The sequence below is a fragment of the Triticum aestivum genome, chromosome 3B, assembly GCF_018294505.1.
Source record: "Triticum aestivum cultivar Chinese Spring chromosome 3B, IWGSC CS RefSeq v2.1, whole genome shotgun sequence".
NCBI classification, from domain to species: domain Eukaryota; kingdom Viridiplantae; phylum Streptophyta; class Magnoliopsida; order Poales; family Poaceae; genus Triticum; species Triticum aestivum.
Window position 1 is genome coordinate 57,887,006 of NC_057801.1, and position 144,179 is coordinate 58,031,184.

Genomic DNA, 144,179 nt, shown 5'->3' on the forward strand with positions numbered 1-144,179 from the left:
AAGTGGCCGGAAGTGGAAGCAGTGAGGAAGGTGACAGCACAGTCAGCAGTCAAGTTCTTCAGGTCGATTGTTTGCCGCTTCGGGATCCCTAACAGGATCATCACCGACAACGGCACGCAATTCACGAGCCGCACCTTCATGCAGTACGTCCAAGATCTTGGCGCCAAGGTCTGCTTCGCTTCTGTTGCTCATCCGAGAAGTAACGGTCAAGCGGAGAGGGCGAATGCTGAAGTGCTGCGCGGGCTCAAGACCAGGACTTTCGACAGGCTGCGCAAGTGCGGAAAGAATTGGATTGAGGAGCTGCCGGTGGTTCTTTGGTCGATCAGGACGACGCCAAATCGAGCCACTGGCCAGACACCTTTCGCTCTAGTCTATGGAGCAGAGGCAGTTCTCCCCACGGAACTCGTATATGGGTCACCTCGAGTGCTCGCTTATGATGAGCTTGAGCAAGAGCAGTTGCGACAAGATGACGCGCTGCTCCTTGAGGAGGACCGTCTTCAGGCTGCTGTACGAGCTGCTCGATACCAGCAAGCTTTGCGCCGCTACCATAGCCGCAAAGTTAATGCCAGAAGTCTCGAGGAAGGCGACCTTGTTCTTCGGTGCGTTCAGTTCGCCAAGAATTCCAACAAGTTGACGCCGAAGTGGGAAGGCCCTTACCGGGTGAAACGAGTCACTAGGCCTGGCGTTGTCCGCCTTGAGACCGAAGATGGCATTTCGGTGAGCAACTCCTGGAACATTGAGCATCTTCGTAAGTTTTACCCGTAGGGCGCGGTTGCCGAAACCTGTTCCGGCAACCACCTTTTGTACAAGTCTTGCCGATGTTGCATCTAATCCTTTGTACAAAGTCGGGCGCAGACCCCATGCATAAGTAAAGCTCATGTGCTCCGCACATCTTTTCAATTTCATGCTTTCTACTTTTTTCTTGCATGCATTATCTGACACTTTGTGCAGTGCCTACCCCCGGTAAGCAATAACGAGCCATAAGGCTCCATATCTTTATTTTCTCTTTTTTCTCTTTCTCAAAGAAAGGAAGGTTCCCTCACCCACAAGTTTGCCGGGGGGAAAGGAGAAGATAATGGTGTGGACCAAGCGTCGTTTGAGGAAGTTTCGCCTTACCGGGAAGCAAACGACAGAAAAGCTAAGTTGCTAAAGTTTGAGCAATCAGTTTTAAAATTTTTAAGTTATCTTCCTCGAACGACCGTGCTTTGTATGGAAAACCTGTGCGCGGAAGAACCAACTCGTAGCTAGTTGCGCCCTTACTTTGTTTCGAGTCCGCTCAACAACTTAAGTGAGCTGCGACTAGTTGCGACAAGGTTTCTTGTCGGTAGCGGCACCACCAGCAGGCTGCTGACGTCCCGCACTCAGCGCTCGCGGCTAAGGTGCCTGCGCCGACAAGTTCCCTAAAAGCGTAGGGCAAAAACATACAAAGGAAGGAATCAAGTAAAGGAAATAACATAGCAATCGCTACCCAAAATAGAGTCATATTACAAGATAGCTTGTCACAGCTCTAACAGATTGTTCTCATAACATGACCAGCAGCGACAAGAAAAAGAGAAAACGGGCGGACTAATCTACGCGATCGCCCTCAACCCTCTTGATCCCGCTCACCTTGTCCACAATGGGTGCGACAAGGGTCTTGAGCGCTTCCAGATCAGCATCCGGTGGCAAGGTCCTGAGGACGTTGGTGAGGTTGAGGCCTGGGTTGCGGAAGGCCACCTTCACCAGCACTTTTTGAAGAGCTCCTGCGCAGATCTTGCGCGACTCGTCGGCCAGCTGCTTTGGGATCTTCTTTCGGAGTCGCTGGAGGGCCGTCGCCACGCCTTTGAAGAACAAGCTGAGCTTGGCGCTGGGTTGGAGGTGCTCATCGAAGGAATGCCCGAGATCCTCCATCCCCAGCTGCGCCAGCTCCCTATTGATGGCTGCAGCAACCTCCACGAGACCCTCGGTCCAGTGCTCCACATTCTCCCTAAAAGCGTTTTGGGCGGCAGCAGCACTCGCCAGCAGCGCCTCGTCGGCCTTGATCTTCTCCTTCAAGGCCACCTCCTGCTCCCTGGCGCCGTCCAGCGTCTTGGTCAAAGTAGTCAGCTTCAACTCAAGATCTGCGTTGGAGTCCTTGGCGGCACTAAGCTCCTTGCTCCTCTCGGCGAGACGACCTTGCAGCTCGCCATGGGTGTAGGCGTCCTTCTCGCGCTCACGCTTGAGCACAGCAAGCTCCTCGCCGCTCACCTTGAGATCGACCTCCAGCTGCGCCACCTTCGTCTCTAGCTCCTTCTTGGCGGCCTCGGCAGCTGCGGCAGCATCCTCTGCTTCCTTGAGAGCCCCGCCGAATGTTTGCTCGCGTGCGGCAAGCTCCTCCTCATGGCTGTCAAGGTTCACCTTCCGCTGCGCCAACTCGCCTTCCTGCGCAGACAGCTTCTTGGCAGCAAGCCGCTGTTGCTCTTCAGCTTCAGCCTTCTCGAGGAGGAAGGCTTTCCGCTCCTCGGCGAGTTGCTCCCACTCCTTTGCTACAGACCGGAGAGCTTCCTGGTTGAGGGCCCGGAGCTCCTCCGCACGCTTCTCGATGTCCACTCCCGCCTTCGCGACAAGCGCTTCTCGGGATACCAGCTTGGCCTGTCGGGCGCGGTAGAGCGACAACAGCTTCCGCAGCAGCTGCTCCTTCTCAGGCTCGCCGCTGCTGCTGCTCGGCGCGTCGACCAGGTTCAGCCCAGCGGAGGCGAGCACCTGAAGGAAATATGCCCTAGAGGCAATAATAAAGTTATTATTTATTTCCTCATAATCATGATAAATGTTTATTATTCATGCTAGAATTGTATTTACCGAAAACATAATACATGTGTGAATACATAGACAAACAAAGTGTCACTAGTATGCCTCTACTTGACTAGCTCGTTAATCAAAGATGGTTATGTTTCCTAACCATGAACAATGAGTTGTTATTTGATTAACGAGGTCACATCATTAGTAGAATGATCTGATTGACATGACCCATTCCATTAGCTTAGCACCCGATCGTTTAGTATGTTGCTATTGCTTTCTTCATGACTTATACATGTTCCTGTGACTATGAGATTATGCAACTCCCGTTTACCGGAGGAACACTTTGGGTACTACCAAACGTCACAACGTAACTGGGTGATTATAAAGGAGTACTACAGGTGTCTCCAATGGTCGATGTTGGGTTGGCGTATTTCGAGATTAGGATTTGTCACTCCGATTGTCGGAGAGGTATCTCTGGGCCCTCTCGGTAATACACATCACATAAGCCTTGCAAGCATTACAACTAATATGTTAGTTGTGAGATGATGTATTACGGAACGAGTAAAGAGACTTGCCGGTAACGAGATTGAACTAGGTATTGGATACCGACGATCGAATCTCGGGCAAGTAACATACCGATGACAAAGGGAACAACATATGTTGTTATGCGGTCTGACCGATAAAGATCTTCGTAGAATATGTAGGAGCCAATATGGGCATCCAGGTCCCGCTATTGGTTATTGACCGGAGACGTGTCTCGGTCATGTCTACATTGTTCTCGAACCCGTAGGGTCCGCACGCTTAAGGTTACGATGACAGTTATATTATGAGTTTACATGTTTTGATGTACCGAAGGAGTTCGGAGTCCCGGATGAGATCGGGGACATGACGAGGAGTCTCGAAATGGTCGAGACGTAAAGATTCATATATTGGATGATATGGTTAGGCCAAGGGGTCAAGCCCATGAGGCTTTAGGTCGGTGCAAAAGGAGTTTTGCGGAGGCCAGGGGGCCAAACGCCGGAGACCCTGGCGTCTGGCCCTGGGCCAGACGCCGAGGCCCATGGCATCTGGGCCAGACGCCAAGGATTGTGGCGTTTGGTCCTGGCTGTCAAGGTTCACCTTCCGCTGCGCCAACTCGCCTTCCTGCGCAGACAGCTTCTTGGCAGCAAGCCGCTGTTGCTCTTCAGCTTCAGCCTTCTCGAGGAGGAAGGCTTTCCGCTCCTCGGCGAGTTGCTCCCACTCCTTTGCCACAGACCGGAGAGCTTCCTGGTTGAGGGCCCGGAGCTCCTCCGCACGCTTCTCGATGTCCACTCCCGCCTTCGTGACAAGCGCTTCTCGGGATACCAGCTTGGCCTGTCGGGCGCGGTAGAGCGACAACAGCTTCCGCAGCAGCTGCTCCTCCTCAGGCTCGCCGCTGCTGCTGCTCGGCGCGTCGACCAGGTTCAGCCCAACGGAGGCGAGCACCTCCCCATCCAAGATCTCTCCTTCGACCGGCGCCCTGGAGCTTGACGCCCAGGGGAGCTTGATGAAGACGCCATCGCTGGCCTTCAAATAGGCGCCGGGCTGGGGCTCTTCGAAGCTTGACGCTGCAGCAGCAGCGGAGGGATCGGTGGTTGGCGTAGCGCCTGACGCTCCTGCGGCCTCAGGGCCATCAGTGCAATCGCCGGACCCCTCACCAGCTTCTGCGGCGGCAGCTTTGGCGGCCTCTTCGCCGGCGGGATCATCGGCGCCGGCCTCTTCTTCGGTGGCAGCGGTGTCATCGGCGTTGTCGCGCGCGTTCTCCTCGCCGGCGACCTCGGTTTCCATCGGCTCCGTGGCAGATGGATCTGACGACCGGAAAAGGGAGAAAAGTCAAGCAAATATTCAAAAAGAAAATCAGAAGAAGAAGAACCCAAGGGAAGTTTTCAAGCAAGAGGATTACCTGTACTAGGATCTACAGCCGTGGTCTCCGCCACCGAGGGGTAGCTGGTGCTGTCCCTTGCCGAAGAGTTGTCCCTTGCCGGAGAACGCTCCCTTGCCGGGGAATCCTCCCTTGGCGGTGTAGTTGAAGCAGATGGCATGTCGGGAGCGGCTTCTGGGCACTCCTGGTGAGGCTGCTCTGCTCCTACGCAAACCAGTAGTCAAATGTCAGCAAAGAAAGAGCACCCATGCGCGCCTAACAGCAGGAAGTAAATCATATACTTACGCTGGGGGCTGCGCTGGGGGCTGCTTTGGGGAATAGTTGCCGGGTCCGGCAAGGTGGTCTCGGGCACGTCCCCTGCTGTCGCAGTGGGTTCGTCTTCAATGACAATCACCGGGACCTTGGCTCTCTTCGCCGCTCTCTGGGCCAGAGTCCTGAAAAGGAATGAGTTCGGAGTAAAGCAAATCAGATACAAGACAAAACAGCAAGAATTGAAGAACTACAAGTACAGCAAAGAATCTTACTCTTCCTCTTCCTCGTCGGAGCTGAGCGCGGAGAGGTCAAAGTTCGGCCCACCTTCGGCGCGACAACGCGAAGGAGTAGGTTCCCTTAGCCGCTTGGCGGGAGCAGAAGCGGTGGACCGGGAGGACCCCGCTCCAGTTGCCGCAGCGGCGTGAGGTGCTCCCGCGGCAACAGTGCTTGCCGCGGTAGAGCGTGTCGCGCGGTGCGGCGGCTGTTGACCCGTCTGCCGCCCCGTTACGTCCACGGCCTTGTGGAGACGCCTTCTTGGTGGTGATGGGGGCTCCGCTTGCGGCGAGCTGCCTGAAGGTGAGAAGGAGGAGGAGTCGATCTGCAACGAGTCGCTCGCGCCCTCGGCGGGCTCGCTCGACTCAGATCTAGGCCCGACAAGCTCTCCCTCGCCGGCAAGCTCCTCTCGCTCGGCAAGGCTTTCCACCTCTGCTGCCTCTGCCTCCTCCACGGTGAATCCAAACTCGCCCGCGGCAGCGGCTGCCGCCGCCTCTTCCAGCCTAGTGGCGATGCGCTGCATCTCCGCATCGGTGGTGTCGCGAGTAAGGCTCTTCTGTTCATCGGAGCGGAGCGGCACTTCTACCAAGCCGTCAAAGAACTCCTGCACGACGTCGTCTGCAGGCTCTTGCCAAGTTGGGACAATTCCATGCGAATCGCACAGCGGCATCATTGCACGGATGCGGTCGAGCGAGGAGTTGTTGCACAATGGAACGACACCCCTCGGCAACATGAACGCTTCGGGATGTTGAGGATCGCGCTTGAACAGTTCCAGGAGCATCGCGTCCAGTTCCAGGATAGTGAAGTTGAAGTTGAGGCCCGGGCGCAGCCTCATGATATCCGCCGCATTCTGGAACTCCCAAGCGGGTCTCCTCCTCTCCTGCAGGGGGGCGATGCGGCGGCGAAGAAAATCTGCGCCAACGGCGCCTACGGTGAGCCTGGCAAGCCTGAGGCGTAGGATCCGGGTGACGGCAATCTTTAGCCTATCGTCTTCCAAGGCCACGTTGCTCCAATCGTTGCCGCGCACTATTGGGGCAAGGAGGCGGAACCCGTAGGTATTCATAATGTCACAGAAAAACTCAGAGAAAGGCGGGCAGAGCCCGCAGTAGAAGAACAACGCGAAGAAGGGATATCCATTCGGAGCCAGTTCCGAAGCGGCAGCTGAGAGTACCTTCGTGCGCGGATGCGCTCGTGTCTCCGTCGACCAGAAGAGGTAGTAATACTCCCTCAGGTCCTTCGCGGCGAGCTGGGGGGGGGGGGGGAAGATTGCCCGCTCCTTTCGCAGCGCCATGAGCCGCTGCGCCTCGGCCGACTTCACGACCTTCCCGGCATTCGAAGCCATGGCGGAGGTGGTGAGAGAGATCGACGGCGTTGATGGTGCCGGTGGCGATGGGGGGCGGAGCGCTGCTCTCTTTCAGCTTTGGGAAGAAGGGGGGAGCGGCGGAGATTCTTGAGATTGGAGTAGCAACCGGCGAGATGGGCGAACTTCCCCTCTTTCCCCTGCTTATAAAGAGGGAGGGGGTGGATGTTCCGTTTTTCCGAATAAAGAAACCACCCACGATCTCTCCCACGATGCTGCATTCGACGCGTGCCGTTCAGGGAGGGCGCGGTGGATACAGAGTAAGATACGGCGTAACCCAGGCCGCGCGTGCCCGTGCCCTGTTTTGGGCCTGACCCAACAGCGCTCGGCACCGTGTGTGGCCCAGGCCCGGGGGCTCCTGTCGGTGTACTAGAGTAGGGGTACCCTAGTATCCCGAACTTGTGCACGGGCAGTCGCAGCACCCCGCGGCAAGGCTTGCCGGGTGACCGCCAAGGTCCTCTATGGTTCCTTTGGAGCCATTCAAGAACAAAGTATTTAAGCCAAGGAGACAAGGCCCCGGCAAGAGGAGCTTGCCGGGAAGGCCAACCAAGGCACCTCAAGAAACTTGCCGCGACGCGCCACGCGTCCTGGCGAGGCCCGGTGAGCGACAAGCTTCCGGACACGACAATACAACGACCGCGGCAAGGCGCTTGCCGCGGCAAGCTACCACTCTGCACCCGCGCTCCGGCACATCCACCAACGTGTCGCCCTGGGACCTTTCCAGGCGCGCGTGGCAAGAGGTTGTGCAGCCAGCGGTGCGCGGTGGCAAGCGACGCTGACAAGATTGCCACCGTGGCAAGCGGTGGCGTCCCTGACGGTCCCTTTTTGCACTATTTGGGCGACATAGACGGGCATTTAATGCCTTGGTCCCCTGCCGTCAGGGTTAGGTATGATACACTGTACAGGTAGTTGTACCTACCGCAATTCCTTTTCCATTTTTACCCTTGTCTATGTTGCCACCTGTCGGTGACCCCTTTAGCATATAAAAGGAGGCCCATGCGCAACGTAGGGGGGGTTCGAAGGCAGAAAAACACTTACGCTCGGTCTCGTTAGCGGCTAGGGTGTACTGTAGCACTCAGCGCTCCCGAGCAAGAATCAATACACTCAGACATGCATCAGTAGGAGTGTTATCTCTCCGGAGAGCTCCGAAGCTGGGTAAACTGCTCGTGTGCTTTGCCTCGATCCGCTCTTCGTGCGATCTCCGCCCCCCGCCGAACCGAAAGGGGCTCGGTCCGCCGGTCCCATAGGTGTTCGTGGATCAGTTTCCCCGACACCTTCCCTCCCCTCCACTATATATAGGGGCAAGGGAGAGGGGGGCGCAGCCTTGGCCCTTCCTCCAAGGAAGGGTGCGGCTAGGGAGGAGTCCATCCTCCCCAAGGCACCTAGGAGGTGCCTTCCCCTTTTAGGACTCTCCCTTTCCCTTATCTCTTGGCGCATGGGCCTCTTGGGGCTGGTGCCCTTGGCCCATATAGGCCAAGGCGCACACCCCTACAGCCCATGTGCCCCCCCCCCGGGGCAGGTGGACCCCTGGTGGACCCCCGGACCCCTTTCGGCACTCCCGATACAATACCGATAATGTGCGAAACTTTTCCGGCGACCAAAACAAGACTTCCCATATATAAATCTTTACCTCCGGACCATTCCGGAACTCCTCGTGACGTCCGGGATATCATCCCGGACTCCGAAAAACATTCGGTAACCACATACAAACTTCCTTTATAACCCTAGCGTCATCGAACCTTAAGTGTGTAGACCCTACGGGTTCGGGAACCATGCAGACATGACCGAGACATTCTCCGGTCAATAACCAACAGCGGGATCTGGATACCCATGTTGGCTCCAACATGTTCCACGATGATCTCATCGTATGAACCACGATGTCAAGGACTCAATCGATCCCGTATACAATTCCCTTTGTCTAGCGGTATTATACTTGCCCGAGATTCGATCGTCGGTATGCTGATACCTTGTTCAATCTCGTTACCGGCAAGTCTCTTTACTCGTTCCGTAACACATCATCCCGTGATCAACCCCTTGGTCACATTGTGCACATTATGATGATGGCCTACCCAGTGGGCCCAGAGATACCTCTCCGTCAACCGGAGTGACAAATCCCAGTCTCGATTCGTGCCAACCCAACAGACACTTTCGGAGATACCTGTAGTGCACCTTTATAGCCACCCAGTTACGTTGTGACATTTGGTACACCCAAAGCATTCCTACGGTATCCGGGAGTTGCACAATCTCATGGTCTAAGGAAATGATACTTGACATTATAAAAGCTTTAGCATACGAACTACACGATCTGTGTGCTAGGCTTAGGATTGGGTCTTGTCCATCACATCATTCTCCTAATGATGTGATCCTATTATCAACGACATCCAATGTCCATGGTCAGGAAACCGTAACCATCTATTGATCAACGAGCTAGTCAACTAGAGGCTTACTAGGGACATGGTGTTGTCTATGTACCCACACATGTATCTGAGTTTCCTATCAATACAATTATAGCATGGATAATAAATGATTATCATGAACAAGGAAATATAATAATAACTAATTTATTATTGCCTCTAGGGCATATTTCCAACAGTCTCCCACTTGCACTAGAGTCAATAATCTAGATCACATCGCCATGTGATTAACACTCACAGGTCACATCGCCATGTGACCAACATCCAAAGAGTTTACTAGTGTCACTAAACTAGTTCACATCATCATGTGATTAAGACTCAATGAGTTCTGGGGTTTGATCATGTTTTGCTTGTGAGAGAGGTTTTAGTCAACGGGTCTGCAACATTCAGATCCGTATGTACTTCGCAATTCTCTATGTCATATTGTAAATCCTGCTTCCACGCTCCACTTGAAGCTATTCCAAATGGTTGCTTCACTATACGTATCCAGTTTACTACTCAGAGTCATTCGGATAGGTGTTAAAGCTTGCATTGACGTAACCCTTTACGCCGAACTCTTTATCACCTCCATAATCGAGAAACGTGTCCTTATTTACTCCAAGCACAATTTTGACCGCTGTCCAATGATCCATTCCTGGATCATTCTTGTACCCCTTGACTGACTCATGGCAAGGCACACTTCCGGTGCGGTACACAGCATAGCATACTATAGAGCCTACGTCTGAAGCATAGGGGACGACATTCGTCCTTTCTCTCTCTTCTGCCGTGGTCGAGCTTTAACTCTTAACTTCATACCTTACAACTCAGGCAAGAACTCCTTCTTTGACTGATCCATCTTGAACACCTTCAAGATCATGTCAAGGTATGTGCTCATTTGAAAGTACTATTTAGCGTTTTTTTTGTTCTATCCTCATAGATCTTGATGCTCAATGTTCAAGTAGCTTAATCCAGGTTTTCCATTGAAAAACACTTTTCAAATAACCCTATATGCTTTCCAGAAATTCTACATCATTTCTGATCAACAATATGTCAACAACATATACTCATCAGAAATTCTATAGTGCTCCCACTCACTTTTTTGGAAATACAAGTTTCTCATAAACTTTTTATAGACCCAAAGTCTTTGATCATCTCATCAAAGCGTACATTCCAACTCCGAGATGCTTACTCCAGTCCATGGAAGGATCGCTGGAGCTAGCATACCTTTTAGCATCCTTAGGATCGACAAAACCATTCTGATTGTATCGCATACAACCTTTCCTTATGAAAACTGGTAAGGAAACTCATTTTGACATCCATCTGCCAGATTTCATAAATGCAGCTAATGCTAACATGATTCTGACGGACTTAAGCATCGCTACGGATGAGAAAATCTCATCATAGTCAACTCCTTGAACTTGTGAAAAACACTTCGCCACAAGTCGAGCTTCATAGACGGTGACATTACTGTCCACGTGAGCAATGGCTCGTCGATCATCGGGCAAGTCCACCAAAGTCCATGCTTTGTTCTGATACATGGATCCTATCTGGGCCCACCATCGCTTCTCCATAGCTCGTAGGTTCATTGTTGTCTAGCAACATGACCTCTAAGACAGGATTACATACCACTCCGAAGCAGTACGCGTCCTTGTCGTCCTACGAGGTTCGGTAGTGACTTGATCCAAAGTTTCATGATCACTATCATAAGTTTCTACTTCAATTGGTGTAGGTGCCACAGGAACAACTTCCTATGCCCTGTTACACACTAGTTGAAGTGATGGTTCAATAACCTCATCAAGTCTCCACCATCCTCCCACTCAATTCTCGAGACAAAACTTTCCTCGAGAAAGGACCCGATTCAAGAAACAATCCCTATTGCTTTATGATCTGAATTAGGAGGTATACCCAACTGTTTTGGGTGTCCTATGAAGATGCATTTCATCCGCTTTGGGTTCGAGCTTATCAACCTGAAACTTTTCACATAAGCGTCGCAGCCCCAAACTTTTAAGAAACGACAACTTAGGTTTCTCCAAACCATAGTTCAAATGGTGTCGTCTCAATGGAATTACGTGGTGCCCTATTAAAGTGAGTGCGGTTGTCTCTAATGCCTAACCCATGAACGATAGTGGTAATTCAATAAGAGACATCATGGTACGCACCATATCCAATAGGGTGCAACTATGATGTTCGGACACACCATCACACTATGGTGTTCCAGGCGGTATTAATTGTGAAACAATTTCCACAATGTCTTAATTGCGTGCCAAAGCTCGTAACTCGGATACTCATCTCTATGATCATATCATAGACATTTTATCCTCTTGTCACGATGATCTCCAACTTCACTCTGAAATTACTTGAACCATTCAATAATTCAGACTTGTGTTTCATCAAGTAAATATACTCAACATCTACTCGAATCATCTGTGAAGTAAGAACATAATGATATTCACTGCATGCCTCAGCACTCATTGGATTGCACACATCAAAATGTGTTACTTCCAACAAGTTGCTATCTTGTTCCATCTTACTGAAAACGAGGCTTTTCAGTCATCTTGCCCGTGTGGTATGATTTGCATATCTCAAGTGATTCAAAATCAAGTGAGTCCAAACGATCCATCTGCATGGAGTTTATTCATGCGTATACACCAATAGACATGGTTCACATGTCTCAAACTTTTCAAAAATGAGTGAGTCCAAAGATCCATCAACATGGAGCTTCTTCATGCGTTTTATACCAATATGACTTACATGGCAGTGCCACAAGTAAGTGGTACTATCATTACTATCTTATATCTTTTGGCATGGAAATGTGTATCACTACGATCAAGATTCAATAAACCATTCTTTTAGGTGCAAGACCATTGAAGTTATTGTTCAAATAAACAGAGTAATCATTATTCTCCTTAAATGAATAACCGTATTGTGATAGACATAATCCAATCATGTCTATGCTCAACGCAAACACCAAATAACAATTGTTTAGTTTTAACACCAATCTCAATGGTAGAGGGAGCGTGCGATGCTTGATCACATCAACCTTGGAAACACTTCCAACACATATTGTCAGCTCACCTTTAGCTAGTCTCCATTTATTCCGTAGCTTTTATTTCGAGTTACTAACACTTAGCAACCGAACCGGTATCTAATACCCTGGTGCTACTAGGAGTACTAGTAAAGTACACACTAACATAATGTATATCCAATATACTTCTATCGACCTTGCCTGCCTTCTTATCTACCAAGTATCTAGGGTGGTTTTGCTTCAATGTCCGTTCCTCTCATCGCAGAAGCACTTAGTCTCGGGTTTGGGTTCGACCTTGGGTTTCTTCACTGGAGCAGCAACTGATTTGCCGTTTCAGGAAGTACCCCTTCTTGCCCTTGCCCTTCTTGAAACTAGTGGTTTCACTAACCATCAACAATTGATGCTCCTTCTTGATTTCTACTTTCGCGGTGTCAAACATCACGAATACCTCAAGGATCATCATATCTATCCCTGATATGTTATAGTTCATCACGAAGCTCTAGTAGCTTGGTGGCAATGACTTTGGAGAAACATCACTATCTCATCTGGAAGATCAACTCCCACTCGATTCAAGTGATTGTTGCACTCACACAATCTGAGCACAAGCTCAACGATTGAGCTTTTCTCCCTTAGTTTGTAGGCTAAGAAAATCGTTGAAGGTCTTATACCTCTTGACGTGGGCACGAGCCTGAAATCCCAATTTCAGCCCTCGAAACATCTCATATGTTCCGCAACGTTTCGAAAACGTCTTTGGTGCCTCAACTCTAAACCGTTTAACTGAACTATCACGTAGTTATCAAAACGTGTATGTCCGATGTTCGCAACATCCACAGACGACGTTTGGGGTTCAGCACACTGAGCGGTGCATTAAGGACATAAGCTTTCTATTGTCCGCATAATCGCTACTGTCAACTTTCAACTATATTTTCTCTAGGAACATATCTAAAATAGTGGAACTAAAGCGCGAACTATGACATAATTTGCAAAGGGCTTTTGACTATGTTCAGGATAATTAAGTTCATCTTATGAACTCCCACTCAGATAGACATCCCTCTAGTCATCTAAGTGATTACATGATCTGAGTCAACTAGGTCGTGTCCGATCATCACGTGAGACGGACTAGTCATCATCGGTGAACATCTTCATGTTGATCGTATCCACCATACGACTCATGCTCGACCTTTTGGTCTCTTTTGTTCCGAGGCCATGTATGTACATGCTAGGCTCGTCAAGTTAACCTAAGTGTTTCGCGTGTGTAAATCTGGCTTACACCCGTTGTATGTGAACATAAGAATCTATCACACCCGATCATCATGTGGTGCTTCGAAACGACGAACTTTCGCAACGGTGCACAGTTAGGGGGAACAATTTCTTGAAATTTTAATGAGGGATCATCTTATTTACTACCGTCGTTCTAAGCAAATAAGATGCATAAACATGATAAACATCACATGCAATCAAAAAGTGACATGATATGGCCAATATCATTTTGCTCCTTTTGATCTCCATCTTCGGGGCTCCATGATCATCATCGTCACCGGCATGACACCATGATCTCCATCATCATGTCTTCATGAAGTTGTCTCGACAACTATTACTTCTACTACTATGGCTACCGGTTAGCAATAAAGCAAAGTAATTACATGGCGTTGTTCAATGACACGCATGTCATACAATAAATTAAGACAACTCCTATGGCTCCTGCCGGTTGTCATACTCATCGACATGCAAGTCGTGATTCCTATTACAAGAACATGATCAATCTCATACATCACATATCATTCATCACATTCTTCTTGGCCATATCACATCACATAGCATACCCTGCAAAAACAAGTTAGGCGTCCTCTAATTGTTGTTTGCATGTTTTACGTGGCTGCAATGGGTTTCTAGCAAGAACGTTTCTTACCTACGCAAAAACCACAACGTGGTCTGCCAATTGCTATTTACCCTTCATAAGGACCCTTTTCATCGAATCCGTTCCGACTAAAGTGGGAGAGACTGGCACCCGCTAGCCACCTTATGCACCAAGTGCATGTCAGTCGGTGGAACCTGTCTCATGTAAGAGTACGTGTAAGGTCGGTCCGGGCCGCTTCATCCCACAATGCCGTCGAAACAAGATTGGGCTAGTAACGGTAAGCATATTGAACAAAATCAACGCCCACAACTACTTTGTGTTCTACTCGTGCAAAGAATCTACGCAATAGACCTAGCTCATGATGCCACTGTTGGGGAACGTAGCAGAAATTCAAAATTTTCCTACGTGTCACCAAGATCTATCTATGGAGAAACCAGCAACGAGGGGAAGGAGAGTGCATCTACATACCCTTGTAGATCGCTAAGCGGAAGCGTTCAAGAGAACGGGGTTGAAGGAGTCGTACTCGTCGTGATCCAAATCACCGGAGATCCTAGTGCCGAACGGACGGCACCTCCGCGTTCAACACACGTACAGCCCGGTGACGTCTCCCATGCCTTGATCCAGCAAGGAGAGAGGGAGAGGTTGAGGAAGACTCCATCCAGCAGCAGCACAACGGCGTGGTGGTGGTGGAGGAGCGTGGCAATCCTGCAGGGCTTCGCCAATCACCTGCGGGAGAGGAGGAGGTGTCACAGGAGGGAGGGAGGCGCTAGGGCTTCAGGTGCGGCTGCCTTCCCTCCCCTCCACTATATATAGGGACAAGGGAGAGGGGGGTGCAGCCTTGGCCCTTCCTCCAAGGAAGGGTGTGGCTAGGGAGGAGTCCATCCTCCCCAAGGCACCTAGGAGGTGCCTTCCCCTTTTAGGACTCTCCCTTTCCCTTATCTCTTGGAGCATGGGCCTCTTGGGGCTGGTGCCCTTGGCCCATATAGGCCAAGGCGCACACCCCTACAGCCCATGTGCCCCCCCCCCCGGGGCAGGTGGACCCCTGGTGGACCCCCAGACCCCTTTCGGCACTCCCGGTACAATACCGATAATGCGCGAAACTTTTCCGGCGACCAAAACAAGACTTCCCATATATAAATCTTTACCTCCGGACCATTCCGGAACTCCTCGTGACGTCCAGGATCTCATCCGGGACTCCGAACAACATTCGGTAACCACATACAAACTTCCTTTATAACCCTAGCATCATCGAACCTTAAGTGTGTAGACCCTACGGGTTCGGGAACCATGCAGACATGACCGAGACGTTCTCCGGTCAATAACCAACAGCAGGATCTGGATACCCATGTTGGCTCCCACATGTTCGACAATGATCTCATCGGATGAACCACGATGTCAAGGACTCAATCGATCCCGTATACAATTCCCTTTGTCTAGCGGTATTATACTTGCCCGAGATTCGATCATCGGTATGCCGATACCTTGTTCAATCTCGTTACCAGCAAGTCTCTTTACTCATTCCGTAACACATCATCCCATGATCAACCCCTTGGTCACATTGTGCACATTATGATGATGTCCTACCGAGTGGGCCCAGAGATACCTCTCCGTCAACCGGAGTGACATATCCCAGTCTCGATTCGTGCCAACCCAACAGACACTTTCGGAGATACCTGTAGTGCACCTTTATAGCCACCCAGTTATGTTGTGACGTTTGGTACACCCAAAGCATTCCTATGATATCCGGGAGTTGCACAATCTCATGGTCTAAGGAAATGATACTTGACATTATAAAAGCTTTAGCATACGAACTACACGATCTGTGTGCTAGGCTTAGGATTGGGTCTTGTCCATCACATCATTCTCCCAATGATGTGATCCCGTTATCAACGACATCCAATGTCCATGGTCAGGAAATCGTAACCATCTAATGATCAACGAGCTAGTCAACTAGAGGCTTACTAGGGACATGGTGTTGTCTATGTACCCACACATGTATCTGAGTTTCCTATCAATACAATTATAGCATCGATAATAAACGATTATCATGAACAAGGAAATATAATAATAACTAATTTATTATTTCCTCTAGGGCATATTTCCAACATGATACATTATATTTTTACACGCACATTTTTCCTCTGTGCCAAGACGTGGCACACCCTACCACGCTTTTTCGGGGTCCTCTCAGGTGGTGCACGCATATATTCTTCCTGATGTGGGACACCCTACCACACATTTTCTGGGTCCTCCTCGGTCGTAGCGCCGAAGCAAGTAAATGAGTCGTCAAATCACGAAAGACCACCTTTCCCGCCGAGTACATCAGTGATGCACGGTGGCTAGCTAGTTGGGCTAATTCGACCGATTAGCTAGGCCTCCACCACATTTGTTTTTTCACCCCTTTTTTATCTACTTGTCGGTAGGTAAATTTAAATATCCACCGCGGCATTGCTCTGGTGTTTGGGTGCGGTAGCATTTTTAATTTTTTGATTGACGGGAGCAGGCGCGGCAGGATTTTTAATTTTTTGATTAACGGGAACAGGCGCGGCAGCAATTAGTCATGATGACTCCGCCTGTAAAACCCACTGCTCCCTGATGTGAGAAGTCGTCGACTGGTGTTTTACCATGGTGAAAACCAAAAGATTCCCCGCTCCTCGGCTGGCTCCCTCCGCCTTCCCGTAGATTGCATTGCCTTTAAGCCGTTTCTCCCCCTTTGCTTCCTCTCCCCATTGCTTCTACCTGGTGCCATGGCGGCGCAGCATATCACGGAGTCCGAGGTGAGGCGCCTGATACAGGAGCTCTAGGCCAAGGATGCGGAGCTCAGGGCCAAGGACATGGAGCTCCGTGAGCTCAAGGAGGACAGGAGTGCCATGCTCCTCCGTTATGTGTGGGAGTTCATGAAGCTTCAAAAGCGACAGGCGTCCACCACAAAGATGCTCGAGGCGTCGGCGGTGTTGCTGCAGAAAGAGGGAGATACGATAGGCCGTCACGGGAGCCGGCTGGAGCGCGAGTGGGCCGATCGTGACGAGGTCCAGGATCAGCTCAGCCACTTGGTGAACCAAGTTGCCACGCACGTGTTGCGGCTACGCGATGCCTACCGTCATGCCAGTGCGACGATGCCGGTCGTCGGGCTAAACCTGTTCGACCACCCGGTCGACTTCAACGAGTTGCGGCTTCCTGACTTGGTCTCGTTCTTCACCTATATCTCTGAGGAGCTGAGCCGTCTCCGCGCGATGGTGGAGGCTGAGCTGGACAAGGAGGGGTTGCGGGCTGCCATCGCCATTGCCGGACGAATCCTTTCAGGGCTCCGTCGCCAGAATCCATTCGTGCCATTGGACGCCGTCTTTGACGAGCTGGCTCCTGTCGACCGGGAGTGGGCTCTGCGGGCGATTGCACCCTGCATCACCAACGTCGTGCACCTCGAGAAGCAGAGGCACTTCGTTGGTGTTTAGGCGCCCTCTGCATGGGCATGTTCATGTCTCGGCGCAAGATGACCGTTGGATCAAACTCAGACGGTGCAGATCAGTCACTGTAGCACAAAGTGTCTGGGTGTGTTTGGTTGCATTCTCATCTCAATATAGTTGTTTCCTCTTCGTGTATTTTTGTTAACCTACTAGTGTGGACTCATGCACCATTCATGCACACTGCCAAACACCCAAAAGTGGGTCGAGAAGGGAACTTTTGCTCCCATCCCATGCACCCTTCATACACCCTTCCTAACACTATTCGTGCTTCATATGGTTGATGTTTCATGGAGTACTGTAGCACTGTACTCTCCGTGCACTGTAGACCTAGTTCTGTTAACATTGATCTCACCGTTCATTCTCGACGGACAGTCAAAAAAGCGGTACTATGTTACATATAGTTGACATGTGCACAACATCATTTGTTATCATCATATCTTACTACACTAGCAACAAGATTATGTAGTACTAACGTATGAACCACTACACATGCCTAGTAGTAGGAGCACTGTGTATGTTCAAGTGACTGCCATGTTTCGCACTCCTCCATCGTAAGAGTGGAAACGCTTGCTGTAATCATTTTTTTCAGAAAAATAGTGGACATGCTCTACCGTGCGGATCCTCCTCTAGCCATGCACTAAATTACTCACTTTCGCTGACGTGTGGGACAGCCAGCACCTGGGTCCACCAGCCATGCACTAAATTACTCCATAGTAGAGTGACGGTAGACTACTCCAATCGAAGCGCCGTAGTAATGCCCAATGTGCCTTCAATTCACAAAACCCCCTCCTTTCCAGCAGCAAGTTGGATGGACGAAGCAACCATCATTTCACTCTTCTCTCTCAGCTTCCTCTCTTGAGGAAAACCCCCACTCGCTTCGCTTCTCCCTCATCTCGTTCCTCCTTTCACTCTTCTCTCTCAGCTTCCTCTCTTGGATGTACGCTGGAGCACTGGCCGACGTGATGTCTATGGCTCTGGCCAAAACCATCGAGGCTCATGGTACGAAGAAGCGCAAGCACCGCGCCGAGACTACCGCAGACAAGCTCAAAGCCATCACCATGTCCAAGCCCCCCTCTCCGGGATCCCTCATTAAGCAAGTCCAGGTAATGTCTCTTGTTGATGATCTTTTTCTCGATCTTGATCGTGTTTTTTCATCTAACACGCGGTACTAGTACTGGTAGTACAACTTCCTGGGTGATCTTGCATGTGATTTTAGTGTGCCAAATGACGGTTCTAAATTCCTCTTTTGACCAAAACATGCGAGAGGTTGACACTGATTCTTATTGATTACTTTCAACAGCTCCCTCTGTCCCAAATTTCTTGTCTTAGATTTGTCTAGATACGGATGTATCTGTGACTTGATACATCTGTATCTAGACAAATCTAAGACAAGAATTTTGGGACGGACGGAGTACTTTATGAACATCAATGCTACCTTTGAAGAGGGTATATTTGCCTCAGTAACTTGTGTTATGGATATTGCAAGTAATCCCTATGCTCTCATTCCTTTGAAGACATGTTCTAGTGTCTTTGTTCACTCATTTTTGTGCGTATATGTAGTCATATATGGAGTATAATATCGAAAATCATCTTATATTTCTGAATGTAGGTAGTAATAAAATATGGTTTCTGTTTGAATTAGAACCAGGTCCGCGGTGGAGATGCAGTTCTTAAAGTCATGCTGTGTGAACTAGAAGACCTGGGCATGAGTTCTACTGCTAAACTATCCAGTTGTTGTGTCCTTGTCGCCATGTATCCTAAACTAGTGTTTTCCTATAGCATTGTTGTCAGGCGTGTTCTCAAGGCTGTACTTGACCACAACAATTTCTTGGTTGTGCCTTCGATTACGAAGGGTGTGGTTCTTGTAAAGCTTCCCAACAAATCTGATGCGGCCTATCTTCATCATCATGTTTATGAGTGGAAAGACCACTCTGTTAGGTTTCCCAAGGTTTACGAGATGGTGATGGTGCATGTAGACATATCTCACGAAGTCCATGGCCTAGTCAGTTATGCGGGGTTCATCCCGTAGGTCAGTGGCAAGAAATAGTCTGCAGAGTTTATTAGTGAAACTTTGCTTGTCTGTAGTAAGTACTATTATTCAGTACTTGATTTGTGTTTGTGAACCATGTTATGTTTATTAGTACTGCCGCTTTTGGTGTTCCTAGAGCAACGAGGGAGTCGTTCAACAATCCGGGCGACCACAGCAAAGTTTCTCTTACCATGCACAGCCTTGGTGTGAATGAACCTGCTCAATATACCGTAAGTACAAAGGATGGTCGCATGATGATTGATGCTAAAGGATGGTCAAGGTTCAAATCTAAATCATATCTTGCGGTAGCGGATGATGTCAAAATCGAACTTTCTCGGCAAGGAGAGTTGGTCCAAATCAACTTTGAAATTCTTCAGTAGCAGCACGCAACTGCCGAACTGATCTATCCTCCAAGAGATTTTGATGTAATAATCTGGCATGGTGAGACAAGTGTCCTGTGTGTATAAGTAGTACGACAGTATTATTTATCACATGGTATATGTTGATAGAATTGCAACTCTCATTGCTGGTTAGGAACTGTCGTTCGATTTCATTCCAACAGTTGTCGTGCTTTATTCAATTTTGTGTATTCGCCTTGCGACAGCATCTAAAACCAGCACTGTACCGATCACTTGCAATATAAAAAGCGGTGAGGTAGAACACATGGGCCCCCAAACATGCAGGGTGGGCCTGCGGCCCAAAGTCCAAAACCGTGAGCCTGTCTGAGTATTATATTCTCAGCTGAACCCCCATAATGCTCGTGCGTTGCACATAACATCAAGATGCATTTGTATGAGTATTTTATCTTGTGGGAGAAAAGGATGAACGAGGGAAGGCCTTATTTGCAAATGCGGAGAGGTGTGTGAGTACCTTTTTGCAAAATTGCCATAGTTTCCTTCCTATCCGTCAGATATAAATCGGACGGCCTATATTGCAGGATGGCAGGCACACCATCATCACCAACTCGTCTATACAGTGTTAAAAACAACTATGTTTTTTATAATTACTAGCAAGATGCCCGTGCATTGCACGGAACATCAAGATGCATTTGTATGAGTAGTTTATCTTGTGGGAGAAAAAAATGAACTACGGAAGGCCTTATCTGCAAATGTGGAGAGGAGTGCGGGTAAATTGTCATAGTTTTCTTCCTATCCATTAGATATAGATCGGACGGCCTATATTGCAGGATGGCAGGCACACCATTGTCACCAACTCTGCTTTTTATAAGAAAAATAGAGAATATATATATTCCCCTTGATTTTTCTTATGTATAAAGTTGTGATATAAAAGATTTGTATATTTCTTTACAGAGGGAGTATCTCTCTGTCAAAAATATATTTATGTGTAACTAGTTACTCCTGTCTTTCTACTTCCTTTCACTGATATGTGGGGCAACCGGCAACGGGGTCCACGTGCCATATGCACAAATTAGAGTGCACAACTGCACAGTAGACACACCGCGGTCGTAGCGCCGCAGTAATGCCCAATGAGCCATCAAATCACCCCGGTTCCAGCTTTAGCAGTAAGCTGGACGGACGAAGCGGCAATATTTCACTGGGCCTGAATCCCCTTCTCCCTCGTCTTCTTGTTCAGAGAAAAACCCCTCCCCCTCTCGGCGATTGCATAAGGTTTTCTCATGGAGAACCAGGTACGGATTCTTCATCCATCCCCGATAAATCCAAGTACCTTGGTCGCAGGTAATCCTAGGATGGCAGCCGCTGCCGTTGATGCATTTTTCTTCCTACTGAATCTAGTGTGTTTCATTTGCAGTGCCCAAAGTGCAAGGACCCTACAGGTTTCTGTGCCCTCGGCGAGACGCCACACTTGTTCCTTCTCATCCTAACACAGGATTTTAAAACGCGCACAGTATGTTCCTAGAATCCTCTTTTCTATCCGGGAGGGTGGGGTTTTTTTGAACATGTTGTCGACTAATTTGGAAATTTGGATTGCTATATTTGGATAAAAGGTACTACTAGTACGATGGTCAACACTGAAGTGAAGGAGGAAGTAATTTCTAGATTTGGATAGGGAATACATTGTGTTCTCATATTATTTTTCCTGCAGTGCATTATTTGCTCTGCCAGAATATATGTACTCAAGATGCTTGGCCTTGCCATAACTGAATACACCAGTTTAATGGTCAAAGTGAAGACAAGCCATGGATATAAGTTCCGAGTTGGGTTCATGAACCAAGAAGATCGTTGCTTTTTTTATGGCTGAACTTGGATAAACTTTCTCAAGTGTTACGGACTGAAAGTTGGCGCACGAATGTTGATGGAAATAGCAGAACCTGGTCTCATCTTCACTGCGATCTTCCACACCGACATTGTTCCAATTGTTCATCCATGTTAGTTTTGTATCTGGTTCTTGCTTGTTGCCTCGATTACTTCTTAATCCACCTATCCTGTCTAACTAATCACAATTTAACTTTAGAAGTAGCAACGAATCTCTCACGAAGATGCTACTTCTAACTATATAATTGGTGGCACGTGTAGGTTTTTTCAGAGTTAAGCAGGCTGCTCATTTGTTATTCTGTAATAACTCGGCTATTACTAATGGCACTGAAGTTGACTAGGACGACATCCACAAGTTCGTACACTTTATTGATCGTCTTGAGGTCCTTGTGGGGCGTTTCAATGGTGGAAGGCCACGTGGGATGTGTGCCACTGCTGCACTCATTGAACAGGTCCAAGTGTGTCGAGAAACTTATGGTACGAGTTGTTTCCTGTTATATATGTTGTTCATAAACTATTGCTTATGCACAGTTTTACAGCTGTGATATTCTTGAAACAGAAACTGCCCAGTTCTATTGTTCCTATACATATGCCTGACCATGGTCGGGTCAGACTAGCACTTGGTCACAACATGATGTTTATGTCGACCTACTCCATTCCCCTTGGAGGTGAAAAGATACTTATTAACGGGTGATCTCAAATAATGAAGGCCCGTCCATCTTGGAGAATAGGACAGAAGATTATGTTCATGCTTTTCCATGGCTCTAAAGCGAATATCCTGTTTATTGACCACATTGCAAGATGAAGCCGCTTTTAGAAGGTTGTGGATGCGTGGGGTGGCGCCTAGGCCTTGTCCTGGGGCTTGGCGGCCTCACCCTTGGTTAACTGTAGGCAAAGTAGCACTGTTCGAGGCGTGCTTTGTACAGTTGAACCTGTATAAGTACTCATATTGCTTTCAGCTTTGGTTGTTAAGTGCCCCTACTGGTTTCAGTTAAGGTTGTTTAGTATTCCTGCTGCTTTTACAGTCTGTCATGTTTCTTCAGTCCTGTCTTCCTCCAGCCACCAAAACCAAACCAGTGTCGGTGGGGCCGCCTGCTTCCGCCTCCCACGGCTGGTTGCACCTCAGTGCACGCATCGCCGCCCCACCATCTCCTAAATCATTAACGTCGACGTCCTCCGCGTGCTTTGGTGTGCTTGCCGCGGCGCCGCCCTCTCGTGTTGTCAACATGGTCAACAAACAACAGGAATCAGCGGAAGTACATGGAGAGGATGACAGTAGGGACCCACCATGTGAGTGTATGCAAAAATAAAATGCTTCCTCCTAGTGTTTTCCTGACATCTGGGACCCACGACATTGTGAGCGTATATAGTCAATAGACAAGAGAACAACACAAGATCGGCTGACACCTAGGACGTAGCTGCTCGAGCAGTATTTTTTTTGTTATTATTGAGACGGAGCAGGGTTTGAACTGGGCTTTGGCCCGTCTAGCCCAGGCTTATATTTTATGTTCACCATGTGACCAGCCCAGCTATTTTTTCTTTGTGAAAATGAGCCCAGTTTATTTTTTCTGAAGAATACCCAATCCAGGCCTACTTATTTTTCTATGCCCCGATGGGCTGCAACTCTTTCAAGACGCCTGCAAATCTTGAAAGTAATATGAAATGGGTTGTAAATATAAAAACAGATGACAAATTGGCAATTACTTTATAACTTCTAAAAAATTTCATATTTTTAGATTCCTATTTCATTGGGCATTAACCTAATTTAAATATATCTTCAAAGTACTTTCAATCTGGCTCGACATTTTGGTATTAAAAATAGTTTGGAACCCACAGAAATATGCGAAATTGGCCCTGGCCAACCAAAAAAAGACTGCAAAAAATTGCATAAGAAGTTGCAATGAGCAATATATAAATTATTAAAGAAGAGAGAGAGTGGTCTGACTTGTGGGCCTATTAAGTTGACGCGTATGCAAGATTTTTTTAGTTATTATATACGTCAACAAACAATTCTAGCAGACGTAACCGTTGGATGTCAATCCAACGGCCGTTGTGTTTCTTAAATCTCTGATCTTCTTGCTCCAGCCGCCAAAGTAGCGCCGGCGGGACCGCCTGCTCCCGCCTCCCGTGGACGGCTGTGCTACCGTGCAGGCCTCACCGCCCCCTACTACTCCCACCGCTGGCCAGGCCATCCCTCTACTCACCCACACCCCTTGTTATTCTGTGGCGACAGCAGCCTCACACTGCAGCCGAACCAGTGAACTCTCGTACTCCTCTCCGCACGGGCTTCCACTGTCGTGTCTTCCCCGGCTCCGTGTTGTCCCCTTCCTAGGCCTCGCCGTTGTCCACCTCCGTGGTGCTCTTGGTGCAGCGTGGTCAATGTGGTCAACGACCGACTTCCATCAGAAGAGTACTATACGTGGAGAGGCTGACAGCTAGGTCCACGGCAGCCGCTAGGAAGTGCCTCCTTATTACGCGGAAAATAATTATTCCTCCACCTGACAGCAGGGACCCACTGGACGGGCCGCAAGTATTTCGCGAAAAACACATTTCCCCCTGACTGCTGGGACCCACCGGACGGGCCATCGTATTTCGCGAAACAAACATCCCCCCGCTGTCAGCTCGGACCCACCGGAAGTGCCTCCTTATTATGCATAAAAAAATGAATACCCCCTACTAGCTGGGACCCACCTTGGTGGGAGGCTGACTTATGGGGCCTACTAAGTTGACTGGGACGGAGGCCTTTGTCAACTTTAGTCAATAGGAATGATTCTAGCTCCAGTGACCGTATGATGTCCATCCAACAGCTATAGTGCTTCTTCAACCTCTGGTCTTCTTACTCCAGCCGCCCAAAGCAGCGCCGGTCGTGCCGCATGCTCCTACCTCCCATGGCCGGATGTGATGTCGTGGAGGCCTCACTGCCCCTACTACTCCCACCGCTGGCCAGGCCATCCCTCTACTCACCCACACCCCCTGTTATTCTGCGGCGACGGCAGCCTCACACCGCAGCCGAACCAGTGAATCCTCATACTCCTCTACGCGTGGGCATCCACTACCACGTCTTCCCCGACTCCGTGCCATCCCCTTCATAGGCCTCACCATCGTACACCGCACTGGTGCTCTCGGCGCGGCGTGGTCAACATGGTCAAGGAACAACTTCCATCGGACGTGGACTGTACATGGAGAGGCTGACAGCTGGGTCCACGACCGCAGCAAGGAAGTGCATCCTTATTACGTGGAAAATAATGATTCCTCCACCTGACAGTAGGGACCCACCGGACGGCCACCGTATTTCGTGAAAAAAACGTTTCCCCCTGACTGCTAGGACCCACCAGCTACATCTTCGCACGCAAGGAAGTGCGTCTAGGCAAAAAAACGATTCGCCCCCCTAACTGTTGGGACCCACCAGCTGATTGAGAACGTAGCAGAAATTCAAAATTTTCCTATGAGTCACCAAGATCTATCTATGGAGAGACTAGCAACGAGAGAGAGAGAGAGGGAGTGCATCTTCATACCCTTGAAGATCGCTAAGCGGAAGCGTTCAAGAGAACGGGGTTGAGGGAGTCGTACTCGTCGTGATCCAAATCACCGAAGATCCTAGTGCTGAACGGATGGCACCTCCGCGTTAAACACACGTGCAGCCCAGTGACGTCTCCCATGCCTTGATCCAGCAAGGAGAGAGGGAGAGGTTGGGGAAGACTCCATCCAACAGCAGCACAACGGCGTGGTGGTGGTGGAGGAGCGTGGCAATCCTGCAGGGCTTCGCCAAGCACCACGGGAGAGGAGGAGGACTTGGGAGAGGGGGAGGGCTGCACCAGAACTTGGGAGCGGCTGCCCTCCCACCCCCCACATATATATAGGGGCAAGGGAGAGGGGAGCCGGCCCCCTCAGATCCAATCTGAGGAGGGGGCGGCGGCCAGGGGGGTTGCCTTGCCCCCCAAGGCAAGGGGGCGCCCCCCTTTAGGGTTTCCCCCAAACCCTAGGCGCCTTGGGCCCTGGTGGGGGGGCGCACCAGCCCACATGGGGCTGGTACCCTCCCACACTTGGCCCATGCAACCCTCTGGGGCCGGTGGCCCCACTTGTGGACCCCCAGGACCCTCCCGGTGGTCCCGGTACATTACCGATAGCACCCGAAACTTTTCCCGTGACCAAAACAGGACTTACCATATATAAATCTTTACCTCCGGACAATTCCGAAGCTCCTCGTGACGTCCGGGATCTCATACGAGACTCCAAACAACATTCGTTAACCACATACAAACTTCGTTTATAACCCTAGCGTCATCAAACCTTAAGTGTGTAGACCCTACGGGTTCGGGAACCATGCAGACATGACCGAGACAACTCTCCAGCCAATAACCAACAGCGGGATCTGGATACCCATGTTGGCTCCCACAAGTTCCACGATGATCTCATCGGATGAACCACGATGTCGAGGATTCAATCAATCCCGTATTCAATTCCCTTTGTCTAGCGGTATAGTACTTGCCCGAGATTCAATCGTCGGTATCCTGAAACCTTGTTCAATCTCGTTACCTCATTCCGTAACACATCATCCCATGATCAACCCCTTTGGTCACATTGTGCACGTTATGATGATGTCCTACCGAGTGGGCCCAGAGATACCTCTCCGTCACACGGAGTGACAAATCCCAGTCTCGATTCGTGCCAACCCAACAGACACTTTCGAAGATACCCGTAGTGCACCTTTATAGCCACCCAGTTACATTGTGACGTTTGGTACACCCAAAGCATTCCTATGGTATCCGGGAGTTGCACAATCTCATGGTCTAAGGAAATGATACTTGACATTAGAAAAGCTTTAGCATACGAACTACACGATCTTTGTGCTAGGCTTAGGATTGGGTCTTGTCCATCACATCATTCTCCTAATGATGTGATCCCGTTATCAACGACATCCAATGTTCATGGTCAGGAAACCTAACCATCTTTTGATCAACGAGCTAGTCAACTAGAGGCTTACTAGGGACATGGTGTTGTCTATGTACCCACACATGTATCTGAGTTTCCTATCAATACAATTATAGCATGGATAATAAACAATTATCATGAACAAGGAAATATAATAATAATAACTAATTTATTATTGCCTCTAGGGCATATTTCCAACAGTCTCCCACTTGCACTAGAGTCAATAATCTAGTTCACATCGCCATGTGATTAACACTCACAGGTCACATCGCCATGTGACCAACATCCAAATAGTTTACTAGTGTCACTAAACTAGTTCACATCATCATGTGATTAAGACTCAATGAGTTCTGGGGTTTGATCATGTTTTGCTTGTGAGAGAGGTTTTAGTCAACGGGTCTGCAACATTCAGATCCGTATGTACTTCGCAAATCTCTAGGTCATATTGTAAATGCTGCTTCCACGCTCCACTTGGAGCTATTCCAAATGGTTGCTCCACTATACGTATACGGTTAGCTACTCAGAATCATTCAGATAGGTGTTAAAGCTTGCATCGACGTAACCCTTTACGCCAAACTCTTGATCACCTCCATAATCGAGAAACATGTCCTTATTTACTCCAGGAACAATTTTGACCGCTGTCCAATGATCCATTCTTGGATCACTCTTGTACCCCCTTGCCAGACACGTGGCAAGGCACATATCAGGTGTGGTACAAAGCATGACATACTGTACAGAGCCTATGGCTAAGGCATAGGGGGCGACATTCGTCCTTTCTCTTTCTTCTGCCATGTTCGAGCTTTAAGTCTTAATTTCATACCTTACAACTCAGGCAAGAACTCCTTCCTTGACTGATCCATCTTGAACACCTTCAAGATCATGTCAAGGTATGTGCTCATTTGAAAGTACCATTAAGCGTTTTTGATCTATCCTTATAGATCTTGATGCTCAATGTTCAAGAAGCTTAATCCAGGTTTTCTATTGAAAACACTTTTCAAATAACCCTATATGCTTCCCAGAAACTCTACGTCATTTCCGATCAACAATATGTCAACAACATATACTCATCAGAAATGCTATAGTGCTCCCACTCACTTCTTTGGAAATACAAGTTTCTCATAAACTTTGTATAAACCCAAAATCTTTGATCATTTCATCAAAGCGTACATTCCAACTCCGAGATGCTTACTCCAGTCCTTAGAAGGATTGCTGGAGCTTTGCATACTTGTTAGCGTCTTTCAGGATTGTCAAAACCTTCTGGTTGTATCACATACAACCTTTCCTCAAGAAAATTGTCGAGGAAACAATGTTTTGACATCCTATCTGCAAGATTTCATAAATAATGCAGTAACTGCTAATCCAATTCCAATAGACTCTTAGCATCGCTACGAGTGAGAAAGCCTCACCGTAGTCAACTCCTTGAACTTGTCAGAAAACATCTTAACGACAAGTCGAGCTTTCTTAATGGTGATACTTACCATCATTGTCCGTCTTCCTTATAAAATCCATCTATACCCAATAGCCTTACGACCATCAAGTAGTTCTGCCAAAGTCTACACTTTGTTTTCATACATGGATCCTCTCTCGGATTTTATGGCCTCGAGCCATTTGTCGGAATACGGGCCCACCATCGCTTCTCCATAGCTCGTAGGTTCATTGTTGTATAGCAACATGACCTCCAAGACAGGATTACCGTACCACTCTGAAGCAGTACGCGTCCTTGTCATCCTACGAGGTTCGGCAGTGACTTGATCCAAGGCTTCATGATCACTATCATCAGCTTCCACTTCAATTGGTGTAGGTGCCACGGGAACAACTTCCCGTGCCCTGCTACACACTAGTTGCAGTGAAGGTTCAATAACCATATCAAGTCTCCACCATCCTCCCACTCAATTTTTCGAGACAAACTTTTCCTCGAGAAAGGACCCGATTCAAGAAACAATCCCTATTGCTGTCGGATCTGAATTAGGAGGTATATCCAACTGTTTTGGGTGTCCTATGAAGATGCATTTTATCTGCTTTGGGTTCGAGCTTATCAACCTGAAACTTTTTCACACAAGCGTCGCAGCCCCAAACTTTTAAGAAACGACAACTTAGGTTTCTCCAAACCATAGTTCAAACGGTGTCGTCTAAACAGAATTACGTGGTGCCCTATTAAAGTGAGTGCTGTTGTCTCTAATGCCTAACCCATGAACGATAGTGGTAATTCGATAAGAGACATCATGGTACGCACCATATCCAATAGGGTGCAACTATAATGTTCGGACACACCATCACACTATGGTGTTCCAGGCGGTATTAATTGTGAAACAATTTCCACATTGTCTTAATTGCATGCCAAAGCTCGTAACTCAGATACTCATCTCTATGATCATATCATAGAAATTTTATCCTCTTGTCATGATGATCTTCAACTTCACTCTGAAATCACTTGAACCATTCAATAATTCAGACTTGTGTTTCATCAAGTAAATATACTTAGTATCTACTCAAATCATCCATGAAGTAAGAACATAACGATATCCACTGCGTGCCTCGGCACTCATTGGACTACACACATCAAATGTATTACTTCCAACAAGTTGCTTTCTTGTTCCATTTTACTGAAAACAAAGCTTTCAGTCATCTTGCCCATGTGGTATGATTTGCATGTCTCAAGTGATTCAAAATCAAGTGAGTCCAAACGGTCCATTTGCATGGAGTTTCTTCATGCATATACACCAATAGACATGGTTCGCATGTCTCAAACTTTTCAAAAATGAGTGAGTCCAAAGATCCATCAACATGGAGCTTCTTCATGCGTTTTATACCAATATGACTTACTTGGCAGTGCCACAAGTAGGTGGTACTATCATTACTATCTTATATCTTTTGGCATGAACATGTGTATCACTACGATCGAGATTCAATAAACCATTCATTTTAGGTGCAAGACCATTGAAGGTATTATTCAAATAAACATAGTAACCATTATTCTCCTTAAATGAATAACCGTATTGCGAAAGACATAATTCAATCATGTCTATGCTCAACGCAAACACCAAATAACAATTATTTAGGTTTAACACCAATCTCGATGATAGAGGGAGCGTGCGATGCTTGATCACATCAACCTTGGAAACACTTCCAACACATATCGTCAGCTCACCTTTAGCTAGTCTCCGTTTATTCCGTAGCTTTTATTTCGAGTTACTAACACTTAGCAACTGAACCGGTATCTAATACCCTGGTTCTACTAGGAGTACTAGTAAAGTACACATTAACATAATATATATCCAACATACTTCTATCGACCTTGCCAGCCTTCTCATCTACCAAGTATCTAGGGTAATTCTGCTCCATTGGCTGTTCCCCTTATTACAGAAGCACTTAGTCTCGGGTTTGGGTTCAACCTTGGGTTTCTTCATTAGAGCAGCAGCTGATTTTCCATTTCATGAAGTATCCCTTCTTGCCCTTGCCCTTCTTGAAACTAGTGGTTTCACCAACCATCAACAATTGATGCTCCTTCTTGATTTCTACTTTCGCTGTGTCAAACATCGCGAATATCTCAAGGATCATCATATCTATCCCTAATATGTTATAGTTCATCACGAAGCTCTAGCAGCTTGCTGGCAATGACTTTGGAGAAACATCACTATCTCATCTAGAAGATCAACTCCCACTCGATTCAAGTGATTGTTGTACTCAGACAATCTAAGCACAAGCTCAACGATTGAGCTTTTCTCCCTTAGTTTGTAGGCTAAGAAAATCGTCGGAGGTCTTATACCTCCTGACGTGGGCACAAGCCTGAAATCCCAATTTCAGCCCTCGAAACATCTCATATGTTCCGCGATGTTTCGAAATCGTCTTTGGTGCCTCAACTCTAAACTGTTTAACTGAACTATCACGTAGTTATCAAAATGTGTATGTCAGATGTTCGCAACATCCACAGACGACGTTCGAGGTTCAGCACACTGAGCGGTGCATTAAGGACATAAGCCTTCTACGCAGCAATGAGGACAATCCTCAGTTTACGGACCTAGTCCGCATAATTGCTACTATCAACTTTCAACTAAATTTTCTCTAGGAACATATCTGAAACAGTAGAACTAAAGCGCGAGCTACGACATAATTTGCAAAAACCTTTTGACTATGTTCAGGATAATTAAGTTCATCTTATGAACTCCCACTCAGATAGACATCCCGCTAGTCATCTAAGTGATTACATGATCTGAGTCAACTAGGTCGTGTCCGATCATCACGTGAGACGGACTAGTCATCATCGGTGAACATCTTCATGTTGATCGTATCTACCATACAACTCATGCTCGACCTTTCGGTCTCTTGTGTTCCGAGGCCATGTCTGTACATGCTAGGCTCGTCAAGTCAACCTAAGTGTTCCGCGTGTGTAAATCTGGCTTACACCCGTTGTATGTGAACGTTAGAATCTATCACACCCGATCATCACGTGGTGCTTCGAAACAACGAACTTTCGCAACGGTGCACAGTTAGGGGGAACACTTTCTTGAAATTTTAATGAGGGATCATCTTATTTACTACCGTTGTTCTAAGCAAATAAGATGCATAAACATGATAAACATCACATGCAATCAAAAAGTGACATGATATGGCCAATATCATTTTGCTCCTTTTGATCTCCATCTTCGGGGCTCCATGATCATCATCGTCACCGGCATGACACCATGATCTCCATCATCGTGTCTCCATGAAGTTGTCTCGCCAACTATTACTTCTACTACTATGGCTAACGGTTTAGCAATGAAGTAAAGTAATTACATGGCGTTATTCAGTGACACACATGTCATACAATAAATAAAGACAACTCCTATGGCTCCTGCCGGTTGTCATACTCGTCGACATGCAAGTCGTGATTCCTATTACAAGAACATGATCAATCTCATACATCACATATCATTCATCACATTCTTTTGGCCATATCACATCACATATCATACCCTGCAAAAACAAGTTAGACGTCCTCTAATTGTTGTTTGCATGTTTTACGTGGCTGCTATGGGTTTCTAGCAAGAACGTTTCTTACCTACGCAAAAGCCACAACGTGATATGCCAATTGCTATTTACCCTTCATAAGGACCCTTTTCATCGAATCTGATCCGACTAAAGTGGGAGAGACTGGCACCCGCTAGCCACCTTATGCAACAAGTGCATGTCAGTCGGTGGAACCTGTCTCACGTAAGTGTACGTGTAAGGTCGGTCCGGGCCGCTTCATCCCACAATACCGTCGAAACAAGATAGGACTAGTAATGGTAAGCATATTGAACAAAATCAACGCCCACAACAACTTGTGCTCTACTCATGCATAGAATCTACGCAATAGACCTAGCTCATGATGCCACTGATGGAGAACATAGCAGAAATTCAAAATTTTCCTACGAGTCACCAAGATCTATCTATGGAGAGACTAGCAACGAGAGAGAGAGAGGGGGAGTGCATCTTCATACCCTTGAAGATCGCTAAGCGGAAGCGTTCAAGAGAACGGGGTTGAGGGAGTCGTACTCGTCATGATCCAAATCACCGAAGATCCTAGTGCCGAACGGACGGCACCTCCGCGTTCAACACACGTGCAGCCCGATGACGTCTCCCATGCCTTGATCCAGCAAGGAGAGAGGGAGAGGTTGGGGAAGACTCCGTCCAGCAGCAGAACAACGGCGTGGTGGTGGTGGAGGAGCGTGGCAATCCTGCAGGGCTTCGCCAAGCACCGCGGGAGAGGAGGACGACTTGGGAGAGGGGGAGGGTTGCGCTAGACCTTGGGTGCGGCTGCCCTCCCACCCCCCACATATATATAGGGTCAAGGGAGAGGGGAGTCGGCCCCCTCAGATCCAATCTGAGGAGGGGGCGGCAGCCAGGGGGGTTGCCTTGCCCCCCAAGGCAAGGGGGCGCCCCCCTTTAGGGTTTCCCCCAAACCCTAGGCGCCTTGGGCCCTGGTGGGGGGGCGCACCAGCCCACCTGGGTATGGTCCCCTCCCACACTTGGCCCATGCAGCGCTCTGGGGCCGGTGGCCCCACCTGGTGGACCCCGGGACCCTCCCGGTGGTCCCGGTACGTTACTGATAGCACCCGAAACTTTTCCGGTGACCAAAACAGGACTTCCCATATATAAATCTTTACCTCCGGACCATTCCGGAGCTCCTCATGACGTCCGGGATCTCATCCGGGACTCCGAACAACATTCGGTAACCACATACAAACTTCCTTTATAACCCTAGCGTCATCGAACCTTAAGTGTGTAGACCCTACGGGTTCGGGAACCATGCAGTACATGACCGAGACAACTCTCCGGCCAATAACCAACATCAGGATCTGGATACCCATGTTGGCTCCCACATGTTCCACGATGATCTCATCGGATGAACCACGATGTCGAGGATTCAATCAATCCTGTATTCAATTCCCTTTGTCTAGTGGTATAGTACTTGCCCGAGATTCGATCGTCGGTATCCCGATACCTTGTTCAATCTCATTACCAGCAAGTCTCTTTACTTGTTCCGTAACACATCATCCCGTGATCAACCCCTTTGGTCACATTGTGCACATTATGATGATGTCCTACCGAGTGGGCCCAGAGATACCTCTCCGTCACACGGAGTGACAAATCCTAGTCTCGGTTCATGCCAACCCAACAGACACTTTCGGAGATGCCCGTAGTGCACCTATATAGCCACCCAGTTACGTTGTGACGTTTGGTACACCCAAAGCATTCCTACGGTATCCGGGAGTTGCACAATCTCATGGTCTAAGGAAATGATACTTGACATTAGAAAAGCTTTAGCATACGAACTACACGACTTTGTGCTAGGCTTAGGATTGGGTCTTGTCCATCACATCATTCTCCTAATGATGTGATCCCGTTATCAACGACATCCAATGTCCATGGTCAGGAAACCGTAACCATCTATTGATCAACGAGCTAGTCAACTAGAGGCTTACTAGGGACATGGTGTTGTCTATGTAACCACACATGTATCTGAGTTTCCTATCAATACAATTATAGCATGGATAATAAACGATTATCATGAACAAGGAAATATAATAATAATAACTAATTTATTATTGCCTCTAGGGCATATTTCCAACACCAGCTACATCTTCGCACGCAAGGAAGTGCTTGACAGTCGGGACCCACCTGGTCGAAGCGTATGTAGCGTTGTCATTCTGGTCGCGAACGTGTACGTACATATATACTGGTCGATGTAGAGGCGCGCACATGTCATAGTAGATGCGCGCACGTAGCATGTACACGTATGTACAGCGGCCAGTGTGCAAGAAAGAAAATACGGCCACGTACGTACATACGGGCGGGGTCTTGAACGCATACTCGCCCATATATACGTACGGCCAGGGCTCATGCACATGGCTGGGTTGGAATGGAGAAACAGTGTCGTCATCGTGTTCATGGGGAGCCAACCGGCTGGGTCGGAACGGAATGGGTCGTCGTGTTCATTGGGAGGGTTTGGACAAAACAGGCAATGGAAACGAGGCCTGGCGTACCGCAGAACAGAGGAAACGGCCTTGTATTCGACCGGCCACGTTCAAAATGGGATCCTATTGATCGGGAGGGCTGTGGCGTACCGCAAAACGGACAAAACAAACTTGTGTTGGAGCACTACGGTCGAAACGGGAGTCTTGTTCATCGGGAGGGGTGTGGCGTACCGCAAAACGGGACTCCACAGGATACTGTTCATCTCCACCGTAGACCTCCTCCAGCCTTCACGGTCTACTGTTCATCCACCGTCGACCTCCTCCAGCCTCCACCTGCGACTGTTCATCAACGGGCTCCTGTTCATCCAACCTCCACCGCGTGCTACTCCACCGGCTACTGTTCAACCACACCTCTCCACGGGCTCCTGTTCAACCACCCCTCCACGGGCTACTGTTCATCCAGCCCTCCACCTTCTATTGTTCATCCAGCCCTCCATGGGGTCGTACTATTCATCCAGCCCTCCACGGGGTCCTGTTCACCCAGCCCTAACCGGCTCGATTGATCGGGGTCCTGTTCATCCACCCCCACCGCTCATTGTTCATCCAACCCCCCTCCCCCCCACGTGCAACGCTCACTGTTCATCCAGAGGCAGCATCGATCGGCTTCAGTTAGCAGCAGTAGCGAAGGAATCGCTCGATCGGGTTCAGTTAACAGCCATCGATTGATCGCTCGGGTTCAGTAACACATAGCCTGCAGTGCAATCGCTTGGGTTCAGTTAGGCGACGCCTTGCTCGGGTTCAGTTAGAGCCCAACGCCTTGCACACACGCACGTACGTGTACGAGAGAAACATGCATCGCTCAGCCCCCGACCACCCACCGTAATCGGGAACTCGCCGAAATTTTCCTCGCCCTCGCTTCTACCATGGTTTGTTTCATCATGGACGGCCCAAAGAATGTCATGCAGCTGCATCTCTGGCCCCCCTAGGACGAAAATCCCATTTTCTGTCATGATTTTTTTTCATAGAAGTAGGAGCCCACCTCATCTATGATGATAACGGGTTTTGTCACAATTATCGTCATAGAAGTGTCATAAGTATGACATAAAAAAATTCGTTCGGCCAAAATGTCATGGATGTGTCTTTTTTTTGTAGTGAATTATGTCCTTGAAGCACCGCTAGGTGACAGACCTGTTGCAGGAGCTAATGCAGATGTTATGAACGTTTGCCAAGCTCGATATGATGACTACTTGATAGTTTAGTGCACCATGCTTTACGGCTTAGAATTGGGGCTTCAAAGATGTTATGAACGCCATGGAACATATGAGATGTTCCAAGAGCTGAAATTGGTATTTCAAACTTATGCCCGTGTTGAGAGGTATGAGACCTCTGACAAGTACTTTGCCTACAAGATGGAGGAGAATAGCTCAGCCAGTGAGCATGTACTCAGAATGTCTGGGTACTACAATCGCTTGAATCAAGTGGGAGTTAATCTTCTAGATAAGATAGTGATTGACAGAGTTCTCTAGTCACTATCACCAAGCTACTAGAACTTCGTGATGAACTACAATATGCAAGGAATGACGAAAACGATTCCCGAGCTCTTCGCAATGCTGAAATCGGCAAAGGTAGAAATCAAGAAATAGCATCAAGTGTTGATGGTTAACAAAACCACTAGTTTCAAGAAAAAGGGCGAGGGAAAGAAAGGGAACTTCAAAAGGAATGTCAAGAAAGTTGTCGCTCCCATGAAGAAGCCCAAAGTTGGACCCAAGCCTGAAACTGAGTGCTTCTATTTCAAAGGAAATATTCACTGGAAGCAGAACTGCCCCAAACACTTGGCGGATAAGAAGAATGGCAAAGTGAACAAAAGTATATTTTGATATACATGTTATTGATGTGTACCTTAATAGTGTTCGTAGTAACCCCTGGGTATTTGATATCGGTTTAGTTGCTAAGATTAGTAACTCAAAACAGGAGTTGCAGAATAAACAGAGACTAGTTAAGGGCGAGGTGATGATTTGTGTTGGAAATAAATTCCAAGGTTGATACAATCACCATCGCACACTCCCTCTACCTTCGGGATTAGTGTTGAACCTAAATAAATGTTATTTGGTGTTTGCATTGACCATGAATATGATTTGGTCATGTTTATTGCAATATGGTTATTCATTTAAGTCAGAGAATAATTGTTGTTCTGTTTACATGAATAAAACCTTCTATGATCATACAGCCAATGTAAATGGTTTATTGAATCTCAATTGTAGTGATACACATATTCACAATACTGATGCCAAAAGATGCAAAGTTGATAATGATAGTGCAACATATTTGTGGCACTGCTGTTTAGGTCATATTGGTGTAAAGGGCATGAAGAAACTCCATACAGATGGACTTTTGCAATCACTTCATTATGAATCATTTGATACTTGCGAACCATGCCTCATGGGCAAGATGACTAAAACACCGTTCTCCGGAACAATGGAGCGAGCTAATGACTTATTGGAAATAATACATACCGATGTGTGCGGTCCGATGAGTATTGAGGCACGTGGCGGGTATCGTTATTTTATGACCTTCACAGATGATTTGAGCAGATATGGATAGATCTACTTAATGAAACACAAGTCCGAAACATTTGAAAAGTTCAAATAATTTCAGAGTGAAGTGGAGAATCATCGTAGCAAGAAAATAAAGTTTCTACGATCTGATCATGGAGGCGAATATTTGAGTTACGAGTTTGACCTTCATTTAAAACAATGTGGAATTGTTTCACAACTCACGCCACCTGAAACACCAACATAATGGTGTGTCCGAATGTCGTAATCGTACTTTATTAGATATGGTGCGTTTTACGATGTCTCTTACCAATTTACCACTATCGTTTTGTGTTATGCATTAGAGACAACTGCATTCACGTTAAATAGTGCACCATCTAAATCCGTTGAGACAACACCATATGAACTATGGTTTGGCAAGAAACCTAAGCAGTCGTTTCTTAAAGTATAGGGTTGCGACACTTATGACAAAAGGCTTCATCCTGATAAGCTCGAACCCAAATCGGAGAAGTGCATCTTCATAGGATACCCTAAGGAAACAATTGGGTACACCTTCTACCACAGATCCGAAGGCAAGATCTTTGTTGCTAAGAATGGATCCTTTCTAGAGAAGGAGTTTCTCTCGAAAGAAGTGAATGGGAGGAAAGTAGAACTTGATGAGGTAATTGTACCTTCTCTCGAATTGGATAGTAGCACATCAGAGAAAATTGTTCCCGTGATGCCTAGACCAACTAGAGAGGAAGCTAATGATGATGATCATAAAACTTCAGATCAGGTTACTATTGAACTTCATAGGTTGACAAGAGCACGATCCGCACTAGAGTGATATGGTAGTCCTATCCTAGAAGTCATGTTACTAGACCAAGGCAAACCTATGGACTATGAAGAAGCTATGATGAGCCCAGATTCCGATAGATGGCTTGAGGCTAGGAAATCTTAGATAGGATCCATGTATCAGAACAAAGTATGGACTTTGGTGGACTTGCCTGATGATCGCAAGCCATAAAGAATAAATGGATCTTCAAGAATAAGATAGACACTGATGGAAATGTCACCATCTACAAAGCTCGACTTGTTGCGAAAGGTTTTCGACAAGTTCAAGGAGTTGACTATGATGATACCTTCTCACCCATAGCGATGCTTAAGTCAGTCTGAATCGTGTTAGCAATTGCCGCATTCATAATTATGAAATCTGGCAAATGGATGTCAAAACTGAGTTCCTTAATGGATTTCTTAAAGAAGAGTTGTATATGATGCAACCATGAGGTTTTGTCGATCCTAAAGGTGCTAACAAAGTGTGCAAGCTCCAGCGATCCATCTATGGACTGGTGCAAGCATCTTGGAGTTGGAATATACGCTTTGATGAGGTGATCAAAGCATATGGTTTTATACAGACTTTCGGAGAAGCCTGTATTTACAAGAAAGTGAGTGGGAGCTCTATAGCATTTCTAATATTATATGGGGATGACATATTGTTGATTGGAAGTGATATAGAATTTCTGGATAGCATAAAAGGATATTTGAATAAGAATTTTTCAATGAAAGACCTCGGTGAAGCTTCTTACATATTGGGCATAAAGATCTATAGGGACAGATCGAGATGCTTAATGGGACTTTCACAAAACACCTACCTTGGCAAAGTTTTGAAGAAGTTCAAAATAGATCAGTCAAAGAAAGGGTTCTTGCCTGTGTTGCAAAGTGTGAAGTTGAGTAAGACTCAAAGCCCGGCCACGACAGAAGATAGAGAGAGAATGAAAGTCATTCCCTATGCCTCAGCCATAGGTTCATAAAGTATGCCATGTTGTGTACCAGACTTGTTATGTGCCTTGCCAATGAGTTTGACAAGGGGTACGATAGTGATCCAGGAGTGGATCACTAGACAACAGGCAAAATTATCCTTAGAGGACTAAGGAAATATTTCTCGGTGTGGAGGTGATAAAGAGTTCGTCGTAAAGAGTTACATCCATGCAAGCTTTGACACCGATTCAGATGACTATGAGTCTCAATTTGGATACATATTGAAAGTGGGAGCAATTAGCTAGATTAGCTCCATGCAGAGCATTGTAGACATAGAAATTTGCAAAATACATACGATTTGAATGTGACAGATCCGTTGACTAAACTTCTCTCACAAGAAAAACATGATCACTCCTTAGTACTCTTTGGGTGTTAATCACATGACAATGTGAACTAGATTATTAACTCTAGTAAAGTCTTTGGGTGTTGGTCACATGGCGATGTGAACTATTGGTGTTAATCACATGGCGATTATTGACTCTAGTGCAAGTGGGAGACTGAAGGAAATATGCCCTAGAGGCAATAATAAAGTTGTTATTTTATATTTCCTTATTCATGATAAAGGTTTATTATTCCTGCTATAATTGTATTGATCGGATACCTAAATACATGTGTGAATACATAAACAAACACCATGTCCCTAGTGAGCCTCTACTTGACTAGCTCGTTGATCAAAGATGGTTAAGGTTTCCTAACCATGGACTTGAGTTGTCATTTGATAACAGGATCACATCATTAGCAGAATGATGTGATGGACAAGGCCCCACTACTAGGGAAAAGCCTAGCAGCAGCGCGGGTTTTAGGCCTATCAGTAGTGCGGGCTGGAGCGCTACTGGTACGGCGCTACAGCTAAAGGTTAGCAGTAGTGTGCCTCAACCCACGCTGCTGCTAAATCGACTTAGTAGCAGCGCTTTCCCAGGGAAGCGCTACTGGTAATTAGTAGTAGCGCTTCTCCCTGCCCGTGCTACTACTATTATTTTGTATTTTATTTCTTTTTTATTTCATGTTGTATTCATACACCTTTACACAAGTTTTCATACAACAGGAATTTAGAGATTGTTTTTACATCATAATGAGTTATTACATCACGGGGTGAAAGAACCGTGGACTAGTTTCAAGTGGATGTCCATCCACTTGAAACTAATCCGCGGTCCTTTCACCCAATGATATAATAAATATCATCATCATCATATCATTAACAACTTATCATCATAATACATCATTGTCATATAACACCTACTCAAGATCATCATTTTCATCAATGACATCACATAGCAAATTGGCCACTAGTCGTAATCACAAGTACTCCTCATCATCAACTCTAACACATTGTACCACATAATAAATATACTGTACCTCATAGGACCTACTACATTCTCTTAGGACCTACTACATTCTCTAAGGTAAAATAGCAAAAAAAAATAAGATAGCTCCTGACTCTCCATTATGGAGAATGGAGATTATTCTGTCTCCAATTCTTGCCTTCCGCTTAATGTTACTTCCAAGAACCTCCTTGCGAATGTCCAAACATTTTTTCCATTCTTTGATGAGCATGTGTTCACCGTTTTAGAAATTCGATATGCACATGTGAGCTCCCTAGATTTACCTGGCAGTATGTTCAGAACTGCAAGGCAACCATTCTGATACATCAGATGAGGCACACAATCCATCGGGAGATTCTGTTGAAAAACATAATAATAACTTCGTTGTTAGCAATGATGTACTAGTTTTACAAGTATGCAAAAGATGCATGGATGTCGTAATAGTAAAAAAATCTTACCAGGATATCTCCATAGAAGTTACCGTGGTTCAACACATGCACTAGTGGCACGTATTCACCATAATTTGGAGGAGTTCGATAATAGGTATTGTAATTCTCAAGATAAGTACAAAATGCGATCAGATGACTTTTCTCCTTATAAGTTAATTCGGAGCCATCAGTGTAGTGGGTTTTGTCTACCATCTTTCGCACATTCTTTAAAGAATCAAAATAAGCTATCAATGGAAATAAGCTGTCAACTATTTTGAAACAAACAATATAAATTAGTTAATAACTATGTTTGAGAAACTCACATTGCGGTACAATCGGAAGCGTATCAACAAGGACCCAAATGTCCATATTGTCTTGCTCGATGTCAGGATCACCAAGATCCATGGTGACAATCATACCCTCATAAAAACCATACATTTTGCAAAGTGCTTCCCAATTTTGGCAACCAAAATGGGTTACGCTCTGAGAATTGTACATATTTACTTCAAAATCCATATCATGATGGGTCCTTAGGTGTATTTTCTTTGTTTCAAAATTTTCATGGTCTTCAAAACCCATCCTCTCCAAGACATAGCGTCTTGCATGGCATGGGATAAGTTAGTCGAATTGTAAAAGATGAAAATTAGACGTTGAAATAGTTGAAGTCATGCTTAATTACGGAAAAACACTTGTGGTTGTTGCGTACCGTTTCAACATTGAAGGTCTCCTCGAGCTTAATGCTGAAGCGCCGATCTTCGTCCATCTCAAGGAACCTGTCGCACAGACCTCGATCATCGTGGCACCAGCTGCACTCCCCCGGGGGACTGTCGTCGTCCGAGTACGACATTTCCTACATTCATAATTCAAAGATTAAACTTGTACGATTAAATATATGTTCTAGAAAACCTAAATTAGATCATTGTTTTTCGAGAAAATCCAGGCCACTCGATATTTCCTACATATTCTAGCACAAGTCATGGCAGAATTCACGGAAAAATCCGGCATGACCTTTGCTAAAAAAAGGACATATCAAGCGCCTGAAATTTGCTGGAACGGAAAGTAATCAACACTCCAGCAAAACATAGGCCACTCGGAGGTGTAACCTGAACATGAACGGGCACTTGGGCAACCACATATCCTATTTGAGCAACACAAGATATACATGGAGATTTGGCTGGTCTCACCTCAAGGTCGGAGGGGGTCGGTGACGGGGACGATGGCGGGGATGATGGAGGGGCTCCTTGATTTCTGCAAAATCAAAAACCCTATAAGTTATCACTAATACATCCCGAATAATTGCTTAAACTAAAAAAATAACAACAAATATGACATGTTCAACTAGTTTTATTAATTCAACTAGTTCTTACTAAATATAAGCTTACTATAAATATAAAAAAACTAGTTCTTTCTAAAAATAAAGTAGTTCAACTAGTTATATTAATTATCTTACTAAAAATACATTAGTTCTATTAATTCAACTAGTTCAACTAGTTTATTAATTTACTTACTAAACTAGTTCAACTACAACTAAACTAGTTCAACTAGTTTATTAATTTACTTACTAATTATTTTAAACACTTACTAAAAACAGTAAAAATAAACTACATTATACAATAGTAAAAAACATCTACTATCAACCATACTGCCCTATTAACTAGTACCATCACTACTACTAATTAACATCTACTACTACTACTAAAAATCATTATCTATGAACCCTAAATTAACATCTACTACTACTAAACAACATCTAGTACTAACTAAGCAGAGAGAAAGGGGGTGGGGGAGGGGTGGGGGGCTTACAGAGAGGGGAGAGATGGTGGCAGGGAGGTGCTCGGCGACGGAGAGGTAGGGGCGGCGAGGGCGGGCTCGGGATCGGAGGCGGCGGTGCTGGGCGGGCTCAGGCGGCGGCGGTGAGGTCGAGGGCAGCGGCGGTGAGGTCGAGGGCGGCAATGGTGAGGTCGAGAGCGGTGGCGGGCGGCGGCGGTGAGGTTGAGGGCGGCCTCGGGCGGCGGTGGTGAGGGCAGGCTCGGGCGGCGGTGACAGAGGAGTAGGGCAACAGGGAGAATGGAGGACTTAGCAAAATTTGAGCCCGTGCGGGTGGTTAAGTCAGAAGTAGCAGTAGCGCGTTCCAGAAAGCGCGCTACTGCTACGTTAGCTACAACGCTTTCTGGTATACACGCTACTGCTACTCCTTTCTCTTTTTTCCCTTTTTCATTTGTTTTTCTTCATATTTTATTTTTTTCCTTTCACCTTATTCTATTTTTTTCATTTTCATTTACCTTTCTATTTGCTTTCCATTTAATTTTATATCCTTTAGCAGTAGCGAGTTTTGGAATAAAACGCGCTGCTACAAAGGAAGTAGCAGTAGCGCCGTTCAGTATGGATCGCTACTACTATGTGTAGCCTATCGGATCAGCCGTGGGAATTTTAGTAGTAACATGTTTACAACAAGGCGCGCTACTGCTAGAACTTTATCTGTAGCGTGGTTTGTCCAGTAGCACTACTGCTACTTAGCACCAGCGTGCTTTTTTGACCCACGCTACTGCTAAATATCTGTGTATAAGGTTTTCCCTAGTAGTGGCCATCCGTTAACTTAGCATTATGATCGTTCAGTTTTATTGCTATTGCTTTCTTCATGTCAAATACATATTCCTTCGGCTATGAGATTAAGCAACTCACGGATGCCGGAGGAATGCCTTGTGTGCTATCAAATGTCACAACGTAACTGGATGATTATAAAGATGCTCTACAGGTATCTCTGGAGGTGTTTGTTGAGTTGACATAGATCGAGATTGGGATTTGTCACTCCGACTATCGGAGAGGTATCTCTGGGCCCTCTCGGTAATACACACCATAAGCTTGCAAGCAAATGACTAAGGAGTTAGTCATGAGGTGATGTATTATGGAACAAGTAAAGAGACTTGCCGGTAACGAGATTGAACTAGGTATGAAGATACCGACGATCGAATCTCGGGCAAGTAACATACCGATGGACAAAGGAAATTACGTATGTTGTCATAACGGTTCGACCGATAAAGATCTTCATAGAATATGTAGGAGCCGATATGGGCATCCAGGTTCCGCTATTGGTTATTGACCGGAGAGGTGTCTCAGTCATGTCTACATAGTTCTCGAACTCGTAGGGTCCGCACGCTTAACGTTTGATGATGATATAGTATTATATGAGTTATGTTATTTGGTAACCGAATGTTGTTCGGAGTCTCGGATGAGACCATAGACATGAAGAGGAGTCTTGAAATGGTCGATAGGTAAATATTGATATATAGGATGATAGTATTCGGTCACCGGAAGTGTTTCGGGGGCTATCGGGTACTTATTGGGTCACTGGAAGGAGTTCCAGGCACCCCCGGCAAAAGATATGGGCCTTATGGGCCAAGAGGGGAAACACACCAGCCACAAGGGGCTGGTGCGCCCCCCATATGGGCCGGCCAGGGAGGAGAAGGAAAGAGGGGAAGGGAAAGGAAAGAGAGGAATAGGATTTCCCCCTTCCTTCCCTCTCCCCCTCTCTTTCCTTCCCCCTCCGACATATATGGCAGGGGGCGTAGCTAGGGAGGAGCCGAAGTAGGATTCGGTCCTCCTTAGGGCGCCTCCTGGCCTTTCCCCTCCCCCTCCCACCTATATATATGTGGGGGGGTGCCTAGCACATCCCAGACAATTACCTAGCCGTGTGCGGCGCCCCCCTCCACCGTTTACACCCTCGGTCATATTTTCGTAGTGCTTAGGTGAAGCCCTGCGAGGATCACTTCAGCATCACCGTCACCACACCGTCGTGCTGACGGAACTCATCTACTACCTCGACGTCTTGCTGGATCAAGAAGGCGAGGGACGTCACCGAGCTGAACGTGTGCAGAATGCAAAGGTGTGTGTGTTCGGTACTTGATCGGTTGAAGTGCGAAGAAGTTCGACTACATCAACCGCGTTGAGAAACGCTTCCGCTTACGGTCTACGAGGGTACGTAGACACACTCTCCCCCTCGTTGCTATGCATCTCTATGGATAGATCATTGCGTGTGCGTAGATTTTTTTTCATGCAACGATTCCCAACATGATGAAGGTAGTCAATCCCTCTGGCGATACCCAATCTCACTGAGCTTGTCCCAAGAGAACCCGAAAAAGATGTACTTGTTAAGGGAACCTCGAGGCATGTAGTTAGTGGAGAGTCTACTAGGGCTTTGCCCAAACTTGGACGAGTAAGAGCTGCTTAAATAGGAAAGAAAGCTAGAGGAGAGGGTTTGGAGGGGTTTCAGAGCCCTTCCATCGTGATCGTGCGGCTCTGGTCGGAAAGGGGGTCAGCTGGCCTTAGGTGGGTTGTGCAGAGAGGTTTGGACTGACATGAGAGGGAACTTGTGCGACTCGGGTACAGTTTCAAATACCGAAACGTCTCTCGTTTTACCAGCTATAGTGCCGCTATAGATTTATCCGTGGTCTACGTACACTATAACAAGACCGCTCGTCAACTTTCACCCCATTCCGAGAACATTTTTATTCTCACTTATAAAATAATATTTAGAGGTGCCGCGGGCGCGGGCGAGAGTGGTTGGTCTCGAAACGATCAACGAAGACAACGGAGATAAGCGGCAACTACGAACAGATGCAAATTTTGAAAAATAACGACAACAGAGTGCCGATGCAATGTGAATGATGCGATGATGAATGCCACAAACAAACAATTGAAGCGTCGATCACGAAAAACTTGGAATACATCTATACCATTGGTCTCGGTCTGTGACATCATATGACCAAGGAAATAAGCAAAAGGTGAAAGGTGTCACGGCTAAAAAAAGCTTGCAGCCTGACGGCGGAGAGCCGCATGGCCTCTATCTCACGTGGATCCCCCTAGGGGCTCTAAATGTAGGTTGCACCTACCTGCCTCCACAGCTCAACAGATCTCCTGATTGCTGCGAGTATGTGTTCTGAACTTGTAATTTTTCCTCTAAAAGTGCAGCGATTTCGTTCTTGCCAAATTTCCCACAGCTCTAGAATGGTCATCAATTTGATCCCTCTCCGTTGGCTAGTCGCGGAAGAGCTGACGATGAAGGCCAAAATTCCCAAATGGTTCCTGTCATCTTGCCACTTATGGTGCTCAAACGAAGAGCAGCCCTACCATGTGGCTATCTTGCTCCAAACCTCTCCCGAGCCACATTGCAATGCCAGAGTAGGTGGTCAGAGCGCTCCAGATTTTGGAGACAGAACTGGCAGAAATATCCATTTTCTCACCCACGGCGTTGAAGGTGGTTGTTGCACCAGAGGCAGTTTTGGACGAGCACCCAGGCGAAGATTTTCATTTTCCTTGGTAACTAGGTTAACTTCTTGAGAACTTCATTTGTAACCCCATGAATTGCAGGGGTGCCGGTCAGCCCGGCCATTTGAGGAGCACGTCTGGGTCAAAATTTGGAATCGAACCATGGATCTCGTGCTACAGACCAGGCGCTGCAACCAGCTGAGCTAGCACCGTTCCTGATTAGTTAGCAACGGCAATATGGAACCAACCCACAAGGCAGATCTGAACTATCTTCAGAATTTTGAATGCATCTAAACCCGAGTGTCTTGTGAAATGCAAACACTTTTCAAAGATGAGAATGGTTTTTAACAAACTGAAATGTTTTAGAAAAGCATGAACATTTTTCAAAATCACGAACACTTTTTTCTAAAACATGAACATTTTTTGAAATTCCGAAACAAAACTGGGCAAATGCGAACATTTTCAAACTCCTGAATAAAATTTGAAAACCTGAATATTTTTAGAAATTTCTGAAAAAAATTAAAATTAAGAAAAAAAAACATGAACATCTTTTGAAAACAAGAATATTTTTTGAAAACTTGTGAAATTTTGGAGCAGAAACATCCAAACTTGTTTTGAAATAACACAAACCATTTTTTGGATAAGCGAACAATTTTTTCAAGTTACGAACAAAATTTCAAAAACGATCATTTTTTGAATTTTTATCATTTTTTAGAAGCAAGACCATTTTTTAATTTTCCAAGCATTTTTTAGAAAATAAAACAAACGTGAAAATGAACATTTTTCAATGCTTGAGTTTTCTTTAAATGCGAACAGTTTTCGAATTTATGAACAAAATTTGTAAACATAACATTTTTAATTTTGATTATTTTTAAAAGCATAAACATTTTTGAAAATTCGGAACATGTTTCTAAAAATAAAATAAACTTGAAAAAGAAAAGAAACATAAAATTTAAAACGAATAAAAGAAAAAGAAACTGAAAAACAGGGAAAAGAAACAAAAACCGGTTCAGGGTACCTTTTAGAAGGTTAGTAAAATCGGATGAGGTTCCTTTTTATCTTAGATACGCTGTGTAAGCAAACAGGCCGGCCCATTGCGACGCTTGTCTGTGTGAAACCCCAGCACTTTTTTTTTGACGTGGAACACCATGCATTCCATTAGCTAGTGGGCTTGACCAAATCGGCGGCCACGGCACTTATTACATCAGAGGGCAAGCCAGTGAGCCAAACACGTTGGCATCCTGGTTCTAGCCTCACACCACGACCAGCAAGCAAGTGTGCCGGCACATTACACTCACGGGGACGAAAAACAACCTTGTATTCAATAAAACCCATACGGAGCAGAAACTTTGTCTCACGGAATAGAGTCCCCAGTCTTGCACGATCCACAGAAGTTGAGCCGAGAGCTTGACTTAGGACCAGGCAATCTGTACTGAAGATAACTCGTCCCATTCCAAAATCCTCCGCCAAATGTAATGCTTTCAAAAGGGCCATTGTTTCCGCTTGTAGAGGTTCAGAAATATTTGTTAGCTTGCCCGCCGCAGCAAACAAGACATCACCGGACGCGTCCCGAGCAATACATCCCCACCCTCCCATTCTACTGTCGCTAATAAAAGTTGCATCCATATTGATCATCACCCAATCAGCGGGAGGGACTTTCCAACTTGGTTTTGTTCTCGCAGAGGGCTTATGCTCTGAAATATTTGTACGCTGTCATTCAGTAATCATCTCTGAAACTTGACTTACGAGGGAGCTGGGCATAAGTCGACGTTCGCCGTGTCTGATCCTATTCCTTTCTGACCACCAGCGCCACAGCAGATAAATAATCATCAGTTTGTCCTTTTCCGGCATAGTCAGTACCTTTTTTAGGACTTCCAGCGGCGTGGAAGCCTGCATTAGGATGCTTCGTTGTTGCTCTAAACCTGCCTCCCTCCAAATGGCTTTGACATGCTTACAACGGAAGAAAAAATGCCCTCCATCCTCAAAAAAATGGGCACAAACAGCACATCGCGTGTCAAGCTGAACACCTCTCCTCTCAATATTCATATGCAACGGGTGGCTATTATGTGCAAAACGCCACATGAAATGATGAATTTTCCCAGGGCAATTCACACGCCAAATGCCAGACCAGACTGCTTTCTTCCAAGCTGAGTTATCAGTACTTTCACCCCTTGGTCTGATTAGTTGTCTGTTACACATCTCGGCGTGCACCCGGTAAGCAGAGCGGACAGAAAACAAACCCCTTGTATCATAGTGCCAAGCAATGAAATCGTCGTGCTGCTCGCAGACTGGAATGGACAATATTGCTTCTGCATCAGGTTGTATGAACGTTTGTCGAACCAACTGCTCATCCCATACAGACGACACCGGATCAATCAGCTCCGAGACCCTGGTCAGCAGATGAGGACCTTGTCTAGTTAGCGGTTGCCTGGAATGGTCTCTCGGGATCCATGGGTCAGACCAAATCCTAATGTTCTCTCCTGTCCCCACCCTCCAGATGTAACCTTCCTTTACAACTTCCAGTCCTCTGAGAATACTTCTCCACGTATAGCTCATGTTGGCCATCGGAGTAGCCAAGAGAATGTCACATTCAGGAAAATATTTAGCTTTCAGCACCCTAGCGCAAAGCGAATCAAGCGATTGAATCAGACGCCAAGCCTGCCGAGCGAGCAATGATATATTAAAGGAATATAGATCCCGGAAGCCCAGCCCGCCTTCCTCCTTGGATAGCTTCATTTTTTTCCCATCCGACCCAATGCATTTTCTCCTCCTCAGTCTGCTGCGACCACCAATATTTGCAGATCATTTTACTTAACTCCTCACACAACCCTTTTGTAAGATCAAAACAACTCATGGCGTAAGACGGAATGGCTTGGGCCACTGACTTTATCAAGATCTCTTTCCCTTTCATTGACAGAAACCTCTCAAGCCAGCCCTGTATCCTCAACCACAAACGATCCTTGATATATTCGAAGCACTGTGAAACAGATCGACCAACGTACATTGGAAGGCCTAGATACTTCCCGTTGGTAGTCTCCTGTTGAAGCCCCAGCGCGAGCATCACTGCATCCTTTGCAGCAACCTTGGTATTCCTACTGAACATTATAGATGACTTGTCTCGATTTATCATCTGTCCCGAGCCTGCTTCATATGCTTGCAGAATACGATTGACCTCAGACGCACCTTCAGCAGTGGCCTCAAACAACACCAAGGAATCATCGGCGAAAAGGAGATGGGTAACCGTTGGAACTGTTGAAGCCACCTGGATGCCTCTCAAACTACCCGCTTGCTCCGCTTGCTGTAGCAGCGCCGAAAAACCCTCCGTACACAGCAGAAAAAGATACGGGGATATAGGATCCCCTTGCCTCAAGCCTCTCCCTGGTACAATCATCTCAGTATAATAATTATTTATCTTGAACTTATAGGAAACCGAACGGATGCACTTAGAAATAAGCTGCACAAAAGCATCACAAAATCCCAGCTGATGTAGGATCCTCTCCAGAAAGTCCCACTCGACACGATCGTAAGCTTTACTCATATCTAGTTTCAATGCTGCATAGCCAATGGCCCCAGTCCTTTTCCTTTTCAAGAAGTGTGACATCTCGTATGCTAGTAGCGTGTTGTCAGAAATCAGCCTCCCCGGAACAAAAGCGCTCTGATTATCCGAAATGATTTCCCCCAATATTTGTTTCAACCGGTTTGCAATAACTTTTGACACAAGCTTGTACACAATGTTGCATAAGCTAATAGGGCGTAAGTCTTCCAAATTACTTGGGTTCTGTACCTTTGGGATTAGTACTACGATAGTGTCGTTCCATTCGTCCGGTATACTGCCGCCATGCAACACATTCAGTACTTCTTGTACCACGTTATCACCCACCAGCTGCCAATATTTCTTGTAAAAGAGGGCTGGCAAACCATCAGCTTCTGGCGCTTTACGATCACCGATGCTATCCAAAGCTTGTTTTACTTCCTCAGCCGTGAACTCAGCCATTAAGAACTCATTCATCTGCTCGGTGACCTTAGGATTGACCAGCACTTTGACGCAACGAGGGTGAAATAGGATTTCGCTTTGTCTTGTTCTAGAAAAAAAAAGGACTCCATAAGCAGATTTTTGATGGGCTTAGCTGCGTACTGGGCTACTGGGTTGTCCATGCCTGAGCAAGGTGGGCTCGCTCGTCCCCTTCCCGAAACCGCACTAGCCGGCGGTGCCCCATCCGCGGCTCCGGCGAACTGGACCGTGCCTTTCGTCTTGCACGCACGGCCGCCATTGCTCGCCGCCAAATCCTCCCCTCCCTGGTATAGCATCTCTCTGCCGCATCCGTCTGCAGGGGCGCCCGCCGCCCCGCCGACCGCCGTTCCTAGTCGACGGCCTCCGGAAGGGGGAGGGGGGCGACGGGGACGCCTTGGCGTCGTCTTCTTCGGTCTCATCCCCCCCTCGTCCACAAAGGTAAGTCCCGTGTCAAGTAATCACCCGCGCAACAGTTTGTTGATGAACAGCTCACCTCATATACCACTTCTTCGGCAGGGCCAGACAAGTATGCAGCCTGAAGGGCAAGGATGGGGATAAATCATACGAGTGGTTCAGTAAAAGAAAATCACTCGAATGGCAATTCAAAGTAAGAGCAGCAACTTCTCGCACACCTACATTGCAAATTACTGGATGATCTGATGAATGGCATTGCTTTTATCTGCTTCATGATTTGCAACCTACAGCAAGAAAGCTAACATACCAACACTTGTAAAAATCTGGCTTGTAGGATAGTATTGTTAAGAAAGCTAGCATACAGCAAAAAAGAAAAAAAAATGCTAGAGCTGTTAAAATCTGACTTGTAGGTTATTGTTCCGAAGTTCAGAAAACGTGGTCCTTTAAGTGCCTCCCTCGGTGTCGAATACGATTACAATTTTGTCTGGAGGTAGATGATACATACAGGATGGTTAATCTATTGCTGTTTAATTAAAGGCTAGGCTAGTGTTAGGTTTAGAAGAACCTTATGAGGGGAAACCCAGGATTTGTGCGGCATTGTGACCTTAATTGATGAAAATGATACCATGTGTGTTGTTACTGAAGAAATCTAGGGAATTTACTGTTAACTCCTTAACTTTGCAAGCTAAATTTCAATCTGAGTGTCATACCCCAGGCAGTTGCCACCATGTAACCTGAATGTGTTAGTGTGTTGGCCACTGTGTGTGGGCTATGTCTCTTTACAGATTGTGTAGGGGTGCGTGGGCTTGTACCCGCAAGAGGAGGCTAGGTACTTAAGGGCTGAGCATATGTAATGAGTCAATTAGAAAATGAACAGAAACTGAATCCCCCGTCTCTTGCTCTGTTTCCCTTTATCATTTCTTCTCATCCACAAAAAGCTCACCAGCGGCAATCTCATTGCTTGTGAGGTAGGCAGGGTGTTACACTGAGTTCCTCCTCCTACTGGCAGCTGTGCAAGCTAAAAATCTGAATTCTTTGGATTGCAATGTAGCAAAATCCTCTCACAGTCAATGGAAGCAAGAACAAAGAAACATCTCATCAATCATCAACACTTTTGGTTATCAATATCAATACATGTAGAATTTTACAGTTTTCTCGTAACAGCTTACAACAGGTTAGAGCGACCTTTTCTCCTTTTTGACGAAAACAAACTGTACCTAATGTCATAAAAACCCAGTGGAAATGCTGCAGAATATAAAGGCACTTGTGGTAACTAACATACCAACTGATCAGTGTATATTAGTTTGTCCCTCGGACTGCCAATTTACTTCTCTGCTTTATTGGAGCAATGGGAATTTTAAAACTTGTTAGTAATTTCAGCCATGATGGCTCAAATCGATTTGAGCTACAGGTGGAGCTCGAAGGAATAAAGATGAGTTCATCTGTTGTGGACCGAACAAGGTTTGCAATACTGAGATATTCTGCAGGTTAACATCAGTACAACACTCAAGAATAGTAATAATTTGAGAAAATACAACAGACCATGGCTTTTGTTTTCCATAAGAGAATCTCCTACACACAATCTAATTGGCTACCTTTGTCATGATTGTCTCTGTTTCACCTGGGGCCTGATACATCTGAGGCTAGAGGTGGAGCTGAAGAGCTCAGATTTCCTGTGCTACCAAAATTTGCTGGAGTTGTTACAACAAAGTTATGTTCTATGTTGAGGTCTGTAGTCATGGTACCTTCCAATACTTTTACCACCTCAGACATTTTAGGCCTTTTTTTGCAATCAATCTGCAAGCACCACATTGCAAGCATCATCATCTGAATTACATCTTGCTTGTGTGCTTGCATGTCATTGCTGTTATTGTCAATCAAATCTACCAACCGATCACTCTTCACCTTTTCCTCCAATAGGGTGATGAGATGAATGCTCTCTTCTGACTGGGAAGTGTCGAGATTCTTTCTTCCGCTGACAATTTCCATGACCACGACACCAAAGCTGTAGATATCCGCCTTCTCCGTGATCTGTGATGTCAACCATTCAGGAGCTAAATATCCAGGTGTGCCTCTCATTCTGGTAACCACTTGGCTCATATCTCTGTCTATGAGTTTGCATAGTCCAAAATCAGAAAGTTTAGCATTGAAGTCATCATCTAAGAGGATGTTTTGTGGTTTGACATCCAAATGAGCGATTCGTTTTGCGCACTCCTCGTGAAGATAAGAGAGGCCCTTAGCTATGTGAGTTATAATCTTGCACCGTGTGCTCCAATCCAGAGAAGCAACCTTGTCATGTCGACAATAGATCCACCTGTCCAAGGATCCTTTGGGCATGTACTCATATACCAAGAGCCTATGGGATTTCTCTGCACAGAAACCAATCAATCTCACCAGATTAATATGATGAATGCTGCCAATTGTCTGAACCTCTGCCGAAAATTCTCTTTTGCCCTGACCAGCTCGATCCAAACGTTTTACTGCAATCCTTTCATCACCAAATTGCCCCTTGAAAACAGACCCAAATCCTCCTTCCCCGAGCTTGTCTGTGAATTGCTCAGTTGCTGCCTTTAGCTGTTGAAATGTGAACCTCATTGGTGTTCCTTGTAGCTCCCCAAACTCTTCCTCTTCCTCTTCCTCCATCTCACGCCGTCGTTGGGTTCTTCGTTTACAAAAATAGAAAATGACGAGGAACAGAAAAATGAAGCCACCTATAGGAGCTAAAATTGCAACTAATGTTCTTACAGTGGAGGATTTTGGTTTCATGGTAGTTGACCCACTAGGTGTTACCTCAGCCGGGGGTGCAGGCAGAGGACTTGGCGGTGTTGCTTGATTGGTCAAGGGACAAAAGACTACCTTGTAGTTGGTGCCGGCCGGGCAACTGAAAGTGCTGGTGGCATCATCCATGGGGTAGCTGTAGGCATCTGGGCACATCTTCTTGAAGAAGTCCGAGTAGTCCGTGGTGCTGCAGTTGCTTGCCGCGCTGCCGGTACAGCAGTACCTGTCCTGCTTGAACACCGTGCACGGGCTGTTACAGCCCCCCGGCGCCTTCAGGCTGGCCGGGCACTGCGCCGTTATGTTGGCTCCGCAGCGCGGCCCCTTGCTGCACCCTGGCCCGCCCTTGGCCGGCACCGGCAGGAAGTCCATGGGCACGTTGAAGCCCTCGACAAAGGAGATGTCGAAGAAATCCTGGCTGCTGAAGCTGCCGAGCCGAAACTCGGCGATGGTGTTGGGCGGCCGGCCGTTGGCTTTGCAGGCGAGCAGGCCGCCGCAGTCGCCCGTCCGGCAGGTCCCGGTGCCATTGCCGTCGAAGGAGCAGCCCGTGCGCGCCCACAGGCACGTGGCGTTGGTGTCGCCCGTGTTGAGGGTCCAGGGCTTGCCTGGGTCGAGCTGCATGCCGCCACCGATCGGCAGAGCCGCAGGCCATATGGTGTAGGGGCAGCCGTTGGTGATGTAAAACGTGGTGGCCTCGCTGGTGGCAGCAAGGAGGAGGAGGAGGAGGAGGAGGAGCGGTGAAGAGACGCCCACGGCTGCCATTTGCGTCATGGTTCTTGCCTGCAGCCGCTGATTTGGAGCGGAGTCTGAGTTGCAAAGTTGCAATGGGGCTCCTGTGACAGCTAACAGCGTGTGGAAGAGTTGTGTGGGATTAGCAGACAGGGGCCGGCTTTCGTGTGCTGAATAATTCAACGGTCAACATACAACAGCGACATGGGAACTGCTTTGATAGGACCAGGCTTGATTGTGGATCTTGTTTGCTTGCAAATTACTGTACTTATATCTGCGCTCTTCCAAGAAAGGGGGGATTTGCATCTGTATATCCGCATAACTAATGTGTTTGACGATTTTGGCTGCAAGGAATGTGCAAACACGGTGCCAAATCTGAGCAAATACTACCTCCTGGGCTCTAAAAACGTCCTATAATTTTTTTTGCAGATGGAGTATTACATTACATGGTGTTAGCTCAGATGGTGAAAACACCATGTAGAACGTCTTATGGTGAAAACACCATGTAATACTCCCTCTGTAATTTCTTGACACCGTCGTGGACTCTAAAAACGTCTTTATAATAAACACATGCAATACGCCCTCTGTAATTTCACCATCAGATAGTAGGCTTTCGTTTTTTGTGTTTTCAGATGAATAAAACACACTGCAGCAGGCATGTCTGATCTTATTTTAGAAACTCATTGGATTGCACGTCTTTCTTCCTTCATAATCCGTTCCATGCTTTGTTGCGACAGTAACGGTCAAGAGTGAAAATCACTTTGCAAAAAGTACCTGCTGATTGAAGCTGATTGAAGCTGCGGTGGGCAGCTGCCTGGAAGCAGTTGGATGCCTCGTTGACCGGCATTCTAACCATATGGAGCCTTGTCTCACTAACCACACAACTCTGTCAGGTTTGCTCGCTGACCAGGGTGGTGGAAACCTTGTGTTCTTTGTGAACATCTGTATTAACTAGCGGAGGGTAATTCTGGCATTTTTCTGTACATTTTGCCCCGCCAAATATGAGGTTTTGACTTATGTTGAGTGTTTTTTTTTTTGCACTTGATTTTTTTTTGAGGGAATTGTACTTGACAGAATTATGGTTGGCTGCTTTTCGCTCGCTAACAGAACCACCCCAGAGCGAACAAGCTCAGACAGGCCCTTTACTAGGCCTGGCAGCCCGATTACACACAAAATAAATCACAGGAAAAAAGAAGAAAAAGGTATTAGAATATATGTTTATTTACCAAATATGTATAGCTACACGGCAAAAAAAGTTCCCATGCTTTAGAGGATAAAAGTACCACATAGTTTTGAAAATAAATAAATCAAGTGTAATGTGAAGCACACAAAAATGCCATGCTTGTACAAAAAATATTGTGACATTTACATTTATGTCCTTAATTTGCGCCCACTCTTAGATTTACCCCTAACTTTTTGATGTGCTCAAATTTGCCCTAGAAAGCATTCTAAGTTGCAGAAATGCCTGTCTTTCATCTAGTCAAAGTTGTTTGACCAAAACTTTGAAAATTCATTAAAAAATCATATGAATTCAGAAAAATGCAAATAAGATATCAAAATATTCATAAAACATCACCTATACGTGCATGTCATTTACGTTGTGCGTTTATTTGCGTTCACCCTGAATAGTTTCTTTAATGTTATAAACCCTAAAAAGCTTTAAAAAAAGTGCTTTTGTCATGAATGTAAATGACATGTGCATACAAGTGACCTTTTTATGAACAGTTGGATATCTTATTTTACATTCTTCTGACATATGAATTTGTTATGAATTTTCAAAGTTTTGGTCAAACAACTTTGACCAAATGGAAGGGCATTCCTGCGACTTAAAATGCTTCTAGGGCAAATTTGAGTACATCAAAAAGTTAGGGGTAAATTTGAGTAGTGGGTTCGAGTTAGAGGCACAAATGTGAATGTCCCAAAAATATAATACAACAAGTCAGAGCAGTTATAACTAAAAGACAGAACTTAACATACAGAAGAAAAAACTTAACAATTATGTTTGAACCTATGTTGTCATTGTTAAGTATAAGATGATGATAAAAGAAATATTGGAAAGAAAATTGCTGGAAAAGTCTAATGTAAATAAATTTGCCATAGGATGTTCAAGTAATTTTCTATGAAATACCAAAAAGAATTTACCATGCTTTGTTTAAAAAAATTCCATGTTTTGAAAATTAATTTTTAGAACAGAATTTATGATGTTGTATGCATTAAAAGTTTCCTTAGTGTGTACGAAACAAATTCGCCATGGTCCAAACAATTAGTTTGCCATTGTTTACTTTTTTGCCATGGTCCCAAAATTTATCATGGTCTAAAATATAAATTTTCCATGTTAAAAAACAACCTTTGCCATGGTTTGAACAATATATTTTCCACGGTTCAAAGTGTAAATTTGCCATGGTTAAAAATATAAAGTTGCCATGGTTAAAAATATAAATTTTGCCATGGTCCATAATAGTAAAATTTGCCAAATGGTATAAAAAAGTAAATTATGAATGTTGATTAATCATATGATACATCTAACAATATTGAATTGGTATTAAGAATGTTGATGACTTTTCTTATAAATTTAGTCAAAACTTTACAACGGCCGACTGAAGACAAATCTTAACAACATGGTACCAGGCCTTCTACAATTTATTTAACAACATGGTACCAGTTATTTTAAGTTAAAAATGCCTGAACTGGTATCATGTTGATAAACTAACATGATAACAGTTGAGACTTATAGACAAGAACAAGTCAACGGCTATCTACTACGAGGATGTGGAGCAAACAAGCATTTTTTTTAGGCAAACAATCTGGATCATGATATCAGGTCAAGCGAAAGCCCACCTGGACTTGATAGGGCCGGACAACTCGGCCCATACTGGCACGTCAGTTCCAACGTGTTCGTGGCCCAGACCGAGCAGAGAGGAAATCGGCCGGGCCCGTCCCCTTCCTCCGCCGCCCCTGCCGCACTGCCCGGCGGGATGCTGCCGCTCCGGTGGACCATATCCCCACTTCTGATGGATTCCGGTCGTCCCTGCGCTCCTGTGGCAGGGCGCCGCTCTTCGGTACCGCCGTCTCCGGTAACTCACCGCCGGCAGCGGCATCCGCTGCCACCGCATCTGACAGGTTTGATTCACAGGTACTCCAATCAACTACAGATTTGTGGATCCTCCTACCAATCAACTACTCGTGCAAGGATTCTGAGCGCTGGGCGGCGAGGCGAGGAGCTTCAGCCTACTTAGCTCAGAGCAATAATCCAGAGGGGACGCACCATTGGCACGGTAAGCAGCAACTTCTTCGTGACTACTAGTACTATCAAGTTGCAGCATTACATGGTCACAGCAGTAGCATAGATGATACGTGCTTGGCACGGTGGATCTTTCATTCCATGAGCCTCATGTACAAATACGCTTTCTGTGTATGCACATCAGTATTCGTGCAATAAAAACACACTGGAATTTTTCTCTCCAACACACGCCCAAAGGCGTGTCGCTTGTGTTAAGTGTATTAGAATGAGAATTGAGAACACCAGTATGCCCGCAACGTATACAAAACAAAACCAGCCAACAAAAGAAGTAGGGAAAAAAAACTAAGCTAACCAAGCCTAAAAGCTAGTATCAAAAACAGAGGAAAGAGAAGCAAAGCCGTAGGCTACAGACAGCTTAAGGCAGGGCTTGTGGCTACACTGGAAATTGGGAGAACTAAAAAGCACTTCTGATTTCTAATTGTTCTGTCTTAGTTATTCCCTACTCCTAAAATGTACTCCATCCGTAAACTAATATAAGAGTGTTTAGATAACTAAAATAGTGATCTAAACACTCTTATATTAGTTTACAGAGGGAGTATTTTAATTCAGTCTATCCATTTCTCTGCCTTTATTGGAGCTAGGCGCCCTAGCAGCATTTGTAACATAGCTGTTAGTTTCAACTGGAATAACTTGAAACAGACCTGCATCACAGAGAGAAACTGAACAAACTGTAGAATAAATAAGTTATTCTGCTGTAAAACAAGAAGGTTCATAATATTAAAACATTTTACAGGTAAAATTAACTCAACATAAGCGGCTTCAGATTGTAATAATTTGGAAAGATACAACAGACAAGTCTTTCACTCATTTCATTTAGCACCTGATAATCAAATTGTCTGTCTTCTCGGGATTGACTCATTTCACCTTGGACCCGATACATCTGAGGCTACAGGTGGAGCTGAAGAGTTCACATTTCCAGCAATACTGAAATTTGGTTCATTTGTTGCGACAAAGTTATGATCTATGTTGCTCTCTGCATCCATGGTACCTTCCAAGACTTTGACTACCTCGGACATTTTAGGCCTTTTTTTGCAGTCAATCTGCAAACACCACATCGCTAGCTTCATCATCTGGATTACATCTCGCTCGTGTGCTTGCATGTCATTACTGCTCTTGTCAATCAAATCTTCCAACTGATTCTTCTCCACCTTTTCTTCCAATAGGGTAATAAGATGGATGCTCTCTTCAGACAGGGAAGTGTCGAGGTTCTTTCTTCCGCTCACGATTTCCATGACCACAACGCCAAAGCTATAGACATCGGCCTTCTCCGTGATTTGTGATGTCAACCATTCAGGGGCGAGATATCCAGGTGTGCCTCTCATTCTTGTAATCACTTGGCTCATATCCCTATCAATGAGCTTGCATAGACCAAAATCAGAGAGTTTAGCATTGAAGTCGTCATCTAAGAGGATGTTTTGTGGTTTGACATCCAAATGAGCAATTCTCTTCATGCAATCCTCGTGAAGATAAGATAGACCCTTAGCTATGTCAGTGATAATCTTGCATCGCACCCTCCATTCTAACGGAGGAGCACTATTTTCATGTCGACCATAGATCCACCTGTCCAAGGATCCTTTTGGCATATACTCATAAACCAAGAGCCTATGGGATTTCTCTGCACAGAAACCAAACAGCCTCACCAGATTGATATGATGAATGCTGCCGATTGTCTGAACCTCCGCCAAGAATTCTCTCTTCCCCTGACCAGCTCGATCCAAACGTTTTACCGCAATCCTTTCCTCGCCTAGCTGCCCCTCGAAAACAGACCCAAATCCTCCTTCCCCGAGCTTGTCCTTGAATTGCTCTGTTGCTGCTTCTAACTGTTGAAACGTAAACCTCATTGGCGTTCCTTGTAGCTGACTGAAGTCTGCCTCCTCTTCCTCCATCTCCTGGTGTCGTCGTGTTCTTCTTCGACGTATGATGAAAAAGATGAATGTGATAATTAAAACTATGGCACCTGCAATTGCAACTGAAACAAAAATGCCTACTGAGGGTCCTTTGCGTAGTGGCCTAAGATCAGCTGAGTTAGGAGGACTTGGAGGTGAAGACGTTAGATTGATTGGTGGGCAAAAGATGACCTGGTAGTTGGTATCCAATGGACAACTGAATGAAGTTTCCGTGACAGCATCACTGGAGTAACTTATTGCCTCCGGGCACATCCGCACAAAGAAGGCCGAGTATTTGTTGGATTCACAGGGTGTCATAGAGCAGCAGTACAAATTGGACTGAGTTTTGAACACATCGCATGCGCTGTTGCAGCCTCCCGGCACCTTGAGCTCGCTCGGACACTGTGACGTGATGTTGGCCCCACACTGCGGCCCCTTTGTGCACCCTGATCCCCCTTGCCCCTTGACCGGCATTGGCAAGAACTCCATTGGTACGTTGAAGCCCTGGTAGAGGGAGATACCGAAGAAACTGTTGTTGTTATACTGGTTGAGCGAGAATTGAGCAGACGTGATGGGTGCCTGGCCATATGTCTTGCAGGCGAGCAAGCCTTCGCAGTCGCCTGTCTGGCATGACCCATTGCCTTTGCCGTCAAACGAGCAGCCTGTGCGCGCCCACACACTTCCTCCACGGGTGTCAGAAGGCACCTGGAGGGTCCATGTCTTCCCTGAGTCCAGCCGCATGCCGCCACCCTCCGGCAGAGCGGCCGGCCATACAGTGTATGGGCATTGGTTGGTGATGTTGACTATGGTTTGGGTGGTGACGAATGGCAGGAGCAGGAGGCGGAGCAAGAGGAGGAGGGGAGGTGGGTGGTGGAGACTCAGGGAGGAGGTACCCATAACTGCCATCTGTGTCAGTCTGGTAATATGACCCCTCTTGGATGAGATGATAAAGGAGGGATGGAATGGAGGTCTAGATCAGTGTATACTTGTATGATATCTGCATGTTGAAAATGTTCAACGGTCTACGGTCAACAGCGTATGGCCTAACTCACTGTTAGCTGTCCTCCGATACAAACAGTTTGACAGGCCAACGACTTGATTGCTGCTTGTGTTAGATGTTTACTTCTTAGCTCCTTTCAAGCTCTTGTTGAACATCCTTACCAAGTTACCATACATGCAAACTGTTGACAATACATATTTTTTGCTTACGACAGCGCGAACATATCGTCGACATATTTTTTTTGTGAAAGAAAGCTTTTACTGTATTACTCAATGATATATTTTTGCTTCAGGTGTTCATTCCTGGTCTAATCTGATGCATATGCTCATGCTGCGTCAGCCAGATCACCTGTAACACTGGACCCTGGAGGGGCACTGGGGGCAGCAACGCGAAGGCTATAATCTGTGGGGTCGAGATCACTATGGAACAGGATCATGGGGGCCGGCGAGCTGAGCTTGGTCAGCGGCAGCGGCAGCTGCGTCGAAGCAGCTTGAGGAGTGGAGGTCAACAATGGCGGCAACTCTTGGGTGGTGGGCAGAAGGCCTCGTGCATTATTTTTGTGGTTGGGATGTTGGCACTTGGCACGTCATATTCAACCAATCTATCTCGATTACAAGTTGTCATGTAATCCAAGCTTTTTGGAAGTGAAAGATGTGGAGGAATGGAGCTCATCAAGGCCACAAAAGAAAGCATGTTGTAGATCACCATTCAGCAGCCCGTTCGTTGGGGATAATAGTCTCTCTTCGCGACTATTTTTATCTGGAGCATGCTTACACTCAAACATAAATTATGTCATGGATGCTGTATAAAAAAACTCATTGGGAACGGTGGAATGAAATTCAGCAACAACTGATATTCAGAGGAAAGGAAAACTAAGAACCTGAAACAAAAACGGTTCAAATGATTTGAAGTACTGTCATTTCATGAAAATAGTAATTGTATGTCCCCGGTTGAATCAAAATTTCGACCGGGCATGGGCGTCTTCAACCTAACAGAAAAGGAGTTTTTTAAGTTTACAAGGAAAAAAATATAAACGTAATGTAAGATCTTTTTTTCCCTTCTTTGTTTGAAGAGTACAGGAAATTTTCAGCAAGTTACTCAAACATTTTTTTTTATTCCATGCATGGCAGAACATTTTTTTCAAGTTGTGGGTAGATCTCAGTCGACTAAGACTTAACCAAGTCTCAGTCAAGTGATATACTCCCTCCGTCCGAAAAAGCTTGTCCCAAGCTTGTTCCTTAAATGGATGTATCTAGCACTAACTTGATGCTAGATACATCCATTTGAGAGACAAGCTTTTTCGGCCGGAGGGAGTAGTATATAAGAAAAAGGAAAAACTGAAAAGAATTTTTTTTATATGAATCTCAGTGCAAAATCAAAGGAATATAGCGTCAACTGAGACTTAATAAAGTCTCGGTTGACTAAGACTTAGCAAAACTGTTTTTCTAAATATTTTCTGTACAGACCAGCTTTATCCGGCGAGACAAGGCGAGACAAGTTTTTATAAGTTGTTAAACAGTTTGTTTCACACGCATAAACATTTCATTTGACATGGATGAACTTTTTTTTTCATTATCAGTGAACATATTTATCTGGTTAAAATACTTGCAGTGATCTAAACGTTTTTATATTTCTTTACAGAGGGAGTACTCAAAGAGTGCCATGTGTACTCACTCGGTCCGGTGAAGAGTGTATGTTTGGGTTTAAAATTTGTCCACAAAAAAGTATACTTCTATCTTCCTAATGCACTTTAAAGTATTTTCTCTCATCACACGGTAATCAAGACCAATAGCATTCTATACATACTCTTCTTAATTTCTACATGCACTTAGCTCATTAGGGGTTGGGTAACTAAAGAGGAGAGAGATGACGGCTTGCATCTTCTCAATGCATTTTTACTCCCCTTCATAATTTGTCTGAAAATTTCTAGATGTACACTTTTCACCGGACGGAGGGAGTATCAAATACATGACCCCTAAATTTTGGTCCAACTGAAAATGAAAGCGAACAGCTTGTCTTCTGGAGCGCACGCTGCGGCATGGCCTTGCATGTAACACGATGGTGTTGGAGCTTGGCGGTAGGGGCTGAAATTTCATTCAGGTTCGAATCCTCCAGAACTCCAAATATGAAGGCTGGGGCCAAAATATGAAACATCCACCCAAAAAATTGTACTCCGCTAGTTGTTCTTTTGCAGTCGGTGCTCCATAAAAACAGTTTTTTTACGGAGATGAGGCTGTTTGGGGGAATCTGCTAGAGTTGCCCCGTAGGATTGTCACATATTTCCAGCAAACTATTAAGTGCATAGCATCAAACTTGTCTGAATAAAAATTACTACTATCTAACTGATCAGGATTACCCCCGGATTATCACATTATTGCTATGCCGATAGACATCAAACAAGTTCAGTGCATAATATCCAACCGATCAGGCCGAAGAATTTGGGGCATTCATGCATATATGCTTGGTCCATTTTACAGGGACTCCCATGACTTCATAAAACTCAAAATACACGCACTCAACACACAAACGCAGCTTTGTAACCACCACTTAAAAATTCCATGTCCGTTACTCCACAGACTACTCCAAGCATGTTTACAAGATAAGACGCGTCGATTTATTTCACGCGGTGGTGACAACGAGCTCCATCATAATTAATGTTCTGAGGGTCCGATAGTCAGAGCCTTTTTTTTATCTTGTTGGATCCCCCTTAAGGAGGTCTTCCACCGAGCTTTTGTATTTCGCGATCAAATCCCTGGTAAACATGGCAATGGTTAGGATAGAACTCTACCAAATCACAAAAATTGTTGGCAGGTCGCGTTGATGGATGGAGCACTTACTTTCTTTGATCAAGCAGCTGACGGGTTTCTTCCAAACTTTGCATTTGTCCTTCAACCGTCTGTTGGTAACAAAAGGAAATACTTTCCGTGAGAATCGGGGCTTAGGGTTGGAACTATCTGTGGCGTTAGCTGGTCAGTACTTTACGTGAGAGGTCAGGATTCACTGGTGAGACCCATAAGAATTATGTCATCTTTCAAACCGCAAAAGCACCTAGAGTTACACACACCATTAGTAAGATAACCATGGTCAGAATAATGAGAACTGAATATTTCTCCCAAGTTAATAGCCGATACAAAGATAAACCAGCCAAAAAGTCATAAATAGAGTTGTGGCTAAATCCTCTACAAGGCAAGAAGTTATGTAGAAATCACCAAATTTACAATGGCAAACTACTAATTTTTTGGGAACATTTTTGGAACTACGTGTGCATTGTCAATGAGGGTCGATTATTACAAATATGGATACTACCTCCGTAGATATTACAGATCTCAGGCAACCCACAATTAGATATGGCCCCATTATATTTCGAAGAAAACAAAAATAGAAGATCGCCTAGTGTGCAAGTTACTCTCGCAATTGTGACTAGATGTCTAGATTACATTAATGCAACTAAAATAATACCCACTCCATATCAAAATGGATGTCCTTTCAGCCTCTTAATTTTTTATATGTTCTTTTAACCCTTATAATTTAGTTTAGATGTGTTCCTACTTTGCCCTTCGTCAATGTCATCAAGAAAATAGCTAATTAACTCCTCCTGTCGTTGCATTTGCATGCTTTGCTTTGTGTAGGAAAACAGAGGTAACTTAATGCCCTTGGCATGAGAAAGAGATGGCCAATATCAACATTTCACACTCTCTTAAATCCTGTGCCCAACTCTAAAAGGGCATCTATTTTGAATGTGAGGGAGTTCCAAACTTGAAATAGCTTCATTTCTATAATAAATACAGTATTTGGCTTAAAATATCAGGTTCCTGGTCCTTACAGGAGAGAAAGAAAAGACCAGGGTACGACTAAGCTGCTCCACCGATCTGCTAGTGTTTCAACTTTCAAGCTAACAGGCTTAACACTTTTAGAACTTTTGGTGCATTTTGGTAATTCTACAAATGGCCCCACAATATTCATATATTGTATATTATATTTGCAACCAAACTAACCTGTCTAGCATGTGACCCCTGCAGTTAAGCCTGACTAAATTAGACAAAAGTAACATGCCACCTAATTGAAACTTGAGGCAGCATTCTATTTCTATTACCACACTAAATTACTGTTATCATTATCAGAAAAGCTACTACATACAAAGTCATGTGTAGAAACTTACAACAGATTTCGAGCTTAGTGTTCCTGAAATGGAGTTCAATAACTGTTGGCTCCTGGCAAATTGACTGGTCAATTCTTCAACCTGCATAAACAAATAAAAACAACTCAGGTTACTAGACTTCCATGCTCTGAGTAATCATATGTCAGGCTTCAAAATTCTACAAAAGCGCAATTCAATACGAAGATAGTGTAGTTTATTAGCTTGGCACAGATAAGTATGAGACCAAAACATCCTAGAATCTCTGGAGTTAAATAGTTTAATTTTATTGTATTATTTTTTCATATTAAATGAACTCAATATGTAACTGTCGTAGACCAGAACCAGTCATCTACCATACTACCATTATTTCTTCAACAAAAGAAAATAAGAGATTATACGAAATTCTTACCAGTGCATCAAAAGCTTGATCCCTTGTGCCTGTTGCAATCGCATCACCTAATCTTGTCACCAACTGATATAGGAAGGGAAAAAAAGAACCATCACCATACTGCTTAGTACTTTAACAAAGATAGGAAAATTATGGTTAGCTTTATTGCTAAGATGTGCTAGTTTTGAACAACGCTTTTTCTCTCGGTTGGTTTTTTCGGTGACCCCCTCCGAGAAAGACAGTTACCGTCTGGAAAATTTTGGATAATTTTTTTTAAAAATGGAACCAGTACTACTAAGGATGCCAATATTGACGTAAACAGGCGGGTGTTGGAGTGGTACGCAGTATCATGCAACTCGCGGGTGTCTGTGGTGGTCACGGGGTCGAATTCCCATGCCTCTGATTTTTCACCGAGTTTTTTTACTATCACTGCAGTGAGGGACCAACCAAGGCAAAACAAGGTAAAAGTGAAAAGCAGCTCGGATGACTCGAACTCAAGAGCTCGGCTTAAGCAGGTTCCGTGCCGACCATCTCACCACCGCTTCGTTTCAGTTGTATATAGGGTATAAATGTATTTGTTCCATTACTAAAAATAATAATTCAAATTTCCTTAGAATTTTTCAGGCTGTTAACACCAAGATTCCGGTATTTTGGGGGAATAGGTTTTACCCGTGGCCCCCGGTTAAAAAAAAACAGAAACGATTAAAAACCTCGGTTGTGAAACGATATTGCAAAGAAAACAATCCTCATTTCTTGATGCAACTACAAAATGTGATAGTCGCGAAATGTCATCACCAGCTTAACAAAGTTCTATAATGACACCATGATATTCTCATTTAATAGGCCTACCTACAAAATTGTGTTCCCCTGGTTAACCTAAACATTGTTTTTTCTATTCCATCGTTACAGCTCCACTGCTATATCCTTCAACATAGTCCCTCTACTCTCACAACGCCAGCACCTATGGTTGGCCAATCACAAATCTGCCTTGATATGACATTGACAGCATCAAGACCTTCTATTTAAACAGAAATGAACTATATTCCAATTTGTTCCAAGCTAGATGCTTCATAAGTGATTCCAGGAATGGTGACACATAAACCATGCTGCAGCAGCAGAGACGACCGTACTGCAGCAGTGACAGCAAAGCCAAGTAGTAAGCGTCCCCACCCCACTCCTCCTTGTCCGTAAGTTGGTTTCTTTTGTCAATAAATGATTTAGGTTCACCATTTCCCAGAGTGAGTGTCTGGAAAGTGAGATCTCAGGCGACCCACAATCAGATCATGCAACCAGGAACACAGTTTGGCAGGGGTTGCAGCAAGTCCATATGTGTGCAGACAAAGAAACATCTGCAGTGGGTACTTAGTACAGAGGATTGTTTCTGTTTGCAATTGCATACAGCTAAATATTATCCAAGTTAAATGTGCCAAGAAAATTTGTGCCCATAGTACTTAATATAATACTATGTCTTCAATTCCATGTCGGTTGGATTTCCATACAAGAGATATATGTAATGACAATGTAAGTTGGTGTCATGAGTCCATTAATGATTTAAAAGTCAACGGTGTACGTAACAAATTTTAGAGGAAAGAAAACAACATTCGGTATGACCGTTAAGAATGATATACCAAAACGATTATGTCAGAACGATCAACAACCTGCACCAGAGCTATCCTATTACTACTATTCAAGAATAACTGTCTGATTGTCTCTAGTATGTTTGGCACAATACACATCTGCACAGTAATGATACAATGTTCCAAACTAACATGAAACTGAAAACCAAAAGTGGATGGTTAATTACAACATTAACTGATTTACTTTCACTATTTTCCAGAATGAGTGTCTAGGAAATGAGATCTCAGGCAACCCACAATTAGATCAGGCAACCGGGATCACAGTTTGGCGGCAGTTACCGCAGGTCCATATGGTGTTCAGACAAACAAACATTTGCAGTGGGTACTTAATACAGAGGATTGTTTCTGTTTGCAGTGGCATTTTGCAATCATATCATACAGCTAAATATTTTCCAAGTTAAATGTGCCAAGAAAATCTGTACCCATAGTAGTACTTAAATATGTTTTTGACTCCATGTTGGTTGGCTTTCCGTACAACAGGTATATTTAAGGAAACCATAAACCCATGCCATGAATCGATTAATGATACAGAAGTCAACGGCATGCAGATAAAAGGAACAAAAACAGCCTTCTGTGTAAGTGTTAAGAACGATATACCAAAACGATTATGTCAGAATGGTCGACAGCCTATACCAGAGCTACCCTATATTGCTACTGTTCAAGAATAATCCTCAGATTATCTCTGGTATGTTTGACACAGTACACAAGTGCAGAGTAATGATACAATCTTCAAACTAAACTTGAAACTGAAACCCAAAAGTGGATGGTTTACTAATACATTAAGAAATGGCCAACAATAACGAATCCCAATCAGCTCGATACCAGATTTGTAACCGAAGAAGATGCTGGCTTTCTGGAGAAACAGATCCCAACTTACGTGGAGGAGGTGGAAATGGGACGCGAGCGAGGGGTGGTGATGCTGCGGCGGCGGCGTCGCTTGCTGCTGCTGCTGCTGCGGCTGCTGCTGGTACTGAAGGGCGTGGGCATGGTCGGGCTGCGGGGAGAGCACCAGCGGCCGGTAGTGGTCGCCGTGCTGCTGCGGGAGCGGCGGCGGGTGGTGATGGTCCATCTTCCCCCTTCCCAACTCCTGCTGGACGGATCTGTGGTGGTTTGGATCGAGGGTTTGGGTTCTAGGGATTTGACAGGAAGAAATGGGGAATTTCTACTACAACGGGCTTCACTTCCGACACCCTACTGCAGCCCACCTACTCTATTCTCTATATTTTTGTTTTACGTTTTACTCCCTCTATTTCTAAATACAAACCGTTAATACGAACTACATACGAATGTATATACAAACTACATATGAATGTATATAGACATATTTTAAAATATAGATTCAACCATTTTACTTTATATATAGTCTATATTAAAATCTCTGAAAGGTCTTATATTTAGAAACAGAGAAAGTATTTGTGAAAGAGACCCTAGATCTTCTATTGCTAATAGCCAATGATACAAAGCACCCAATAAAAAACAAAGATTACAATCGGGTCCTTGGAGCACCGACCCACCAACATCCCAACCCAGGCTGAAGGAGCGCCGCCGCTCCCCCGAGCCGGCGTGACATTTTAATCTGCAGACTGGGTCTTTGTGGACAAGAAGTCGTCAACCTCGGTCCTACTGGACCAGCGCATCGGAGATGAAACGGGACGAAGTACCACCAGAAAAAAGATGATGCCTCCCTCGCCAGTGATCAAGAGGGAGGAAGATCTGGCACCCTCCAAAAGAGATCAACGCAACAACACTGGCCCATCACTCCTATACGGGCTCTGTGGCTCCACATCGATACCAGAACTCGTATTGATGTAGCCGGAGCAGAAAATCCCCTTCAAGGTCGATGCCTCTACCGCGTTAACCTTGATCCATCCCCAAGGGATAGCAGGAACACCTATCCTCCACAGATCGACGGATCTGTGAGGCCACCAACCCGCCAGCTCAGCGGCGTTGTTAACAACCACACTGTGATGGGAGCAAACAACATCACTTATTTCACACGACGTTGTCCCCACCATCACGGCGACGCTGTCGACACACCAAACCCAACACCTATCTACATGCCAAAATAGGAGAACCGGGGTTCCCCCACCCTCATGCCGCTGGAACGGGAGCGGAGAAGGGGAATCGCCAGCCTCGCCGGTACATGGCGTGGAAACAAGGGCGGTTTTGCTTCTGCCTGTCAGTTGTTTCGTTGCATGGCGCTACAAATTGATAGCACTCCATCTGTCCAAGATACGCAACACTTTGTATCTTCGGATCTTTTTTATTTTTTTGCAAATGGTATCTTTAGATTTCGCTGAATCAGGGGTGGAGCCAGGATTTAAACATAGAAGGTGAAGACAACGGCGAGAGTGATTCTTTTTTCTTTTGGCCGCACCGATTTTCACTCTCTTTTTTTTGACAAAATTAACCCGTTTATTACAATACGAAGAGATAAGCAAATCTGGGCCCTATTGGAAAGACAGTGTGACACGAGATGTAGCCTATTGTGAAATTTAATTTTGACCAACAGTTTACAAGATCAATTAAATTAAGGCCCGGGTATTATGTCCAGTAGAATACCCTGCCTTCTAATTCCTTTTCTAGTGGTACACTATCATTCTTAAAAAATACAAAAATTAAGATTGATCATAACAGGTTTCCTCCGATCTACTCCAGCTTTCCCTACAGTGATTCCTCTGGTAGTTGCTAATAAGTAGCTTGTACTACCAATCCAACAAACAATGCAATACGTACCAACTAGTGATATCAATATGTGATTACCTTGTCTCAAAAAAAATTTACTTCCTACGTCCGAAAATACTTGTCATCAAAATGAATAAAAGGGAATGTATTTAGATGTATTTTAGTTTTAGATACATCTTTATGATAAGTATTTTCGGACGAAGGGAGTACAGTACTCCCTCCATATGTGAGTACCTTACCTTGTTGATGTGGCGTGCGTGAGCCATCATGCGGCGCATTGGAGATTGCCTCCGGAGATCGGAGGCGGCCTCCATCACGGGCACGGCTGCAGTCGTTCGCTTTCGTGTACGAGGTTTGGGCCGCCGACTGCTCGCTCGCCGCCGTAGCCGCGGCGCGGGTGGTAGGTCATGGCCATCGCCAGTCAGTCGAGATCGGATGTGTTTGGTAATCGTGGGAGAGCCTTGTGTGGTGCTTGTGCGCGCGTGCGATCTTGGGCTTGAGCTAATGGCCGATCCACAAAAATAGGCTTACGATCGACTCGTGGTGCCAGCGCCCACGCAGAAGAAGGTTGATTGGGTCGCTCCTCCTCGCTCGCTCGGGTCGCTCGTCCCTCGATCCCCAAGGTGGCTAATTGACCCTTGACCGCGACCATGCACTACTGAACAGTTTGTTGACGGTTGACTTTTAGTACAAAATAGTTCAAGGAAAGTTTTAAAAAACCATAAATTCGGAAAAGAGTTCGCAAATTTGAAAAAAGTTCATCGATTCTAGGAAAAGTTAATCAATTTTGAAACAAAACTTCATGAATTTTGTTAAAAAACACCGATTTTGAAAAACAATCATCAGTTCTGGAAAAAAGTTCATCGATTTGAGAAAAAAGTTCATCAATTTGACAATAAATCCGTCGCTTGATCCCAGGTCGCTAGTTAACTCTTGACCGCGACCATGCACTACTGACTAGGTTGTTGACAATTCACTTCTAAAAAAAGTTCACGAAAAGTTAAAAAAATCATAAATGCGAAAATGAGTCCGCAAATTGAAAAAAGTTCATCAATTTTTTAAAAAAGTTCATAAATTTGAAAAAAATCATTAAATTTAGAAAAAGTTCATCGATTTTGAGGTTTGTTGTACCTGGAACCCCGTGCAGTTTGCTAATTTACACGATCTTTTGGATGGGTTTTGGGGCGATTGCTTGGGACTTATGGACGACCCGCAACAAGGCTTTAATAGAGTGGCGATCTATAAAACACTCAGCTGACCTAGTGAATAAAATTATGATTCAGTTGTAACTTTGGAAACCGCTCGGACGATGGCCGGACCGACCTCAGCTTGACTAGTTGATCAGTAGCCTTCGGGACAAATGCAGGAGCCTTTGTGACACATCACGACTGAATGGCATTAGGGCCTGTTTGGTTTCAATAAGTCATCCGACTTATAAGTCAGGTGACTTAAAACCAGTGACTTATAAGTCACGCCTGTTTGGTTGTCATCTGACTTATAAGTCATCTGACACACCTTTCCACATCAATCAACATTATGTAGGTGGTGGGACCAACGCAAAAGGGGGTGACTTATAAGTTTTAAGTTGGGGTGAAGCAACTTATGACTTATAAGTTGGGGTGACTTATAAGTCGGGTCTGTTTGGCAAAATAAGTTAATTTTTTTTTCACTTCTCGACTTATAAGTTGGTGACTTATTTGGAACCAGAGAGGCCCTTAGCCAGGGGAGTTATCCTCTCCTCGGCGTGAAGTGGTGTTGTAGCCGCCTCCGATTCTTACGCCATGCTTGCCTAGCTGCCCTTTATGCCCGCTTGTTAGTACTACTTTTTTAGGAGTGCTTCTTATTAGCTTTAGCCTCCAAATGTGCGGAGCCGCTATGATTCGGTCTATGGACCATGCAATGATTTTTTGACTTATTCTTTGCTATCTCTTCATGTAATAATCGTAATGCCTCTGTTTAAGATCAGGCAATCGCCTTTTATCCGGAAACAAAATAAATACAGTTTTCTCATTTGTTGGTCTATTCTGTAAAAACAATTTTTAGCCTTACCTCATCACATAAGCTGCTCGTTTCCTCATTTTCTTAAAGAAAAAAAGCCTAACATGACAAGGTTGTGTGCTTGTTAGTTTTTCTTTTCATCTACATAGCTTCGTGGCCTTATTCTCACCGAACCGCAGCACATAGGCTCGTTATTCTCACTCCCTCACAGCAGCTGGATCCTCTCGCTCTCTCACCGCATCACAACCGCCGCTTCCCCCTCCCCTCCATAGCGCCGCTCGCCCCTTCCTATCCTACCCCACCATCTCTCCTCCACGTCACGACGAAGCCCATCCTCTCCTCTATCCGCTGTGTCCCCTTCCCTCTAAGGCATCACCCGCCCACTCTCTCCTCGCCATGGCGTCGCCTGCGTCCTTCTCTTCCTGACAACTGTTGCGTCGGGACTGGGCCCGTGCGGCCGTCGGTCTGGCATTCTGGGTAGCTGGATCCAATCGAGAGGTGCAGAAGGGTTCGACACTCTTCGCTCGGGTCGCTCGTCGCTCGATCCTATGTCGCTAGTTGACTGTTGACCGCGACCACGCACTACTGACCAGGTTGTTGACTGTTGGCTTTTACAAAAAAGTTCACGAAAAGTTAAAAAATCATAAATTTTAAAAAGAGTTCTCAAATTCGAAAAAAAATCATCAATTTTGAAAAAAATTCACAAATTTGAAAAAAAAAAGTTCATCGATTTTTGAAAAAAATAACGGATTTGGAAAAAGTCCATCAATTTGAAAAAAAATATCATCAATTCTTGAGTGAATGATATAGTGTCGAAAATAAACGACTATCATATGGGAGTTCCTTACGTAGAGAAACTGGCCTCATTTCAGATGGTCAGTAGGTTTTGTGCGTTTTTTCCTGTCAGATAGCTTCATGAGATGGCTTGCTCCTCCTACCTGGCACGAACCAGCTCGTTTGACATTTTTTTTAGCTTACAAAGAAAACCTGATTTTTTTTCTTCTTTTTTTAAGGGGCACCCAAATCCATTCATAAAATAATAGCCAGCACAGAGATACAATGAGAGACGCCATGTCGGTTCTTCATGTCCAACAAATTTAGGCCGCCAAACAAAACAATGTGGTTTATATATATCCGTCTAGTGCGACGTTTCAAATCCCCTGAAAAAGGAGTAGCGTGAATGTACGATTCACCACGACATCTGTATGTATCCCCTGACTCTCACCAGCAGCCGTGGAACAGCAGAAGCTGCCTAAAAAAAGCAAATTAAAAAGGAAAAATTCCGTCGCCGGGACTTGAACCCGGGTCTCTCGGGTGAGAGCCGAGTATCCTAACCACCTAGACTACGACGGAATGATGGTTGTAGAGCGACAATACATCTGACAACAAATAGAGAGTTCATTGTACTGTACTGTCAAGCATAACCTAAAGCTCAGTTACTAGTTGTTCTGCTGGACTGTAAAATTGTGGTTCTGTTATGGGGTCAATAATAATTTCAGGGATCTCTCTATCTGTGTTAGTCCATTCGGCATACGCACATGTCAGTGTTCTATATATTGCCATATTCAACAATGTCAGGAGCACATAACTTTTATTTCATTTTCTTTCCAAGTCTCGAGGATAAATTTACAGATAGACTAGCCTATTTGAGATCAGGATACAATCTTACATCAGCTCCTTCATTCCTTCCTTCAGAGTTCAGACCAAAGATTTTTTTTTGTAAACGGAGGCAAAAGATTTGCCTCATCCATTAATTAAGCAGAAGAGAATTGCCCAGTTAATTAACGAAAAACCGGGTGAAGACCGTCATAATCCGATGAGCGGCACACATAGAATACTCCATACATCCCTTTCTGAAGAGGGCCTCGTTGAGCTAGCACACACGTGTCATCGTCATCACTTCTCCTCAAGCGGCATCATCGCCATCCCTAATCCCCGAGCAAACGACTCCGACTTCACCATAGACGAGCATCAACCCAACCCGCACCATAGAGGTCATGTGGAGAAAAATGAAGCTCCGCACCAAAACTCAACCACCTACGTCGAGGATAGCGCAACTCCGACTCTGACAGAGAGCTACGAAGAAGAAATATGCAAGGTTGGCGTCGTGAAAGACCGCCGAACAGACCACCTGCTGCTCGTCATCATTGCCACAGGGGCCCCACAACCGCAGCTCCGACTTCACAGCAACAAACAGACCAAGGCAATCCCATGAACACGCCCAAGAAGAACCGACTAACACAACCATTGCCGTGCCTCCAACCTCGCTCACCGCCGCCATCGTTGCCACAGAAGCCTTGGCGCCAACTCACCATTCTGGCGCACCTGCCACTAATCCCTCCAATTTGTCCCCACCTCCAAAGACGAAGCCCTCAAGAGGGGCACAGCGCAGGACGCCGTCATCGTCCGATCCATGAATGCACAGATATGAGGTTTCCCTCGGAGAAAGGGTTGGTAGGGAGATGAGCACTTCACCACGGCAACGCCTTCAAGAAGGTCGCGACGCCCACGAGCGCCACCGTTGCCGGCTCCGGCCAAAACCAGAGTCAAAGCTTTCGCCCGGTTTCGTTGCACAACGCCCTGACCAAACCAGCTGAACCTCCTGCAATGCATCACCACCCACAGATCAGCCTGTCGACGAAGAACGGCTAGGAGCCGCCGCAGCTAGCCGCGCCGCGCGGATGCCGCAACTGTCCAGCCGTCAAATCCAGCCGCCAAGCCAGATCCGACCACGGCCGGCCGGATCCAAGGCCTCCCATCGCGGACTGAGCCACCCGGCCTGACAGCACCATGCCGACGCAGGCTATAGTGGAGCGCCGCCCGAAGCCATATCTAGCCGCGCCGTAGCACGCACCTGCACCAACGCGCGCCCGGCGTTGCACCTCCAAGCGCCAGATGAGAAAACGCGCCCCTCGCGTCCGCGCCCCGCCACCCCTCTGTTGCTACGCGGCTCCTCGTGGCGGACGCCTCGCCGCGCCGCCCAGTGGCCATATCTGAGCCGCCCCGGCCTTCGGGCCGTCTCGCACCTCGCCCGCGACGCACCACCCCGGGCCTCCACGCCACGCGCCGCCCAGAGCCTTCACACCGCACGCCCATGCCTTGCCCAGACCCTCCGCCGGCAGCAGCCGCCGACGCCAGCCCACTTCCGCCTTGGGGAAGAAAAGCCCAGCCATTGAAGCTCGCAGCCGAGCTCACCGAATCCGACGCGACCGCGCCACTGAAGCAGCCCCGCCGCCGCCGCACCACCCGGGCTTTGCCTGGCGACGGCGAGGGGAAGTGGGGAGGTAGGGGAGGTCCGCTGGCGATTGGATTTGGGCGCCTCGGTGCGGCCGCTGGAGCCGCACGGGAGCGATGTCTGATTCATCAAAGATCTTACAAGAAGGTGGATGATGAGCCACAGCCAGTGCTACATTGCTACTGGCCTACCGCCGTACCCGGAGCACCTGGTTCACCATGCTAAAACCAAACCGAGGGCACCATCATAAGCCAGATGTCAGTGTATTCTGTAATGCAGATCTCTAGGGAGGAGTTTTCATTCGCGGAAGAGATGTTATCATCGCCGGCACCTTTGTGCTCCCATTCGACGACGCGTTCGATTGGAGCACATTCTCACGGCACCGGAGAGAGACGTGCCGAAGCTAAAAAAAGTTCTGCACACGGAGCCCGTCAAGTTTGACATCTTAGCGTAATATACTGCACATTGATTTTTCAAAATTCAAGTGTCATCATTTTTATCTTATATTTCGAGAAAAACTTTTAATCTATTCATCAATGGTCAAGCCCAGCCGACCGTCAGTCCGATGCCCGCAGTCCCCACACCCACACCTGTTAACCTTCTAACTTAGTCTCCGTCGGCTGCGGATTATTCCTAGCCGAGGCCTTGCCGGTGTCCCCGGGCCTCGCTTTGCTCGCCTGGCACCCTAGGTGCCCTGTCGTGCCTCTGTCCATCTTTATTCCCAAACAAAATCGAATGACCTAAATTTGAAATTCAGGCAACTTACTTTTCAACAAAACAAAACTATGATTTATTCGATCGCCACATTGATTGTAACGTACGACAACTATCCATTCTTTTATTTTCTCTTATCTTTTCATCAGGACCACCAAGTAAAAGCGCCAGCCAAGATTCGAATTCCGTAGGGAGCCGGCTGCCGTACTTTAGCATCGCCGGACGTCTTCGAGGCACCAACATTGGTAGTCGGGCTTGGACATCGCCAGGAGCTCCTCCGGCGACATGCGCTCCAGCTCTCGCTGCCTCCACGCCGGGAAGGCCTTGACCGTGGACTCATCCTCGTCGTCCTTGGGACGGCCGTGCAGGTGCAGGTGGCTCATGGCGCGCATCCTCCTGTACAGCCGCATGGCGGCCACGCAGTCGTCGTAGGGGTGATGGTGGCCGCCGGTCTGTATGTCATACCCCAGGCAGCTCCGCGTGAGATACCGGACCGAGTTGCTCATGAGCCTGGCGCTCGTCTTCATCAGCGGCGGGTACGTCGCCGTGTCCCGCCTGAGGTGGGCTGGGTAGTCCATGTCCAGCGTGTCGAGGTCGTGCTCTAGTCCGTGGCCGACGAGGAGCCGGGCCGCGCCGCGGGAGGAGTAGGGGTAGGACTGCTCGCCATTGAGGAGGATGTCCTGCACCCGCCTGATCGCCTGCTTCACCATGGGCGCGTCGCGGAGGTGCTCGGGCCGGATCCCCGTGGTCTCGTACCGGTAGTGCGTCACAGGGATGAGGGGCTTCATGAAGCTCTCGTAGAGGATGGCCTCCTGCTCGTCGACGATGCAGACGCGCGTGCACACGTCGAGCGTGCCGTCGCTCCCGCCGCCGACCATCTTGCACCCCAGAGCCCCCGCGTCCCCGCCGCCTCGAACGCCCATCCTCGACATAGTCCTCGTGAGGCTCTGCACATAAGAGGGGATCGGAGCGTGGGAGAGCTTGCATGTGAAAGTGCGTTATATCGACTAGAGGGGGGGTGAATAGACGATTTTTATGAATTCTTCACTGAGGAATTTGCTGGTGAAGAAATTCCTAAATGAAAAACTACTTACATCGGAATAAGTACTCAAAAGTAAACATAGCAGAGCACTAGCATAGTCATCATGATGAAATGAAGACAAGCACAGAGTACAGAAAGCATAAGCACAGGATAACACAAGATGAAGAGGAACAGACTGAAGAAATTGAACTGAGGAAATTGAGAAAGTCTTTAGTCAAAGTCTTCAAACAGATATGAACAAGCACACAACAACAGAAATGAGGAAATGAAAGAGTTTAGGAAATAGAACCAGTAAGCTTGGTGAAGACAATGATTTGGTAGACCAGTTCCAACTGTTGTCTCAGTTGTACATCTGGTTGGAGCGGCTAGGTATTTAAACCAAAGGACACACAGTCCTCACCGTATTCTCCTTGAGCTAAAGTCACACAGACCTCGCCCAATCACTCGTGGTAAATCTTCAGGTGACTTCCGAACCTTCACAAACTCGGTCACTCGGTGATCCACAAATCCTCTTGGATGCTCTAGACTTTGACGCCTAACCGTCTGGAAGAAGCACAGTCTTCAAAGGTAACAAGCGTCGGATCTACGCAGGATCAATCTCTTCAGTGATGCTCAATCACTTTGGGTTTGAAGGTGTTTGGGTTTTGGTTTTCCTCACTTGATGATTTTCGCTCAAAGTCCTCGGAGGATGGGATGCTCTCAAATGACAAGTGTCAGTTTCTCTCGGAGCAGCCAACCAGCTAGTGGTTGTAGGGGGCGGCTATTTATAGCCTAGGGAGCAGCCCGACATGATAAGACATAAATGGCCTTCAATGATATGACCGTTAGGTGGGTAGATATTTTGGGACAGCTGGCGCGTAGCACAACAACGGTCGGAATTTTGACTCTCAAATTCCTCAGGGCTATCATGTTCCTCACTGTGTAGGCAATCCGCACTGGCGAATTCCTAACTCCTCAATCAGAACAAATTCCTTAGCAACCATAAGAACGTCATCTCTGTTACTGAAGAAATTTACTGAACTATATGAAATTTTCAATGGCTTCACTCGAAGGGATTGGTAGGTGTAGGATTTTGAGTTGAGCATCACATGGAAATTTTTCCTTAGTATTTCTTCAACCCCTTTAACAATACGGTGTTTCCTATGACTCAAGAAAGAGAAAATGAAACTATGAAAACAAAAGCCTTCACGCTTCATGTTCCTCGAATGATTACCAAGTCTTTAAGGTCACACCAATTTCTTCATTTTCAAAGTCTTCAGAAATCCAAAGTCTTCAGTTGAAGAACTTCATTTTTATGGGTCGACTTTCTCTGTAAATATCAAACTCCTCATAGACTTATAGACATGTGTACACTCACAAATGCATCAGTCCCTTAACCTATAACTATTCAATACACCAAAATCACTAAGAGGCACTAGATGCACTTATAATCTCCTCCTTTTTGGTGATTGATGACAATATAGGTTAAGTTTTCAACGGGGATAAACATATGAAGTGTAAATACTGAAATTGAGGAATTTGATTACAAGATATAGGGGGAGTTCTTCTATAATCATGGAGATCTCCCCCCTATATCTTGTAATTCATACACGCATTTGACATATAGTATGAAGAATTTGAAATGCATGATGAAATATGGTGACTGATGTAATTCAGCATGCGTGCATTAACATTAATGAGGAATAAGCATGCAGAAGAACTCAGCAAAAGTGTCAGACCACCATAGAGTTTAAGATTACAACTCGATCCAGCAAAGTCATCAAAAGAACGAGAATTGTAACTTAGCAAAAAAAACGCCGATATAAGATAGACCCGCTTGAAGACTAACTCAAATTTCTCCCCCTTTGTCATCGAATGACCAAAAGGGTTGAAAAAGAGGACTAACGCCTCTGAAGAATATCATGATGATGGAGGAGTGCTACGTCTTGACCTTGCGTTGGTTTTCCTTGAAGAGGAAAGGGTGATGCAACAATAGTTTTTGAGAACCAAGGTATCAATCCAGTAGGAGGCTCCTCAGAAGTCCCACGCACCTACACAAACAAACAAAGAACTCACAACCAACGCAATAAAGGGGTTGTCAATCCCTTCACGGCCACTTGCGAAAGTGAGATCTGATAGAGATAGTATGATAAGATAAATATATTTTTGGTATTTTATGATATAGATTGGAAAAGTAAAGATGCAAATAAAAGTAGATTGAAAGCTTATATGATAAAAGATAGACCCAGGGGCCATAGGTTTCACTAGTGGCTTCTCTCAAGATAGCATAAGTATTACGATGGGTGAAAAAATTACTGTCGAGCAATTGATAGAAAAGTGAATAATTATGAGATTATCTAGGCATAATCATGTATATAGGCATCACATCCGCGACAAGTAGACCGACTCCTGCCTGCATCTACTACTATTACTCCACACATCGACCGCTATCCAGCATGCATCTAGAGTATTAAGTTCATAAGAACAGAGTAACGCATTAAGAAAGATGACATCATGGAGAGGAATAAACTCATGCAATATGATATAAACCCCATCTTTTCATCCTCGATGGCAACAATACAATACGTGCCTTGCTGCCCCTGCTGTCACTGGGAAAGGACACCGCAAGATTGAACCCAAAGCTAAGCACTTCTCCCATGGCAAGAAAGATCAATCTAGTAGGCCAAACCAAACTGATAATTCGAAGAGACTTGCAAAGATAACTCAATCATACATAAAAGAATTCAAAGGAGATTCAAATATTTCTCATAGATAAACTTGATCATAAACCCACAATTCATCGGATCTCGACAAACACACCGCAAAAAGAGTTACATCAAATAGATCTCCACAAGAAGGGGGAGAACATGGTATTGAGATCCAAAAAGAGAGAAGAAGCCAACTAGCTAATAACTATGGACCCGAAGGTCTGTGGTAAGCTACTCACAACTCATCGGAAGGGCTATGGTGTTGATGTAGAAGCCCTCCGTGGTTGATTCCCCCTCCGACGGAGCGCCGACCTAGGCTCCAAGATGGGGTCTCACGGATACAGAAGGTTACGGTAGTGGAAATTGTGTTTCGGTGGCTCCCTGGATGTTTTCAGGGTACGTGGGTATATATAGGAGGAAGAAGTACGTCGGTGGCCGCCTGAGGGGCCCAGGAGACAGGGGGCGCGCCCTGTAGGGGTGGGCGCGCCCTCCTATCTCCTGGCCGCATCGATCACTTCTTGACTTGCACTCCAAGTCCTCTGGATCATGTTCGTTCCAAAAATCACGCTCCCGAAGGTTTCGTTCCGTTTGGACTCCGATTGATATTCCTTTTCTTCGAAATAGTGAAATAGGCAAGAAAACAACAATACGGGCTGGGCCTCCGGTTAGTAGGTTAGTCCCAAAAATGATATAAATGTGTAAAATAAAGCCCATAAACATCCAAAAGGGGTAATATAATAGCATGGAACAATAAAAAATTATAGATATGTTGGAGACGTATCAAGCATCCCCAAGCTTAATTCCTGCTCGTCCTTGAGTAGGTAAATGATAAAAACAGAATTTTTGATGTGGAATGCTACCTAGCATAATTCTCAATGTAATTTCCTTTATTGTGGCATGAATGTTCAGATCCAAATGATTCAAAATAAAAGTTCATATTGACATAAGAAATAGTAATACTTCAAGCGTACTAATAAAAGCAATCATGTCTTCTCAAAATAACATGGCTAAAAAAAGTTCATCCCTACAAAGTCATATAGTTAGGCTATGCTTCATTTTCGTCACACAAAAATGTTCCCAAATTCTACACCCCCGATGACAAGCCAAACAATTCTTTCGTACTTAAATAATCTAAAAAAAATTCAACTTTCACGCAATACATTAGCGTGAGCCATAAATATAGCACTATGGGTGGAATAGAATATGATGATGGGGATTGTGTGGAGAAGACAAAAAAAAGAGAAGGTCTCACATTGACAAGGATAATCAACGGGCTATGGAGATGCCCATCAATTGATGTCAACATGAGGAGTAGGGATTTCCATGCAACGGATGCACTAGAGCTATAAATGAAAGCTCAACAAAAGAAAACTAGTGGGTGTGCATCCAACTTGCCTACTCACGAAGACCTAGGGCATTTGAGGAAGCCCATCATAGGAATATACAAGCCAAGTTCTATAATGAAAAAATTCCCACTAGTATATGAAAGTGACAACATACGAGACTCACTATATGAAGAACATGGTGCTACTTTGAAGCACAAAATATGAGACTCACTATATGAAGAACATGGTGCTACTTTGAAGCACAAGTGTGGAAAAAGAGATAGTAACATGGCCCCTTTTTATTTTCTTTCTTTTTTTCCCTTTTTTTCTTTTTCTTCTTTTTTTTCTTTGGCCTTTTTTTGGCCTTTCTTTTTTTTCTCTTTTTTTTGGGGAATGCTCTAATAATAATGATCATCGCACTTTTATTGATTACAACACATAAATTACAACTCGAAACTAGAACAAGATATGACTCTATATTAATGCCTCCGGCGGTGTACCGGGATGGTGCAATGAATCAAGAGTGACATGTATGAAAAATTATGCATGGTGGCTTTGCCACAAATACGCTGTCAACTACATGATCATGCAATGGCAATATGACAAAAGTAATGCGTGTCATGATGATTAACGGAACGGTGGAAAGTTGCATGGCAATATATCTCGGAATGGCTATGGAAATGCCATAATAGGTAGGTATGGTGGCTGTTTTGAGGAAGATATAAGGAGGTTTACGTGTGATAGAGCGTATCATATCATGGGGTTTGGATGCACCGGCGAAGTTTGCACCAACTCTCAAGGTGAGAAAGGGCAATGCACGGTACCGAAGAGGCTAGCAATGATGGAAAGGTAAAAGTGCGTATAATCCATGGACTCAACATTAGTCAAAAGAACTCATATACTTATTCCAAAAATTTATAAGTCATCAAAAACCAAGCACTACGCGCATGCTCCTAGAGGGATAGATTGGTAGGAAAAGACCATCGCTCGTCCCCAACCACCACTCATAAGGATGCACAATCCAAGGACACTTCATGGTTCAAATTTGTTACACAATTTTAACCATACGTGCATGCTATGGGACTTGCTAACTTCAACACAAGCATTCTTTAAATTCATAATCACCCAACTATCATGACTTTAATATCACTACTTCCATATCTCAAAACAATTATCAAGTATCAAATTGATCATAGCATCCAATTCACTTTCTATGATAGTTTCTATTATACCCAACTTGGATGCCTACCATTCTAGGACCAATTTTATAACCATAGCAAATACCATGCTGTTCTAAGAGACTCTCAAAATAATATAAGTGAAGCATGAGAGACTAGCAATTTCTACAAAATTAAGCCACTGCCATGCTCTAAAAGATATAAGTGAAGCACTAGAGCAAAAACTATCTAGCTCAGAAGATATAAGTGAAGCACATAGAGTATTCTAATAAATTTCAATCAAATAGGCTTCTCTCAAAAGGTGTGTACAGCAAGGATGATTGTGGTAAACTAAAAAGCAAATACTAATATCATACATGACGCTTCAAGCAAAACACATATCATGTGGCGAATAAAAATATAGCTCCAAGTAAAGTTACCAATGAACGAAGACGAAAGAGGGGATGCCTTCCCGGGGGCATCCCCAAGCTTAGGATTTTGGCTATTATTGAATATCTTGGGGTGCCATGGGCATCCCCAAGCTTAGGATTTTTCCACTCCTTATTCCATATTCCATCAAATCTTTACCAAAAACTTGAAAACTTCACAACACAAAACTCAACAGGAAATCTCATAAGCTCCGTTAGTGAAAGAAAGAAAAACCACCACATAAGGTACTGTAATGAACTCATTATTTATTTATATTGGTGTTAAACCTACTGTATTTCAAGTTCTCTATGGTTCATACCACTTAATACTAGCCATAGATGCATCAAAATAAACAAACAACACACGAAGAACAGAATCTGTCAAAAACAGAACAGTCTGTAGCAATCTGTAACTAACACAAACTTCTGGAACTCTAAAAATCCTACCAAAATAGCAAGTCCTGGAAACTTTGTCTATTGATCAGCAGCAAAAAGAATCAATGCAAAATAACGTTTCTGTGATTTATTGAATTTTTTCTCGTGAGTGCAAAGTTTCTGTTTTTCAGCAGAATCAAATTAACTATCATCATAGGTTATCCTATAGGTTCTACTTGGCACAAACACTAATTAAAACATGAAAACACATCTAAACAGAAGGTAGATGCAAAATTTATTACTAATCAGAAACAAAAACAAAACAAACAACAAAAAATTGGGTTGCCTCCCAACTAGCGCTATCGTTTAACGCCCCTAGCTTGGCATAAAAGCAAAGATAGATTTAAGTAGTGCCATCTTTGGCACTCGATTCATAAGTAGCTCGCATGATAGACTCATAAGGTAATTTAATTTGCTTTCTTGGAAAGTGCTCCATGCCTTTCCTTAATGGAAATTGGAATATAATATTCCCTTCCTTCATATCAATAATCGCGTCAGTCGTTCTAAGGAAAGGTCTACCAAGTATAATAGGGCAAGAAAGATTGCAATCTATATCAAGAACGATAAAATCTACCAGCACCAAATTTATATTTGCAACAATGAGAACATCATTGCTCCTTCCCATTGCCTTTTTAATGGTGGAATCCGCAAGGTGCAAATTTAAAGAGCAATCATCAAGATCATGGAAATCTAGAATATCACATAAAGTTTTCGGAATCATGGAAACACTAGCACCCAAATCACACAAAGCAAAACACTCATGATCTTTAATTTTAATCTTTATAGTAGGTTACCACTCATCATTAAGTTTTCTAGGTATAGAAACTTCCAAATTAAGTTTTTCAGCATAAGATTGCATCAAGGCATCAACGATATGTTTGGTAAAAGCTTTTTTTTGACTATAAGCATGAGGAGAATTAACAACAGATAGCAATAAGGAAATACAACCTTCTAAATAACAATTATCATAATCAAATTCCTTGAAATCCGAGATAGTGGGTTCAATGCTATTTAAAGTCATGACCTCTCCAGTCCCACTTTTACCAAATTTAGCATCAAGATCTAAAAACTTCGAATTATTGTGACGCCTTCTAACTAAAGTTGACTCATCTCTAGTCCCATTATTATTAAGATTCATGTTGCAAAACAAATATCTAATAGGATACACATCAATAACTTTAAGATCTTCATCATTATTTTCATTGAAACTAGAAGAACACGCCTTTACAAAGCAATCTTTCTTAGCACGCAACCTAGCGGTTCTTTCTTTGCACTCACCAATGGAAATTCTCATGGCTTTGAGAGACTCATTGATATCATTCTTAGGAGGATTAAATCTAAGTTTAAGAGAATCAACATCAAGCGAAAGTCTATCAACGTTCCTAGCCAAATCATCAACTTTGAGCAATTTTTCTTCAAGCAAAGCATTAAAATTCTTTTGAGACATCATAAATTCTTTCACACTATTCTCAAAATCATAGGGCATCTTATTAAAATTACCATAAGAATTATTGTAGGAATTTCCATAATTATTAGAGGAATTACTAGGGAACGGTCTAGGATTAAAGTTTCCTCTATAAGCATTGTTTCCGAAATTATTCCTACCAACAAAATTCACATCCATAGATTCATTATTATTCTCAATCAAAGTAGAAAAAGGCATATCATTGGGATCAAGAGGAGTATTTTTAGTAGCAAACAACTTCATAAGTTCATCCATCTTTTCACTCAAAATATTAATTTCTTCTATAGCATGCACCTTTTTACTAGAAGGTCTTTCAGTGTGCCATTGAGAATAATTAGCCATAATATTATCAAGAAGTTTTGTGGCATATCCTAAAGTGATTTCCATAAACGTGCCTCCTGCGGCCGAATCTAAAAGATTTCTAGAAGCAAAGTTCAAACCGGCATAATTTTTTTGTATGATCATCCATAAATTCAAACCATGAGTAGGGCAATTGCGAATCATCAATTTCATTCTTTCCCAAGATTGGGCAACATGCTCATGATCAAGTTGTTTAAAATTCATAATATCGTTCCTAAGAGTGGTAATCTTAGCGGGAGGAAAATATTTAGAGATAAAAGCATCCTTGCACTTGTTCCAAGAATCAATACTATTTTTAGGCAAAGATGAAAACCAAATTTTAGCACGATCTCAAGTGAAAACGGAAATAACTTCAATTTAACAATATCATTATCCGTATCTTTCTTCTTTTTCATATCACACAAATCAACAAAGTTGTTTAGATGAGTAGCGGCATCTTCACAAGGAAGTCCGGCGAATTGATCTTTCATAACAAGATTCAGCAAAGCAGTATTGATTTCACAAGACTCAACATCATTAAGAGGAGCAATCAGAGTACTAAGGAAATCATTATTATTGGTATCGAAGAAATCACACAATTTGGTATTATCTTGCGCCATGGCAACAAGTAATCCAACACACAAGCAAACAGAAAAAGGCAAGCGAAAAAAGAGAGGAGAGGATTGGGAAAGAGAGGGCGAATAAAATGGCAAGGGTGAAGTGGGGGAGAGGAAAACGAGAGGCAAATGGCAAATAATGTAAATGCGAGGGAGATGAGTTTGTGATGGGTACTTGGTATGTCTTGACTTGAGCGGAGACCTCCCCGGCAACGGCGCCAGAAATCCTTATTGCTACGTCTTGAGCTTGCGTTGGTTTTCCTTGAAGAGGAATGGGTGATGCAACAATAGTAGCATAAGTATTTCCCTCAGTTTTTGAGAACCAAGATATCAATCCAGTAGGAGGCTCCTCAGAAGTCCCACGCACCTACACAAACAAACAAAGAACTCGCAACCAACACAATAAAGGGGTTGTCAATCCCTTCACGGCCACTTGCGAAAGTGAGATCTGATAGAGATAGTATGATAAGATAAATATATTTTTGGTATTTTATGATATAGATTGGAAAAGTAAAGATGCAAATAAAAGTAGATTGAAAGCTTATATGATTAAAGATAGACCCGGGGGCCATAGGTTTCACTAGTGGCTTCTCTCAAGATAGCATAAGTATTACGATGGGTGAACAAATTACTGTCGAGCAATTGATAGAAAAGCGAATAATTATGAGATTATCTAGGCATAATCATGTATATAGGCATCACGTCCGCGACAAGTAGACCGACTCCTGCCTGCATCTACTACTATTACTCCACACATCGACCGCTATCCAGCATGCATCTAGAGTATTAAGTTCATAAGAACAGAGTAACGCATTAAGAAAGATGACATCATGTAGAGGAATAAACTCATGCAATATGATATAAACCCCATCTTTTCATCCTCGATGGCAACAATACAATACGTGCCTTGCTGCCCCTGCTATCACTGGGAAAGGACACCGCAAGATTGAACCCAAAGCTAAGCACTTCTCCCATGGCAAGAAAGATCAATCTAGTAGGCCAAACCAAACTGATAATTCGAAGAGACTTGCAAAGATAACTCAATCATACATAAAATAATTCATAGGAGATTCAAATATTTCTCATAGATAAACTTGATCATAAACCCACAATTCATCGGATCTCGACAAACACATCGCAAAAAGAGTTACATCAAATAGATCTCCACAAGAGAGGGGGAGAACATGGTATTGAGATCCTAAAAGAGAGAAGAAGCCAACTAGCTAATGTAGGGGAACGTAGTAATTTCAAAAAAATTCCTACGCACACGCAGGATCATGGTGATGCATAGCAACGAGAGGGGAGAGTGTATCCACGTACCCTCATAGACCGAAAGCGGAAGCATTAGCACAACACGTTTGAAGTCGTACGTCTTCACGACCCGACCGATCAAGCATCGAAAGCACGACACCTCCGAGTTCTTGCACACGTTTAGCTCGATGACGTCCCTCGAACTCCGATCCAGCCGAGTGTCGAGGGAGAGTTCTGTCAGTAGGACGGCATGGTGACGATGATGATGTTCTACCGGCGCAGGGCTTCGCCTAAGCACCACTATGATATTATCGAGGAGGACTATGGTGGAGGGGGGCACCGCACACGGCTAAGAGATCAATGATCAATTGTTGTGTCTATGGGGTGCCCCCTGCCCCCGTATATAAAGGAGCAAGGGGGGAGGCGGCCGGCCAAGGAGGAGGCCGCGCCAGGGGGGAATCCTACTCCCATCGGGAGTAGGACTCCTCCTTTCCTTGTTGGAGTAGGAGAGAAGGAAAGAGGAGGAGAAGGAGAAGGAAAAGGGGGCTGCACCCCTTGTCCAATTCGGACCAAGGGGGGGGGGGCGCAGGCATCCTTCCTTTTGGCCTCTCTCCTCTATTCCCGTATGGCCCAATAAGGCCCATATACTCCCTGGCGAATTCCCGTAACTCTCCGGTACTCCGAAAAATACCCGAATCACTCGGAACCTTTCCGATGTCCGAATATAGTCGTCCAATATATCGATCTTTACTCTCGACCATTTCAAGACCCCTCGTCATGTCCCCGATCTCATCCGGGACTCCGAACTCCTTCGGTACATCAAACACATAAACTCATAATATAACCGTCATCGAACTTTAAGCGTGCGGACCCTACGGGTTCGAGAACTATGTATACATGACCGAGATACGTCTCTGGTCAATAACCAATAGCGGAACCTGGATGCTCATATTGGCTCCTACATATTCTACGAAGATCTTTATCAGTCAAACCGCATAACAGCATACGTTGTTCCCTTTGTCATCGGTATGTTACTTTCCCGAGATTCGATCGTCGGTATCTCAATACCTAGTTCAATCTCGTTACCGGCAAGTCTCTTTACTTGTTACGTAATGCATCATACCGTAACTAACTCATTAGCTACATTGCTTGCAAGGCTTATAGTGATTTGCATTACTGAGAGGGCCCAGAGATACCTCTCCGACAATCAGAGTAACAAATCCTAATCTCGAAATACGTCAACTCAACAAGTACCTTCGGAGACACCTGTGGAGCACCTTTATAATCACCCAGTTACGTTGGTAGCACACAAAGTGTTCCTCCGGTAAACGGGAGTTACATAATCTCATAGTCATAGGAACATGTATAAGTCATGAAGAAAGCAATAGCAACATACTAAACGATCAAGTGCTAAGCTAATGGAATGGGTCAAGTCAATCACATCATTCTCCTAATGATGTGATCCCGTTAATCAAATGACAACTCATGTCTATGGTTAGGAAACTTAACCATCTTTGATTCACGCGCTAGTCAAGTAGAGGCATACTAGTGACACATTGTTTGTCTATGTATTCACACATGTATTATGTTTTTGGTTAATACAATTCTAGCATGAATAATAAACATATATCATGATATAAGGAAATAAATAATAACTTTATTATTGCCTCTAGGGCATATTTCCTTCAGTCTCCCACTTGCACTAGAGTCAATAATCTAGTTCACATCGCCATGTGATTTAACACCAATATTCACATCTGTATGTGATTAATACCCATAGTTCACATCGTCATGTGATCAACACCCAAAAGGTTTACTAGAGTCAATAATCTAGTTCACTTCGCTATGTGATTAACACCCAAAGAGTACTAAGGTATGATCATGTTTTGCTTGTGAGAGAAGTTCAGTCAGCGGGTCTGTCACATTCAGAGCCGTATGTATTTTGCAAATATTCTATGTCTACAATGCTCTGCACGGAGCTACTCTAGCTAATTGCTCCCACTTTCAATATGTATCCAGATTAAGATTTAGAGTCATCTGGATCAGTGCCGAAACTTGTATCGATGTAACCCTTTACGACGAACCTTTTGTCACCTCCATAATCGAGAAACATACCCTTATTCCACTAAGGATAATTTTGACCAATGTCCAGTGATCTACTCCTAGATCACTATTGTACTCCCTTGCCAAACCAGGGCAGAGTATACAGTAGGTCTGGTCCATAGCATGGCATACTTTTATAGAACCTATGACTGATGCATAGGGAATGAATTTCATTCTCTTCTATTTTCTACCATGGTCGGGATTTGAGTCTTACTCAATTTCATACCTTTGCAACACAGACAAGAACTCTTTCTTTGACTATTCCATTTTGAACTACTTCAAAATCTTGTCAAGGTATGTACTCATTGAAAATCTTATCAAGCGTCTTGATCTATCTCAATAGATCTTGATGCTCAATATGAAAGTAGCTTTGCTGAGGTCTTTCTTTTAAAGAACTCCTTTCAAACACTTCTTTATGCTTTCCAGAAAAATTCTACATTATTTCTGATCAACAATATGTCACTCACATATACAAATCAGAAAGGCTGTAGTGCTCCCACTCACTTTATTGTTAATACAGGCTTCACTGCAAGTCCGTATAAAACTATATGCTTTGATCAACTTATCAAAGCGTATATTCCAACTCCGAGATGCTTGCACCAGTCCATAGATGGATCACTGGAGCTCGCACATTGTTAGCACCTTTAGGATTGTCAAAACCTTCTGGTTGCATCATATACAACTCTTCTTTAAGAAAAACATTAATGAATGCAGTTTTGACATCCATTTGCCAGATTTCATAAAATGTGGCAATTGCTAACATGATTCGGACAGACTTAAGCATCGCTACAGTTGGGAAAATCTCATTGTAGTCAACACCTTGAACTTGTCGAAAACCTTTTTTTTGCGACAAGTCGAGCTTTGTAGATAGTAACACTACTATCAACGTCCGTCTTCCTCTTGAAGATCCATTTATTTTCTATGGCTTGCTGATCATCGGGCAAGTCCACCAAAGTCCACACTTTGTTCTCATACATGGATCCTATCTCAGATTTCATGGCCTTCAAGCCATTTCGCGGAATCTAGGCTCATCATCGCTTCCTCATAGTTCGTAGCTTCATCATGGTCTAGTAACATTACTTCCAGTACAGGATTACCGTACCACTCTAGTGCAGACGGTACTCTGGAAGACCTATGAGGTTCTGTAGTAACTTGATCTGAAGTTTCATGATCATCATCATTAGCTTCCTCACTAATTGGTGTAGGAATCACTGGAATTGATTTCAGTGATGAACTATTTTCCAATTCAGGAGAAGGTACTATTACCTTATCAAGTTCTACTTTTCTCCCACTCACTTCTTTCGAGAGAAACTCCTTCTCTAGAAAGGATCCATCTTAGCAACAATATCTTGCTTTTGGATCTGTGATAGAAGGTGTACCCAATAGTTTCCTTTGGGTATTCTATGAAGACGCACTTCTCCGATTTGGGTTCGAGCTTATCAGGTTGAAACTTTTTCACATAAGCATCGCAGTCCCAAACTTTAAGAAACGACAACTTTGGTTTCTTGCCAAACCACAGTTCATAAGGCGTCGTCTCAAACGGATTTTGATGGTGCCCTATTTAAAGTGAATGCAACTGTCTCTAATGCATAACCCCAAAATGATAGTGGTAAATTGGTAAGATACATCATAGATTGCACCATATCCAATAAAGTGCGGTTATGACGTTCGGACACACCATTACACTGTGGTGTTCCATGTGGCGTGAGTTGTGAAACTATGCCATATTATTTTATATGAAGGCCAAACTCATAACTCAAATATTCTCCTCTACGATCAGATCGTAGAAACTTTATTTTCTTGTTACGATGATTCTCTACTTCACTCTGAAATTCTTTGAACTTTTCAAATGTTCCAGACTTGTGTTTCATTAAGTAGATATACCCATATATGCTCAAATCATCTGTGAAGGTCAGAAAATAACGATACTTGCCACGAGCATCAACACTCATTGGATCACATACATTGGTATGTATTATTTCCAATAAGTCAGTAGCTCGTTGCATTGTTCCGGAGAACGGAGTTTTAGTCATCTTTCCCATAAGGCACGATTCGCAAGCATCAAATGATTCATAATCAAGTGATTCCAAAAGTCCATTTTTATGGAGTTTCTTCATGCACTTTACACCGATATGACCCAAACGGCAGTGCCACAAATATGTTGCACTATCGTTATCAACTTTGCATCTTTTGGCATCAATATTATGAATATGTGTATCACTACGATCGAGATCCAACAAACTATTTTCATTGGATGTATGACCATTGAAGGTTTTATTCATGAAAACAGAACAACAATTATTCTCTGACTTTAAATGAATAACCATAATAAACATGATCAAATCATATTCATCCTCAACGCAAACGCCAAATACCATTTATTTAGGTTTAACACTAATCCCGAAAGTATAGGGAGTGTGCGATGATGATCATATCAATCTTGGAACCACTTCCAACACACATCGTCACTTCACCCACAACTAGTCTCTGTTTATTCTGTAACTCCTATTTCGAGTTACTAATTTTAGCAACCGAACAAGTATCAAATACTCAGGGGCTATGTCGGTGTCAAAACCGGCGGATCTCGGGTAGGGGGTCCCGAACTATGCATCTAAGGCTAGTGGTAACACGAGACTGGGGACACGATGTTTTACCCAGGTTCGGGCCCTCTCGATGGAGGTAATACCCTACTTCCTGCTTGATTGATCTTGATGATATGAGTATTACAAGAGTTGATCTACCACGAGATCGAAGAGGCTAAACCCTAGAAGCTAGCCTATGGTATGATTGTTGTCGTCCTACGGACTAAACCCTCCAGTTTATATAGACACCGGAGGGGGCTAGGGTTACACAGAGTCGGTTACAGAGAAGGAGATCTACATCCGAATCGCCAATCTTGCCTTCCACGCAAAGGAGAGTCCCATCCGGACACGGGACGAAGTCTTCAATCTTGTATCTTCATAGTCCAACAGTCCGGCCAAAGTACATAGTCCAGCTGTCCGGATACCCCCTTATCCAGGAATCCCTCAGTAGCCCCTGAACCAGGCTTCAATGACGATGAGTCCGGCGCGCAGATTGTCTTCGGCATTGCAAGGCGGGTTCCTCTCCAAATCCAGAGTACATGTCGTGGCGAATAGTGTCCAGCCTCCATTAATGTCGTACTCCTTGGCTTCTGTGCTTCAATAATGGATATCTCCATGTGTCAAATGAATACGAGAAGTCGGGGCATTTTTACATTTACCACCCTGACCCTGTAAGCCAACCGTCTATTTGAAGAGACGGGGATCCTCAGACCCAAATCACACCATCTTCCTCCCAGCAAGCATCCAACAGAGCGTGCCCGGGAAAAGCCATTCCATCATGGCTGGCCGCCGAAGCTCCTCTTTTCGCACCCCTAGCTCTAAGCCAGGCGATTGGGAAAAATGTTTGGTCCCTCATAGCCGATTAGTGGAGTTGCAGACCCAGGGGTTCCTCCCACCTGCATACATGGTTCCTGTCCGAGCCGGACTAGCCACCTATAATGGCGGGGAGCAGGCGGAGAACTTTCCGAACCCATCTAGAGGGGAGAGGATATGCCTTGTCCCGTATTTGCTGAGGGGGCTTGGGTTTCCAATCCACCCATTCCTCCGCGGGCTCCTGGAGTTCTACGGTCTCCAGCTGCACAACTTCACTCCCGCCTCCATATTGCACATCGCAGGGTATGTTGCCTTCTGCGAACTCTTCCTGGGATGCGAAGCTCATTTTGAGCTATTGTAGAGGCTATTCTGCCTCGTCCCTCGCAATCAAGGGGGATCTATATATCAAGTGGACGGAGCCGAAATATGGCGCATCGCTCAGGCCGGATACCTGTCCGGCACTCCAAAGAAGGCATCTGAAGATTGGCCCACGGAGTGGTTTTATGTAGATGACGTTCCCCTTCCAGACCCAGTCCAGACGGGCCTTCCCAAGTTTACCAACGCCCCACTGAAGAAACGCCAAAACTGGTGCCCGCGGAGCCCCCAGGAGGAAGATGACAGAGAGGTCCTCTATCTGATGGGCAGGATAAAAATTCTGGCCAAATCAGGATTGACAATGATAGAGGTTATGTCAATATGCATAATGCGAGGGGTGCAGCCACTTCAATATCGGGGGAAACCCATGTGGCATCACAACGGGGAAGACGACGCCACCCGCTGCGATCGTAAAGGTCTAGACTCAGCCACCGCACTGGCAAAAATATTGTCCGATTTGTACAAAGGGGAAGAAGAGGAGTTCCTCCACATTAAGCCGCGGGATGGATTTTCCATGTACAACCCCCCAAGCTGGGTAAGCTGTCATTCCTTATCCGATTCTATTCACACGTGTGCCCTTTGTCACCAATCATTTTATCTTGCTATTTTCAAAGCAGGAACTGAGAAGGGCCATGGAAGAGTTGAACAGCCCACCTCTGCAGCCAGAGGATCCTGGCCGGGCTCTCGACCCCGGACTTGAAGAAGATCCGGATATATCCGTGGAGCTTGTAGACGGGACATTTTATCAAGCAAGCCGCAACGACGCTTTAGTGGCCATCCTTGGTGATTATCCCGGGCTGCTCCCGGTGTCGAACGTAAGTAAAGCCGGAGCCCTAAATTCCGACTTATGCCGTGCCTTAAGCGCACATGTTGTATTTTTGCAGAGACGACCATCAGGACGCCGTGCCGAGCCCACAGGGGCTCCTCAGCAAGGGGCATCCGGTTCGGGCAGGTGTAAGAGGCAGGCAGTTAGAACCGAGATGCCGGGGCAGAGGTACAAATTTAACTTGCTCTGTGATTATCTTTGCCAAAATGTGACGGTTTGCATTGTGTCCTAGCAGAAAAAACAGCCGCCAGACCACATCCGGATCCCCTGCCGATCATGCCTCAAGCATCCGGATTCCTGAATCGGATTCACGGGTGGAGGCTGATGTGGGGGCAGTGCCAACTTGCCCTCCCACAGAGGATGCTGACATGCTTTCCGCTTCAAACTCCGAAGTGAGGAGCGCCATGAATCATCGGTGCAGACGGGCCGTACTCCGCAATGGTATTTTCTCCGAGGAGGCTTTTGATGCCTTCAACTCCGGACGCATATATTCGCGCTGCTCAAGATGGACTTGCCAGAGCTACAGACCAGTATGCAAAGGATATACGGGTAAGGAAATCTAGTAAGTATGTGTAGTAGTAGCCCCTGAGACTTGAAACAGTTGGCGCAACTGATTTAAGGATCGTTCTATGCATAGGTTGTTATAGAGAAGAATACCCATTTATCTCAAGAACTGGAGGAATGTAAGACCCAGCTGAAGGCCGCTGTTGCCGAACAAGAGGAGAAAAGGGCCTCTGCTGGTAAGACTAAACTTGTACCAGTTATTTATTCGGCATGGATTATAAGTCTAACAGGAGATGCTACAGACAATCCCGGAGAGAATCCGAAGAATGTCGAAGATAATGAGCCACATCTGCGAAGTCAGCTGAAGGCGGGTGAGTGCGTGCTGACGAAGGCTATCCAAGAGAGAAATAATCTCCAAGATGCTAATATTTGGTTGAGCGCTGAATTAAAAGATGTTCGTGCTCAGCTTGTTGACTCCGTGAAGGAGAACAGGAGGCTTGAACGCGGCATTTATAGTAAGTGCTTAAGCAAACTATAGTATAATTCGGCAAGGAAGCGTATTGACAGAGTTATATCTGTATGTATACTAATGGGCCGTCCTGGAGAGGAGATGCCCAGATCTGCAGGTGATATCCTGCAAGATCTTTCACAACTGCACGAACGAGTGCGGCAGGTGATGAAGGGTATTGCCCAGGCCTTGTGGCCATCCGCTTCCCTGCCCGGAGGCATGAACGAACTTGTGGAGATGCTCAAAGGAGCACGGCGGCGTTTCCGGTTATGGAAGATATCAGCCTGCCGACAAGGTGCGAGGGAAGCCTGGGCCATGGTGAAGACGCGATATGTCAAGGCTGACCCGAACCATATGGCCGAAGTCGGACCGGTGGGGGCAGATGGGCAAGAAATACCCGTAAGTCTGGTATATGACCAAGTAGCGTTAGCCGCAAAGTATTTCCAACGGGATTGTAAGCTAGACAGCCTGTTGGATGGTATAGAGGAAGAATATAGTCAATCTTAGTGACTATGTAATTTAAATGGACCTATGTAGTCCCTAGCCGGATTGAAAATCATTTGTCATGGCGGACCTTTTCGCTTCAGCCCCCGGATCTGATAGTACAGAGTGTATCCGAATACCCGCAAGATTATGAAAAACCGGGGTATGCATGGAAACCAGGCGTAGGGGTCATAAGTGCTTCAACAGACAAGTACCCAACGAGTTATGTTATATTACATGGATAGTAAGAAACATCTTCCAGAGAGAATAGTTCCGTTAGGGGTTCCTTTCTCTGGGTGCGCATGCGTCGATGTGCATGTCCGAACTGCGAACAGAGACGCAGGAAGCAAAACATCCGGGGATTCACGTTGTAATAAATGAAAACATCTTTTGTTCACCGACCGAATATTCCCTTAAGAACGCTAGCTTTCGGCTTCACCCACTTTGAGGTACACATCCGGCTGAACCGGCAGTAACAATCGCAGAGGTGCTCCCCTTATGCCCTAGCCGAATTAACGGATTAACGGGAACGTAGGGCATAAACACAAGAGCCAGGAAACCCAGCATGGCCAAAACTTAAGTCATCTCGATGCATATAATGGTGAATAAAAGGCACACATGAAGAAAAAAAACTCATATGTGGCTGGTAGGAAGCCATTATAGTAGTTATATTTAGCTTCCGTATAGGAAGCCCCCAGGTATAATGAGCACACGTAGTGCGGCCAGAGCGATCAAAGCATCCGTACAGTTTTAAGGCTGTGTGTAAAAATTAAAAGAGGGCGAGAAAGGAAAAAGGGGAACATAATTGAGGGAGCGGAGGTAAGGAGACGAACACTGAGTCTGGCGCTAGGCGTAGAATCTTCGGAGTCTGGCTGCGTTCCATGGGTTCGGCTCGAGTCTGTTATTAGATGCATTGCGCAGATGGTACGCTCCTCGGGTGAGGACTTTATCAATGATAAAGGGACCCTCCCACTTGGGTTTGAGCTTGTCCTTCTTCTTCTCGGGGAGGCATAGAACTAGTTCGCCAATGTTATAAGTTTTGGCCCGTACTTCTCTGCTTTGATACCTTCGAGCCTGTTGTTGATAGAATACGGAACGGGCTTTTGCTACGTCACGCTCCTCCTCCAGAGCATCTAAGTTATGCTGCCGATCTAGCTCGGCTTCCTTCTCTTCATACATGCGCACGCGAGGTGAGTCATGGATTATGTCGCAGGGTAGCACTGCTTCTGCATCGTACACCGTAAAAAATGGTGTGTATTCGGTGGTACGATTCGGCATGGTCCGCAGCCCCCAGAGTACGGAGTCGAGCTCCTCGACCCCAATGCGTGTCAGATTCTTTCAAGGATCGCAATAGTCTAGGTTTGATGTCGCTCATGATGAGACCATTTACACGTTGACTTGACCATTTATTTGGGGGTGATAGACAGAGGTGTAATCGAGCTTAATGCCCATGTTGCCGCACCAAGTTTTCACCTAATCGGCTGTGAAATTTGAGCCATTGTCAGTGATGATGCTGTGGGGGACACCATAACAGTGTACGGCCCCTGATATGAAGTCTATCACTGGTCCTGATTCGACCATTTTAACTGGTTTGGCTTCTATACATTTGGTGAACTTGTCCACCATGACCAATAAGTATTTTTTCTTATGGCTTCCCCCTTTGAGAGGTCCGACCATATCCAGCCCCCAGACCGCGAAGGGCCAAGTTATGGGGATTGTTTGGAGAGCGGTAGGGGGCATATGGCTCTGATTGGCGAAGAGTTGGCAACCAACGCAATGTTGGACAAGGTCCTGCGCATGTGCTCGGGCTGTCGGCCAGTAAAAACCTGTACGGAAGGCCTTGCTTACAAGTGCCCGAGCTGCAGCGTGGTGTCCGCCGAGTCTGGAATGGATTTCGGATAAGAGCTGCCGCCCTTCCTCTTCGGATATGCATCTTTGGAGCACTCCAGTAGTACTTTTCTTGTAGAGCTCTCCTTCATGGACTTTGTAGGCCTTGGAGTGTCGCACAATACAACGTGCCTCATTTTGGTCCTCAGGGAGCTCTTGCCTATTTAGGTAGGCTAAGAAGGGCTCGGTCCATGGGGCGATTATAGCCATGATTTTGTGGGCGGAAGGTGTTATTTCGGTGGCAGAGCCTCCGATTACATCAGATGGTTCGGAATCTGGGGTTATATGCGGAGCCAGACTAATTTTGTTGAACTCCCCTTCCCATACCATAGATGGCTTGAACAACCTTTCCAAGAATATATTAGGTGGGACGGGGTCGCGTTTAGTGCCAATGCCGGCGAGGACGTCGGCCGCTTGATTATTTTGTCTGACCACATGGTGGAATTCAAGTCTCTCAAACCGAGCTGACATTTTGAGGATGGCATTACGATAAGCCGCCATTTTCGGATCTTTGGCATCGAAGTCTCATTTATTTGAGATATTGCGAGGTTCGAGTCCCCGCGCACTTCGAGGCATTGGATGCCCATGGAGACTGCCATCGGAAGACCATGCAACAGAGCCTCGTATTCGGCTGCATTGTTGGAGTCTGTGTATAGTATTTGGAGTATGTATTGAATCGTATCTCCGGTGGGGGATGTAAGGACAACACCTGCTCCCAATCCGGCCAGCATTTTAGAGCCGTCGAAGTGCATGATCCAATTGGAGCATGCGCCGTACTCTTTAGGGAGTTCGGCTTCTGTCCAATCGGCGATAAAGTCAGCCAGAACATGCGACTTAATGGCCCGCCGTGGTTTGTATGTTATGTAGAACGGAAGGAGCTTGATAGCCCATTCAGCAATTCGGCTCATTGCATCGCGGTTGTTTATTATATCATTGAGTGGTACTTTGGAGGCAACCGTAATCGAACACTCTTGAAAGTAGTGTCGTAGCTTCCGGGATGCCATGAAGACCACATATGCTATCTTTTGATAGTGTGGGTACCGAGACTTGCATGGAGTGAGGATAGTGGACACGTAATATACCGGCTTTTGAAGCGAGAACTTGTGTCCGTCTGCCTCTCGCTCGACCACGAGCACTGTGCTTACAACTTGGTGTGTTGCGGGCTTGCGGCTATGTATAATAGCATGGGTTCGCCAGTATTTGGCGCGGTCAGGACTGGATTAGTGGCCAAAAGTGCCTTTATTTCTTCCAGTCCTGCCGTGGCCGCATCCGTCCACTCAAAGTGTTCGGTGCACCGAAGAAGGCGATAAAGAGGTAGTGCGTTTTCTCCTAATCGGGAGATAAAGCGGCTTAAGGCAGCCACACATCCAATTAGTTTCTGTATCTGCTTGAGGTCCGTTGGGATAGCCAACTGTGGTAGAGCTTGGATTTTTGCCGGATTTGCTTTGATTCCTCTATTGGAGACGATGAAGCCGAGCAATTTCCCGGAGGGTACACCGAAGACACATTTCTCCGGGTTGAGCTTGATGTCGTATGTTTGGAGGTTGTCGAACATGAGCCTCAAGTCATCTATTAAAGTACGTGTCTTGTTTTAATGACCATGTCCTCTACGTAAGCCTCTACTGTTTTGCCGATTTGTTTTTCCAGGCATGTCTGAATCATGCGTTGATAGGTTGCGCCGACGTTTTTGAGCCCGAAAGGCATTGTATTGAAACAGAAGGGGCCGTATGGCGTAATGAAGGCCGTTGCGGCTTGGTCGGACTCTGCCATCTTGATCTGATGGTATCCGGAGTATGCGTCAAGGAAACACAATGAGTTGTGTCCTGCGGTGGCGTAGATGATTTGATCAATGTGGGGGAGGGGGAAGGGATCCTTGGGCCAAGCCTTATTGAGGTCCTTGAAATCGACACATAGGCGCCAGGATTTGTCCTTCTTTGGTACCATTACCAGGTTTGCTAGCCAATCCGAATGTTTTATGTCTCTAATGAATCCGGCCTCGAGTAGCTTGGCTAGCTCTTCTCCCATAGCTTGCCGCTTGGGTTTTGAGAAGCGCCTAAGAGTCTGCTTGACTGGCTTGTATCCTTTCAGAATATTGAGGATGTGTTCGGCCAGCCTATGTGGGATGCCCGGCATGTCTGAAGGATGCCAGGAAAAAATATCCCAATTCTCCCGCAGGAAATCTTGTAGTGCAACATCTATTGTGGGGTTCAACTGTGTCCCAATGGAAGCTGTCTTTGTAGGGTCCGTTGGGTGGACCTGGAATTTGACTATCTCGTCCGCGGGTTTGAAAGAGGTGGACTTGGGTCGCTTGTCAAGTCCACCTCATTCAAACCCGCTGATGAGATAATCAAATTCCAAGTCCACCTAATGGACCCCATGAAGACATCTTCCATCGGGACAGAGTTGAACCCCGCTATGGACGCCGCACTGTGCGACTTCTTACGCGAGAATTGGGATATATTCGCCTGGCACCCATCGGACATGCCGGGCATCCCCCGCGAATTGGCCGAACACAGCCTTAACATACTGAAGGGATACAAACCTGTTAAACGGACCCTAAGGCGATTTTCAGAGCCCAAACGGCAAGCCACGGGGGAGGAGCTAGCCAAGCTACTCGAGGTCAAATTCATTAGAGATATCAAACATCCAGATTGGCTGGTGAACTTGGTAATGGTAGCAAAGAAGGACTAATCCTGGCGCCTGTGCGTCGACTTCAAAGACCTTAACAAGGCTTGCCCCAAGGATCCCTTTCCCCTCCCTCACATCGATCAAATCATCGATGCCGCAGCTGGACATGACTCACTGTGTTTCCTCGACGCATACTCTGGATACCATCAAATAAAGATGGCAGAGTCTGACCAAGCTGCAACAGCTTTCATAACGCCATATGGCCCTTTCTGCTTCAACACTATGCCTTTCGGGCTTAAGAATGCCAGAGCAACCTACCAACGCATGATTCAAACATGCCTGGAAAAGCAAATTGGAAAAACAGTGGAGGCATACGTGGACGACGTAGTCATAAAAACAAGACACGTCGAAACCCTAATAGATGACTTGAGGCTTACGTTCGACAACCTACAAACATACGACATCAAGCTGAATCCGGAAAAATGCGTTTTCGGTGTCCCCTCCGGAAAACTGCTGGGCTTCATCATTTCCAATAGAGGAATTGAAGCCAATCCGGCAAAAATCCGAGCTTTGTCGCAGTTGGCTATACCAACAGACCTCAAACATATCCAGAAGCTAGCTGGATGCGTGGCTACTTTAAGCCACTTTATCTCCCGGTTAGGAGAAAAGGCATTGCCTCTTTACCGCCTTCTTCATCATACCAAACACTTCGCGTGGACGGATGCAGCCGCGGTCGGACTCGATGAAATAAAGACCTTATTGGCCAAAAATCCAGTCCTAACAGCGCCAAATATCGGTGAACCTATGCTGCTGTACATAGCTGCAACACACCAAGTTGTCAGCGCAGTACTCGTCGTCAAACGAGAGGTTGACGGATACAAATTCCCGCTACAGAAGCCGGTTTATTACGTATCCACAGTCCTCACCCCATGCAAATCCTGATACCCACACTATCAAAAAATAGCATACGTGATCTTCATGTCATCCCGAAAGCTACGACACTACTTTGAAGAATGTTCGATTACGGTGGCCTCCGAAGTACCACTAAACGATATAATAAATAACCGCGATGCCACGGGCCGGATTGCTAAATGGGCCATCGAGCTCCTCCCGTTCGACATAACATACAAGCCTCGGCAGGCCATCAAGTCGCAAGTATTAGCTGACTTCGTCGCCGAATGGATGGAAGCCGAACTCCCTAAAGAGTACGACGCGTACTCCAACTGGATCATGCACTTTGACGGCTCTAAAATGCTGGCCGGATTGGGAGCAGGCGTAGTCCTGACTTCTCCCACAGGAGACACGGTCCAATACGTCCTCCAAATATTATACACAGATTCCAACAATGCAGCCGAATATGAGGCTCTGTTGCACGGTCTTCGGATGGCAGTCTCTATGGGAATCCAACGCCTAGAAGTGCGCGGGGATTCAAACCTCGCAATATCACAAATAAACGGAGACTTTGACGCCAAGGATTCGAAAATGGCGGCCTATCGCAATGCCGTCCTTAAAATGTCAGCTCGGTTCGAGGGGCTCGAATTCCACCATGTGGCTCGAGAAAACAATCAAGCGGCAGATGTCCTTGCCTACATCGGCGCTAAACGTGACCCCGTCCCACCTAACATATTCCTGGAAAGGCTGTTCAAGCCATCCGTGGTATGGGAAGGGGAGTCCGGCAATACCAGCACGGATCCGAATACATCCCCCGATTCCGAACTATCAAACGTAATCGGAGGTTCTACCACCGAAATAACATCGTCAGCCCACGAAATAATGGCTGTTATCGCCCCGTGGACTGAGCCTTTCTTGGCCTACCTAAATAGGCAGGAGCTCCCTGACGACCAGAATGAAGCACGTTGCATTGTCCGACTCTCTAAAGCTTACAAAGTCCATGAAGGGGAACTCTATAAGAAAAGTGCCACTGGAGTGCTCCAAAGGTGCATCTCCGAAGAGGAAGGGCGGCAACTATTGGCTGAAATTCATGCCAGACTGGGCGGGCACCATGCTGCGGCTCGAACATTAGTCAGCAAGGCCTTCCATACAGGTTTCTATTGGCCGACAGCCCGAGCAGACGCACAGGACCTTGTCCAACACTGCGTAGGTTGCCAGCTCTTTGCCAATCAGAGTCACATGCCCCCTACCACTCTCCAAACAATCCCCATAACCTGGCCCTTCGCGGTCTGGGGGTTGGATATGGTTGGACCCCTTAAAGGGGGAAGCCATAAGAAAAAATATTTATTGGTCATGGTTGACAAGTTCACCAAATGGATAGAAGCCAAACCAGTGAAAACGGCCGAATCTGGACCAGTCATTGACTTTATATCCGGGGTCGTACACCGATATGGTGTCCCCCGCAACATCATCACCTATAATGGCTCAAATTTCACGACCGATGAGGTGAAATCTTGGTGCGGTAAAATGGGCATTAAGCTCAACTATGCTTCCGTCTACCATCCTCAAACAAATGGCCAGGTCGAACGGGCAAACGGTCTTATTATGAGCGGCATCAAACCAAGACTAGTGCGATCCTTGACAGAGTCAGACACTCAGTGGGTCGAGGAGCTCGACTCCGTACTCTGGGGGCTGCGGACCACGCTGAATCGCACCACCGGATATACGCCATTTTTCATGGTGTACGACGCGGAAGCAGTGCTACCTTGCGACATAATACATGATTTGCCACGCGTACGCATGTACGAAGAGAAGGAAGCCGAGTTATATCGGTAGGATAATTTGGATGCCCTGGAGGAGGAGCGCGATGTCGCTAAGGCCCGTTCCGCATTCTATAAACAATAGGCTCGACGATACCAAAGCAGAGAAGTGCGGGCCAAAACTTATAATATTGGCGAACTCGTTCTACGCTTACCGGAGAAGACGAAGGACAAGCTCAAACCCAAGTGGGAAGGCCCCTTCATCATCGACAAAGTTCTCACTAGAGGAGTGTACCGCTTATGTAATGCGTCCAATAACAGACTCGAGCCGAACCCATGGAACACGGCCAGACTCCGGAGATTCTACGCCTAGCACCGAACTCAGCGTTCGTTTCCTTAACCCTCCTTTTTCAATTATACTCCCTTCCTTTTCCTTTCTTGATCTTTTTCTTTTCACACAGTATTTAAATACAGTACGGACTACCGGATTACTCCGGCCGCACTATGTGTGTAAGCTTTACCTGGGGGCTTCCTATACGGAAGCTAAATATAAATTACTTTCAGGGCTTCTTGCCCGTCGCACATGCGTTTCTTTTTCCATGTGTGCCTTTTCTTCACCCTTATATGAATCGATATGACTTAAGATGTGGCCAAGCTGGGTTGCCTAGTTCCTGTGTTTATGACCTAAGTTCTCGTTAATTCGGCTAGGGCATAAGGGGAGTACCTCTGCGATTGTTACTGCCGGTTGAGCCGGATGTGTACCTCAGTCTGGGTGAAGCCGAATGCTAGTTTCCGTAAGAGAATATTCGGTCGGTGAATGAAAGATGTCTTCATTTATTATAACATTAATCCCCAGAAGTTTTGTATCCTGTGCTTTGGTTCACAGTCCGGACATGTGCCTTGACACATGCTTACCCAGGGAAAGGAACCCTTAACGGAACTATTCTCTCTGGAAGATGTTTCTTAACCATGTAATATAACATAACTAGTTGGGTACTTGTCTGTTCAAGCACTTATGACCCCTACGCCTGGTCTCCACACATACCCCGGTTTTGTATAACCGAGCGGGTATTCAGACACACCCCGCACTTTAGGATCCAGGGGCTGAAGCGAAAAGGTCCGCCAAGACAAACTATTTTAACCGGCTAGGGGCTACTTATCTCCATCGAATTACACAGTCATTTGGACTGATTATATTCATCCTCTATACCATCCAACATGCTATCTAGCTTACAATCCTGTTGAGAATATTTTGCGGCTAACGCCACCTGGTCATATACCAGACTCATGGAAATTTCTTGCCCATCTGGCCCGGCCAGTCCAACTTCGGCCGTATGGTTCGGGTCCATCTTGGTGTAGCGCGTCTTCACCATCGCCCATGCTTCTCTTGCACCTTGCTGGCAGGCCGATATCTTCCACAAACGGAAGCGCTGCCGTGCTCCTTGAAGCATGTCCACAAGCCCCCCCATGCCATTTGGCAGGGAGCTTGATGGCCACAGAGACCACGCAAGGCCCTGCATCACCTGCCGAGCTCGCTCGTGCAGTTGTGAGAGGTCCTGCAGTAAATCACCTGCAGAAGCGGGCATCTCCTCCTCAGGGCGACCCATCAGCATTCCTGCAAACATAACTTTTTCAATATATTTCCCCGCCGAACTATACTACCGTTCATTTAGGCACTTACGATAAATGCCACGGCGAAGCCTTCTGTTCTCCTTCATGGAGTCTGCCAGCTATGCGCGGACGTCTTTCAATTCCACGTCCAGCCGAACATTGGCGTCTTGGAGCATATTCTTATCATGCTTCACTTGCGTTAGAATGCACTCACCGGCCTTTAGTTGCCTCTGGAGATGCGACTCGACATCCCCGCCGCCCTCTGGATTTACTCCGGGGTGGTCTACAGAACTTTCGGTTAAATTTTTCATACTAGCCAGTTGCCAACCGGTGAATTTTCAGATAAATATTACCACATGAGGCCTTCTGGGATTCCTCTAGCTTGGCAACTGTGGCCCTCAGCTGATTCTTGCACTCCTCTAGCTCCCGAGACAATTGCTCATTCTTATCTACAAGAACCTGCGCATGAATGGATACTTAAAACTGTTGTTTCAACCATTTCATGTCTCAGGGGCTACTGCTATATACATGCTCATCAAAACTTTCTTACCCGTATATCTTTGGTATACTGGACTGTCGCCCGAGCGAGTCCGCTTTGAGCAGCTCGGATGTATGCGTCTCCCGAATTGAAGGCATTAAATGCCTCTTCGGAAAAGATGTTGTTGCGAAGCACGGCCCGTCGACGCCGATGATGCATGGCGCTCTCTACCTCCTAATTTGTGGCAAAGAGCATGTCTGCGTCCTCTATCGGAGGACTACACGGCGTCGGCCCTACGTCCGCATCCTCTCTCAGAGTTGGTCCTGGAGCCCGACTGGTGGAGGCGTGGTTCACAGGATCTCCGGATACAGTCCGGATATTCCTCTTCCTGCCAAGATGTACAAAGGGCACTATTATACTTCAAAAGACAACACATTACATGACAGGTTGTTTTCTTACCTCTATAGAGGCGTGTCGGTTCTAATCGCCTTCCTCTTGAGCCTACCCAATCCGGACGCCTGTGGATGACGGGTCCCTAGGGGCTCGGCCCTGCGCTCCGAATGTTGCTTCTGCAAAAGCGCGACATGTCAGGGATAAGGTGTGACATCAGGAAAGAATCCTCTTCGGAGGATCGAGTTTTTGGCTTGGCTTACACGCGATGAAGGTAACAGTCCGGGATAATCACCTGTGATAGCTACCAGGGCGCCGTCGCGGCTCGCCCGATAAAATATCCCGTCGACAAGCTCCACGGCCGCATCTAGGTCTTATTCAAGTCCCGGATCCAGGGCCCTTTTGGGGTCCTCTGGCCGCGGGGAAGGGCTGGAGATTCCCTCCACGTCCCTCCTCAGTTCCTGCTCAGAAATATCAATGTAGGTAACTTTAGCAAAGAACGCCACAATAAGTGAAGCGATGAAATAAATGACGACTTACCCAGTTTGGGGGGTTGTACATGGAGAATCCGTCCTGCGGTTTGATATGAAGGAATTCTTCCTCTTCTCCTTTGTACAAGTCAGACAGTATCCTTGCCAGAGCGGCGGGGGAGTCCGGACCCTTACGACCACATCGGGTGGCATTGTCTATCCCATTGTAGTGCCACATGGGATTGCTCCGGTATTGAAGCGGTTGCACTCCCCGCATTATGCATATTGCCATCACCTCGACTATCGTCAGTCTGGATTTGGCTAGTAACTTTATCCTGCTCATCACGAAATGTACTTCCCTGTAATCCTCTTCTCGGGGGACGTGGGGGCGCCAGCTTAGATGTGCCCTCGGTGGGGTGTTACTGAATTTGGGGAGTCCTGTCCGGACTGGATCCGGAAGGGGAGCGTCATCGATGTAAAACCACTCTAAAGTCTAGTTATCCGGTGCCTTCTTGGGAGTACCGGATAGGTATCCGGTCTCAGCGATACGCCATACTTTGGCCCCACCCACTTGACATAGGGATTCTCCCTGGTTGCGGGGGACAAGGCAGAACAACTTCTTCCATAGTCCAAAATGAGCCTCACAGCCTAGAAATAGCTCACAAAGGGCGACGTACCCTGCTATATGCAGTAAGGAGGCTGGGGTAAAGTTGTGCAACTGGAGGCCATAGAACTCCAGAAGGCCACGAAGGAACGGGTGAATAGGAAACCCAACGCCCCTTAACACATGCGGAATTAAGCATATCCGCTCCTCTGGAGATGGATTGGGGGATCTCTCCGCTTGTTCTCCGCCGTTATAGGTGGCCACTCCGGCTCGGACAGGGACCATGAACGCTGGCGGGAGGAGCCCTTGGGTTTGTAACTTTACCAAACGGCTATGGGAAACTAAACACTCTCCCCAGTCCCCCGGCTTGGGGAAAGGGGAGCGAGCAGAAGAGCTGCGACGACCAGCCATGTTGGGATGGTTTTTTCTGGGTGCTCTGTTGGATGCTTGCTCGAGGAGGGAGAGTGAGGTTTGGATCTGGAATCCCCGTCTCTTCAAATAGATGGTTAGCCCGAAGGACTGAGGGTGGAAAATGCAAAAACACCTTGACTCCTCGCATTCACTCGACACGTGGAAATGGTCATTATTGAAGCACTAAAGCCGAGGAGTACAACATTGATGAAGATGCCGGACACTGTTCGTCATGATGGGAACATGGGAGTATTCGGAGAAGGAACCCGCCTTGCAATGCCGAAGACAAGACTATGCGCCGGACTCATCGTCATTGAAGCCTGGTTCAGGGGCTACTGAGGGAGTTCTGGATAAGGGGGTATCTGGACAGCTAGACTATATTCATCGTCCGGACTATAGAAGCGTCAAGATACAAGACTCAAGACTTCGGCTCGTGTCCGGATGGGACTCAACTTTGCGTGGAAGACAAGCTTGGCGATCCGGATATTATTTTTCCTTCCTTGTAACCGACTCCATGTAAACCCTAGCTCTCCGGTGTCTATATAAACCGGAGAGGATGGTCCTTAGAAGGCCGATCACATTTACAATCATACCATCATAGGCTAGCTCTTAGGGTTTAGCCTCTACGATCTCGTGGTAGATCTACTCTTGTACTACTCATATCTTCAATATTAATCAAGCAGGAAGTAGGGTTTTACCTCCATCGAGAGGGCCCAAACCTAGGTAAACATTGTGTCCCTTGCTTCCTGTTACCATCAGCCTAAGACGCACAGATCGGGACCCCCTACCCGAGATCCTCCGGTTCTGACACCGACAATGAGGTCGAGGCAGTGAAGCTCTTCCTCACCGGCGGCAATGAAGTAGCGGCGGCGCTAGGGTTTGAGAAGCTCGAGCGGGAGTGAGAATGAGCAGAGTAAAAACAAAGTGAGGAAGAGGCGGGGGTATTTATAGTGGAAGTGAAAAACTGTACGCCCGAGGAAATCGGACGAACGTGCCCCTGTCCATTCTCATTCGCTTGACATGTGTCGCCCATGTACTGAGAGGTGACGATCGTGTAAGATCGTGGATGAATAGATAAGTATTGTCATGGGATGCGGAACGGTTTAAGCGGCAAAGCCGAAAATTTAGATAAGATAAGTAAAATGTTCCGTTCACAATTTCTTCAGCTGACTAGGACACAATGAAGATTTTGAACGAGTTTCAAACAAAATGCACATGAAGAATTTTTGAACAGACTAGGTTGAGTTTAGCATAGAGGGGGAAGTGTCCTATCACATTCACTTAGCAGAAGAAAACAACTTGAAGAATTTGCAATAAGTGAATGCTGTAGAGGACATAAACTCATATATATTCAACTGAAGAACAACACCGGAAGGAGTGAAGACAATGCAAAGTTGAAGAATTTGAAAAACTGAGGAATTTCAAAAATGAAAAAAACTCAAATTGAAGATTTTCAACTTTGGTTGGTGGCGTAACCCACCGTATAAGAAAGCTGATTTCAGACACCGCGTACAATTGTTGTAGGTCTATGAGAATCAATTTCTTCATTAATTTCTTCACACTTAGAGGGTTAGTCTTCATTGATTGAAGAAAAACATTACTTTGTGTGTTGCGCATCTAAGTCATCAAGTCAGCATAAGTGTTAGGATGTGTGTCCTTTTCAGAGAACATTCGAAGATTCTAGGATATTTAGCTCACACCGCAACTTGCTAAATCTCTTCTCATCCAAGGGCTTAGTGAAGATATCGGCCAGCTGGTCTTCAGTGCTTGCGTGGTCAATGGAGATGTCGCCCTTCAACACATGATCGCGAAGAAAATGATGGCGAATATGGATGTGCTTGGTCTTCGAGAGCTGAACTGGGTTATGAGAAATCTTGATAGCACTCTCATTGTTGCAGTAGAGAGGCACATTCTTCACGTTGATGCCATAGTCCTTGAGTGTTTGCTTCATCCATAGTAATTGAGCACATCACAATCCACAAGCAATGTACTCAGCTTCTGCAGTTGAGAATGATACACAGTTCTATTTCTTTGAGGACCAACAGACCAAAGATCGTCCGAGGAAATGGCATGTGCCAGATGTTGACTTGCTTCCACACGATCACCAGCATAGTCAGAGTCTGAGTATCCAATGAGATCAAAGGAAGAGCCCTTGGGATACCATAATCCAAGTGTTGGTGTGTGAGCTAGATATCAAAGAATATGCTTCACAGCCTTATGGTGTGATTCCTTCGGTGTAGCTTGAAATCGGGCACACATGCAAACACTAAGCATAATATCCGACCTAGATGCACATAGGTAAAATAAGGAGCCAATCATGGAGCGATATACTGATGTCTACTACACAACCTTCTTCTTGTAGACATTGTTGGGCCTGCAACTGCACAGGTTTGTAGGACAGTAGCAAATTTCCCTCAAGTGGATGACCTAAGGTTTATCAATCCATAGGAGGCGTAGGATGAATATGGTCTCTCTCAAACAACCCTACAACCAAATAACAAAGAGTCTCTTGTGCCCCCAACACACCCAATACAATGGTAAATTGTATAGGTGCACTAGTTCGGTGAAGAGATTGTGATACAAGTGCAATATGGATGGTAGATAAAGGTATTTGTAATCTGAAATTATAAAACAGCAAGGTAACTAATGATAAAAGTGAGCGTAGACGGTATTGCAATGATAGGATACAAGGCCTAAGGTTCATACTTTCGATAGTGGGAGTTCTCTCAACAATAATAACATAGATAGATCATATAAAAATCCCTCAACATGCAACAAAGAGTCACTCCAAAGCCACTAATAGTGGAGAACAAACGTAGAGATTATGGTAGGGTACGAAACCACCTCAAAGTTATTCTTTCGGATCGATCTATTCAAGAGTTCGTACTAGAATAACACCTTAAGACACAAATCAACCAAAACCCTAATGTCACCTAGATACTCCATTGTCACCTCAAGTATCCGTGGGCATGATTATACGATATGCATCACACAATCTCAGATTCATCCAACCAACACAAAGTACTTCAAAGAGTGCCCCAAAGTTTCTACCGGAGAGTCAAGAACGTGTGCCAACCCCTATGCATAGGTTCATGGGCAGAACCCGCAAGTTGGTCACCAAAACATACATCAAGTGGCACATCATATCCCATTGTCACCACAGATAATCACGACAAGACATACATCAAGTGTTCTCATAAAAGGCTCAATCCGATAAGATAACTTCAAAGGGAAAACTCAATTCATCACAAGAGAGTAGAGGGGGAGAAACATCATAAGATCCAACAACAATAGCAAAGCTCGGGATACATCAAGATCATGCCATAGAGGGAACACGAGAGAGAACATGAGAGAGAGAGAGAGAGATCAAACACATAGCTACTGGTACATACCCTCAGCCTCGAGGGTGAACTACTCCCTTCTCGTCATGGAGAGCGCCGGGATGATGAAGATGGCCACCACTGATGGGATCCCCCTCTGGTAGGGTGCCGGAACGGGCTCCCGAGAGGTTTTTGGTGGCTACAGAGGCTTGCAGCGGCGGAACTGCCGATCTATCTTGATATTCGATGGTTTTAGGGTACGTAGGCTTATATAGGCGAAAGAAGTCGATCGGGGGGTGCTCGAGGGGTCCACGAGACAGGGGGCGCGCCCAGTAGGGGGGGCGCCCCTATCTCCCGGGCTCCTCGAGTATCTTTTGACATGGACTCAAAGTCTCCAGGATGATAATCTTCCAAAAAATCACGTTGCCGAAGGTTTCATTCTGTTTGGACTCCATCTGATATTCCTTTCCTTCGAAATACTGAAACAGGCAATAAAACAGCAATATGGGCTGGGCCTCCAGTTAGTAGGTTAGTCCCAAAAGTAATATAAAAGTGTATTATAAAGCCCATAATCATTCAAAACAGATAATAAAATAGCATGAATGCTTCATAAATTATAGATACGTTGGAGACGTATCAGCATCCCTAAGCTTAATTCCTACTCGTCCTCGAGTAGGTAAATGATAAAGAAAGAATTTATGAAGTGTGAATGCTAGAGGTGCACAAGTTTGATCAATGATAATTTCAATCACCTTTACTAGCATGATTATATGTCATAACAGCAGTTCATCTCATAAAACTTTTAATGATCAAGTAACAAGCAATTCACATGTTAAAGCATAGACCATAAACTTTCTTGAAAGCTAGCAAACTTCATTCTTAGTCATCAAAACAATTGCAATTCATCTTATTTTCAGGAATAGAAAACTCCACATACTCAACTATCATACAGTCTTCTACAATTGCTAACACTCACGTAGTGCTAATGGTTATGGAGTTTTAATCAGACACAGAGAAAGATTGGGGCTTATAATGTTGCCTCCAAAATGTATTCACCTTTGGGTGATGTCAACAATAATAGTTCATGCTAACGTACATCCAATTGGATATATATATCAGGATCACCCTAACACAAAGTGCTTGCCAAAGGATAAAATGAAAAAGGGAAAGGTGAATATCACCTTGACTCTTGCATAAAGTAAAAGACATAAAGTAAAAGATAGGCCCTTCGCAGAGGGAAGCAGAGGTTGTCATGCACTTTTAGGGTTGAATACACAAAATCTTAATGCGAAAGAACGTCACTTTATATTGCCCCTTGTATATGGACCTTTATTATGCAGTCCGTCGCTTTTATTGCTTCCATAACAAGATCGTACAAAGCTTATTTTCTCCACACTAATAAGTCATGCATATTTAGAGAGCAATTTTTATTGCTTGCACCAATGACAACTTACTTGAAGGATCTTACTCAATCCATAGGTAGATATGGTGGACTCTCATGGCAAAACTGGGTTTAAGGATATTTGGAAGCACAAGTAGTATCTCTACTTGGTGCTAGGAATTTTTGGCTAGCATGAGGGGAAAGGCAAGCTCAACATGTTTGAATGATCCATGACAATATACTTTAACTGAGATGTGAGAAAACATAACCCATTACATTGTCTTCCTTGTCCAACATCAACTCTTTAGCATGTCATACTTACTGAGTGCTCACAATTATAAAAGATGTCTATGATGATATATTTATATGTGAAATCTCTCTTCCTTCAATATTCTTCCATGAATTGTTCAAATGACTAATACAATGCTTGCTAACCGTCAATAAATTTACAACCTCTACTTCTTAGATGTGAAGTCATTTCTACCCATGGGATAAGCAAATGAGACATATAAAATTTCAGATTTATGACATTCAACTCATTCAACCATTTACTCATAGGATATAAGTGAAGCACACGAGTAAATGAAAAACTACTCCAAAAAGATATAAGTGAAGATCAATGAGTAGCTAAATAATTATGCAACTATATGAAGACTCTCTCTCATTTAAGAATTTCAGATCTTGGTATTTTATTCAAACAGCAAGAAAAACAAAATAAAATGACATTGCAATGATAGCACAACTCATGTGAAGAAGCAAAAACTTAGGCTCAACCGATACTAACCGATGATTGTCGAAGAAGAAAGGTGGGATGCCTACCGGGGCATCCCCAAACTTAGATGCTTGAGAATTCTTGAAATATTATCTTGGGATGCCTTGGGCATCCCCAAGCTTGAACTTTTGTGTCTCCTTAATTCCTCTCATATCATGGTTTCTATTTTTATCAAAAGCTTCATTCACAACAAACTCAACAAGAACTCGTGAGATAGGCTAGTATAAACCAATGCAAAACCATATCATTTTCTACTGTAACAAATCACTAAAATTATTATTCAACATTGCATACTAAATGCCTCTGCATATTTAATACTCCTATCCTCAAATAGAGTCATTAAACAAGCAAACATATGCAAACAATGCAACCATAACAGCAATCTGCCAAAACAGTACAGTCTGTAAAGAATGCAAGATTCATCATACTTCCCTAACTCCAACAATTATGAGAAAAATACTACGCTGTAGAAGATTTATCAGAGCTCAATATGCAAAAAGTTTCAACATTATACCATTCTCTGACTTTTCTAGGGAATTTTTGCAACAGCGGTAAACTTTCTGTTTTCAAACAGCAACATGTATACTAGCAAAATAAGCATGGTAAAGGCTATCGTTGACATTTTTATTGAAACTAAAGATGCAAAACATTCTTCTAAATAACAACAAGCAAATACTAACAAAAGAAAATTATGCTCCAAGCAAAACACATATCATGTGGTGAATAAAAATATAGCTCCAAGTAAAGTTACCGATGAACGAAGACGAAAGAGGGGATGCCTCTTGGTTGTTGTCGGTGTCAAAACCGGAGGATCTCGGGTAGGGGGTCCCGATCTGTGCGTCTTAGGATGATGGTAACAGGAAGCAAGGGACACAGTGTTTACCTAGGTTCGGGCCCTCTCGATGGAGGTAAAACCCTACTTCCTGCTTGATTAATATTGAAGATATGAGTAGTACAAGAGTAGATCTACCACAAGATCATAGAGGCTAAACCCTAAGAGCTAGCCTATGATGGTATGATTGTAAATGTGATCGGCCTTCTAAGGACCATCCTCTCTGGTTTATATAGACATCAGAGAGCTAGGGTTTACATGGAGTCGGTTACAAGGAAGGAAACATAATATCCGGATCGCCAAGCTTGTCTTCCACGAAAAGGAGAGTCCCATCTGGACACGAGCCGAAGTATTGAGTCTTGTATCTTGATGCTTCTATAGTACAGACGATGAATATAGTCCGGTTGTCCGGATACCCCCTTATCCAGGACTCCCTCAGTAGCCCCTGAACCAGGCTTCAATGACGATGAGTCAGGCGCGCAGTCTTGTCTTCGGCATTGCAAGGCGGGTTCCTCCTCCGAATACTCCAAGGTTATTATCGAACACGTAGGTCATGTCTGGATCTGCAGAATGATCTTCACATACCACCGTAGAGAGAATGATACTTCAGTTGACAATTTTTAGACGACGTGACATGCCAGTAGAGCCAGGTCATTATTCGAATCGTTTTTTCACAACCAGCCACAACATGTATCGCGAGGCGGTTTTCTTGACACGTCTTGTCAAAGCAGAGATCATGTCCCCTTATCACGGGATTCTCATCAATACGGGTATGGGTAATCCAACCGTACCGCTAATCGCGGCGAGTGGGAGACTAGCGGGTTCCACTAGGCAAGTGGGGAGGCACAAAAAAGCTCCTTACCTTCTCTTATAAAGAGATAGGGCATCTTCCTCTTTTACCCACGCCTTCTCCTTCCGCTAACTCATTCCCCTCCGCTCAAGCCCCAACGCCCAAGCGCTCTTCTTCTCCATCGAAGAGAGGTTTTTCTAAGATGTCTGAATCTGGAGCAGGAGGCAAATGGATGTCCTCTACCGTCTGGGAGAAGGATATCAAGAGACTCCGAGAAGCCGGGTATTTGGCCAAGAAGATTGGCCACCGTCTCCCATTGGCGGGACAGGTTGTCCCTACTCCGGAGCCCCATGAGAGAGTCGTGTCCCTTCCCCATTTTGTCCGCGGGCTCAGGTTTCCCCTCCACCCATTCGTTCAGGGAGTCATGTATTACTACGGGATTGACTTTCACGATCTTTCCCCCAACTCTTTTCTCAATATCTCGATGTTCATCGTCGTGTGCGAGGCCTTCTTCCGGATTCCGCCTCACTTCGGCCTGTGGCTGAAGATTTTCAATGTGAAGCCCAAGGTGGTGAGTGGCGAACACACCGAGTGTGGCGGCGCCATGGTGAGCAAGATGCCCAAGGTTGTTTGGCCAAAGGGCACTTTCAACGACTCCGTCAAGGAGTGGCAGCAGCAGTGGTTTTATATCACCGAACCGCGCGGCGAAAAATGGGCAGCAGCTCCTGAGTTCAGATCCGGAGTTGCACTGCGGCTTACGTCTTGGCCCAAGAAGGGCCCGAACTGGTGCTCGTCTGATGAGCTGTCACTGCTCCAGACGCGTGTTTTGAGTATGGTCGACAAGGACGTAAAACTTGTTGACGTGGTCCAGGTGATGCTAGTTCGCCTGGTTCTCCCTTGCCAGCGTTGAGCCTGTACTTTGTGGGAATTCGACCCAACCGAGCACCAAACCCTCCGGGAGCTCTACGATTCCTCCCACGAGGATATCTAGAAGGTTCTCTTTAAGTCCAGCAAATCATGGCCGGACTCTTCCGAGGATCGGGGGTATCAGTTATCCCACTCTGCAAGCCCGGTAAGTTATAGCCATGCCCTGTCCCTCCAGGCTTCAGCTGGCATATCATGAGGAGGACATTTTAACCGTGATTCATTGTGGCTTTAGGGATGGATAAAAAGGGTGGAGCAGATACAATGCCCGGCCCCATTGCCGGAGGAACCGGCTGGACCTCCTCTTACAAAGATGCTGGTCCCTGTGCCTTACAAGGCGCCAAAGAAGGAGGCCTCCAAGGAGGTCAAGAAGACCCGGAGGGGCCTCCATTGTCGTGGGGCTTCAGATGCCAAATCCGAAGGCTCCAGCGACGCTCCTTCTTCTGAAGATGAAGAGGAGGAGGTAGAGGAGGACGAGCCTCGCTCTGCAGGCGGGAAGAAGCGCGCGGCTTCCCCGTCCCTGGAGGCCGAATAGCCCAAGAGAGGGCGAGGTTCCCTTCCAGAGGCATCCACCCCGGCCGCCGATAATAGCCCGGAGTAGGACCCCGTGGCCCAGCCCCTGGGAAAATCGTAAGCAACCTAAACCTGAATACGCCTATGTATCCAGGGTCGTCTGGGCAAAATAGTTTTAACTGTCGCCGCATTTCATATAGCCAGGCGGGGTCTCCTGCCGGACAATCCTCGTCAGAGGATTCGTTGAGCTCGAATGCTGTGGTGAGCGAGATGCCTCCGGGGACTTCTTTTCCGAAGTTTGGGCGCGACACTGAGGTGTCGTCTCAAAGAGACTCATGGCCGGATACGGTTCTGGAGGCCTTTAAGGCTCCAGGATCGGGTGAGCGGCCGTCTGTTGGGGAACGTTGCGGAAAATAAAAAAAATTCTACGGTTTCACCAAGATCAATCTATGAGTTCATCTAGAAATGATAGAGAGGAGTGCATCTACATACCCTTGTAGATCGACCGGAAGCGTTCAAGGGAATGGGGTTGAGGGAGTCGTACTCGTCGTGATCCAAATCACCGGAGATCCTAGCGCCGAACGGACGGCACCTCCGTGTTCAACACACGTACGGTCAGGGAGACATCTCCTCCTTCTTGATCCAGCAAGGGGGAAGGAGAGGTTGATGAAGATCCAGGAGCACAACGGCGTGGTGGTGGATGCAGCAGGGATCCCCGCAGGGCTTCCCCAAGCGTCTGCGGGAGGGATAGGTGTAGAAAGGGGGAAGGGAGGCGCCAAGTGCAAGGGTGCGGCTGCCCTCCCTCCCCCTTCTATATATAGGGTCCCCAGGGGGGCGCCGGCCCTAGGAAATGGGATCTCCTAGGGGGGGGCGGCCAAGGGGGTGGCTTGCCCCCCAAGGCAAGTGGAGGCGCCCCCACCCCTAGGGTTCCCAACCCTAGGCGCAGGGGGGCCCAAAGGGGGGCGCACCAGCCCACCAGGGGCTGGTTCCCCTCCCACTTCAGCCTATGGGGCCCTCCGGGATGGGTGGCCCCACCCGGTGGACCCCCGGGACCCTTCCGGTGGTCCCGGTACAATACCGTGACCCCCAAAACTTTCTCGATGGCCGAAACTCGACTTCCCATATATAATTCTTTACCTCCGGACCATTCCGGAACTCCTCGTGACGTCCGGTATCTCATATGGGACTCCGAACAACTTTCGGTTTGCTGCATACTAATATCTCTACAACCCTAGCGTCACCGAACCTTAAGTGTGTAGACCCTATGGGTTCGGGAGACACGTAGACATGACCGAGACGGCTCTCCGGTCAATAACCAACGGCGGGATCTAGATACCCATGTTGGATCCCACATGCTCCTCGATGATCTCATCGTATCAACCACGATGTCGAGGATTCAAGCAATCCCGTATACAATTCCCTTTGTCAATCGATATGTTACTTGCCCGAGATTCGATCGTCAGTATCCCAATACCTCGTTCAATCTCGTTACCGGCAAGTCACTTTACTCGTACCGTAATGCATGATCCCGTGACCAGACACTTGGTCACTTTGAGCTCATTATGATGATGCATTACCGAGTGGGCCTAGAGATACCTCTCTGTCATACGGAGTGACAAATCCCAGTCTCGATCCGTGTCAACCCAACAGACACTTTCGGAGATACCTGTAGTATACCTTTATAGTCACCCAGTTACGTTGTGATGTTTGGTACACCCAAAGCACTCCTACGGTATCCGGGAGTTACACGATCTCATGGTCTAAGGAAATGATACTTGACATTGGAAAAGCTCTAGCAAACGAACTACACAATCTTGTGCTATGCTTAGGATTGGGTCGTGTCCATCACATCATTCTCCTAATGATGTGATCCCGTTATCAATGACATCCAATGTCCATAGTTAGGAAACCATGACTATCTGTTGATCAACGGGCTAGTCAACTAGAGGCTCACTAGGGACATATTGTGGTCTATGTATTCACACATGTATTACGATTTCCGGATAACACAATTATAGCATGAATAAAAGACAATTATCATGAATAAGGAAATATAATAATAAACCTTTTATTATTGCCTCTAGGGCATATTTCCAATAGTCTCCCACTTGCACTAGAGTCAATAATATAGTTACATTGTGATGAATCGAACACCCATAGAGTTCTGGTGTTGATCATGTTTTGCTCGCGGAAGAGGTTTAGTCAACAGATCTGCGACATTTAGATCCGTATGTACTTTGCAAATATCTATGTCTCCATCTTGAACATTTTCGCGGATGGAGTTGAAACGACGCTTGATGTGCCTGGTCTTCTTGTGAAACCCGGGCTCCTTGGCAAGGTCAATAGCTCCAGTGTTCTCACAGAAGAGAGTGATCGACCCCGACGCATTGGGTATGACTCCTAGGTCGGTGCTGAACTCCTTCATCCATATTGCTTCATGTGCTGCCTCCGAGGCTGCCATGTACTCCGCTTCACATGTAGATCCCGCCACGATGCTCTGCTTGCAACTGCACCAGCTTACTGCTCCACGATTCAACATATACACGTATCCGGTTTGTGACTTAGAGTCATCCAGATCTGTGTCAAAACTAGTGTCGACGTAACCCTTTATGACGAGCTCTTCGTCACCTCCATAGACGAGAAACATGTCCTTTGTCCTTTTCAGGTATTTCAGGATATTCTTGACCGCTGTCCAGTGTTCCTTGCCGGGATTACTTTGGTACCTTCCTACCAAACTTACGGCAAGGTTTACATCAGGTCTGGTACACAGCATGGCATACATAATAGATCCTATGGCTGAGGCATATGGGATGACACTCATCTCTTCTTTATCTTCTGCCGTGGTCGGGCATTGAGCCGAGCTCAATCTCACACCTTGCAATACAGGCAAGAACCCTTTCTTGGACTGATCCATATTGAACTTCTTCAATATCTTATCAAGTTATGTGCTTTGTGAAAGACCTATGAGGCGACTCGATCTATCCCTATCGATCTTGATGCCTAATATGTAAGCAGCTTCTCCAAGGTCCTTCATTGAAAAACACTTATTCAAGTAGGCCTTAATGCGGTCCAAAAGTTCTATATCATTTCCCATCAGAAGTATGTCATCTACATATAATATGAGAAATGCTACAAATTTCCCACTCACTTTCTTGTAAACGCAGGCTTCTCCATAAGTCTGCATAAACCCAAACGCTTTGATCATCTCATCAAAGCGAATGTTCCAACTCCGAGATGCTTGCACCAGCCCATAAATGGATCGCTGGAGCTTGCATACCTTGTTAGCATTCTTAGGGTCGACAAAACCTTCCGGTTGCATCATATAAAGATAGCCGTTAAGGAATACCATTTTGACGTCCATCTGCCATATCTCATAATCATAGTATGCGGCAATTGCTAACATGATTCAGACGGACTTCAGCTTCGCTATGGGAAATAAAGTCTCATCATAGTCAACCCCTTGAACTTGCCGATAACCCTTAGCGACAAGTCAAGCTTTATAGATGGTAACATTACCATCCGCGTCCGTCTTCTTCTTAAAGATCCATTTGTTTTCTATCGCTCGCCGATCATCGGGCAAGTCTGTCAAAGTCCATACTTTGTTTTCACACATGGATTCTATCTCAGATTGCATGGCTTCAAGCCATTTGTTGGAATCTGGGCCCGCCATCGCTTCTTCATAGTTCGAAGGTCAACGTTGTCTAACAACATGATTTCCAGACAGGGTTGCCATACCACTCTGGCATGGAACGTGTCCTTGTGGACCTACGAAGTTTAGTAGCAACTTGATCCGAAGTACCTTGATCATCATCATTAATTTCCTCTCCAGTCGGTGTAGGCACCAAAGGAACATTTTCTTGAGCTGCACTACTTTCTGGTTCAAGAGGTAGTACTTCATCGAGTTCTACTTTCCTCCCACTTACTTCTTTCGAGAGAAACTCTTTTTCAAGAAAGGATCCGTTCTTGGCAACAAAGATCTTGCCTTCGGATCTAAGGTAGAAGGTATACCCAATGGTTTCCTTAGGGTATCCTATGAAGACACATTTTTCCGACTTGGGTTCGAGCTTTTCAGGTTGAAGTTTCTTGACATAAGCATCGCATCCCCAAACTTTTAGAAACGACAGCTTAGGTTTCTTCCCAAACCATAATTCATACGGTGTCATCTCAACGGATTTAGACGGAGCCCTATTTAAAGTGAATGTAGCTGTCTCTAGAGCGCATCCCCAAAATGATAGCGATAAATCGATAAGAGACATCATAGATCGCACCATATCCAATAGAGTGCGATTACGACGTTCGGACACACCGTTACGCTGAGGTTCTCCAGGCGGCGTGAGTTGTGAAACGATTCCACATTTCCTTAAGTGCGTACCAAATTCGTGACTTAAATATTCTCCTCCACGATCTGATCGTAAGAACTTTATCTTTCGGTCACGTTGATTCTCTACCTCATTCTGAAATTCCTTGAACTTTTCAAAGGTCTAAGACTTGTGTTTCATCAAGTAGACATACCCATATCTACTTAAGTCATCAATGAGAGTGAGAACATAACAATATCCTCCACGAGCCTCAATGCTCACTCGACCGCACACATCAGTATGTATTCCAATAAGTTGGTTGCTCGCTCCATTGTACCGGAGAAAGGAGTCTTGGTCACTTTTCCCATGAGGCATGGTTCGCATGTGTCAAATGATTCATAATCGAGAGACTCTAAAAGCCCATCAGCATGGAGCTTCTTCATGCACTTGACACCAATGGGACCAAGGCGGCAGTGCCACAAGTATGTGGGACTATCGTTATCAACCTTACATATTTTGGTATTCACATTATGAATATGTGTAACATTACGTTCGAGATTCACTAAGAATAAACCATTGACCAGCGGGGCATGACCATAAAACATATCTCTCATATAAATAGAACAACCATTATTCTCGGATTTAAATGAGTAGCCATCTCGCATTAAACGAGATCCAGATACAATGTTCATGCTCAAAGCTGGCACTAAATAACAATTATTGAGGTTTAAAACTAATCCCGTGGGTAAATGTAGAGGTAGCGTGCCGACATCGATCACATCGACCTTGGAACCATTCCCGACGCGCATCGTCACCTCGTCCTTCGCCAGTCTCCGCTTATTCCGCACCTCCTGCTTTGAGCTACAAATATGAGCAACGACACCGGTATCAAATACCCAGGAGCTACTACGAGCACTGGTAAGGTACACATCAATTACATGTATATCACATATACCTTTAGTGTTGCCGGCCTTCTTGTCCGCTAAGTATTTGGGGAAGTTCCACTTCCAGTGACCCCTCCCTTTGCAATAAAAGCACGCAGTCCCAGGCTTGGGTCCATTCTTTGACTTCTTCCCGGCAACTGTCTTACCGGGTGCGGCAACATCCTTGCCGTCCTTCTTGAAGTTCTTCTTACCCTTGCCTTTCTTGAACTTAGTGGTTTTATTGACCATCAACACTTGATGTTCCTTTTTGATTTCTACATCTGCTGACTTCAGCATTGAAAATACTTCAGAAAATACTTCAGCGACTGAAGGATTCTGTCAATGACTGCCTCGTCCGGGAGGTTAATGTCCAGCTGGGACAGGCGGTTGTGCAACCCAGACATTTTGAGTATGTGCTCACTGACAGAACTATTTTCCTCCATCTTACAACTATAGAACTTGTCGGAGACTTCATATCTCTCGACCCGGGTATGATCTTGGAAAACCATTTTCAGCTCCTCGAACATCTCATATGCTCCGTGTTGCTCAAAACGCTTTTGGAGCCCTGGTTCTAAGCTGTAAAGCATGCCACACTGAACAAGGGAGTAATCATCAGCACATGACTGCCAAGCGTTCATAACGTCTTAGTTCTTTGGGATGGGTGCTTCACCTAGCGGTCCTTCTAGGACATATGCTTTCTTGGCAGCTATGAGGATGATTCTCAGGTTCCGGACCCAGTCCGTATAGTTGCTGCCATCATCTTTCAGCTTGGTTTTCTCTAGGAACGCATTGAAGTTCATGTTGACATGAGCGTTGGCCATATGATCTACAAGACATTTTGCAAAGATTTTAGACTAAGTTCATGATAATTAAGTTCATCTAATCAAATTATTTAATGAACTCCCACTCAGATTAGACATCCCTCTAGTCATCTAAGTGTTACATGATCTGAGTCGACTAGGCCGTGTCCGGTCATCACGTGAGACGGACTAGTCATCATCGGTGAACATCTCCATGTTGATCGTATCTTCCATACGACTCATGTTTGACCTTTCGGTCTCTGTGTTCCGAGGCCATGTATGTACATGCTAGGCTTGTCAAGTTAACCTAAGTGTTTTGCATGTGTAAATCTGTCTTACACCCATTGTATGTGAACGTTAGAATCCATCACACCCGATCATCATGTGGTGCTTCGAAACAACGAACTATTGCAACAGCGCACAGTTAGGGGGAACACTTTCTTGAAATTATTACGAGGGATCATCTTATTTACTACCGTAGTTCTAAGTAAACAAGATGCAAAAACATGATAAACATCACATGCAATCAAATAGTAGTGACATGATATGGCCAATATCATATAGCTCCTTTGATCTCCATCTTCGGGGCTCCATGATCATCTTCGTCACCGGCATGACACCATGATGTCCATCATCATGATCTCCATCATCGTGTCTCCATGAAGTTGCTCGCCAACTATTACTTCTACTACTATGGCTAACGGTTTAGCAATAAAGTAAAGTAATTACATGGCGTTAAATCATTGACACGCAGGTCATACAATAATTAAGACAACTCCTATGGCTCCTGCCAGTTGTCATACTCATCGACATGCAAGTCGTGATTCCTATTACAAGAACATGATCTCATACATCACAATATATCATTCATCATTCATCACAACTTTTGGCCATATCACATCACAAAGCAATTGCTGCAAAAACAAGTTAGACGTCCTCTAATTGTTGTTGCATCTTTTACGTGGCTGCAATAGGGTTCTAGCAAGAATGTTTTCTTACTTACGAAAAAGCCACAACGTGATTTGTCAACTTCTATTTATCCTTCATAAGGACCCTTTTCATCGAATCCGCTCCAACTAAAGTGGGAGAGACAGACACCCGCTAGCCACCTTATGCAACTAGTGCATGTCAGTCGGTGGAACCTGTCTCACATAAGCATACGTGTAAGGTCGGTCCAGGCCGCTTTATCCCACAATGCCTCTGAAGCAAAATAAGACTAGTAGTGGCAAGAAAGTTGACAACATCTACGCCCACAACAAATTTGTGTTCTACTCGTGCAAAGAGAACTACGCATAGACCTAGCTCATGATGCCACTATTGGGGAACGTTGCAGAAAATAAAAAAAAATCTACGGTTTCACCAAGATCAATCTATGAGTTCATCTAGCAACGAGAGAGAGGATTGCATCTACATACCCTTGTAGATCGAGCGGAAGCGTTCAAGGGAACGGGATTGAGGGAGTCGTACTCGTCGTGATCCAAATCACCGGAGATCCTAGCGCCGAACGGACGGCACCTCCGCATTCAACACACGTACGGTCAGGGAGACGTCTCCTCCTTCTTGATCCAGCAAGGGGGAAGGAGAGGTTGATGAAGATCCAGCAGCACGACGGCGTGGTGGTGGATGCAGCAGGGATCCCGGCAGGGCTTCGCCAAGCGTCTGCGGGAGGGAGGGGTGTAGCAAGGGGGAAGGGAGGCGCCAAGTGCAAGGGCGCGGCTGCCCTCCCTCCCCCCTCTATATATAGGGTCCCCAGGGGGGGCGCCGGCCCTAGGAGATGGAATCTCCTAGGGGGGCGGCGGCCAAGGGGGGTGGCTTGCCCCCCAAGGCAAGTGGAGGCGCCCCACCCCTAGGGTTCCCAACCATAGGCGCAGGGGGGGCAAAGGGGGGCACACCAGCCCACCAGGGGCTGGTTCCCCTCCCACTTCAGCCCATGGGGCCCTCCGGGATGGGTGGCCACACCCGGTGGACCCCCGGGACCCTTCCGGTGGTCCCGATACAATACCGGTGACCCCCGAAACTTTCCTGATGGCCGAAACTCGACTTCCCATATATAATTCTTTACCTCTGGACCATTCCGGAACTCCTCGTGACATCCGGGATCTCATCCGGGACTCCGAACAACTTTCAGTTTGCTGCATACTAATATCTCTACAACCCTAGCGTCACCGAACCTTAAGTGTGTAGACCCTATGGGTTCGGGAGACACGTAGACATGACCGAGACGCTTCTCCGGTCAATAACCAACAGCGGGATCTGGATACCCATGTTGGCTCCTACATGCTCCTCGATGATCTCATCGGATCAACCACGATGTCGAGGATTCAAGAAATCCTGTATACAATTCCCTTTGTCAATCGGTATGTTATTTGCCCGAGATTCGATCGTCAGTATCCCAATACCTTGTTCAATCTCATTACCTGCAAGTCACTTTACTCGTACCATAATGCATGATCCTGTGACCAGACACTTGGTCACTTTGAGCTCATTATGATGATGCATTACCGAGTGGGCCCAGAGATACCTCTCTATCATACGGAGTGACAAATCCCAGTCTCGATCCGTGTCAACCCAACAGAAACTTTCGAAGATACCCGTAGTATACCTTTATAGTCACCCAGTTACGTTGTGACGTTTGGTACACCCAAAGCACTCCTACGGTATCCGGGAGTTACACGATCTCATGGTCTAAGGAAAAGATACTTGACATTGGAAAAGCTCTAGCAAACGAACTACACGATCTCGTGCTATGCTTAGGATTGGGTCTTGTCCATCACATCATTCTCCTAATGATGTGATCCCGTTATCAATGACATCCAATGTCCATAGTCAGGAAACCATGACTATCTGTTAATCAACGGGCTAGTCAACTAGAGGCTCACTAGGGACATATTGTGGTCTATGTATTCACACATGTATTACGATTTCCGGATAACACAATTATAGCATGAATAAAAGACAATTATCATGAACAAGGAAATATAGTAATAATCCTTTTATTATTGCCTCTAGGGCATATTTCCAACACCGTCCACCATGGAGGGAGGTTTGTGTACTCTGCTGGCAATCTCAGTCTATGCCGAGCTGCCGGGCGGTCTGTTGACAGCGTTAAAGAACGCGTCTGTCGTTGATGAACATCGGACCTTTATGGGTGCGGTGGTTGGAAGGATTCAGGCTGCCAAAAGCAGGATGAATATCTTGGCCTTATAAAGGCTTTTGAGGTATGGTTTCTAAGGAACCTTTGGAGGATTATCATGATATGAGGAGTAGCCCCTGATACACTGTCCGACGAAAGTAAGCCGGGCAGGGGATCACACCCTCTATTTGTAATGGGAACCTTTATTTAATGATGTATACCCATTTTTTTGAAAACAGGCAGCTGCGGAGAGGACTGCCGCTCATGATGCGGAAGTGTCCGAACTAAAGCAGAGCCTGGGACGGGCCGAAGCAGAACTTGGCCGTGTGAAGAAGCAATTAGAAGAGAAACAGGGTATGTTAAACATTGTCTTGCATTGCGCACAAGTGAAGAAGTGTGCTTATTGAAAAGTATTTGTGTTATGCGCCCTAGGAGAGAGTGCCGAATATGAGGCACTGAAGAAGGCAGCGGCTGAGGCCCAAGAGAGGGCTGCCGCCGAACAGGCCTGCGGGAAAAATACGAGGCCAGGGTCATCACGGCTGAGCGGGATCTCCAGGATGCTGTGACGAAAAACGAGAGCTTGGAGCAGAGTTTAGTAGGGAAAGAATCCGAACTCGCCCAAGCTCTCCAAGCCGCGGAAGATGCTCGGGAAGAAGCCCGAGGTGCTATATGGGACATTCAAGAGGCCCAGAAAGTTGCGGCTGGTAAGGCCTGTTGAATCTATGGCCATTATTGCATTATAGCACGGAGAACTCTAAGCGGCAAGCTGAATTCTTGTTTTTACAGGGGCGTTTGCGGATCTGCCTCGCAGCATATCAGATGCTGCCTAATTTTACCGGACCGAGGAGAGGGAGTCTGCGGGGAGGGACTTCTGGTCGCGGTATCTGGCACCGAACTATCCGGTGCCTTTTATCGATCAGCTGAAGCAGCTGGTCGAACTGCACCAGGCGGCCGAACTAGCCATGAAGAACTTGATTATCAGGCTGTGGCCTGCAGAGACAATTCCAAGCAGTTACTTCAGACTCGTGAAACGGCTTGTGGGCGCCTGTCCTCGGCTTGATACTATCATGCGATCAGTCTGTATAGAAGGTGCGCGAATGGCGCTTCCCATGCAAAAGTGCATTGGGGTAAGCTTGATGCGGAGAAGCTGATAACTGAGGGGCCACCAGAGGGTAAGGAGCATCGCAAGCCCGAACTGTATTATGAAGGTGTAATGAAGGGTGCCCGCCTGGCAGCAGATAAGTGCACCAAAGACGTTATATTTCCCTGAGGGCGTTTTTGCCAATGCTTGTAATATGGGATAATGGCACTTTTTATTATATGTTGCCTATTTTGTTTGAACATATGTTCTTCCTTTGCGGCTGTTTATTGTATGTGAATTCTAAGAGTTGGCCAGTCGTCGGCTTCAGCCCCCACGTGAGAAGTACGGGGGTGTTCGGGGTGTTTCTGAACACTCTTTATCCCATGATTGGGTCCTTGTAAGGAGGTGTTTCTCACCATGAACTAGGCAATCGGACTATAGGGCTTTACTATTCTCACTTAGCCATAGGAATTCGAGTATGGTCGGTGCAGCCCTAGTGTTCGGAAGGCTGGACTAGGGGCTCTATTGGCACCTGATCAGAAGACCGATCCGTCGCAATCTGCATTTTATAGTGGCGTTATGCAGAATAAATCTTTAAGGATTTTATGACCTCTCGAACAGCTGACCAGCTCTCGCCGCATCATGACAGTTGGTTTTCGGCTTTCTCTACTGAGGTGCTCATCCGGCAGAACCGGGACACAATCGCAGTAGTTCTCCCAGGCTACCTTAGCCGACGGAACGGAACGTAAGGTACCAAAACATGAGAGCCGGGCAAACCCAACAAATGACCCAAGACATGATTCGGAGCTGATGCATATAGTGCTATAAGTTCGGGGTGCCGAGCGACCGGGAAGGTGGTCGGACTTTATCGCCATACTGTGGAGCCCCTGGCATAACCGGGCGTAACACAAAGCGTGGCTGCCGTTTTTATGGCAAAGAGGCGTCGATGATAAACAACGGCTGATGCATGTTTATTTAAGTCTATGCATTGTAGTAATATGATATGTCTATGCATATGAATGCGATTTATGATTATGAAAAAGAGATGGTTTTTTGGCGGAACCTGTAATGGCCGGACTTGGAGGGGGTTGTGAGTGGATTGAAAGCAAATCCAAACAGCCTTCTACCTGCATGGTCCTCGCCTTGTGTGTCCGGGCTCACTCCACGCCGCCAAACCTGTTCTGCATAGAGGTTAGATTGTGAAGGTAAATGTGCGGAGGCCGCCGAACGCCCTCCTGTGGTTGGTCTAAGGGTTCCTTATCGGACTCTGGTGACCTCATCCACTATGCCAGGAAGCAGCGTGGACTCCTTAGCTGGTGTCCGGATAGTTGGCTGTCATATCAAAATATTAACAGGCATGCACAACTTGCTGCTCTGGCAGCTGTATGATTTCCGCTTCTAAGGGCGGGGCTTGGCGCTGCACGCAGGCATGAGTATATCACCGGTGCTGGCTTGATGATTTGCCACGTAGAATCCAGCCGACATGGTTCATCCTGTTAGCATATAGTGTGATACCGTATGGGGGAATGCGCCGATGGCGCGACCTTATTTGGTTATCTAAAAACAACCGTTAGAGCGGCTAGCCAGTGAATCTGGCCTTTGTGCCTGACACCTTGTAGAAGGTGCTATTTGTACATTCATACCCACGGGGGCTTTATGAGTTAAGGAGCCCCTCAACTGTTAGGTCTGGGGGTACGCAATTGAATTGCCGTGGTTTGTCTGGTGTGGGGCGATCGGCCGTACTGTTTGCACCCTGGAGAGACACCTCCCTTCATTGTTTCCGGCATACGACTGGTCGCTTTGTTTTGAAGATTTTGCATTCTCTATTAGTATGTTTGGCCGTTCCTTTGGGAGTACTATGAATTTCGCACGGCTGATCGAGTTTGTGGCTTGGGCCGAATAGGCTTGAGTTGTTCTTTGTCCGTTGACCGGACTGGGATTTGCTGAACTTAATACCAGCTTCCCTGATTTGCCGTTTATGACCATTGCGCCGGGGCTTGAGGTTGCTTCTTCGTGTATCTTTCTTGCCTTCTTGGACCGTGGTGGTGTGCGGACGTCGGTTTGTATGCCTTTGGTTCTCCTGCTTAGGTTGAGGTAGCCGGGTGTGCCGCGTGTGTCCTGTATTAGGGCGGTCGAGTCCGTACTTTTTGGTGGCTAGGATCTTGGTCCACCTATCCATTAGCAAATCTTGGTCGGCTTTAAGCTGCTCTTGCTTCCTTTGCAGATTCTTTGCCGTGGCTATGAGTCATCGCTGAAAGCGAACTTGTTCCACTGGGTGTTCAGGCACGCCGAATTCGTCATTGTCGAGGCTGACCTCGTCTTCGGAGGGGGGTGTATAGTTGTCCCTTTCCAAGTATCCCACCGTGGCCTGTCCGGCTTGCTTGAAGTTGGGCTGATCAGGACTGTATTTCTCTTCGGCACTATCCGGATCATCTCCGGGGCCAGTATTGATGTGGCGGGGTTTGGGGTGGCGTTGGGGACGCCCATGTTTTGCTTTTCCTCCCGAGGGGTTGTCCTCCACTACCTCGTCGCCATTGGTTTCTTTCGGAGTGTCCACCATGTATATATCGTTTGAAGAGGTGGCTGTCCACCGCCCTGTGAGTGGTGGCTCCTGTATGTCTCCTGCATCGTCGTCCATACCGTCGATGTCTTCGAAGTCGAAGTCAAGCACGTCGGTTAAATCATCGATCGTGGCGACAAAGTGGGTGGTGGGTGGGCAGGGAATTCCTTCGTCGCCTGCTTCCCACTCAAGCCGGACATAGTTCGGCTCAGAGCCTCCTGACAGAGAGAGAGACTTTAATGAGTTCAGCATGTCGCCAAAAGGCGAGTGCTGAAAGATGTCCACAATGGTAAACTCCATCACCGGAGCCCAACCTGGCTCGGCTGGCTCGAGAGTGTGCGGGCCAGGGCCAATAGCCGGATAAGAGTCCAGGGGCCCAGGGTTACAGGCCCCCACAGAGGTGAGACCTGTGTTCGGCTCCACCGCCGATGAGTGTGCAGCCTGCGGGGCAGGGTCCAGCCCTCCGTCCATAGGCAACGTAACCTGCCCTGGATGTGGATCCGAGGCAGCTTCGGGGATGATGTCCCGAGCATTGTCCGACAGCAGGTCCAGGCCATGCTCGTCGTGACTGTCCGGCGTTCTTGGCGCAGGCTCGAATCCGTCGAAGATCAAGTCTCCGCGGATATCTGCCGTGTAGTTCAAGTTTCCGAACCTGATCTGGTGGCCAGGGGCGAAGCTATCGATCTGCTCCAACTGGCCAAGCGAATTGGCCCGCAGTGCGAAGCTGCCGAACACAAAGATCTGTCCAGGGAGAAAAGTCTCACCCTGGACTGTGTTGTTGACGATTGAAGATGCCATCAAGACTTGAAGCGACGACACAGAGGAACTCTGAAAGAACCAATGTCAGTGTCAAAACCGGCGGATCTCAGGTAGGGGGTCCCGATCTGTGCGTCTTAGGCTGATGGTAACAGGAAGCAAGTGACACAATGTTTACCCAGGTTCGGGCCCTCTCGATGGAGGTAAAACCCTACTTCCTGCTTGATTAACATTGAATATATGAGTAGTACAAGAGTAGATCTACCACGAGATCGTAGAGGCTAAACCCTAAGAGCTAGCCTATGATGGTATGATTGTAAATGTGATCGGCCTTCTAAGGACCATCCTCTCCGGTTTATATAGACACCGGAGAGCTAGGGTTTACATGGAGTCAGTTACAAGGAAGGAAACATAATATCCGGATCGCTAAGCTTTCCTTCCACGCAAAGGAGAGTTCCATCCGGACACGAGTCGAAGTCTTGAGTCTTGTATCTTGACGCTTCTATAGTCCGGACGATGAATATAGTCCGGCTGTCCAGATACCCCCTTATCCAGGACTCCCTCAGTTGTCCTTGAATATTACCTTGGGGTGACTTGGGCATCCCCAAGCTTAGGCTCTTTCCACTCCTTATTCCATAGTCCATCGAATCTCTACTCAAAACTTGAAAACTTCAACCACACAAAACTCAAAACAAAACTTGTAAGCTCCGTTAGTATAAGAAAATAAATCACCACTTAGGTACTGTAATGAACTCATTCTAAATTCATATTGGTGTAATATCTACTGTATTCTAACTTCTCTATGGTTCATACCCTCCGATACTACTCATAGATTCATCAAAATAAGCAAACAACACATAGAAAACAGAATCTGTCAAAAACAGAACAGTCTGTAGTAATCTGTATCAAACGTATACTTATGGAACTCAAACAATTCTGAAATAAATAGGTGGACCTGAGGAATTTATCTATTAATCATCTTCAAAAAGAATCAACCTAAAAGCACTCTTCAGTAAAAAATGGCAGCTATTCTCGTGAGCGCTAAAGTTTCTGTTTTTTACAGCAAGATCATATAGACTTTACCCAAGTCTTTCCAAAGGTTCTACTTGGCACTTTATTGAAACAAAAGCTATAAAACATGATTACTACAGTAGCATAATAATGTGGACACACAAAAACAGTAAGGGTAGATATTGGGTTGTCTCCCAACAAGCGATTTTTTAATGCCTTTCTAGCTAGGCATGATGATGACAATGATGCTCACATAAAACATATGAATTGAAACATAAACAGAGCATCATGAAGAATATGACTAGCACATTTAGGTATAACCCACTCCCTATGCATAGGGATTTTGTGAGCAAACTACTTATGGTAACAATAATCAACTAGCATAGGAAGGCAAAACAAGCATAACTTCAAAATTTTCACCACATAGAGAGGAAACTTGATATTATTGCAATTCCTACAAGCATATATTCCTCCCTCATAATAATTTTCAGTAGCATCATGAATGAATTCAACAATATAACCAGCACCTAAAACATTCTTTTCATGATCTACAAGCATAGAAAATTTACTACTCTCCACATAAGAAAATTTATTCGCATCAATAGTAGTGGGAGCATCATAAGAGACTTGAACACTAAAAATTGTTTCCACATTAAAAGAGTAATGTTCAGAAAAAGGGTAATCATAATCATGACAAGATTTGTAAATGTAATCATCACTACTTTTTATAGCATAAGTTTCATCACAATAATCATCATAAGTAGCAACTTTGTTCTCATCATAATCGATTGAAACCTCTCCCAAGATAGTGGAATCACTAAATAAAGTTGACACTCTTCCAAATCCACTTTCATGTTCATCACAATAAAATTCAACATACTCCAAAATAGTGAGATCACTACTTTCTAAAGTTGACACTCTTCCAAACCCACTTTCATCAATATAATCATCATAGGTACAAGGCATGCTATCATCATAATAACTTTGCATATCAAAACTTGGGATGCTAAAAATATCATCTTCATTAAATGTAGGATCCCCAAGCTTGGGACAAACATTAATTTCAGCAAATATATTCTCAAATATTTCATACTCATCAAACATAGCTTCCCCAAGCTTGGACCCTTTCATATCATAAGCATAATCACTCTCATCATTGAAAATATGGATAGCACCAATAGTAAAGCAATTATCATCATCGCAATGAGTAGTAGGAGCAACATCATTTGGGAGGGATACCTTTTTACCTTTGTTGCTCCTTCTTTTCTTTTTCTTATTCACATTATGTGTGGGTTCAACCTTCCTCTTTGAGCTCCTTATTGATGAGATTGGTTGAATAGAAGGCTCCTCCTCGTTACCTGATTCATCATAAGAAACAATAGGAGGATATTGGAAGTCTCTTCCCTTTCATTAGTATTCTCATCATCTTCTATTTGCTTTCTTTTCTTTAGGTAATTGGCAATATAAGGATTTTCAATGCAATTCACCGTACAATACAAATAAATCTTCTCTAGATCAATATCAAGGAATTTCTTAAGGGCAAAATCTAGAAGATCCTTAGTTAAACGTTTCAATTCTTCATACCCCAAAAGAAGACTAAGCTCTTTATAATGTGCAAGGGTAATCAAGTTATCACAATTTTTGGACACGATTAGATCATGAAACAATTTACATTGGAGATTTAAATGACCATGTTCATTGCAAAGTTCACAAGGGGCACGAAAAATATTGAATCTTTCAGCACAATCATCAAGGCTTTCTTGCAAACCTTTAGTTTTTAAATACATATGCCTCTTGCAATATCTATTTTCTCTATTTCGTGTGTCCATGCAAATCCAATCTACTCCACAAAGATCAACATGCTTATAAGAGACATTTTCATCATAACTAGTGCAATCATCATTAGTACTATGGATATTCAAAGAGTTCATACGAACAACATTGCAATCATGCTCATCATTCAAAGATTTAGTATCAAGCATTTTAATGCACTCTTCCTCTAGCACTTGAGCACAATTTTCCTTTCCATCAAACTCATGAAAGATATTAAAAAGACGAAGCATATGAGACAAACTTAACTCCATTTTTTTTGTAGTTTTCTTTTATAAACTAAACTAGTGGTAAAAGAAGAAACAAAAAGATTCGATTGCAAGATCTAAAGATATACCTTCAAGCACTCACCTCCCCGGCAACGGCGCCAGAAAAGAGCTTAGTTGACGGGGTGTGAGTGCCGCTTACCTAGCCTCCCCGGCAACGGCGCCAGAAAAGAGCTTGATGTCTACTACACAACCTTCTTCTTGTAGACGTTGTTGGGCCTGCAAGTGCACATGTTTGTAGGACAGTAGCAAATTTCCCTCAAGTGGATGACCTAAGGTTTATCAATCCGTAGGAGGCGTAGGATGAAGATGGTCTCTCTCAAACAACCCTGCAACCAAATAACAAAGAGTCTCTTGTGTCCCCAACACACCCAATACAATGGTAAATTGTATAGGTGCACTAGTTCGGTGAAGAGATGGTGATACAAGTGCAATATGGATGGTAGATAAAGGTATTTGTAATCTGAAATTATAAAAACAACAAGGTAACTAATGATAAAAGTGAGCGTAAACGGTATTGCAATGATAGGAAACAAGGCCTAAGGTTCATAGTTTCACTAGTGCAAGTTCTCTCAACAATAATAACATAGATAGATCATATAACAATCCCTCAACATGCAACAAAGAGTCACTCCAAAGCCACTAATAGCGGAGAACAAACGTAGAGATTATAGTAGGGTACGAAACCACCTCAAAGTTATTCTTTCGGATCGATCTATTCAAGAGTTTGTACTAGAATAACACCTTAAGACACAAATCAACCAAAAACCTAATGTCACCTAGATACTCCATTGTCACCTCAAGTATCCGTGGGCATGATTATACGATATGCATCACACAATCTCAAATTCATCAATTCAACCAACACAAAGTACTTCAAAGAGTGCCCCAAAGTTTCTACCAGAGAGTCAAGACAAGAACGTTTGCTAACCCCTATGCATAGGTTCATGGGCGGAACCCGCAAGTTGGTCACCAAAACATACATCAAGTGGCACATCATATCCCATTGTCACCACAGATAATCACGACAAGACATACATCAAGTGTTCTCATAAAAGACTCAATCCGATAAGATAACTTCAAAGGGAAAACTCAATTCATCACAAGAGAGTAGAGGAGGAGAAACATCATAAGATCCAACTACAATAGCAAAGCTCAGGATACATCAAGATCATGCCATAGAGGGAACACGAGAGAGAACATGAGAGAGAAAGAGATCAAACACATAGCTACTGGTACATACCCTCAGCCTCGAGGGTGAACTACTCCCTCCTCGTCATGGAGAGCGCCGAGATGATGAAGATGGCCACCGGTGATGGGATCCCCCTCCGGCAGGGTGCCGGAACAAGCTCCCGAGAGGTTTTTGGTGGCTATAGAGGCTTGCGGTGGCGGAACTCCCGATCTATCTTGATATTCGATGGTTTTAGGGTACGTAGGCTTATATAGGCGAAAGAAGTCGGTCGGGGGGTGCTCGAGGGGTCCACGAGACAGGGGGCGCGCCCAGTAGGGGGGCGCGCCCCTTATCTCCTGGGCTCCTCGAGTATCTTCTGACGTGGACTCCAAGTCTCCAGGATGATAATCTTCCAAAAAATCACGTTGCCGAAGGTTTCATTCTGTTTGGACTCTGTTTGATATTCCTTTCCTTCGAAATACTGAAACAGGCAATAAAACAGCAATATGGGTTGGGCCTCCGGTTAGTAGGTTAGTCCCAAAAGTAATATAAAAGTGTATAATAAAGCCCGTAATCATTCAAAACAGATAATAAAATAGCATGAATGCTTCATAAATTATAGATACGTTGGAGACGTATCATATACCTGTTGATCGAGGTCTTTACCATTTTCATCAGTGCATAGATGGCCATTTGTGGGCATTGGAATTTTAACCCCTTTGCAATCTTGCATGCCGGATTTCTCAATACATCTTTGAGGTATTTCTCCTGAGATATGAATATACCATTGCGCTGTTAACGAATTTGAAGAACTAAAAAGAATTTCAATTCTCCCATGATAGACATTTGATATTCTTCACCCATCATATAGGCAAATTCATCACTATAATGTTGGTCAGTACAGCCAAAAATGATATCATCAACATAAATTTGGCACGCAAACAGTTCACCATCATAAGATTTAGTGAAAAGAGTTGGGTCGAGTGAACCGGGTTCGAAGCCTTTCTTCATGAGGAATTCCTTCAAAGTATCATACCACGCCCGAGGGGCCTGCTTGAGGCCATACAGGGCCTTATTGAGTCTAAAGACTTTGTCAGGATGCTTTGGATCTTCAAAACCTGGGGGTTGAGCAACATATACTTCTTCCTCAAGCTTACCATTGAGGAATGCACTTTTCACATCCATTTATTGTAAGATAATATCATGATGGTTAGCATGAGCAAGTAATATGTGAATAGCCTCAAGTCTAGCAACAGGTGCAAAAGTTTCATCGAAATCAATTCCTTCAACCTGTGTGTAGCCTTGAGCTACAAGCCGTGCCTTATTCCTCACCACAAGGCCATTTTCATCTTGCTTGTTGCGGTAGATCCACTTTGTGCCAATGATGTTGTGCTTGCGAGGATCTGGATGATTGACCAGTTCCGAGACGTTGTTGAGCTCGAACTGATGTAATTCTTCTTGCATAGCTTGAATCCACTCAGGCTCCAGAAATGCTTCATCTACCTTAGTGGGCTCTATGATAGAGACAAAAGCAAAGTGCCCACAAAAGTTAGATAAATGTGAAGCTTTTGAGCGTGTGAGAGGACCTAGTGCTTCAATGTCATCGATGATCTTCTCGACTTGCACTTCATTTGCAATGCGAGGATGAGCGGGTTGTCTTCGAGGAATTTGATCCGCATTTTCTTCAGGAGCATTTTCCTCAGCACCATTTTCTTCAGGTGCGCCAGCTCGACGTTCTTCACGTTCTGGAATGAATTCTTCAGCAGATTCTTTGGTAGGAATGACATCCTCAGTAGCCTTGAACTTGATAGATTCCTCAGGTGCTGGTTCATCTAACACAGAAGGTAGGTGCTCTCTTTGCGAGCCATTAGTTTCATCAAACCGCACATCTATAGTTTCAACAACCTTGTGGAGAATGTTATTGAAGACTTTGTAGGTGTGCGAGTTCTTTCTGTAACCAAGCATAAAACCCTCATGTGCTTTCGGTGCAAATTTAGAATTGTGATGAGGATCTCTAATCCAACATTTAGCACCGAAGACTTTGAAGTAACTCACATTGGGTTTCTTGTCAGTGAGGAGTTCATAAGCAGTCTCCTTGAAGAATTTGTGAAGATATACTCTGTTGATGATGTGGCACGCAGTATCAATTGCCTCAATCCAAAAACAACGAGGCGTCTTGTATTCATCAAGCATAGTGCAAGCCATCTCAACAAGAGTTCTATTCTTGCGCTCTGCGACGCCATTCTGTTGAGGAGTATAAGGAGCAGATAACTCATGAGTAATACCAAGTTCATCAAGATAGTCATCAAGACCAGAATTCTTGAACTCAGTCCCATTGTCACTTCTGATGTGCTTGATCTTCACACCAAAGTTGGTTGAAGCCCTCGAGGAAAATCGTTTGAAGACTTCCTACACCTCATGTTTGTAAGTGACAATGTGCACCCATGTGTAACGAGAATAATCATCAACAATAACAAAGCCATATAGAGATGCATCATTTGTAACAGCGGAATAATGATTAGGACCAAAGAGATCCATGTGAAGCAATTCAAATGGTTGAGAGGTAGTCATGATGGTCTTCGCTGGATGCTTGGCCTTTGTCATCTTTCTAGCTTCACAGGCTCCGCATAAGTGATCCTTGAGGAATTTGACATTCTCAATGCCAATGACATGCTTATTCTTCGCAAGCGCGTGCAAATTCCTCATGCCAGCATGACTAAGTCGTTGATGCCATAGCCAGCCTTCTGAAGCTTTTGCAAGTAGGCATACGGTCGGTTGTGGTCCTGTAGAGAAATCAACAATATACAAGTCTCCTCTCCTAAAGCCTTTGAAGACTTTGGAATTGTCAGCTTCCAAGATCACAACACAACGATATTTGCCAAAGACAGCAACCATATCGAGATCACAAAGCATTGAGACAGACATGAGGTTGTATCCTAAGGACTCGACAAGCATGACTTTGTCCATGTGTCGATCCTTTGAGATCGCAACCTTACCTAGACCCAATACCTGACTTTTGCCTTTGTCAGCGAAGATGATATGCTTCAGATGAAATAGTGATAAGGGAGCATCCATCAATAGATTCTTGTCACCAGTCAGGTGATTCATACATCCACTATCGAGGACCCACTCATTGGCTTTGGGTTGATGATCCTACAGATGAATTAGTGCAACTTACGAACTCATATACTTCATCAGTGAAGAATATGACATCAATATCATCAGATCAATTTCATCAAGCAGAAGAACCGATAAAACAGTATGAGGACGTGAGAAATGAAGATTCATTTCTTCATGATTAGCCTGCGTCCTTTCAGGCAATGTTCAGGTCTCCAGCAAATTCTTCAGACATTTTGAGCACATCTGGAGACCTAACCCTGCATAAGAGATTAGTTCTTTTTCTTCACCACCCACATCTGAAGGGGTGGCAAAGAATTCATCACTCTGCAAGCACCATATGAGAAAGGTGGCATAGAAGCCAGTCCACTTCGTTTCACATAAGAGGGGTTAGGATAAACATATGAATAAGAAGAGAAATTCTTCGAGGACTTATGAACATAATGGTTAGAAGAATAATGCTCATATTCATAGCCCTGAGCCTTTACCTGCGAGACAGAGGGGTTAGCACAATTATAATCATATGAGGACTTTGATCCTTTTGAGGAATTTGATCCACGTAAGGAATTTTGTCCGTATGATACATATGAAGAATTTGATCTGGAGTTCCTATTCTTCACAGGTGGTGTCATGAGGACATTCACCTGAAGACTTTCAAGGCAACTTTTGGGAACCCAGATTTTCTTCATAGGGGAACCGTTCCTGCAGTTAGTGCCAACATATGTAGCAAATACTTCACCATTCTGATTCTTGAACAGTTTATAGTTGGAGTCAAATGACTCATCGGAAAAATGAGGAGATTCACATGTAAAGCCAGATAAATTGGATGGATCAATTGGAGGTCCCTTTGCTGCAACCCAGGAGGTTTTGGGGTACTTCTCAGGCTTCCAATATGTTCCATCAGCATTGAGTTTCCTCTCAAAGGCAATACCCTCTTTCCTAGGGTTACTGTTGAGGATCTGTTTTTTAAGCACATCACAAAGAGTCTGATGCCCTTTGAGGCTTTTGTACATGCCTGTCATGGACAATTCCTTCAGCCCTGCATCATCAATGATACTAGCAATGTCCTCAGATGAGGAATTAGTGATAGCAGAGATAGGTGACGAATTTGTAGCATTAGAAGCATTTGAACATTCAGGTGAAGAATTAGTAGATTCACGTTCAATGCATTTCAGACATGGAGGAACAAATTCTTCCTGAGTAGCGCTGATTTGTTGAGCAAGTAATGAATCGCGCTCCTTCTGAAGATCTTCATAACTCACCCTTAGCTTCTCAAGATCTTGCTTTCTTTGAAGAAATTCATAAGAAAGCTTCTCGTGATCAGATAAGAGAGTGTTATGATGACCTTGAAGGTTGTCAAACTTGGACTGAAGTCTCTGAAGATTTTCAGTCAAGGTTTTAGTGCGATCCATTTCTTCACCCAACATATCATCACTTTTATCTAGCATGTTTTGAACCTTTTCAAAAGCCTTTTGTTGTTTCACAGCAATCTTAGCAAGTTTAGAGTAGTTGGGCTTGAGGTTTTCATCAGATTCATCCTCACTAGATTCAGAGGAGGCGTATTTAGTTACCTTGGCACCCTTTGCCATGAAGCAATAGGTGGGAGCATAGTCATCATTGCCTTCATCAGCCTTGTTGGTGAAGCCATTTTCTTCAGAGTTGAAGATAGACTTGCTGACGAATGCAGTAGCGAGAGCTAGGCTCGCCACACCAGACTCGGACTCCTCAGATGCCTCCTCGTCCTCATGTTCCTCAGATTCAGCCTCAGAGTCCATTTCCTTGCCAATGAATGTCCGAGCCTTCTTGGAGCTGCTCTTCTTGTGAGATGAAGACTTCGAGGATTTTGATGATGAAGACTTTGAAGATTTCTTCTTCTTCTTTGCATCATCAGAACTGTAATCCTTGCATTTCTTCTTCTTTGATTCCTTATCCCATTGAGGACAATCTTGAATTTAGTGACCAGGTTTCTTGCATTTGTGGCATAGCCTCTTCTTGTAGTCACTGAATGAGAAATCATTACTCCTTGAGGATTCTCCAAAGCGACCATGTGTTGAGAACTTCTGAAATTTCTTCACGAGCAGTGCTAGTTCCTGGCTCAGTTCTTCAGGATCACCAAGGCTGCTAGCAGAGTCTTCATCTTCAGACTCAGAGACAACCTTGGCCTTCAGAGCACGTGATCTTCCATAGCTCGAACCATAGAGATATCTCTTCTCAGCAAGCTGGAACTCATGAGTGTTTAGCCTCTCGAGGATATCAGCGGGATCAAGTGACTTGTAATCAGCACATTCTTGAATCATTAGTGCCAGAGTATCAAATGAAGAATCGAGCGATCTCAGCAATTTCTTCACCACCTCATGGTCGGTGATGTCAGTGGCGCCAAGCGCTTGAAGCTCATTTGAGATGTCAGTGAGGCAATCGAAGGTTTGCTGAACATTTTCATTGTCGAGTCTTTTGAAGCGGTTGAAGAGATTGCGAAGAACGTCAACACGAGAGTCACGTTGAGTTGAGACTCCTTCATTCACTTTGGACAACCTGTCCCACATAAGCTTAGCAGTTTCCAAAGCACTCACTCTTCCATACTGCCCTTTGCTCAGATGGCCACATATGATGTTCTTCGCTTGAGAATCGAGTTGCTTGAATCTCTTTACATCAGTAGCATTCAGAGAAGGTGTGACTGAGGGAACACCATTTTCCACAACATACCAGAGATCGTTATCAATTGCCTCAAGATGCATTCGCATCTTACTCTTCTAGTAGGGGTAGTCCGTTCCATCGAAGGTAAGACACCCAGCAGAGACCTTGATCATACTTGCGGTTGACATAACTAAAACTCCAGGCAGTTAAACCAAAATCACACAGAACAAGGGAGTACCTCGCTCTGATACCAATTGAAAGTGCGTTATATCGACTAGAGGGGGGATGAATAGACGATTTTTATGAATTCTTCATTGAGGAATTTGCTGGTGAGGAAATTCCTAAATGAAGTACTACTTGCAGCGGAATAAGTACTCAAAAGTAAACATAGCAGAGCACTAGCATAGTCATCATGATGAAATGAAGACAAGCACAGAGTACAGAAAGCGTAAGCACAGGATAACACAAGATGAAGACGAACAAACTGAAGAAATTGAACTGAGGAAATTGAGAAAGTCTTCAGTCAAAGTCTTCAAACAGATATGAACAAGCACACATCAACAGAAATTAGGAAATGAAAGAGTTTAGGAAATAGAACCAGTAAGCTTGGTGAAGACAATGATTTGGTAGACCAGTTCCAACTATTGTCGCAGTTGTACATCTGGTTGGAGCGGCTAGGTATTTAAACCAAAGGACACACAGTCCCGGACACACAGTCCTCACCGTATTCTCTTTGAGCTAAAGTCACACAGACCTCGCCCAATCACTCGTGGTATGTATTCAAGTGACTTCCGAACCTTCACAAACTCGGTCACTCGGCGATCCACAATTCCTCTTGGATGCTCTAGACCTTGACGCCTAACCGTCTGGAAGAAGCACAGTCTTCAAAGATAACAAGCGTCGGATCCATGCAGCATCAATCTCTTCAGTGATGCTCAATCACTTTGGGTTTGAAGGTGTTTGGGTTTGGGTTTTCCTCACTTGATGATTTTCGCTCAAAGTCCTCGGAGGATGGGATGCTCTTAAATGACAAGTGTCAGTTTCTCTCGGAGCAGCCAACCAGCTAGTGGTTGTAGGGGGCGGCTATTTATAGCCTAGGGAGCAGCCCGACATGATAAGACATAAATGCCCTTCAATGATATGACCGTTAGGTGGGTAGATATTTTGGGACAGCTGGCGCGTAGCACAATAACGGTCGGAATTTTGACTCTCAAATTCCTCAGGGCTATCATGTTCCTCACTGTGTAGGCAATCTGCACTGGCGAATTCCTAACTCCTCAGTCAGAACAAATTCCCCAGCAACCAGAAGAACTTCGTCTCTGTTACCGAAGAAATTTACTGAACTGTATGAGATTTCCAATGGCTTCACTCGAAGGGATTGGTAGGTGTAGGATTTTGAGTTGAGCATCACATGGAAATTTTTCCTTAGTATTTCTTCGACCTCCTTTAATAGTACGGTGTTTCTTATGAATCAAGAAAGAGAAAATGAAACTATAAAAACAAAAGTCTTCACGCTTCATGTTCCTCGAATGATTGTCAAGTCTTTAAGGTCACACCAATTTCTTCACTTTCAAAGTCTTTAGAAATCCAAAGTCTTCAATTGAAGAACTTCATTTTTAGGGGTCGACTTTCTCTATAAATATCAAACTCCTCATAGACTTATAGACCTGTGTACACTCACAAATGCATCAGTCCCTTAACCTATAAGTCTTCAATACACCAAATCACTAAGGGGCACTGGATGCACTTACAGCATGCGGAGCAGGGGGCGCGGAGGGCGTTGGCGGTGGGGAAGACGGCGAGGCAGAGCTGGCAGCCGCGGGCTTGGAAGGCGGTGGCGCAGGCGGGCTTGGAGGGCAGGGAGGCGCCGAAGCCGAGGTGGTCGCGGAGGACGTCGAGGGAGCGGTAGTGCTTGCCGCAGACGCCGCAACAGGGCTCGTGGTGGGAGTGGTGCGACGACCGCATGTGCTCCACCAGGTGCTCCGTCCGGTTGAACTGGCGGTAGCACGCCGTGCACATGTGACGGCTACACACCCAAGAACCCCTCGTCAGCAAGAAGAAAACTTATATATTTTGCCGTACGTGTGATCGTGCAATGTGGCACACGTAGTCATGTACGTACGTGCAAGGACGTACAATGTAATCTCAACTTTTTTTTATTCTTTAATTTTTTGGCTGTGTGCATCCGTAATATCCTTAGGACATTTCATTGTTGCAGAGGCTGGGTGTAATTGATATCTTTGCGATATTAATATATTTCCTTTGTCGAAAAAATGTAATCTCAACTTGCCATGTCATAGAAACACACAAAACATGCTAAAATTTGGTGGAATGATCTGACAAATTAACGATTGCATGCACTGAAAAAATGGCCAAGCATGGCAGGGGAGAAGATAGAGCAGTGGGCACCGTACAGATAGTTGGTCAAGAAAATCTGAAAGTTTACATCATCAACTATTATAAGCAGTTGTTTGGACCTCCGGAACAGAATTTTGTATCCTTAGATGAGTCAAGGGTTGAGGATGTTTCTCAACTTGAGACGGACGAGAATGAGATTTTGACTGCCCCTTTTACGGAGAAAGTGTTTGAGCCCATCGCACAAATGAAAAATAATAAGTCTCCAGGTCCGGATGGGTTTCCGGCGGAGTTTTATAAAAAATGTTGGCACTTTATTAAGGGGGACCTGATTTCGATGTTCCATGAGCTTTTTGCTGGACAACTTCAATTGTTTAAGCTGAATTTTGGAACGATAACTCTACTTCCTAAGAAGACAGAGGCCATTCGCATTGAGCAGTTCAGGCCTATATGTCTTCTTAATGCTAGTTTCAAAATCTTCATCAAGGTTGGGACGAACAGACTTGTTGGGACGAACAGACTTACGCAGATTGCGCATTTTGTGGTGCAACCGTCCCAGACTGCTTTCATGCCAGATAGAAATATCCTTGAAGGGGTTGTCGTCTTGAATGAAAGGCTCCATGAGATTCACTCAAAAAAACTAGATGGCGTTGTTTTTAAAGTGGATTTTGAAAAAGCGTACGATAAAGTTAAATGGCCTTTCCTTCAACAGGCTTTGTGTATGAAAGGATTTGATCCGGCTTGGAGAAACCAGATTGAATCCTTTACGCAAAAAGGGAGTGTATGGATTAAAGTGAATGATGACATAGGTCACTACTTCCAGACACACAAATGGTTAAGGCAAGGGGATCCAATGTCACCGATCCTATTCAACATAGTGGTAGATATGCTAACCATTTTAATAGGACGGGCTAAGGATGTGGGGCAGGTAGGTGGCCTTGTTTCGCATTTAGTTGATGGAGGTATCTCCATCCTTCAGTATGCTGATGATACAATCATCTTCATGGAGCACGACTTGGTGAAAGCGAGAAACATGAAGATCGTGTTATGCTTATTTGAACAATTGGCCAGGTTAAAAATTAACTTCCACAAGAGCGAATTGTTCTGTTTTGGAAGAGCTAATGATGACCAGGAGGCTTATAAACAATTGTTCGGATGTGAATTGGGAACGCTACCGTTCACGTATTTAGGTATATCCATTCATCATCGTAAGCTGACTAACAGAGAGTGGAAATGCATTGAGGATCGCTTTGAGAAGAAACTGAGCTGTTGAAAAGGGAAGCTCATGTCATATGGAAGGCGATTAATTTTGATTAATTCTGTCCTCACAAGTATGCCTATGTTTCTTCTATCCTTTTTCGAGGTCCCGGTGGGAGTCAGGAAGAGGCTAGATTTCTATCGATCACGATTCTTTTGGCAGAGTGATGAGCTTAAACGAAAGTATAGGCTTGCTAAATGGGATATCATCTGTAGGCCGAAGGACCAAGGGGGTCTAGGTATTGAAAATCTGGAAGTCAAAAACAGATGCCTCCTTAGCAAGTGGCTGTTCAAACTTTCGTCCGAGACGGAGGCCACTTGGGCTCAGATATTGCGAAATAAGTATCTTCATCCTAAAACCTTGTCCCAGGTGATAGTGAGGCCGACTGACTCACCATTTTGGAAAGGCTTGATGAGAGTCAAACCACTCTTTTTCAATAGGACAAGGTTCTTAGTCGGAAATGGAGCTGCTACGAGGTTCTGGGAGGATACGTGGCTTGGGGAGATTCCCCTTGCACTTCAATATCCTACTTTGTATAACGTTGTTCAACGTAGAGAAGCCTACGTTGCAACCATTTTACAATCCACTCCCCTCAATATACGTTTTTGGAGGACGCTAGTGGGAAATCATTCGGAGGCCTGGCTTCATCTTGTGAGACGATTGATGGATGTCCAGTTGTCTCAGCAGTCAGATCAGTTGTGTTGGAAACTAACTAAGAACGGCGTGTCAGTTGTGTTGCAAACTAACTAAGAACGGCGTGTTCTCGGTCAAATCCATGTATCTGGATGTTATTAATTCTAGCGTGATTCCTTCCTCGAAGCACGTTTGGAAAGTGAAGGTACCTTTGAGAATCAAAGTGTTTATGTGGTTTGTGCATGAACAAGTTATTTTGACTAAGGATAATCTGGCAAAACGTAACTGGGTGGGTTCTGCAAGATGTAGTTTTTGTGATCATAACGAAACTATCAAACACCTCTTTCTTGATTGTCCGCTGGCCAAGATTCTGTGGCGGTCGATTCATATTGCTTTTAATATTAATTCGCCCACTTCTATCAACACGTTATTTGGGACGTGGCTCGATGGGATTGATTCGGATACAGCGGGGCACATTCGTGTAGGCGTGTGTGCTTTATTATGGGCAGTCTGAAACTGCAGAAATGATTTGGTTTTTAACAGAACAACGAACATTCACTTTTTGCAGGTTATCTTCAGGGCCACTGCGTTGATTCGTATGTGGTCGCCACTCACTCCGACGGAGGCCATGGAGCGTTTGGTTACTGCGTCTATCCGATGAGAGATAGTAGCTCGGGATATTTTCAACCGGTTTGGATGGCGGTCATGTAATAGGATAGACATGTAGTGCTCCTATTTTTATTTGCCAGCCAACTGTGGCTTTGTCTTTTTGTTTAGCTCTTGTGAGCATTTGTGTACTTCCTATTACGAGACTTGGAGACTATTGCTGGATATTTTTATTAATAAGATGAGCCGTATGCATCTTTCTGATGCAGAGGCTGGGTAGACCCCCTTTTTGAAAAAAGATCTGAAGAGTTGTCCATGGTCGGCAGTGAGTGAGTCACCTAAGCAAGTGCAGAGACGCGGCAAACCGTAGTCGTTGTGCTTGTCTAGTTGGTTGATTGGGCTGTAAGACACGGACGTCTATTTATGTAGCTGCAAAACAGTTGGCATTCGGTTCCTGACAGCGTCGCCAACGGCTACGGACCTAGATAGTGCACCATATCATGAGCGAGAGCGACAAAAAACATGTTATCAACTTTCTTTTTTGCAGCATCAGACACCATATCATGATGCAAAGGCGGCAGCAGCATATTCATGGTTCAGGATACTAGCTAGCTAGCTACTATGCTCAGAGATAGTAGAAGAAAGAACATAGACACCAGAATATCCTCAACATACACCCGTCGGTTGCTTTTTGCAGAAAGAAAAAGAGATGATGAGAATAGATACTCTGGTCAAAATATCCGGTTTGAAAAGGCAAGAACAGCCAACCCAATCCCGGCAGATCGATGCCGCGGACGAAAAGATTGGATTGGGATTCCGGCCGGAGGTCGACCGAGGTGCACACACGCCGGCAGGTAGGTAGCCGCTGCGGCGTCGAGCGGACGACGATCAACGTCGTCTTATATTGGCTCCGTCTTTTGGCGGCGGCAAAGAGCCGCGCAGAGCTCCGGGTGACGGGATCTGCATGGATATCCAAGAAACATACCCTCTCCGGCTAGCTGAGCTTTTGCGATGTGAGTGAGATACCCTCATCTCATTCTCCTGGTCCTGGTTCTGGGCGTCTGTTTTGCTGCCTCTGTGGCTGAAAATCAATGTTGAATGGATTCCCAAAGGTTTCTGCCTAGCACAACAAACGGTATATTGGATGGATCTCACAAAAGCTAAGTTTGGCATATCATGACACGACGACGACGACGACAACAACAACAACAAAATTTAGCATTGGCCTATGCATACCAGTGTACGATGGAGAAACTAGCACATCTTCGGCACCCGATCCCTGGAATTATTATTGATCCCATAATCGAACCACAGTTTTACAGTCTAGCACAACAACTAGTAACTGAGCTTTAGGTTATGCTAGGCAGTAGAAAGAACCCCCTTACTGGTAAGTGGATTGTTGTTTGTCAAACATTAGTCTAGTTGGTTAATTAGGATACTAAACATTGGAATGAGACCCGGGTTCAAGTCCCGGCGACGGAAATATCCTTTTTTTAATTTGCTGTATATTTGGCCACTAAAGATGAATAACAAATGGACATTTTATTTGTCAAATACACGGCCGAAATTAGAACAAACATCACGATGCTAATTTTATTTTTTTCCGGCGGCCATTCAACTATGAATGAAATAACAATGTTGCGCTGCACCAACAAAAATATGATATCAAAAATTAAACAATCAAATTAAAGCAGAAGAAATTGACAACTTATAGCTGCACGTGACATCTGGGTGGAGAAACACCAGCGCAATCACCCACTCCTATCTCCCATCCCTACTTGATAGGGAGTGCGCCTTGGCACACATTGCCTGGTCCTTCCCGTTGGTCCAGCGTGCCAAATACGATGCTTAATAGCTCAGTAAATCATCACATAGATCCTTGATTGCAAGTCATGTATTTGAATATAATTAAGCTTACCAAACACAAACTTGTGTAAGAAATCTGAATAGGGCTATCAGGCTAAGTTTATTGATATGTTATTTTATCACAGAACATAAAGAACCTGAATAGGGCTATTAGGCTAAGTTAATTGATACATCAATTGAACTCTTCCTCAAAATAATGTATGAAGTTAATAACATGCGCATCATCCAAGCTATCTATTTTCCAGATTGTTTGGGATATTTTGTTAGCAAAAAGTATGTGAATAATGCAGAAAAGGGTATGATATGTCAATGAAGAGCATATCAGCACATTGAGGAAGAAAAGAACGATTCTCGGTTCATGTATAGATCAGGTATGAGCCATGAACGTGGGGCACCACACATGTGTAAGATACAAAAATGAATGGAACAGTTAATTTCTTATCAGCTTTCTACGGACGTAAGCTTGATCAAATTTTCAATGAGTCTAATATGTCATATAAATATGTACGATGATTTATATGCAGACAAAGGATGGCACTGAAGATTTTATCCAAATTTTGAAGTTTTGATACAACGGCATAAACCCAATGTAAGTAGCTTCAGCAAGGTTGTATGCTCGAGGTGAACACCTTTTAAGAGTTGATGGGTAAGAGAGACCACAGTTTTGGAGACCCGAAGAAGTTTAGACAACATAATCCTCAATCCAATTTCATTGTGGGTCACTGATGGGTTCATACGTATATAATAGTAGTTTCAGGAGAAAGCTACAACAGAAAATAAAGATATTGGTAAAAAAATGCTCAAAGGTTTGGGCAAAGATACGATAATACAAATACATGATCTGTAAACTTCAGAACCATATAGCAAATGGACATGTTTCAGAAAAACGACCAAGGTTCCCTAATCATGGTAACATGAGCTGCTATTGTTTTGTCAGGGACTAATGGCTGTATACAACTTCCACAAGAAGAATCCCATATGTGACAACCTACCTTTGGTGACAAAGCTATAAACTATCTAATGAGCCAAAATGAAGCTTTGAACAATATGTATAACATTTTTTCCTACTACAATGTGATGTAGCTTT

The 144,179-nt window shown here is 45.3% G+C and overlaps 4 protein-coding genes, 2 long non-coding RNA genes and 1 other non-coding gene across 7 annotated transcripts; 2 read left to right on the plus strand and 5 right to left on the minus strand.

The window, feature by feature from the left end:
• Positions 1-49,428: 49,428 nt before the first annotated feature.
• On the plus strand, positions 49,429-54,227 carry LOC123068556 (uncharacterized). The gene is made up of 3 exons (XR_006431833.1): positions 49,429-49,730; positions 49,809-49,899; positions 53,948-54,227. It is a non-coding gene; the product is annotated as an uncharacterized lncRNA (long non-coding RNA).
• LOC123068555 (PR5-like receptor kinase) lies at positions 51,169-53,335 on the minus strand. The gene has a single exon (XM_044491158.1). It carries the CDS (start codon positions 53,250-53,252, stop codon positions 51,324-51,326), a length of 1,929 nt encoding a protein of 642 aa, XP_044347093.1. The 5' UTR covers positions 53,253-53,335; the 3' UTR covers positions 51,169-51,323.
• Positions 54,228-56,070: 1,843 nt separating the features above from the next.
• Positions 56,071-60,250, plus strand: LOC123068558 (uncharacterized). The gene is made up of 3 exons (XR_006431834.1): positions 56,071-56,269; positions 56,344-56,485; positions 59,690-60,250. It is a non-coding gene; the product is annotated as an uncharacterized lncRNA (long non-coding RNA).
• On the minus strand, positions 57,273-59,294 carry LOC123068557 (G-type lectin S-receptor-like serine/threonine-protein kinase SD2-5). The gene has a single exon (XM_044491160.1). It carries the CDS (start codon positions 59,292-59,294, stop codon positions 57,372-57,374), a length of 1,923 nt encoding a protein of 640 aa, XP_044347095.1. The 3' UTR covers positions 57,273-57,371.
• A 1,535-nt stretch (positions 60,251-61,785) lies between the features above and the next one.
• On the minus strand, positions 61,786-66,754 carry LOC123068559 (mediator of RNA polymerase II transcription subunit 9). The gene is made up of 5 exons (XM_044491161.1): positions 66,438-66,754; positions 63,945-64,007; positions 63,557-63,637; positions 62,235-62,293; positions 61,786-62,149 (listed from the first exon to the last, which is right to left on the minus strand). The coding sequence occupies exons 1-5, from the start codon at positions 66,627-66,629 to the stop codon at positions 62,086-62,088; spliced, it is 459 nt and encodes a 152-aa protein (XP_044347096.1). The 5' UTR covers positions 66,630-66,754; the 3' UTR covers positions 61,786-62,085.
• A 4,769-nt stretch (positions 66,755-71,523) lies between these two features.
• Positions 71,524-71,596, minus strand: TRNAE-CUC (transfer RNA glutamic acid (anticodon CUC)). The gene has a single exon. It is a non-coding gene; the product is annotated as a tRNA-Glu (tRNA).
• A 2,805-nt stretch (positions 71,597-74,401) lies between these two features.
• LOC123067294 (RNA exonuclease 4-like) lies at positions 74,402-75,079 on the minus strand. The gene has a single exon (XM_044490154.1). The coding sequence runs from the start codon at positions 75,068-75,070 to the stop codon at positions 74,402-74,404; it is 669 nt and encodes a 222-aa protein (XP_044346089.1). The 5' UTR covers positions 75,071-75,079.
• Between the last annotated feature and the right edge of the window lie 69,100 nt (positions 75,080-144,179).

Excerpts from the sequence above, each read along its gene's own strand:
- LOC123068559 (XM_044491161.1), bottom strand. The coding sequence starts at position 66,629 with ATGGACCATCACCACCCGCCGCCGCTCCCGCAGCAGCACGGCGACCAC. Across the intron at positions 62,294-63,556 it reads CACTAAGCTCGAAATCTGTT|ACGGTTGAAGGACAAATGCA; the intron begins GTAAGTTTCTAC and ends TGTTACCAACAG. Across the intron at positions 62,150-62,234 it reads CAGCTGCTTGATCAAAGAAA|GGATTTGATCGCGAAATACA; the intron begins GTAAGTGCTCCA and ends CATGTTTACCAG.
- LOC123068555 (XM_044491158.1), bottom strand. The coding sequence starts at position 53,252 with ATGACGCAAATGGCAGCCGTGGGCGTCTCTTCACCGCTCCTCCTCCTC.
- LOC123068557 (XM_044491160.1), bottom strand. The coding sequence starts at position 59,294 with ATGGGTACCTCCTCCCTGAGTCTCCACCACCCACCTCCCCTCCTCCTC.
- LOC123067294 (XM_044490154.1), bottom strand. The coding sequence starts at position 75,070 with ATGGTCGGCGGCGGGAGCGACGGCACGCTCGACGTGTGCACGCGCGTC.